At 36.0% G+C, this 137,900-nt stretch overlaps 6 protein-coding genes, 1 long non-coding RNA gene and 3 pseudogenes across 11 annotated transcripts in view; 6 read left to right on the top strand and 4 right to left on the bottom strand.

Moving 5' to 3' along the window:
- The first annotated feature begins 27,095 nt into the window (after nt 1–27,095).
- Nucleotides 27,096–30,888, top strand: LOC143566542 (squamosa promoter-binding-like protein 12). Its single transcript, XM_077053217.1, has 5 exons — nt 27,096–27,313; nt 28,809–29,438; nt 29,643–29,779; nt 29,967–30,182; nt 30,320–30,888. Exons 2-5 carry the CDS (start codon nt 28,876–28,878, stop codon nt 30,658–30,660), a joined length of 1,257 nt encoding a protein of 418 aa, XP_076909332.1. The 5' UTR covers nt 27,096–27,313; nt 28,809–28,875; the 3' UTR covers nt 30,661–30,888.
- A 1,766-nt stretch (nt 30,889–32,654) lies between these two features.
- LOC143566527 (arginine--tRNA ligase, cytoplasmic-like) lies at nt 32,655–40,151 on the bottom strand (annotated as a pseudogene).
- A 3,784-nt stretch (nt 40,152–43,935) lies between these two features.
- On the bottom strand, nt 43,936–52,146 carry LOC143566541 (chloroplast sensor kinase, chloroplastic-like). Of its 2 annotated transcripts, none has more exons than XM_077053215.1 (9): nt 51,613–52,146; nt 48,385–48,546; nt 47,938–48,234; nt 47,427–47,492; nt 46,994–47,062; nt 46,816–46,908; nt 44,751–44,968; nt 44,380–44,653; nt 43,936–44,292 (listed from the first exon to the last, which is right to left on the bottom strand). In XM_077053215.1, the coding sequence occupies exons 1-9, from the start codon at nt 52,009–52,011 to the stop codon at nt 44,035–44,037; spliced, it is 1,836 nt and encodes a 611-aa protein (XP_076909330.1). In that variant the 5' UTR covers nt 52,012–52,146; the 3' UTR covers nt 43,936–44,034. The 2 variants fall into 2 exon arrangements, with proteins under 2 accessions (XP_076909330.1, XP_076909331.1); XM_077053216.1 differs by lacking the exon at nt 51,613–52,146 and adding an exon at nt 51,258–51,315.
- A 2,437-nt stretch (nt 52,147–54,583) lies between these two features.
- Nucleotides 54,584–56,330, top strand: LOC143566521 (high-affinity nitrate transporter 3.1-like). The gene is made up of 2 exons (XM_077053199.1): nt 54,584–54,771; nt 55,701–56,330. The coding sequence occupies exons 1-2, from the start codon at nt 54,645–54,647 to the stop codon at nt 56,174–56,176; spliced, it is 603 nt and encodes a 200-aa protein (XP_076909314.1). The 5' UTR covers nt 54,584–54,644; the 3' UTR covers nt 56,177–56,330.
- A 4,867-nt stretch (nt 56,331–61,197) lies between these two features.
- On the top strand, nt 61,198–65,668 carry LOC143566540 (E3 ubiquitin-protein ligase RGLG2-like; annotated as a pseudogene). The gene is made up of 11 exons (XR_013141250.1): nt 61,198–61,836; nt 62,325–62,409; nt 62,923–63,063; nt 63,155–63,268; nt 63,822–63,919; nt 63,978–64,057; nt 64,134–64,238; nt 64,330–64,457; nt 65,083–65,215; nt 65,344–65,400; nt 65,499–65,668. The product of XR_013141250.1 is annotated as an E3 ubiquitin-protein ligase RGLG2-like (transcript).
- Nucleotides 65,669–66,185: 517 nt separating this feature from the next.
- LOC143566538 (U3 snoRNP-associated protein-like EMB2271) lies at nt 66,186–71,619 on the bottom strand. Of its 2 annotated transcripts, none has more exons than XM_077053213.1 (7): nt 71,166–71,619; nt 68,915–69,257; nt 68,613–68,837; nt 67,628–67,853; nt 67,371–67,546; nt 66,622–66,687; nt 66,186–66,532 (listed from the first exon to the last, which is right to left on the bottom strand). In XM_077053213.1, exons 1-7 carry the CDS (start codon nt 71,558–71,560, stop codon nt 66,455–66,457), a joined length of 1,509 nt encoding a protein of 502 aa, XP_076909328.1. In that variant the 5' UTR covers nt 71,561–71,619; the 3' UTR covers nt 66,186–66,454. The 2 variants fall into 2 exon arrangements, with proteins under 2 accessions (XP_076909328.1, XP_076909329.1); XM_077053214.1 differs by having other exon boundaries at nt 67,637–67,853.
- Nucleotides 71,620–74,231: 2,612 nt separating this feature from the next.
- Nucleotides 74,232–79,517, top strand: LOC143566536 (protein SIEVE ELEMENT OCCLUSION B-like; annotated as a pseudogene). Its single transcript, XR_013141249.1, has 7 exons — nt 74,232–74,423; nt 74,610–74,714; nt 75,518–75,966; nt 77,197–77,336; nt 77,393–77,520; nt 78,112–78,609; nt 78,710–79,517. The product of XR_013141249.1 is annotated as a protein SIEVE ELEMENT OCCLUSION B-like (transcript).
- A 1,693-nt stretch (nt 79,518–81,210) lies between these two features.
- On the top strand, nt 81,211–84,987 carry LOC143566537 (protein SIEVE ELEMENT OCCLUSION B-like). Its single transcript, XM_077053212.1, has 7 exons — nt 81,211–81,500; nt 81,573–81,686; nt 81,806–82,254; nt 82,806–82,915; nt 83,021–83,163; nt 83,548–84,045; nt 84,354–84,987. The coding sequence occupies exons 1-7, from the start codon at nt 81,309–81,311 to the stop codon at nt 84,969–84,971; spliced, it is 2,124 nt and encodes a 707-aa protein (XP_076909327.1). The 5' UTR covers nt 81,211–81,308; the 3' UTR covers nt 84,972–84,987.
- Nucleotides 84,988–125,469: 40,482 nt separating this feature from the next.
- LOC143566535 (uncharacterized) lies at nt 125,470–128,346 on the top strand. Its single transcript, XR_013141248.1, has 2 exons — nt 125,470–126,882; nt 127,017–128,346. It is a non-coding gene; the product is annotated as an uncharacterized LOC143566535 (long non-coding RNA).
- Nucleotides 128,347–136,391: 8,045 nt separating this feature from the next.
- Nucleotides 136,392–137,900, bottom strand: part of LOC143566533 (oxysterol-binding protein-related protein 1D-like) — an 8,227-nt gene continuing 6,718 nt past the window's right edge. The window contains exons 7-8 of the mRNA XM_077053210.1: nt 137,794–137,900; nt 136,392–136,808 (exon numbers count right to left, since the gene is read on the bottom strand). The exon at nt 137,794–137,900 is cut by the window's right edge and continues 238 nt beyond it. Of these exons, the coding sequence (XP_076909325.1) occupies nt 136,635–136,808; nt 137,794–137,900 (281 nt within the window). The 3' untranslated portion in view covers nt 136,392–136,634. The remainder of the gene's footprint in view (nt 136,809–137,793) is intronic.

The raw sequence follows: 137,900 nt of genomic DNA, 5'->3' as shown, positions 1-137,900 counted from the left end.
TCACAGTTCTCGTGTTCCTGTGAATGACAAACGAGTCCATCCAGTTGGCAAACTTCCCTAGAAATCAAATATCTAAACTGAGATCTTAATCCTAAAAGCAAACTGTACATAGGTGTTCATGATACTGACATTCAAAATGTCAAACCTGTCCAAAACATATATAACCAAACCATGCATAATGATTTAAGATTTATGTATATCATAGCTAGAGCTTATCCATGGTACGAACTAAATTTCTATATAGATTCAGAGAATTACTGTATTGGAAGAACCACCAATATTGAATAATTGATGAACATGTCCTGTGGCCATATATCGTTTGTCTCATTGTTGTTTGCATCCCACAGTGACATATATACTTTTAATTGTCTTTTATTCCCTTTTCTCTTTTGTTTAAGGATACATCGATCATAGTTGTAACGTCACAATATTTAAAAATCAATAAATTAATGCTGTGCTAACAACTTAACTAGTAAAAGCTAGCATCTTAAGCTTTTAAATCATAAGAAGCATATAAATGGTTTTGGATTACACTCATATGACATTTGCATCAAATTAAACTAATATAGTTTTGGTAGCAATAAACGTACTCACCATGTAACGTGTAAGACACATCGTTGTAGTGATGCACAATGAAAAACTAGAGGTGTTGAGGATTTGAAAAAGCGTGTCTAAAAGTTTTTCGGACGGTTTATGAATTTTAAACAGTAGCGCATGCATGGTTTTGTTTACAGTTTCAACTTCAAACCCGGAAACTGAATCATATGATCCTCTGATTTGATTTAGGTGCATCAATGAGTATCTATAGCTCACAAAACTCTTTGATGAGAAAATCAATGATCAGGTAACAAACTTTTGGAATTTAATTGTACCAATTCCTGTCTGTCTTTATGATATTCTGTTAAATTGCAAACTTTTGTGTTTCATAAATATGTCTAATTTTATAGTACCCGTGATGATTTTTGTTGTTGTGATGCATTTTGTTGATATTTATTTTATAATAGATTGACTACTTTTTTTGTTTAACATTGAAATGCTTATATGCCCAAAGTTTGACTTTCATGCGTACACTGTAGATCATTCAAATATGAATATAAACATAGTTTTACTGCTGCACCTCAATCAAATGATGATGCTTGCTCAAACTTATAAGAAGATTCTGAAGTTGTGTGTGCTCAGATCAATGACATATGGGGAGTTCTTTTATTTACTGTTGATTTTGAACACAGTCCTTGACTCTGAAATTTTATAATATTGAAACCAAATTTTGACTTAATAGGTGAACAATGTAAGAGGTCTGATCACCTATGAGTCTCCGGTCAAAACCGTTAACATCGTTATCTTTGGATACCTAACACAGGTATGTGGATTTTTATTTTTATTTGTAGCTATGATTATCATTATATGTTTATTAATTTGTTATTATTCTGGTTAACTTGTAAATTTAATTTCTAGCATCAGAATATATCTAGCGCTTGCGAAAATGTCATATATACTGCGGAATACGCAGCAAATGTTTTCCAAGGTATGTTTACTCAACTATATAGCACTTGTAGAGAATTAGAAAATTAAAAATGATACAGTGTAAGTGTAAAAACAAGATTGCTTTAGCTTATTTGATCAAATATATGCATGTTATTTTTTTTGTTAAACGGTGTGGCCGCGAGTTGGTGGGTCTAACTTGAAACGATGCCCAAAGTTTTCACGGAAAATTAAAAAATTTAAAATGATAAAGTGTATTAACAAGATTGCTTTAGCTCATTTTATTGAAAATAAAGTATAATCTATTTTTTTGTTAAACGGGGTGGTGTTCGCGAGTTGGTGAGTTTAACTTGAAACGATGCCCAAAGTTTGGCTCGAACTTGAACCATCAAAATTATGACGTTATTTCACATGTGAAGAAATCCCCTTTTGATTAAACTGGTTAAAAAGTTTTCGGGACAGTTTTGACATTGTATGTGGCAGCACAAAAAGTGTTGCGGGTTAGTTTCGAAACATGATTATTGAATTTACATGTATTAATATGCTAATTATGAATTATTCTGTTTGTATGCAACACTTGTCGAAATTAAATGGATTGGTTATTTGAAACTGGCTTGGCATCTTGATCCCTGACTTGTTTTGAGAATTAGTGGTCTTGAATGATTTGTAAGGCTATAAAAACAACTAAATATAGAATCGTTCTTGACAAAAAAATTACTATGCTGAAAAAAATAACAAATTCTTTTGCAGAACCATGTAAAAAGCTACCATTGTGACACCACTATATCTATTCTTTTAAATTGACGATACATGATGTTGAAGGATATGTCATATCAGTAGACCACCATAGCATGGGGATGTTGAGCGAATCGGAGACTAATGATAGTCCACACAATTTCTTGATATTAGCCAAGAAAATGATTGTGCCAATTTCCCTACTATGAATTGTGTAGATGAACTAGAATTATCATGTTTTGAAGTTAAAGTGATGCTTGCTTTTCTCTACACAAAACTCAAGCCTTTCTCATTTGTGTACTCATTAACCAGGTCCGAAGCACTACTTTCTCTGCTACATTTGTACATACATTAACATACTTGTGTCATTGCATAGAAGACTACATTAGAAATGTAGTTAAATAATAATTAAAAAGCATATGCACTACCACAAATTGTGAATCTAATCTTGTATATTTGGCCCACATTTTACAGTTTTGCTTTTAACTTTTAAATTACTTTATATTCAGTTGCAGCAACAACACAGGGCCGGCATCTTACACAAATTCGAGGTCAATGCTTCGGCACTTGGTTTTCTACAAATTACACGCGTTATGTTACCATGTTTTGTTTGGCGTTCTCAAATGCGAAATGGCTATGATGATGAGTTTGAATTTCAACAAAGTTGAAATTTTTACAAGTCTTTCAGTGGCAACCGAGATGGTCATGTGCTTAACTTCGCTGTCGTGTGGCACCTGGTAAACATGTTGATATGTAATTCAGCCAAAATTTGGCATTTTGTTTGTCTTTGATTGAAATTTTAAAATGGGATTTAAAAGTGAAACCCGACCTTAGTTTGAGCGGTACACGGACTTTGATTTGTACTTGGGATTGGTATATTGTATAATATTTGCACTTGCATTAACATCAACCGGATCATGCACGTGCTTGATTAACTTTAACCGGACGGACGTCGTGAATTGACTATTAAATGAATGGTGTTATTTTTCGTGTTAATTCGTTAAGAAAACGCATATATGTGTTGGGGTTAATCTATGTTTGTTCGTTAACCATTTAAAACGGCTCATGAAGTACACGATGTTGTTTCTAGAAAGGCATTAAAACTATAGTGAGTTGTATAGCATGCTAAGAGATTCATCAAGTTTCATGTCTTGCTTTGATGTAAAATGCCTTTTTTTTTCTATTTCTAAAATTATATATAATCGAGTTACATATAATGAGGTTTTTGAGAAAATTAGTGATGACTGATATATCGTGAGTTTTACAGTTTTCAGATATTAAAATTTTAAAGCATTCTTTCGTGCTAATCATCATCCAAGAAATGTTGTCATTTGATGCGTTGTAAAAAATAGTGATTGAGAAATTGTTGGAACAAAATGTTTAGTTACGTTTAAAACACAGGCTGATGATATAAATAGATAGAATATAAATACTTCAAAAATATAAAAGAATATCCTTTGTAACCATTGACTCATTCAAATTTCCATCTGCTATGTACTTAAAATACTCGGAATCCGTCAACAATACATGATTTTCTGAGTGTTACAAATTCAAACACCAAGGACTAAATGCAATATGCAACATGGACCAAATGAACGTGCACTTTTGACTTCTAAGTCAAACACACTACTTCGAAAAGGTATAAGGTTTGACTTCATTGGTCAAACGTTACCTCACATTAATTGAAGGAAAATGTCATATTTATTAGTGATTAAAATTTAGTTAAGTGTATGTTGTTGGTTACGTGTACGTTTACAACGGAGTATGATCTTTATATTATTATTTTGATTGTAATTATTAGAATTAGTATTATTGATATAACTGTTTTAAATATTATTGTTATTTGATTATGAATGCTTATGACACACCAATGCTATTAACTCGAAAACTTAAGTTAAATAAACCAATAAAATAAATAAGCTAATAACGAAACTAACAGATTACTCTACAGTATATCACAATATGATTGAAAAGTTAACATAATCGGGTACCATCTTGCAAATTGTCATATGTTGACCTTAATCATTTCTCACTCTCTTTGTCTCATTTGCCTTGTTTTTACTCAACATCTACTAAGATCTTTTGCATTGACCTATAGCGAACTATGATACAGTCACGAACCGTACCGATGCCATCAAATTCATGTACCATCTCCGCCCCAAACCGAGCTCATACCGACCAAATCCGTGTTGTGTCCCCGCCGCAACGCGCGGGCACACTTACTAGTGTACGTTGTAACATGACAACTTTTCTATTTGCTTTTTTGAACGTAATTAATTTCTTTCTTTAAAAAAGGAACTACCATATCATAAAAGTAAATGTTCATTTTTACGAGCTATAACTATAAATTTTTATCAAATCTTCCATTGATCGACTATCTTTTGGGGGAGCATCTTGAATACATCCTTAATCTTGAGCTGCATACCAAGAAACATGTCAGGTAAGAGCATCCCGATTAGATTAAATGGGATGACATGGGCTCATGATATTTGATATGATTAGTGGTTATATTTCACCTATTATTTTAAATCAATAGCATAATTAAAGTATTTGATTTTATTAGTATTTATTAATTGTATTCTTTTTTTTAACAAATTAAATTCTTGGTTGTATTTACAAACTGAATTGGAAACATAGATATTACATCAACATAGTAGGTAAGCGGGCAACAAGCTGCGTCGCCACCCCTTTCTGAATTGCAAATCCTAACCTGCTAAAGACATACCCCTGCCCCTTTGGAGTCGACACTTTGCTATGCACAACCTGTTGGGCCCTGGTTAGGAAACAGATAGCTTCCGGTGATTGTTATTAGATACAAACTAGAGAAGGGTTAGGTGAGGTGCAGCTTAATCTTACAGCAGCCTATTAGAAGGAAATTTCACGATAAGAAATATATTGTAAATCACTAAAGCACACACGTTATTTACTTAAAGAAGAAAGAAAAGTCAAACATCCTTGGTTGCAGAGCTATATTAGTAAAACACATCAACAACATACATAAAAAAAACTCTACTAACATTCTTTGATGAGCAAACCCATAAGTCTAATGTTTTCAAACCCATAACTTTTACTTACTAATACCACAAATTGACCTAGACATCCACCTAAACCACATTACCCATCATGATTTACAAATAACATGTTGAAAAAGACAAATTAGACGACATACCACTAAGTCACCGACCGTCTAGTTTGTGTGCCCGATAGACTGTGAATCACCGACAGCTGCGGGAAACGTAATTGCTTGAAATAGGTGAGTCCATGGTGGGATTTATGATGAAGGAAATCATCCTGAACCCCAAACCAAACGGTTTTCAAAAACCAAAATTTCGATTTGGTTTGAACATGAAACCGACCCATGGACACCTATATAATTTTCTTTTATACTAATGAATGCGTGACCAAAGTTGCAGCATTTGCGTTTTGTATGTTTACGAACATTGTGTCAACTGGATTTAAAGTTAGACTTGAACTACCTGGGAAGTTTTTCTGTTCTTGGACGATCATTGGAATTTCCCATTGGATCCTTAAGTTGATTCGAAGAGGGTTAAGAGATGCGTTGAACGCCCTAGCACGCGTCTTGTATTCATTGTGTTAGAATGTGATAATACATTATATTAAAATTTTGCATGCATTATTATTATAGAATAAATTAACTTGTGTACATCCGAAACCTTATAATAAAGTTATAACAGAGTGAGTATCAACAATAATGTATTTTGGATCAGCAGCCTATTAGAAGGAAATTTCACGATGAGGATTATGTATGAGCAGTTCCAGAACCTTGTATGAATATAATATTTTTAAAAGCATATTTTAGTGTTACTCTGTAGCATAAAGAAGTCTTGTTTATTATGCAAAATTCATCTATGCAACAGTAAAGATAAAATTAATAACCGAAAGTGCTATGTTATACACGTGCTTCTTTGTGTATCTTGTTTTTTAATTTGATTCCGCTTGAAATGTACAGAGAATTCGAACAAAAAAAGTTGGTTGTTGGTGAAGTAGGCGCCTGGGGCGAAATATAGACGCCTAGATGGGCTCATTTATCTCCTTATTTTTAGTCTCGATCTTGGTTAAACTCGATTCCATTCGAGCTTTTTGTGAGCTGATCTCGACTAGCACACGAGCGGTTTGGCTCGTTTACATCCCTACAATTAGGTATGATTTCATTTATTACTTTTAATATTAATCCCTGCGTACCCGCCGCATAATGGGGCAATGGAGGCATCTTTTATGTACACAAGTTTAAAAATGGACTTTTTTTGCTTGTTTTGTTCTAATCGGCTCGAATCATGTTCTTTACAGATGTTAATATTGCTCTTGCTTTCGTTGACGTGTTATTGGAACCCTTGCATTCTATCAGGTTATGTTCTTAGTCTTTTAAGTTTTTTGAAATTGGGTTGAGAGCTTGGAACTGGGAATTCGTTTAATGTTAATTTGGAGCTGGCCTGTTCCTTCATTATAGGTTGTTGGTCATTTCTTTACCGGGTACACCCAGTATCATCCGAGTCCTGGTCAAGTGAACAATAATAGGCAAATTTGACCATTATTTCTCAGAACAATTACAAATGTGTTGGCTACCTAATCTTTTTGTGTTATGTCATATCATTGTTGGATCGGTTTGAGCATGAAAGTGCGATTTATGGTTTTACTTGAGGTTGGATTTTCGCCAAACACATTTAAATTAGTGTTAACTGTGTTTTGATTTTGTTTATGTTAGCGACTAATGTTGTGCTACTGTGCTCTATCGTTCCGATAGGCCGGATATTTCATTCCTTTGCAAAGCATAAGTTTTTTTTTGTTTTAATGCTTTATAACGACTGTGGTTGTGTGTCTTCGATTTCAGGGTTTAGGGTGAATTTGCTTTCGATGACATCGGCGATTTCAAGGTGAGTCAACTCCAGGCTGCTACTTTGCGTTTTTGCTGAATAAAACTTTCTAAATTTGGTGTGTAAATGAGTTGATTTGAGCCGAGCCCAACCTCATCTAGGCTCTAATTCGACACGTTTAAGTTACGAGAGCTTGAGCTCGAGTTCGAGTTTGGATCGTTTATTGTTTTTAATTAATTTATACATTTTAAATAATTAGTAAACATATTTATAATAATTTTCGTTTATAATAATATTTGACCGTATAAACATATATTAAATATACAATCTTAAAAGTATGTAAATATTAGGCTCATATGAGCAGCTTATGAGCTTGAAGATGACTTTTTTTTATTGCATTTTAATGATTTATGACATCTAGATTTGTTACGTGACTCTAACTTGCATGATAAGCAGAGTCGCCTCCCAGAAACCCGAAAGGGTTTAGGGTTTAGGACTATAGTGTTGAAAATGCTCGCAAAAACAGGTCAGTAAGTGAGGAGAAATACAAATTAAATCATATTGAAACTATAGTGTTGAAAATGTGTGTAGTGTATACTGAGATGAATGTTTTGTGTTATGCAGCGAACTCCATTTGCAGATACATGTGAACTCATGGACATCCCCGAACGGCTTATAGAAAATGCTGCAACAATTAAGGGACGGGTAACTTGGCTTTATACAGGAAAATGGAAGTTATTACAGCTAGCTTACGTTAGTGGGCTTGTAATAGCAAGATAGGATTTTTATGATTGTAAATTAGGCTCAACACTACTTTTGGGTGATGCAAATTGACAACACTTCATTTGACTAATTTTTGATGTTCTAGATGAGTTACGTATGTATAGAATGTAAGGATCAATCTTCGTATGCAATGTTCAAGCAATTCTTTTCTTTCTTTTTTATTTTCTTTGCTAATGTTTTACACATCATCATGATGACTAAAGTCTAAATAACTTGATTATCCATTTTATGATGTCATGATCTCTTTCGATTCATTTTAGAAAAGTAGTAATTTAGTTTTATCAAAAACCATCATACGACCCCGTCGCAAAGCGCCGGCTCGAGCCGCTACGAACTGAATCACAAATGTGTCCCCGCCGCAACGCGCGGGCACTCTTACTAGTGGTTACGTAATTAAATACAAACACTAAATATACATATTGTTTTAATAAAAATACATTTAATTTTAAAAAAATTCGGGCATAGCGGGGTGTCGGGCCTGTGGCCGTCGACTACCCGACCACACCTTATGGCCAGCCCTGTCGAAAAGGATAATGAAAGCCTTGATACCAACATGATAGTGACATCTATACATAAATAGAATGGCAATCAATATGATAATGGATGGATTTTGCATAGGTTGAAGGGCATCTCGCGATACCCTTCAACTTTCTTGTCGAAACACATATTTAGTTCAATTTGTTTTTCTTCACTTTATGCATCGGAAAGCTGCAAACACAATTTTTTTTAGCCCGTGCATCCTCTTAGCTTATATTTTGGATTCGCCACTAAATACAACTTGAACAAACAACCATATTATGATTCAATGAAATAGTGACACATATGCAATTGATCGACGACGCCATGGCACCGATCACACAAGGTGGTTGTATGATTCCATAAAAACAGTGTTGTATTTACGCCAAGCGACTATTTAAATGTTTATCACGTAAGGCTGCTGTAAGAGTAATATGGTTGTTTACCAAGTTAGATGAGTAGAGAAGGGCTGCTGTAAGAGTAATATGGGTTGCATAGCCATCAATCAAGAGGTGGATCAAAATTCAGAACTCTCTTAATCTTAAATGTTCATCATATGAGTCAGTCACTTAGTTATAGGGTTAGCTCGTACAAGTAAAAGTGTACCTACTTTGGATATATAGGACCAGCAAGCCAATAATGTGTGCATGATCTGGGTTAGGGGCCATGGAACAGGGTTCACGTTGTGGCCCGGATCCAATTCTCATCATTAGTCAGCGTCCGAAGACACAAATATCTCAATGCATTCACCCTCCAACCTTTTCACTTAGCTAACTATCTAGTATATATAAATGTTTGATCTATATATATGTACTACAAATATCTCAATGCATTCACCCTCCAACCTTTTTACTATGATTATTAGCTAACTATCTAGTATATATGTTCGAACAAAGGAACCGTACAACCAACTACGTTATTGATAACGCTTGGATAATTTGAGAGTTGTGAACCACATTCAGATTGAAATAATTTGGTGGCTCTCCTAAACTTTAAATCAGATAAAACTCGGCCTTTGAAAAGAAGTACGTGTATTCGTGTGAATTCGTGAACCAGTGCGACTAGATGCAAGCTCCGAAAGACAATCAAATGACCCTTTATAATATAGCGATTGGATGGTTATTAAATAACCACTATAACTACCATTGATAGTTATATAACCGTCATAACTACTTATGGTAGTTATAAACCCACCATAACTAGCTACAATTAGTAGTTATACTACTATCGCTGAACCAACTACCGATAGTGGTTATAACCTCCATAACTACCAGTGACGTTGCCTCATGCGCCCCGTTTACGAGAAATCAGAACAGTCTTGATCAAATGTGCACTCCGCATCTCCTAACTTGTATCAATGTATATTCTAATTAATTTCTCATTTGGTCTTAAGTGAATCCCGATTGAGACTAAAATCATCAGCATAACGTTGACAGGAAAGAAGACGGACTAATGATCATTTGTCAACAACATTACATTATTTCATCGTTAGGAAATGATCATATATACACGCAGACTATCGGGCAACAACTCAAGATGAAGATCTTGTAACAGGGCAGGAGGGATGCATGTTGTGTACATTAAAAATATCCAAACTTAATGTTGTCACCAGATAACGTACGACCCGAGCATTTAGTGTTTGGGTTTTAGGGAAGTTTCAGAATCACTATATGTAAAGCTAGCTGCACCAATAATATGATAAATATAATTGATCGAGTGTAGATTTTTAGGGAACATATATGGAACAGAAATGACTACTGTTTGTCATGCAACTTCCTATATATCGAGCTTTTAGTGTTTGGGTATTACATAGATTTCAGAAATCCAGTAATAGCTAGCTATATATAGCTAGTATGATATATATAATTGATCGAGTGACTGATCGATTATTATTTATTAGGGGCCAGCATGGAACAGAAGTGACTATATATTATTTGTCATGCAAGTTCCAGTAATATATCATGAATTTTTTTTCAAAATAGGATAAAAAAAAGAGGTGAAATGGTATCTATGAGAGAGAAAGCATGTATTAGGAAAGAAAATGGCCGAGATCTCACACAAAACAAAACATGGGATCTGGCTATTTCAAATACATGTTTTCTCTCTCCTAAAACCATTTCACATCTTTGTTTTATCCTATTTTGAAAATATTTTCAATATATCATCGACAAGTTCGATCACAATACTTCTGAAACATATATACATTAATATCATATCCAAAGTTTAGTATGGAACTATGGACTTATTTTAGAATACTAAATAGAGGCTACATGCAACATATAAGTATAGCAGTCCATAAACCATGCATATATAAAAACACAATCTGTACTTGGTCGTAGAGCTTGGAAGCCTCGCAAATATGCGAGTAGTTGAGTCGTGCCAACGAGTCATGCTATGTCGGGTGCATAATCCATATCTCTTGCCTTACTCAGACTAATCTGGTTGTTGTACCCTAGAATACAGATGCGTTTGTCTAAGAAGATGCGCACAATCTGTTAAGAGATCGATCAAACATAAACCCTCAACCAGTGCTAATGTCTTACTTTGTTCAAATGGTACACCCGAGAACAAAGCCTAACATGAATCAAGTTCATCATTTCACCAGAGTGGTCACATTAATAACATACCACATAAACCCTCAACCAGTGCTAATGTCTTACTTTGTTCAAATGGTACACCCGAGAACAAAGCCTAACATGAATCAAGTTCATCATTTCACCAGAGTGGTCACATTAATAACATACATGCCAGTATTAAATTACAGAGGGAAGCTAGATATATATACCGACGAAAGCACATGCATGAATCAAGTTCATCACTATGAGAGAAATGCTAGGTATTCAAGATCTACGACAAAGCAACGAACATGATTAATTAGTGCATGAATATGGATGTAATCCTGATCATTGGTGAAAACACAAAGTTTAAAGGTCAAATTATAACTAGTAGAAACAACGTTGAGTATGAAACTTATTGTGTATGTAAAGTATAGGATCGTGTCAATAACTTATTAGAGGCGGTGATTCGGTTGCAGCCGTGAAAACACAATTAATCAAAATGCTCTATGCAGTTCATGTTGTTGCAAGATTGTTCATTCAATTGTCACAAGCTAGTCATAAAACAATTTAGTTAAAATTGGAGGGTTACGCGCGTTAGAAATATATAAGGATTTGTATACATAACATCATAGATCATTATTCTTATACTCCAAACAAAGATCCTAGAAACCAATCACACATATCAAATCAAAGAACATATCCAAACACAATTGCTCAATGGCCTTAAATTATGACGGGCCAGGCGTAAATAGAGGTTTAATTTTACTTGTGTTAAATATAAAGTTTTAAACCTTCACACAATTATGGATTCAACTTGCACTTTTACACAAATATCAGCATGCACTTTATGCAAATATCCAACTCGAACGTTGTTATCTACCAATAATTAGACCTTCAAAATCATCTATATATAGCCTTAAAAAACTCACCAATTCACATAACAAAACCTTCATTTTCTAGTTTTCCAATTCAAATAAATCGATATTCGATCCCTATTAATAAAAAATAAAAAATCAATCGATCTCGGTCTCTCCCCAAAACCATGAAGATGAAGCTAAACTTGAAGGTTCGTGATTTCTATATAAAATATTTTTATATTTGTTCATTTGATTATTTAATTAATCATTTATATAAAGCAAACGGGCAACAAGCTGTGCTGCAAACGGACAACCAGACTGTTTGGATTGTAAAATCAAATTTTTTTTATAAACTATACATTGATACACCTTTATAATTATTATATATATTAAGAAAACAAAAAGGTTTTTTAATGTTTTATCATAGTTACTTTTTGAGGTGGTTGGATGGTTATCTAACAACCTAGTATGCTAAATCACATGCAGCATTTTGTGAACGAGTATATGGAGGAAAAAACAAATGGTGAACACTTTGATGGATTTCAAACGAGGGCCGTTGAAAGAGATCGATTCATCAGCGGTCTAGCAACGCCACAGTTTGGGACTTACGTTGGGAATATGATGAAAAATGAAACAAGAACAGAATATGTATTGAAACTGGCTAATAACCAGTTAAAGAGGGCGTTGAGTTCTGATCATAACACATGTAGACAACAAGAAACAACTAAAGTGAATCACAATAGAACAACACTTTCGGAGCTGTTCCAGAGAACTAAAATTGACGACGAAGAAGAAACCAAAACTAAAAGCAAGATAGATGAACATAATGAAGAGAAAACCGATAACCATTCAGTGAGAAAGATACTGAAAAGATCTACAACATCATCCGATGTTTTTGGTTCAGCAGATGAAAAACTACACAAGGTACGTCTGTCCCATCCATTTGAAACCTATGTATTACACAGGTTGAATAAATGTTTTTAAAAATACTTATTTCAAATAACATATTATATACTTCTTAAAGGCATCTTATAAAAAAAGAATAGAATTTATAGCGTAGTTAGATTATTTATCAAATTAAAGAAACTCGTTATTATTTAATATGAAAGAAGAATAAGAAATCAAAATCCAAACTTCACACCAAAAGTCGATAGGCGACATCAAATGTTTAATTAATAAAAAAAAAGAGATGCGGGAAAAGCAACAGTTAATTAGGTGACCTATAAAGCTGACATGTGCCCTCGTTAATAGAAGATAGAAGATATTACTCTTATCCAAACCCGAGTTTATTATCTATTATATAGATATTATTATCGTAGTTATCATTCATCTTTAGTTTGTTATTCTCTTATTTGAATTCATGTTTTCTAACATAGATACACATGCAGATTCTCCAAATGATTAATCTTGAGGCCATAGCTATATCTCAAAACATGCGAAAATATGTGAAGAAAAATTGGGTCGCCGACGAGCAAGATATTATGATATTTCCTTACTCTACAAGCCAGACAAAGAGCAAGATGTCATATGCAGCTACCAACTGGAAAAGAGAACGCTGGATAAAATCAGATGCAGAATGTAAGTAAATTTATATATACATGCAGAATAGTACACCATCTAATTATTAATATTGGTATTATTAGACACAGAATTTGTAAATATAAAAGTATAAGAAACATAATATCAGTGAAAGTCAACTAAACTTTGAGACTAGAATATACAAAATTAATCTTTTAGACATTATATTAAAAAGATTCAGTAAACAAATAACAAAAAAAGCTTACTGATTTGAAATTCAATGCATTTTTCACAAGCATAAGAAATTCAATGCTTGTCCAAAAGACAGGTCAAATACTTGTCTCCTTGAATATATTTCACAATGTTAAATTTATTTAAAAAAATGTTAAATAAATAATTCTATTAAGGATCAAGGTTCCAAAGCTTTCTATTTTTAATGTATCTAACTCATGACTCCTATTTTATGTGTAGACTTGATATTGGAACTGTAGAAGCAACCAATATGCTTAACTTAGTTAAATTCATATGGAAGCACGTAGAGATCGAATTAAGAAGTTCATCTATTCTATTGATCGAAGATATTGAAACCGCCAAAGCCATGATTAGAACAAGATTGTTATTAAGAAGAGACATCAAATGTGAAATAAATTTTGCATGTTTTTTTAAGGATACTCGTCAATCCCATGAATCAAGTCCTCCATGGTCGGATACTCATCGATCAATTCTATGAATCAAGTCCTCCATGGCGGATACTCGTCAATCCCATGAATCAGTTGTCCTCGATCCACGATTTTAGCCTTCATTGTTTTTGTGTAAGGGTGTGATGCATGGCCTAGGTGGTTAATTAATTTGTTTGTATGTAATTTGTATGGCTTGAAATGTTCATGTGAAACAACTTGTTATAAGATTTTCTTTCATGTATATATAGCTCGCTTAAAATTATTATCTAAAATAATAATAATAATAATAAGTATGTGTAATAATACAATTCTAAATAAGTACAATATACCCTCCTTAGGCTGCTTTGAATGATCTCAACATAACTCAAGACATGATGGTTTTTTGTGTGTGGTACCGACGAGGAACACTACCCCATTCATTAATTGGTACCGAAAGCAAAATCAGTATAGATGGTAAACTCCTGTTGGTCAACACAAAATTTGATATCAATCAAAAGAAATTAAAAATAAATTATTATTGTTTAATTTTAATAATATTTATTTGAAAAATGTTTTTGAGATGGGTGTAATGATTGATGATCGAATGTATTGTTTTGGGATGAGATTAAAAAGTTGATGTGACGTTAATATGGAAGAGAGATCAGAGTTGTACTCCCGTCACCCAAAGGCCGGGTCTAAGATACCCATAGAGTTAGGAAAGTTACAAGATATAATGATAAGGGTTAATGGAAAATTCATTATGTATTTTAGAAAGTAGACCCACATACTAGGACAAATTTATAAAATAAATGAGTGACATGGACAATAATAATTTGGGACTGATCGATGAAAGAGTAGGGATGCTTGATTCAACGGCGTAAAGTCCATTACTTTCCATCCAAAATAATAATTTCTAGAATAACTCAAACAAGATTAAAGCACCTGCGTTCCTGAAAGACTATACATTGTAGTAGATCGAAAAGTACCAAAAGAAACATGACACCCTATATATGTTGAGTCAGGATCAAACTGGTATAATTAAGGCAACGGTTATTCATACACCCTTTTTGGTTATTCACACACCCTCTTAACACACACCAAATCTATACATACACCCTATAAAGAGTGTATGAATAACACATCCCATAATTAATGGATTCACTAACTTATTGAGCATTATAAACTCCCATACTAAATTATGTATGAAAGCCTTAATTCAAACCCTTTTCCTTTTAATTTTTTATTGATTTTTTGAATTTCTTTTTAAATTGTTACTCTTTATATACATATATAGTTAACTAACTCACATACTTAACTAACTAATTAGCATGTGTCGCGTTGTGCGGGTTTTTAGCACGGGCTTGGATGTTACATTATAAAATACAATAAGATGAGCCATTCCGCTACTCTTTTGAATAAATTACAAATATTTATTTCGTTTCTAATAAAAGGTGCTTCCCATCGTGGAGTGCAGGGTAACTAATGGTCGGGTATAAATCTTGTATATTATTCCTTTAGTTGTATAGTTTTATTGAGTTTATTGTTAGAACTTTGGTACTTCATACATGTTTTTGTATTTTAGGTCATTGATCGTTAAAGATGCTATACTAAAGACGTGTACGAGTATGGAATGATATCTCAGGAAGACCGGAGCATGATTTGGAGTCTTGGGAAGTGTTAGAAGGATTCGGGAATAGTTTGGATGAATAACCATATGCCGATGCTAAATATAAACAAGATGGGTGAACATCAAAGTGTCAATGAGTAGAACAAGCATATGTAGGGCTAGAAAATGAGTTACGAGATCCATAATATATGAAATTTGGTTTCTCGACGAAAAAAATCCGAAAATGAGGTTTTCTTTGGTAGTGTATCGCGAAAAAATGAGCATACGTCAATCGCGATACGCGATGGACATAAAAACGTGAAAAAAACAGGTGGTGGTAATGTAGGCAGTTGTATTGGTGTATGGACTTGATGACAGGCGGCCGTGATGGTGAAAGTGTCATTGGTGATAGAAGACACCAATATCGGTGGTAAAAGGCGTTGGTTGATAATGATGGTGGTAGTAGAAAGCAACTTTGGTGGTGCAAAGGCACTAGTTGTATATGGTGTAAGGTGACTATGTTACACGGTTGTGATCTACTGGGAGGTGGTAGACAAAGACTGTGATAGTGGACGATGGTGACTTAGTCCGATGAGACAGGGTGGAGAGACAAATATAAATATAAATATAGAGATGGAGAGAACGAGGAACGAAAAGGGAAACGTGAGGTAGGCGGCTAATCTGATCTTGATTTAACCTAATGTAACTGAATATGAGATAAAAGTTACCTTATTCTGTAGATAGTTAAATGATGAAACTAAGACATAGGCCACCGAGCACTACTACTACTTTTGGGACCTTAATCGTATGTATTATAACAAGTCAATTTGGGTCTAAGGATCCTTGTGTGTAAGACCTTGACAAATGTTAATTTGTGGATTGGGTACACAAACGCAAACTGGCCAGGTGATATCAAAGTTAACTTGGGCCTACTATTCCTTGTGTGTGAATGTTATATGTAGAAACCTAAAGTGGATGAATAGGTTTCGTAACGTTTTTTTTTGTAATCTTTTATCTTTTTTTCTTTTTACGTTTCCATAGACGATAGGAATCACCAATACAAACTCTCACTAGGCTAAAGTAATGATCAACTTCTAAAACACACCACGTCAAAATAGTATGTCTTTATACTTCTTCATGCATTCACTATGTCAGAATAGTAAAATCTCACAACATTATGTCATGATAGTGTTTAAACTATCAAGAACTAACACACACTCAAAATTTTCGGCTTATATATGTAATTCCATCCGCTAATCAAGCTTTTTACCAACTATATATATATATATATTTAGTAGTTAATTATTTTTCTATTTATTTTATTTTATGTCTTAACTGAGACTATAACTCACTATCTTTTAGTTATCAGGCATATTTCTGCCATGCTAGTGGTTTTTACCAACTATATGTGCATCGTACATGGTTATACAAAATATTTAGTTATATTATATATCTACTAACAAAATTAACAAGAAAAAATAAACACTTTTCCCTACTTATCTGCATTTTTTGCCTAATTAACGCCCACCAAGACCAAAAGACCGGTCATCCTTAACCCAAACGTAGATAAGGTTACACGTCATACATCCCCTAGTTGACTCACCTCCCATGCATCCACTACATGTTTTATTTCCTTATCTTTTACTTCTATTTTTGTTCATCATCATTTATATATAGTCACACACCTTATTTTGTATCACATATACTCTCTTTACAAATTCATCAAAACCTTGATTATATAGCAACATATATACATATTATGGTTTTGGATTCGGTTTTCTATGAGCTATCCGCTTTAATTTTGAACCTTCTTCAGCATCCTACGTCTCCAAGAAGGCCGCCTCATAGGGTTCAATTATTAACTAAGATAACACCAACGGGGTTTGCAACGTTGTTGTTGGGGGTATCATTGACTTTGATGGTGTGTGGATCAGTAACGTTCTTTATAGGGTTCTTGTTGATGCCTTGGGTGTTTGGTTTGGTTATGATGTTTTATGTGATCGGGATTGTCTCGAGTTTATTGATGCTCGGTCGAGCCATCTTTTGTCATAGTTTTTCTACCCAAAATGGTGTTCGTGCCTATGTGACATATATATGAGTAAATTGGACTAGAACTAGGGAAAATTGAGTTAGAATTTAAACCCAATGTGGTATATATTTTCATATGTTTTATGTAACTGTATAATCTATTTTTTCTTTTCAACTTTTATTGATGTTGATTAGTTCTTTTATATTAATGTTTTTTTAGTATTTTATGATTAGTTTTTACATATGATAATTAGTGTATTTCTCCTAGCGGTTCTAGGATTCATTCTTTACATTTTAAACGAGATTTGCATTAAATAGTAGAAAAAAGAAATTCAAACTCTTATTTTAAGACATATAAGAATGTCGACAACTATACAAATACATTCAAAGTACGAATTAAGACTTGATTCTAAAAACTGAGACGTTCCAAGGCTTTTAGGTGCTAAAACCCGAGAAGCTAGACACAAAGCGCAATAGCTTCACGTACGGAGACGCTTGATATTAAAACAATATTTATAGTTTTTTAGCAGCTAAATATTTCACACCCAAACCACCTTACATCACATCAAAATAAGAATGACACTTATAAATTAACTATACATGGCAATTTTATAGCTAATTCTTAAACATAAAAAGTATGTCATAATTCTAAACATTTATAAAAACTCATTAATTATCTCCAAAATAGTATAAAAAGTATTTTTATTAACAAGAACCAATATATAAATTATAAATTTATAAAGACAGGTTGCTAAGATTAAACAAACACCAAGTATCAGTCTCATCACAAGAAGTCAGCTTTTTTTTAACCGCACAAGAAGTCAACTCTTGCATTATTGTGCTGCATTGCAGCCTGGAAACTTTTAATTATTAGTTATTACTACTTTGTTGTCATTAAATACATTAACATCTTTTTAACTTTTTACTAGATGATGGTGTTGGGTGGCTAGACGATGGTGGATTAGTCATTTTATTTAATTAATTAATTAACTATTATTTTTATTTATAGTTTTAATATCGAGGGTAGTCATTTTACATGACTTAAATGAAAGTTTTTACAAAGTTAGTTAATAAGGTTCAACGATGACATGGTGTAAAGAAAATCAAGTTATTAGAATCAAGTGTATAATTATTAAATGTTGTAGACCAACAATGTAATATTTTCAAAGCATAAGGACCAAACAAGCAATTAACTCTTTAACTTAATTAAACTTCATTATATTTTTATTATTATTATTATTATTGGAGCAACTTTCATTGGTAAAAAGGCAACTAGCAACTAGAGTCATTGCTTGTTGCTCTAGCGTTTTGCTAGTTTGTTGAATGAAAGTTTCCGTTCTAAAATAAACTAGAGCCATGAAACCAATACAACCAATTAAAAAGAAAAATTCTAATAATCTTTCCGGTAAATGGGTATGACATGGGACCTATTTTCATGGTTAACTCAATATACTCAGAGACCTAAACTTAACTAAAATGTTGAGTTGTTTTTTATGCCTACAACACTAAAGTCTTAGAGAGTATTTAAGAATTAAAATATTAATTAGATGCAATGATAATGGACATGAGACCTTCCTCCTTAGCATCCGACCACTACATAATTAAGTTATGGAAACCGCTAGCCAACAAAGTGGATATTTTGTTTTGTGTTAGTAATTCACTGGGAATTGTAGTTTTGATGGTCAGGATATATGCACTTAGTTTTCCAATCAAAAAGGTATATATGCACGTACGGAGCAATCAAGTCACTTAAGACTCTCACCTTTCCATGTCATAATTCGTCACTCATGATCACGAATAGTGGGAAGTGAATCATCTAATAAAGCAAAATCCATAACCAATAATTCAAATTGTTACGGTGATGTTTTTTACTTTACAATTATTGTTTAACCATGAAGAATATATATTGACCTTATGTTGTTGAAGCATACATACGTCGTTTCTTGTTTTCCAAATAAACCATAATGTTTTTATTTTTAGTATTGTGTAAAGATCGAGCCTCTATAATCGAAGAGTGATTTACATAACTACAACATTTATATGCTTAGGGGGGGCGTCTATAATTATAGTCTTAATCAATTGAGATTATGACACGCCGCTAATGGTTAACAAACTTGGTAATAAAAGGTTACAAGACCAAAGTTCTAATGGTTATTATTTAAAACAACGTGCTAGGCGTACGATTATTACCTATACGTGCCATGTAACATACAAAAACTTCAACTTTTCTCAATACTATAGGTAAGGTATACACACAATTACAAGTACTATAAAAACAAGAAGAAACGTAAATTTCAAGGATTACCTAGTTCCTAGTACATGTAAATATATGCATGGGTGTAGACTATATATATACCCATACACCATATATGGAATATAATTGGGTAGGTAGGTAGGTAGCTAGCCAAGCCACATATGGACTCTAATGGTGAAGGTGAATAGGCAAATGAGAGCAAAATAGAGCATAGTGTGAACCAATATGGCCACGCCACTCGTCTGGAAATGGCAGAATTCGACACAACGAACTCGTCCTGGTATCTGAAACAGTAACCCTGATAACAACGCAAAGAGCAACACCGCTACGAAAATCGGACCCCAATCTGCCATATGAAAACCAAGTGTTGGATGGATGAGAACATGAAATGAAATGAAGGGGATTTATACAAATTGCAAAACTTGGTTGAGAAGCAAAACATAAAAAGGTAAAGGTGTGTGAGTGGGTGGATGGGATGGAGATAAGTTGATGAACTCACTTAGTGTGCTTTAATGTTTGCATTTACGATTCTATCACATCAAATTTTCTATAAATATATAAGATTTATATGTGTAGGTTATATTGCCTATATTTTTATAGATACACAATACGTAATTAAAAAACATACAAACAAATAAGTTTGATGATTTTTATGTAAATAATCTATGTATTTGTATGTACTATGTAAGAAATATAAAATTTGAAAAAACGAATATGAACCTATTGAAGTAAATTAAAACTAACTTTTAGAATTATTATGCGTATATTCATAAAAAGCTAGTTAATTAGATGGAAATGAAAAGTTTGGACAAATTAATATGATTGGTTGATTGAAGATTTCTATGTTTTTAAACACTAAAAGTTTTCATTTGATACCTCAGGCGTCTATTTTGGCTCGTGTGAAATGGGCATGATACCTCGTCGCACCAACAACATAGGCCTGGTACACCACAAGGGAATTTCACCCATCACAACGCATGTTATTATGTATGAAATGTGAAACCCCTACTCTCTACGTCACCCACATATATTTTATTTCACATTTCACCCTTGCTACAACAAATGATCTTATACACATGATTGATATGACTATACGCTAGGCTTGAACCCTTTGGGAGAACAATTTTTGTGTGTTCATAGCCTTTACTCTATCTCAAGAAGATGAATATAAGGTCATGGGGTATACTCTAACCCTTGCATAGGTTAAAGTGACATGGCACTTTAAATGTGTGTTAAACCACTCCCCACTTGTGTTAAGTGTGTTAAAAATGCCCATGGGTTATGCTTTTAAAGGGTTAAAATGAACCATATGCATTAATTATGTATTAAATATTAATTGATTTGTTAGTTTACTAAATGTTTAATTTTAAATTAAATATTAATAGAAGAGAGATAAAGTTAAAAACTTAAATGAGTTAAACCATTTCCTTTAGATGACATGGAGTGATAGAGGAGAAGTTGAGTGATGTGGAGCTTATATGGAGTTAAATTGATCCGATTCTTTCTTAAGGTAATAAAATATTCAAAGCAGGTCTCCATGACCAAAAATATGGTCATTTTCTGTGAATAGCCCCATACTCAGTTTTTCAGGCAGACGGTGAACATACCCTTTTGGACGTAGTAGCAAAATTTCGAACGGGCTACGGGAAAGCTCTAGAGACATCAAATTGATCCGATTCTTTCTTAGGTCATAAAATATTCGAAGCAGGTCTCCATGACCGAAAATATGGTCATTTTCGATAAATAGCCTCATACTCAGTTTTTTTAGGTTGACGGTAAACATACCCCTTTGGCTGTAGTAGCAAAATTTCGAACGTGCCATGGGAAAGCTCTAGGGACATCAAATTGATCTGATTCTCTTATAGGGTCATAAAGTATTCGAAGCAGGTCTCCATGACCGAAAATATGGTCATTTTCGGTGAATATCCCCATAGTCAGGTTTTTTAGGCTGACGGTGAACATACCCTTTTGGCCGTAGTAGCAAAATTTCGAATGGGCCACGGGAAAGCTCTATGGACATCAAATTGATCCGATTCTCTTATAGGGTCATAAAGTATTCGAATCAGGTCTCCATGACCGAAAATATGGTCATTTTCGATGAATTGCCCCATACTCAGTTTTTTCAGGCTGACGGTGAACATACCCCTTTGGCCGTAGTAGCAAAATTTCGAACAGGCCACGGGAAAGCTTTAGGGACATCAAATTGATCAGATTATTTCGTAGGGTCATAAAGTATTCGAAGCAGGTCCCCATGACCGAAAATAAGGTCATTTTCGGTGAATAGCCCCATACTCGATTTTTTCAGGCTGACGGTGAACATACCCCTTTGGTAGGATCCGCAAAATTTCGAACGTGCCACGTAAAAGCTTTAGGGACATCAAATTGATTCGATTCTTTCTTAGGGTCATAAAATATTCGAAGCAGGTCTCCATGACCGAAAATATGGTCATTTTCGATGAATAGCCCCATACTCAGTTTTTTCAGGATGACGGTGAACATACCCCTTTGGCTGTAGTAACAAAATTTCGAACGGGCCACTGGAAAGCTCTAAGGACATCAAATTGATCCGATTCTTTCGTAGGGTTATAAAGTATTTGAAGCAGGTCTCCATAACCGAAAATATGGTCATTTCCGGTAAATATCCCCATACTTAGTTTTTTCAGGCTGACGGTGAACATACCCTTTTGTCCGTAGTAGCAAAATTTTGAACGAGCCACGGAAAAGCACTAAAGATATCAAATTGATTCGATTCTTTCGTAGGGTCATAAAGTATTCGAAACAGGTCTCCATGACCGAAAATATGGTCATTTTCGGTGAATAGCCCCATACTCAGTTTTTTCAGGCTGACGGTGAACATACCTCTTTGCCCGTAGTAGCAAAATTTCGAACGGGCCACGGGAAAGCTTTAGGGACATCAAATTGATCCGATTCTTTCGGAGGGTCATAAAGTATTCAAAGCAGGTCTCCATAACAAAAAATATGGTCATTTTCGGTGAATAGCCACATACACAGTTTTTTCAGACTAACGGTGAAAATACCCCTTTGGCCGTAGTAGCAAAATTTCGAACGGGCCACGAGAAAGCTCTAAGGACATCAAATTGATCCGATTCTTTCGTAGGGTTATAAAGTATTCGAAGCAGATCTCTATGACCGAAAATATGGTCATTTTCGGTGAATAGCCCATACTTAGTTTTTTCAGGCTGACGGTGAACGTACCCCTTTGGCCGTAGTAGCAAAATTTCGAACGGGCCACGGGAAATGTTTAGGGACATCAAATTAATCCGATTCTCTTATAGGGTCATAATTATTCGAAACAGGTCTCCATAACTGAAAATATGGTCATTTTCGGTGAATAGCCCCATACACAGCTTTTTCAGGCTGACGGTGAACATACCCCTATGGCCGTATTAGCAAAATTTCGAACGGGCCACGGGAAAGCTCTAGGGACATACGATTCTCTTATAGGGTCATAAAATATTCGAAACAGGTCTCCACGACCGAAAATATGGTCATTGTCGGTGAATAGCCCCATACTCAGTTTTTTCAGGCTGACGGTGAACATACCCCTTTGGCCGTAGTAGCAAAATTTCGAACGGGCCACGGAAAGCTCTAGGGACATAAAATTGATCCGATTCTCTTATAGGGTCATAAAATATTCGAAACAGGTCTCCTTGACCGAAAATATGGTCATTTTCGGTGAATAGCCCCATACTCAGTTTTTTCTGGCTGACAGTGAACATACCCATTTGGCCGTAGTAGCAAAATTTCGGACGGGCCACGGGAAAGCTTTAGGGATATCAAATTGATCTTATTCTTTCGTAGGGTTATAATGTATTCGAAGCAGGTCTCCATTACCGAAAATATGGTCATTTTCGGTGAATAGCCCCATAATCAGTTTTTTCAGGCTGACGGTGAACATACCCCTTTGGCCGTAGTAGCAAAATTTCGAACGGGCCACGGGAAATGTTTAGGGAAATAAAATTGATCGGATTCTTTCGGAGGGTCATAAAGTATTCAAAGCAGGTTTCCATGACAAAAAATATGGTCATTTTCGGTGAATAGCCCCATACACAGTTTTTTCAGGCTGACGGTGGCCATTCCCCTTTGGCCGTAGTAGCAAAATTTCGAACGGGCCACGGGAAAGCTTTAGGGACATCAAATTGATCTAATTCTTTCGTAGGGTCATAATGTATTCGAAGCAGGTCTCCATGACCGAAAATATGGTCATTTTCGGTGAATAGGCCCATACTCAGTTTTTTTAGGCTGACGGTGAACATACCCCTTTGGCCGTAGTAGCAAATATTCGAACGGGCCACGGGAAAGCTTTAGGGACATCAAATTGATCCGATTCTTTCTTAGGGTCATAAAATATTCGAAGCAGGTCTCCATGACCGAAAACATGGTCATTTTAGGTGAATAGTCCCATACTCAGTTTTTCAGGCTGACGGTGAACATACCCCTTTGGCCGTAGTAGCAAATATTCGAACGGGCCACGGGAAAGCTCTAGGGACATCAAATTGATCCGATTCTTTCTTAGGGTCATAAAATATTCGAAGCAGGTCTCCATGACCGAAAACATGGTCATTTTAGGTGAATAGTCCCATACTCAGTTTTTCAGGCTGACGGTGAGCATACCCATTTGGCCGTAGTAGTAAAATTTCGACCGGGCCACGGGAAAGCTTTATGGATATCAAATTGATCCGATTATTTCTTAGGTCATAAAATATTCGAAGCAGGTCTCCATTACCGAAAATATGGTCATTTCCGGTGAATAGTCCCATACTCAGTTTTTTAGGCTGACGGTGAACATACCCCTTTGGCCGTAGTAGCAAAATTTCGACCGGGCCACGGGAAAGCTTTATGGATATCAAATTGATCCGATTATTTCTTAGGTCATAAAATATTCGAAGCAGGTCTCCATGACCGAAAATATGCTCATTTTCGGTGAATAACCCCATATTCAGTTTTTTTAGGCTAACGGTGAACATACCCCTTTAGCCGTAGTAGTAAAATTTCTAACGGGCCACGGGAAATCTTTAGGGACATAAAATTGATCCGATTCTCTTATAGGGTCATAAAATATTCGAAACAGGTCTCCATGACTGAAAATATGATCATTTTCGGTGAATAGCCTCATACTTAGTTTTTTCAGGGTGACAGTGAACATACCCCTTTGGCCGTAGTAGCAAAATTTCGAATGGGCTCTAGGGACATCAAATTGATCCGATTCTTTCATAGGGTCATAAAGTATTCGAAGCAGGTCTCCAAGACCGAAAATATGGTCATTTTCGGTGAATTGCCTCATACTCAGTTTTTTCAGGCTGACGGTGAACATACCCCTTTGGACGTAGTAGCCAAATTTTGAACGGACCACGGAAAAGCTCTAAGGACATCAAATTGATCCGATTCTTTCGTAGGGTTATAAAGTATTCGAAGCAGGTCTCCATGACCGAAAATATGGTCATTTCCGGTGAATAGCCCCATAGTCAGTTTTTTCAGGCGGACGGTGAAAATACCCCTTTGGCCGTAGTAGCAAAATTTCGAACGTGCCACGGGAAAGCTTTAGGGACATCAAATTGATCCGATTCTTTTTTAGGTCATAAAATATTCGAAGCAGGTCTCCATGACTGAAAATATGGTCATTTTCGGTGAATAGCCCCATACTCAGTTTTTTCAGCCTTTGGCCGTAGTAGCAAATTTTCGAACAGGTCACGGGAAAGCTCTAGGGACATCAAATTGATCCGATTCTTTCGTAGGGTAATAAATTATTCGAAGCATGTCTCCATGACCGAAAATATGGTCATTTCCGGTGAATAGCCCCATACTCAGTTTTTTCAGGCTGACGGTGAACATACCCCTTTGGCCGTAGTAGCAAAATTTCGAACGGGCCACGGGAAGGCTCTAAGGACATCAAATCGATCCGATTCTTTCTTAGGTCATAAAATATTTGAAGCAGGTCTCCTTGACTGAAAATATGGTCATTTTCGGTGAATAGCCCCATACTCAGTTTTTTCAGGCTGACGGTGAACATACCCCTTTGAGCGTAGTAGCAAAATTTTGAACGGGCCACGGGAAAGCATTAGGGACATCAAATTGATCCGGTTCTCTTATAGGGTCATAAAGTATTTGAAGCAGGTCTCCATGACCGAAAATATGATCATTTTCGGTGAATAGCCCATACTCAGTTTTTTCAGGCTGACGGTGAACATACCTCTTTGGCCGTAGTAGCAAAAATTTGAACGGGCCACGGGAAATCTCTAGGGACATCAAATTGATCCGATTTTTCGTAGGGTCATAAAGTATTCGAAGCAGGTCTCCATGACTGAAAATATGATCATTTTCGGTGAATAGCCCCATAATTATTTTTTTCAGGCTGACGGTGAACATACAATTTGGCCGTAGTAGCAAAATTTCGAACGGGCCACGGGAAAGCTTTAGGGATTGTATGCAAGAGAAAATCATAATAAAAATAGTTTGAGAAGCATAATCCATTTAGTTACTGTGGTAAAAATTGTATAATTTAATTCCATGATTTTCTTAGGAAATAAAATACACCTTTGCATGCTAAAATATGTGTTGTGAATTCAAAATATGAGATACTTGTTTATTTGGCCAAATCATGATGTGCGAACATGTTAGAACTATTTTTCACTTGTGACATTAATATAATCATCAATGGGTCGTCAGGTCAAACTTGTTGCATTATGAGTCATTACTTGAACTCAGGACATGAGATTGTTGGACACTTAGGTTTTGTCAAGTTGCGTGAACACACACATACAGCCTAACTTGTAGTAGGTAACCGTTAGCGGGACGTCTGTTTCATACTTGCTTTTATTTTAGCACGCGGCTCAAAGATGAATTTCATGGCCCCTCTCTTTTACATACTTTTCTTTTTAGAGAGAAAGCATGCACAACCAACATTTTTTTTTATTTTATAATACCTGTATATCACATGCATACTATAGTGCATACATTACCAGCTTAAAATCCTTACATGTCTCAGATTAATAATATACGAGGTATAGCAAGGACATTAGGGTAGTACTAATGGTTTTGACAAACCTCACTCGGGACGTGGAGTCGTTGGGTGTGAATTGTCCCAACGATTATTTTCTTTTTCTAGCAAACAAACACGTATATCCAATATGCACAAAACACGATTTCATAATCAAACACGAGACTAAGACTTAGACTACCAACCCTATCGTCGTTCAAACCGCCCAACGGGTCAAAATAAACTCTTTTTCCTTATAGAGGACTGTTAGTGCCAACAACATTTCCCAAAGGTTTAAACCAAAAGTTTGCTCTTATTATGCTTTTGTTTTTCCCACACACAATACAACCTGTCTACTTTCTCTCTCTAAAATACCCACACTTTCTCTCTCTACACCTTTCCTCTTTCAGTAACCTAATAGTAATAATAATAATAATCAATCATCAACCAATCTTCAAGCTTTCTTCCAGCTATGTTGCAGACTAATGGTAACTTCCAATTTCCCCAAATACCCTTATCCCCAAATACCCTATTTCACCTTCAATTTATTATAATTATTATTATCTTTATACATGTACTGTACGGTCAAGATTCGTACTTTATCTCTCAATTCCGATTGATTTCTTGAATCTTTTTTGTTTTTGATTAAGGGGGTGTTTGGCCTAGCTTTTTTAACCAAGCTTATAGCTTTTTTAGCTTTTTTTTACAATATAAGCTTATCTTGGTGTTTGGTTTAGCTTTTTAAGCTTATGCTTATTAGCTTATATAAGCCCATTTGAAGAAGCTTATGTGAAGATGGTTTTTTAGCTTATTTGATAGAAGCTTATTTTGTTTAAGGGTGTAAATTACTTATTTGTCCTCAAATGGTGGTGGATTAGTAATTATTACTCTGACAAATTAAAGAATGTTGGTTTTAATAACTTATTAAGACAAATAATTAACTTGTATAAGCTAATCCAAATACTTAAAAAGACCTTATTAAATAATAAAAAATAAGCTATAAGCTAATTTTTTATATAAGCATAAGCTTAAAAATAAAAGCTAGGCCAAACACCCCCTAAGACCCACTTCACCAAACCCAAGGTATTTCATTTTGTACCGAAAAAAATAATATATTTTTTTTGGTTAAAATTTAAAAATTGGAAATTTATTCAGATTTAACGGTATCTGATACTTGTATTAATGATTAAAGTTTCCAGTTTTGGTGAAGCAGATTATTATTATTTTTTCTGGGTGTTATGATTTTTAAGCTAAAATAAGAAAAAGTTTAATAATTTAATAATATTAATTTAATTTAATGAAGTGGTTAGATTTGTGATTGGGATAATCAGATAATGAATATTGCTTGGTATTACTTTTTTTTTTCTTTTTTTTAATGTTTAAGCTTGCCTCCTACTATTTACAATAAACCGCCATTGACAGGGATCGAACCCTGGACCTCTCATCCAAAGGCCTAAGCCTTTACCATCCCACGAAAGTGGAGATGGCCCTTGGTATTACTCTGGTGGGAAAATGACATATACACGTCATGTGGGGAACAATATTATTACTTATTTGTTTTATTTATTTATTATTATTAAGATTTTTACTAGAATATGTGGTTGGGATAGAAGATGTGACATGATAGTCAATAATAGTCATGAGTACACATTGCCTTCTCTTGCACTTTCAAGGTAGCTATTAGTTGTACTTATGATAATAATAATAATAATAATTGTTGTCGTTAGCGAATGCCGGTTAATTAATGACGATAAATTGTCTGTATGCTACGTAGCGATAGCGATGAAATACCAAACTTGTGATTGAGTTCATACTTTATACTTAATAAAAGAAACATCAAACTTGGAATCGAGGTTCTAAGTGGTCGAGATTGGTGGGGAAAAAAGGCTAAAAGCGCTATTTTTATTTATAAAAAAAAATCGAGAAAATAAAACACGACATCACTATGTAGCACGCTATAAAACTTTGTTGTAATGGTTGCAGATCAAGAACTTACTTGCACCCTATGTAAGAAAATCGAGTGACAAACAAATTACATTATTTTCCAAAAATGGATTGGAATACAAAGTGGGAATGGCGAAACCATGACAACACGACTTCTAAGAAGCTAAAATCAACCAATTGGGAAGAAGAAGAAGAAGAAATGAATGAATCTTTTAATCTATCCGCGTCTGACGTGGCAAACTACTCATCTGCAAAAAGTTCGATATCGGCTTCAACTGGATCTTCATTAAAAGAGAGACAACAGTTCGTGTATGGTGAAGTTATAGGCGCTGAGGTTAATGGAAAGTCTTCGTTATTGGAAGGTTCGGTTAGCTCGGGTGAACCGTTTATCGGTTTGAAACTTGGTAAAAGGACTTATTTTGAAAATAGTAACTCTAAAAGTTCGTCTGTTTCGGATATTGCGGGGCTGCCTGTATCGTCTACAGGGAAAAAAGCTAAGTCGTCTCACCAAAGTGCACCGCTTTCGCATTGTCAAGTTGAGGGATGCAATCTCGATCTTTCGTCTGCTAAAGAGTATCATAGGAAACATCGGGTTTGTGAAAGCCATTCCAAGAGTCCCAAAGTTGTTGTTGCAGGCCTTGAACGTCGTTTCTGCCAACAGTGTAGCAGGTGATCGCAGCTTATTATTATTATTATTATTTATTTATTTATTTTTTTTAGGAGGGGGGGGGGGTATTAAGCGGGAACGAGTCGTTTGTAAAGCGGCTATGCATTCGACTCGTTTAGAACTAACCGTAACTTGTTTATGTTAAGTGTTTCATTAGACTGTTTTGCTATTTTTATCTGATAATTGTTTTTCTATGACTGGCATAGATTTCACAGTTTGGCGGAGTTTGAGGAGAAGAAACGCAGCTGTCGCAGACGACTTTCTGATCATAACGCAAGACGCCGGAAGCCACAGCAGGAGATAATACAGTTTGACTCAACAAACCTATCTTCATCATTTTATGGTACATGCTTTCATCTTTATTTTATATCTATATTTACCGACACATTTTGGTCATCATATTTGTAGATTTCGTAGATAAATTAATATGAGTTTCAAGCTAACTATATTTAGCATATTTTTATTATAATAATAATAATTATTATTATTTATTTTATTTTTTTGTATATAATTCTTCTTCACATATGCAGCTGGCCGACAACAATTGAGCTTTCAAACGAGACCTGGTATGAGTTCAACATGGAAAAACAATCTAAACTCCACATACTCCATAGCCACAATGAAAACCAAACAATCTGGAATCCTTGACGGTATATCCCAGTTGCCAAACGCTCTCAATACGCCTACTATATCTTTCGGCAGACCAGTGCCATCAAAGGCCACAAGCACCGAGGTTCTTGATCAAGGTTCGTTTTTACATTATTTTTACTGATTGTGTTAGTTAAATGTCGTCCGTTATATTATTATTATTATTATAATTATTATTTTATTATTATAATTTTAATAATAATAATAATAATTATTATTATTATTGATGATGCAGGTTTCAAGGAGTCCTTGCCACCAAACGTAGATGCACTCCGTGCTCTCTCTCTTCTGTCAAATAATTCATGGGGTCTATACGAGCCGGATATAATCAGGCTCGACCACTCCCAGCCCATGGGCTCTGATAACTTGTTCATGGTTCAACCCGGGTTGCAAACCGTTCCACAACTCCAAGGCTTGCCACTTTCATCACCCGAGTACTGGCAAACCGAGCAACATTCCATCGACCCGCACGTTCCCACCTTACCCAATAAAACTAGTAGCTCCACCAACACTCAGGTCCAAGAATTTCAGCTTTTCAATCGCTTTTATTCCAACCCGATGGACGAAATCTTGTGAGTTCCGAGATCATAAGGTAAACAATGTCCTTTTAGTTTTTACCTTGTATTTAAGATTTTATGTGTGGTTTGCGGTTAAAAGACCAGTCCGTGATTCTCGGGGTCTTTTTTAATAACTAGGATATAGATAATCAACCAACCAACAACCGCGTATGGTTCATGATGTTTTTTTTCTCTCTGTGTAATCGGTTGTCACTTATTGTTAATCATGAAACCGCTTAACGCTTAACGTTGATGTTGTCCGGTCTATCAATGCATTTCTTTTATTGCAACTTATTTCAATTTAGTTATTTATTTACCTTGTGTATTGCAACTTGGATATGTAGTGTATGTATGTAGGGGTGTGCGTGGTGCGGTTCGGTTTTGGGCTAAAACCAAAACTTTGGTTTTTGGATTTTTAAAGCGTTCGGTTTCGGTTTTGCGAAAAGTTTAGGCCAAAAAGAAAGTTTGTCGAAAATAAAGAATCTGGGTAGAAATAATTTCGTTAATTGTTAGCTAATATACTATTTATACATTTGACCAAAAGAATTTGAGTTACATCCATATTAAATTCTTATAAGTTAAATAAAAAACTAAAAAAGATGAAAATCTAGAAATTCGATTTGGTTAAGTTTTTTCGGTTTTTGTTACATGCACAATCAAAACCAAACCATTAGTTCGGTTTTTACAAATACATAAAACCAAACCGTTAGTTTTTGTTTCATTTCGTTTTTTTCGGTTTGTCGCACACTCGTGTATGTATGTTTGTAAGTATGAATGCATGGAACAAACTGTTGAAGTGTAGGGTCATGATCACATGTACATGATATAAACAACATAATGTATAGTCTTGTCTCAAGTGGACCATGGTGGCAGAAGTTTATTGGTTTGATGGTAAAGTAACATTTTCAAAACTTTACAAAATGTAGTGGTCCTTGTATTATTATTATTATTATTATGAACAAATCTTAACATGTTCTTGAGTCCGACCCATCAAGAGTTTTGTCTCATACGAAAAGGCCACCCTTAACTAAACAAATAATTCATACAAAGTATGTGAACATATATATATATATATATATATATACACACCAAACTATTGCCTTCCAAAAATGGAAAGAAATTAGATAAAATAATACACCTCAATTATCTACTACCTTCTTGTGTTATTGTGTGACTGGTCAAGTATCTAAGATATAAACTAATCACACTATTAATTCAATTGGATTGGTTTTGGATTTACACTTGTGTCCTCTTATCTTTTAATATCAACTTGATGATATCTATACTATAGTTTTTAATATGCTAACATGGGAACTGAAAAGTAACACGTTTGGTGTTAAAATATCTATTAAATTTTTATAAATAACTATTATTATTATATGTATCCAGAAAGAAAAAAACATTTTGCGGTGATGATTATCGAAAACCACATCTCTTAAAAGTTAAAACTGACCTCACGAATTCGAGTATCGCTGCTCCTCTATATAACTAGACCGATATAGAGGAGCAGCGATACTCAAACTCGTAACTTTCACGAGAAACCCACGAAACAAGTAGTTGGAAAAACAGGTGGTCTAGCTCAAGAATCACTTTTCAAGCAACGAAGAATTAATCGGTTTCCAGTGAGTTGCGAGCCCCTTGATTCATTCTAGTAAATCAGTCTTAACAATAAAGAGAGAATGTGTTTGTAATGGATCTTGTCACTGGTTATATTTTTGTCTTTTTTGGTGAAGAAGTAGGACTAGCGTCTAGCGATCACGCCAAAAGAAGTCATGGGGCTGGTCAGTGGTCAACAAAGGTTGGTTAAAAGCAAGTATCGGACTAAACTAAGCCTGTCTTTAGACGGTTCAGATCAGACCTTAGACAGACTGAGGTGTTCGCCTCATACGCTTCTCGTGACTTAAGCCACGAGCACATATTTAACTGGAGACTGCTGATCAAACTAGAATTATAATATATATCAAGCATTAAAGTTACTATTCAAAACATTATTCACACAACTTCAAATGTGTATTAGATTTTGTAGACAGGGGTAATGCCCAAAAGATGAAAGCATTTCCTCATCACCACTGCAGTTGCCTCACACAATAATAATCGGCTCGTCTCCTCAGCAGACCCGACAACCTGCCCGATATCCAAAAGTAACGACAACTCCCTTATATAATAAATAAACAAGATTCTATAAAATAAACAATTTCTCGGAAAGTATACCTTGCACTCTGAGTAGAAACTTGTAAACTTCTCGGATAAATCATATAGATATTCACACAAGACGTTTGGTAACAAATTTGTGCAAGCATCTTCGACCGCCTTTAAAACAAATTAAAATAAGATGTTTGACCGGTACTTCAAATTATAGACAAAAATGCTTGATTTTGGTTCATTTCTTACCTCAGCAAACCGGAGCAAATGTAATCCCAGCTTGCGTTCATCGTCTGTATGTAATAATATTTGCCCCTCCTGTCACAAACATGTCGATATTTTATTTCAACTCAAAATTAAATAAATAAATAACTCTTCCCTTTTCAACTCCTCTATGTCTTTACCGGATTTTCTGATAATCGAACATATTCGAGCGTGTGCATACAGCAGATATACTGCAGTATTACCCTATGTATCAAAAAAATATGTGCAGGTAAGAAACAATAACGGTGTCACGGTTTCAAATTAATAAAAGCACCTTGTCATTAAGCATCTGATCAAAATTGAACGTGTAACTGGTCGATCTGTTATTCTTCAGGTCTGCATACCTGTTAAGAACACAAATAGTCAAAACAATATAACTTGTTGCAGTAATAAATGTGTTGGTGCTAATAGCATGAGCACAATAACCATGGTAAAAATAATAATAAAAGCATGATAAACTTACTTAACAGCACCGTATCCAACCGCTTCAGCAGTCTGCTCAAGCTCCTCAGCAGTCCATTCGGCCGCCTTACCTAATAAACTCATAATTATTGATTGACTTCACTTGAATGATAATAATAATAATAATAATAATAATAATAATAATAATTAATAAAGTAATAAGAGGTTATACCTCGTTCCACAAGAGCTGCTTTACAACGAGTTTTAGCTTCATCGAGTAAATCAACCAGCTTAACGACTTCAGTACAACGGGTTCTAAATCTCTTTCCATCGTCACCAAGAACAAGACCAAATCCTACATGACTTGTTTTAGGGTAGTTGCTTTCATCAACGGGAAGCCACCCCGCACTTTTAGCAGCCTGAAAATATAAAAAAAAGTATTAAATTTCATCGTCTTTTTTTCTTATTCGTTATTTTGTGTGAAGCTGCTGCTGACTTACAGTGAAGATCTTTTTAAAATGCTCTCCCTGACCTACATCAGTGACATATATTATCCACTCGGCGTTCTCCTCATTAAGCCGATACCTGCATATAACAAGACAAAAAAATAATAAAAATTCAAACAAATCTACCATAACAAATAAAGATAAAAGTATTTAAGAAAACTAACCACAAAGCTGCAAGATCCGTCGAAGCATAGTTGTAACCACCATCTTTCTTTGTAACTATAAGAGGTGTCGCCTTTTTTCCTTCAAAAACTTTTATCACCTTAGCGCCTTCGTCATCTTTAATCAAACCGTTATCATCGAGCTCCTCTAGAGCCAAAGGAATGTAGGCATTATTAAGGCTATCACCCCGAAAGCAACAGAATTAAACTCCAACTGTCCAACACATTAACTCCTATTTGTATATCAAGAGTAAGAAAAATAATATACCATATTCTCCAAGTGAATCCCTTGACGCTTATACGCTTTCTTGAAACCGTTTTTAGTTATTTCACAGATTTGTGCCCATGCCTTCTGGCTCTTTTCTTCCTTGCCACTCTAATTTAATATTCATTATATTTTACATAGAAGATTAGGATGACCCGACAATTTAGAAATATATATATCGACTGACTAATGTGGATGTTGATTGCAATGGTTATGTGAGCGATAAAACTGTAAAACTCACCTGGAGAGTGACATATATTATCCACTCGACTGTTATATCATCATGCGAATCGACTTTTTCCTTATGAAGCCGATACCTGCATATAATTGACAAAAAGATAAATAAAAAGTTTAAACAAATATATCCTAGCAAATAAAGGTATAAATATTTAAGAAAACTAACCATAGAGCTGCAAGATCTGTTGTAGCATAGTTGTGACCACCATCTTTCTCCGTAGCTACAACCTTTTTTCCTTCAATAATATTTATCACCTTAGTGCGTTCGTCATCTTTAATCAAACCCTTATCTTCGAGCTCCTTTAGAGCCAGAGGAATGTAGGAATTATAAAAGCTTTCACCCTGAAAATCAGCATAATTAAACTCCAAGTCTCCAACGCATAAACTCGTATTGTATATCAATAGAATGAAAAATAACATACCTTTTCTTCCAAGTCAACCGAAAGACGCTGATACACTTTCTCGAACCCCTTTCGACTTATTTCACATATTTGCGCCCATGCCTTCCGGTACTTTTCTTCCTTCCCACTCTAATTTAATTTTACATATAAAAAAAAAGATTACCAGACAATTCAGATATAGACTAAGGCGCAGTTTGTTTATTAAGAGGTAAAATGTCTGCAGTTTGTTATATTCACCTGGAGAGTAACTACCGCCTTTTGGGCTCTCTCCTTGAATGCAGGATCCGCATCAAATCTCTGTTTTGACGCCTTATAGAACACCTATCAATTGAGAATGTATATATGTATGTCATCATCATCATCGTACTCAGTATATCCCACCAATAGCAAAGCTATGGTAGGGTCTGAGGAGGGTAAGATGTAGACAGCCTTACCTCTACCCTATAAGGATAGAGAGGCTGCTTTCGGTGAGACCCCCGGCTCGATAGTAGTTTTGCATCAAGCCTTGGACATAAGGCACATAGCACTCAATCATCGGGACACCGGCTGATCGGTGCATGTACCCTTGTCTTTCGGCCATCAACGCCACTACATGATGCCTGATTAACCGTCCGTCACTTTTAACGTTATTTTCACGAGATTAGTAAAATAACGTCAAAATTAGTGCAATTTCACTTTTGCCCACCCGAGGGTTCACACATATATACATCATATGTGCGCACCACAAGCAGGGCTATATATATGTATGTAATTATAAGAAACATTCACATAATAATGAGATGTAACTTTGATGCTCACCTCTAGTTCTCCAATATCCTGATCATTAACCTCCCCATCCGGGAACCTCTCAAAAAGAAACTCGATCAACATTCCAAACTGCATTATTTATTTATTCATTTATTATAACATGCAAGATTTAAAATAAGAAAAAAATCACTATATATGTAAACCTGAGTGCCCCAATCGCCAACATGATTTCTACGAAGCACGTCAACTTTAGAGTACTCGAGCATACGGCAATGGTGTCTCCAATGATGGTTGACCTCAACATGCATTTCCTTTGCAATGTTGGGCGATGAAAAGTCAACTACCGCCCTTTTGACCGAAAGCTTTGGTGCCCATGCCGTCTGTTAGCATATTCTGGATTCTCTGCAATGACAAAATCAAAGTTATGTAAAAATCGTAATGCATATTTTGCAAATAATAAAAATAATACCTTGGCTATCCATTGTGTCGATAACTTGATGTTTATAAAGCCGAGACTGGCTATGGCGCATGATTCTATCATGTCTGACGTTGGAAGATTCCGCATTATGGCCTATATATAAATTAGAAAGGTCATATCATATATATATATATATAACTATCCATCTTAGTTAATTAGTTGACTAATATACCTGTCCAACAGGTTGTGGGTCTTCAAATTCTGTATCCCCCTTGCCTTTAATATTAGACCACAAGCTCATTGCATTGTTGCTGTAATGAAAAATATTATTATTAGTACAAAAGTAAAAAATAATATAGAATGAAACAAATAATAATAATAATAATAATAATAATAATAATAATAATAATAATAATAATGGTTTTTCTGGGTAACATTGTAAAATTGGGATTCCTTTTTCGAGTTTTGGGTTTGGTTTGTAGCCTATATCACCACGCTTGCTGACGCGTTTTGTAAAATTAATTGGAAATTTTCTTCCGTATGCATTTTTTATTCTTTTAACAGCTATTAAGTGGTGGCATGGTGTTTTTAATATTATTTGATATGCTATTATATCAAAAGTTATCTTATTAAATATATCTAAAAAATCACTTCCTAATAGTACATCTGATCCTGAATCATAAAAGTAGAATGAAGGGCATTTAACTAGATATGATCCTAACAATATTATTGGGTTTCTTATTCCTTTTCTTAAAGGGACTACATCTTTAGAAAAACTAATACCATTACAAGGTGTTAACTCTTCATGGTATTCTTCTGGAAAGCAATCTGGTTTACAAATACTTAACCCTGAACCACTATCTATCTAAGCTGCAAAATACTCGGTTTTATAATCTTTATATGTGATTCCTATTGGAATATAAATACTTCTAGGGCTTGTCATTTTGGTATATATATTAATTTATCATATCGTGTTATTTTTAACCCGTAAGAGGTTATTTGATATGGTTTAACATTTTCTAAAAATGACAATCCTAACATAATTTCTAATGTGTCGTTTTCATCTTCATTATTTATTAATAATCTTAAAGGAATTTTTTCATCTCCAAATTTTATCATAATTTCCACATCTTCATTAATCTCATGAAGTTCACCATTAAAATTAGTATATTGGTGAGGTTCGTCTAATGGATATTTTTGTAAATTCTTACAAAGTTTAAAATTTATATAGTTTCCATTTGCACCTGTATCTATTAAAATGTTTACATGAGAATATTTATTTCCATTAAAGTATTCTCCTTGTACTTTGTAATTTTTTATAGTATCTTCTTTTGCTTTAATTATATTTGAAAATCTACTAGAATTTGTATCTTTTATTAAAGGGTGGCTAACTACACTCTTATTAGAAAATGATAATCTAGAAGAAACATTATTTAGATAATAATAACGGTTTATCTTGTAAGTCAAGACTTAATGGTCTTGAATCTATTTCTTCTATTTTAGGTAAGGTGGGCGTTTGTATTTGGCACACATCATTAAATAAAAAGGGAAAATCTATTGTGTCTTTTATACTAAAACAATCGGAATGATGGGTATTTGATATTGCATAAGAGATAGCATATGTAATAGAATATGGCCTGTTTTGTTGTTTAAAGAAATCTTTTCTCTTAAAATCTTGTAATAAGTTTAACGTTTTATCAAAATCCTTGTCTTGAATGTGATAGGAAATTCTTGGATAAATGTTAAATTTAAGTTTTCCATATTGTAAATTTCCTCTTAATATTAAGACACGCTTCTTCTCTATTTTGGATTCTGTTGTCCATGATTGCTAATTCTATAGGAGTATCTATACCTTCTTTAAATGTGGATTTTATTATTATTTGGATGGCTCCAACATGAACCCATCCTAGAGTATTTCTTATTTCAGGTCTTACCTTTTGTAATTTTTCTTGAATATCCTTTTTTGATAATAAGGGTATCATAATTTTATTAGATGTTATATTAATATCTAAAGCTCTTTCTTGAATGTTTAATCCATAATATAAATGATGATTCCTAGGTCTTATTCCTAATCTTTGTAAAGTATTCAATTTAAATCCCGAATAGTTTGATAACGAAAAATTTTCATGTTGTATTTGCTTAAGCCTTTTCTTATCTATTAGAATTTCTTGTTTATATTCTCCTAATTGTTCATTTTGACAATCGATTATGTTATTATATATTTTACTACTAGAGGCTGTATCTAGTCTATTCATCTTCAGATGACGTATATTCGGTTTCAGTTAAAATAAATATACTTTCATCCGAGTCTACTTCTTGGAAATCATTAATTGGTATAAAATATCCTCCTTCTATCATTTTTCCTATATCTTCGTCTATTTCAAATATTTTAAGATTCTTTTTAAACTTTTTTGGACATTCATTTGCATAATGACTTTTTTCATGACAGAAATAACATTTACATTCCTTAGGACCTCGTTTTCTTTTATAAGTAGGTTTAAGCGTCTTTTTATATCCCTTTCTCTTATAGTATTTTGTTTTTCGCTTTTTAAAATATCTTTTTCTGAAATGAGTTCTTTTCTTATATTTTCTCTTTATCTTTCCATAATAATATGAACTATCACATCCTATCATTAAAGGCATTTTTAGACTACTACAACATAAAGATATTTTTCTTTTTAATCCCTTGCTTAATTTAGCTAATATAGCATCTCCACACCATTCACTTAATTTATCTCTAACATGAGTTATTCTTTTTCCTAATGTATCGGCTGTTCCTGGATTATAAGTTTTTATTAATGTTTGTCCCCAAGGGTCTGATATTTTTGCAAAAAATAATGCTAAATAACTATTCATATCTGGTACTTGATTATATATATGGTAATAGTAATCTTGAAATACACAAATATATCTATCTATTTCACATATATCACATAATTGTAATCTTATTAAGGCCGTTGAGTATTTTTCGATAGTTGCTGGGTCTTTTATAATATTTCCTTCTCCACAAAATTCTAATCTAAAGGCTTCTACTGCTTTTGTTATTATGTTTGCTATTATTTCATCTTGTTCAAATATTTTTCTTTTTATATCTAAAGGTAAATTTTGCCAATATCTTAAAGCACTATTTATTAAAGTTCTTTCTAAAAATCCTTGAAGTGTTTCATTATCCATTCTATTAACAGAAACTGATATCCTTAAAGCTGTTTCCCATTTATCTATTGCTTCCTCAGTATTTTTTATACAGTCTACGTCTAAATATATTCCAAAGGGATTAATCGGTTCATTTTTCATATTCTGGTATGGTTTATAATTATCTTCATTCTTTATTGTTGATTTTACAGCAGCATATCCTTGTGCTGACCTATGGGTTTCATCTCTTATTGGAATTTTAGGATTTGTACTTGAGCTTGTTTGTTCAGTATCATTAATATTAAAGTTTTCCTCATTAGTTTTTATATTTATAAAATTATCATTTAATTCCATATCCCCTATCTTTGTTATTAAATTTTCTATTTCAGGAGATACGTAAACTTCGCTTTCAGTGTCGTCTGAGCTCATTTCTAATTTCTTTTATATTCTTTAGGAATTTTCATATTTTGTAAAAGTTGAACTAAAGGTTCCTGAAATCTATTTGAGGTAATTTTGTTTTTTCTATTTGGGAACGCTGCTTCTAATAAATCTATAATTGTATCTAATTTAAAAATTATTTTATCTCCATAAAATATAATTGTTTTTTGTAATTCTATTATATCTCTATCTATTTTTAAAGAGTTTTCTGTTTCTTTTAGTTTATTAAAACTATTCTTTTCCATTACGGTGAAGGGTATTGCCAATCAGTATCATCATAATAGTATTCGGAATTAGTGAATTCATATCTACTAAAATTAAAGTCTTCATCCGAAATATAGTCTTCATCAAAATCATAATGTGAATTAAAAGTTTGACTAATTTCTTCTGTTTGCATTATAAAAGTATTGTTTACGAAATTCAAATTTAAGTATATTAAGTTATTAAAATCGTATTCATGTGTATTAAATTCATCGGCTAGAGCCCCCGCGAAAGAAACACGCGTGGCTCTGATACCAATTTCAGAGGTACCAGCGGAAATATATGAACGATTTAAGATTATCAGTTCAAGTAAATAGTTATCCATAAAGTTTAAAATTATGTCTAAGTTTAAAAAACTTATGAGTTTTATAAACCACATGTTATAACAAACATTCAAGCAATATGCAAAATTTAAACACATAGAGATTATTGTTCTCTAATATGTAATTCAAGATTATTAAAACAAGTATTTTTATATCTGTGTTTCAAATTTAATTATGAGAATTTTCCTTATAAGACCCAAGAGATTCAAAAATTTAAAAGTATTTCAAATTTAAAAAGAACAAGGGTCCAACATGCTTCCGTACCTTTTTGCCGTTTTGACCAAGATATCGCCGGGTCACACCAGGAGTCTTTTTACTAGGTTATTCCAGACCAAACCCAAGTAACCTTAGGTAACTCCTCTCTGGCTCTTTCAGCAATATTCAGCTCAACCAGGTTTCGTTTCCTACTTCCGGTGTATGGTAAAAAGAGACGGTTTTTAGTTGGAGATTTCTTCTTTTTAAAAGAAAAATACTCCTAAATAGGAAGAACACTCAAAGGTATTATAAGGAAAGTGAAAGTTTTATTCCATGGTGGGTATTTTACAATGGATATGTGAAAGAGAATACATAAGGAAATACAAACACCCTCTTATTTTTTAATATATGAAACTTTAAACACTCTTTCTAAAACTTTGTTGAAGAACCGATGTGTCTCTTCTTCCTTCTTTCTCTTCTTATATAGGCCCCTCCTTCCTTTAGATAGACTTTACCACTTTGTCTTCTCTATCTTGTTTCCATGTGATATTCTTTGTCTTGAGATTCTCCATTGTCAGATTGTTAAATTTGATGTTGAGATTCCTCATGGAAACTTGAACTTTGGCTTTTCTTTTTTCTTACATACATGTTCCATATTTGCAGATATGGGAACTCTAACATTTGGACATATATGATCCATGCATATCCACTTTTGTAGGTATCTCATGAGGGTTTATTATTGATTAAATCATTATTTAATAAATCTTATTTTTATAAGATTAATAAAAATCTTAATCTTTAGATGATGTTTGACTCTCTTTAGGAGAATCAATAATCATATTGTCCTTTTTCTTAGTACAAGCTGGACAAACATTGCTTTGACGTTTTCTGGTTAAGCAAAGTTTGTATTGAGCTTGAGGACTTGATGCAATAATACCAGTATCCAAAAATTTGATTTTATCCTCTATATATTTTTTAGCTGCTGAAGGAGTTCTCCTTGCTGGAGCTATCATAACAGAGGAATGCATCTTACTTCCTCCATAAGTTATAAATTCTCTTTTAAAAATATTTTCTAAGGTACAAAGAACTATCTTCATACCGAGTGCTCTTCTGTTATGAATATCATTTTCATTAAAACTTTGAAAAGTTCTTGATCTTTCTGTCACTATATTGTAAGAAAGAGTTGCATGAACATTTTCTATTATAATCAGATGATACGCAGGGTAATTATTATCTTTATGAAAATCAGGCCCTGCAGAAAATAGTTTTAACACCATAACATCACTTGGAGTAATAGTCGAGTTATGTAGATAACTGTCCCTTACTCCGTCCCTAACCCATTTTGGTAAAAAGGAAATTTCTGGGAAATTTGGTAATGTAAGATATATTGAATTTATTGATCCAAAATCATACCAGTATCTTATTTCTTCAGGGGAATTACCTTGTAAGTAATTAATTCTAGGGTAAACCACAGTACAATCAACATATCTTATATCTGTATTTTTAAGGTTATATAAATCTCTAATTTTAAACCACTGTTGCTCAACAGGATCTTGTTGAGTTGGTATCATTTGGAAAGTATTTTCAAAATTTGAAGTCTGCCCAGAATGTGGTTTAAAATTAAAATGTTTTTCTTTAGGTTCATCTTGATAAGAAATAAGATCTATCGTTTGAACTCCCTTTGAAGATGACGGGATATCTCTTTTTTCTATTTTCACCTCCTTATATATAGGAGATAAATCTACTCTTTCTTTTTATTTGGTGCTTTACCAAAGATTTCAATATCATGCTGTCATATTCATAAAAGACTATCTTTGAGGATGGAGGGCACCGGACCCTAATAATATCCGAGGATGGAGGGCACCGGACCCTAATAATATCCGAGGTATGTAGGGCGAAATGCTCTTTATAACGTAAGTATAGTTATGATTGTATATATATATGAATACAATGATGGACATGTTAAGTATGTAATGTGTACCTTCGGGCACGTATATATGTATGTAAAGTATGATATGTGATTAACTAGAACTCACTCAGCGTAGCTGACTTTTAGTATGCACGCAGGTATATATGTTTATCGGGAAGGCATGAGGACGACACATGACATGGATTGAACGGCTGGCATCTGATGATAGAAAATAAGTTTTAAAAATAATGTTTTATGTTATGGTTTTAAAGAAAAGATCGAATGTTTTGTAACGAATGATTGACGTTTTATATTCTGCGAAAGTTTTAATTAACTCTGATTTATAAGAACTATGTTTATGAGTACATCCAACGTTAAAGTAGGGCTACCGGGTTCGGGGCCTTACACAAACCGTGGCGTCTTACTTTTCTTCGTGACCGTCACTTTCGCAATAAATTTGTCACGATCTGGTAGGTCTAGTCGCAATCACGATTATTACTTTGTTACTCATTGTCTGTAACAAACTACCTTTTCTAAGTTTTAAGTAACTAATTTTTATTTTCTTATCATTTGATGCAATTGCATGCTAAACCCGTAAAACCATTGTCACGTCACCTTTTTTTTAACCAATCATGGTAAAAAAAAGGTACCGTCACATCATCTTTCACGTAATAACACGTATAAATTGTTGGTTACATTTTGATACAACAAACCCTTACATTACCTATTATTTCTCTGATATATCTTGCTATTTACACAAACCTAATGTAATAGCATCAATTATATATATATATATATATATATATATATATATATATATATATATATATATATATATATATATATAATATATAAACGAAGATATAAAAATCCTACGTGTCAAGATGTGGTCACTCCCCCTTTTTTTGGAGTCACCAAATTTTCTTGATTTTTAAATGGAGGCTTCTAATGCATTTGACCCGAATTCATGGGTATGGGTCTTACCAAACCCAGATATTTTTTAAGCGGGTTATAACATCTCATTAAATTAAAAATTATTCTCACCAAATTATTGATGTAAAAATCCTATAAAATAGGATATCATAAAAATTAATATCTTATTTATTTTAAAAAAGATATATATATATATATATATATATATATATATATATATATATATTATTTAAATTTAAAAACCAATTTGATAGTAAAAAAAATAAACGGGTCTTGGTCTTATTAAACCATAAGTTATTATTAACTTTTATAAATATTATTTATAATTAAAAACCAATTTTATAGTAAAAAAAATAAACGGGTCTTAGGTCTCATCGAAACCATATAGCTTTTAAACCGGGTTATATCTCATTTGTTTGTGAAACAATTTATCATCAAACCATAAGTATATTATTAACTTTCATACAATAAAAAAAAATATAAATTCAAAAAATAAATAAATATTAGAACAAACAATATAAAACAACTCCGTAATACGAGGGATAAAAACTAGTTATATATACATATAGCCAATAAGCATGAATATAATTTTACGGTTTAAGAAGTTTGTTACCAATTTAACAAGGGCATTTTGGGCAAAATCCACATCACGTAGAGCCTTATGCCGCCTGAGTAGGGTGATTTAAACCATCGGTTGAAGAAGAGAAAGAAGGTAGCCATATTTCTACACGGGACCCACCAGCACCAAGCGCTGCCTCAATCACCCGAGGAGAGATTACTCTAAGGACACAACCGTAATTTTCCAATATCTCACGGGCAATGGTTAACCCCGCTACGAAATTCCATGTCATGTTGTCTTCAACCATACCTTTCGATAAAAGATCCGCTCCGAACGGTGTAAGCGAATGCATTTGTGTCTGCACATTAAATAAGCCCGTTTTTAACTAATATATTAATAATAACAAGTTGAGTATGAGTCGGCAACAGTTAACAATTTTACATACCATGTAATGCATGTCGGGTCCATCATCATCGATTATGATAAGAACGCCTCCAGCTGGCGCTGAGGTGGACACAATCTCAATCATTCCTCCAACATTTGTACGCAATAACGCACCCTCGATTAAGTTGCTTAAAGCCTGGCGTAACGCAAGTTCTTCAACCGCAACCTCCAAAGATTCGGGTATTTCACATACCCGTATGATGCGTTGTTGTTTATGAGCCAGTGGTTTGAGTCCACCCACAAGATCAGAAAGTACATCGGATGCATTGCATGGTCTTTTTTACACGAAAATATAAATATTAGTCTTTTTATTTATTTTCAAAAAAAAAAAACAAGCATAAGTTTTAAATTATTGGAGTCTATAAACCATACCTTATATTATGATTTAACAAAGGTGCAAGTGCCATAGGTGGCATGGGCATTTCTGAGTCTCCAGATTTTGAAGAGAGAGAGAATGGCCCGCCATACTCATGTCTCGTGGGGGCAGAGGTGTCATTTGAGAAGAAATTGGATAACTGAGACCTTGTTGACTCGTGAGTTGATTCGTCAATTTTTGGTAGGTTTTCTTCATTGTAGCGAACTATATTGGTCTGAAAGAAATTAAAAACTATTAATAAAACCAATAAATATTAAATATTGACATCAAACTATCATAGGCATAAGCTCATTGAAAATATGCAGCCTATTCTTAATACGGAATTTATTTAGCTTTATTTACTATCAAATGGCAAATATGATAGATTTAGCGTTTTATTAAATAAATATAATTATGATATATAAAGTTTAGAAGAATATATATATATATACATACATACATACATATATATATATATATCTATAATATATATAAACGAAGACATAAATATCCTATGTGTCGCGATGTGGTCGCTCCCCCTTTTTTTGGAGTCACCAGATTTGCTTGATTTTTAAATGGAGGCTTCTCATGCATTTGACCCGAATTTATGGGTATGGGTCTTACCAAACCCAGATATTCCTTGAATGGGTTATAACATCTCATTAAATTAAAAATTATCCTCACCAAATTATTGATGTAAAAATCCTATAAAATAGGATGTACTAAATATTAATAAATTATTTATTTTAAAAAAGATATATATATATTATTCAAATTAAAAAACCAATTTTTTAGTAAAAAAATAAACGGGTCTTGGGTCTCATCAACACCATATAGCTTTTAAATCGGGTTATAACATATCATTTATTTGTGAAACAATTTATCACCAAACCATACGTATATTATTAACTTTCATACAATAAAAAAATATAAACTCAAAAAATAAATAAATATTAGAACAAATAATATAAAACAACCCCCGTAATTTGGTTTATCAATTATTAAAGCTAACATTAATTTTTCCTATTGCAACCGCAACGGTTGAAAGATGTTTTTTGGCAATAAAGATCATAAAGACAAATTTACGTAATAGAATTGGTGAAGATTTTTTAATACTTGTATAACTTGTAGTATTGAAAAAGAAGCACTTTTAAGTGTTACAAATAAAGTAGTAATTATTTATTTTAAAAAAGATATATATATATATATATATATATATATATATATATATATATATATATATTAGCCCTGCTTGCGGTGCGCACATATGATGTATATATGTGTGAACCCTCGGGTGGGCAAAAGTGAAATTGCACTAATTTTGACGTTATTTTACTAATCTCGTGAAAATAACGTTAAAAGTGACGGACGGTTAATTAGGCATCATGTAGTGGCGTTGATAGCTGAAAGATAAGGGTACATGCACCGATCAGCCGTGTCCCGATGATTGAGTGCTATGTGCCTTATGTCCAAGACTTGATGCAAAACTACTATCGAGCCGGGGGTCTCACCGGAAGCAGCCTCTCTATCCCTATGGGGTAGAGGTAAGGCTGCCTACATCTTACCCTCCTCAGACCCTACCATAGCTTTGCTATTGGTGGGATATACTGAGTACGATGATGATATATATATATATTATTTAAATTAAAAAAACTAATTTGATCGTAAAAAAATAAACAGGTCTTGGGTCTCATCAAACCTTAAGTATTATTAACTTTCATAAATATTATTTATAATTAATAAACCAATTTTATAGTAAAAAAAAAATATACGGGTCTTGGTCTCATCAAAACCATATAGCTTTAAACCGTGTTATAACATCTTATTTATTTGTGAAACAATTTATCATTATTAACTTTCATACAATAAAAAAAATATAAATTTAAAAATAAATAAATATTAAAACAAACAATATAAAACACCCCCGTAATACGGGGGATATTAAAACAAACAATATAAAACACCCCCGTAATACGGGGGATAAAAACTAGTATATATATGAAATTTTGAGCTTTTGGGAGAATATACACGCATATGTGTGTGAAATTTGTCCTTTAATATATATTCCATGCAAGAGCATACCTTTGTCATATGAACAGCGTCTTGCAGTTGTTGAAGAGTCTCTCTCATACCGTCGCCTATTACCATTATGTCCTCAACAATATCATAAGAAATCTACAATAACATATTCAAGGAGTCAAAAAGGTAACTCCTAACAAATATAACAAAATTCACAGAATATCAACAAACTTTGGCACACCTCATTTTTCTTCATATTGGCGGATAACATTTTGCTCAAAGTTCGAATGCTTGAAAGTGGACCACGAATCTGTAAAAAAAAAGACTAATAATCATAATATTTTCTAAGAAGTTTTATGTCCATAATATCGATGAACAAAGAGTTTTAAAGTGCATATAATAGAAACATTACTCCAAATTATTTTCCTTAAGTTTTAGCATCCAACTTTTCATTATGCATATTATATAAATTCAACTTGTAACTTAAAACTGATTTTAGCAACCACCCCCATTTTAAGTATTTTATCAGGAAATTGATGTCATTTGTAACTAGGCTGGTAAAATTGATGATAAAATGTTCGCTGATTAGATAAAATCAGGAAAAAGTGTAAATGTCATTTCTAATTCATGCAGTTTTATAGTCAGTAATGTGAAATAGGTGTATAAAGTCTTACTTGCTCAACCAAATTACTCATCCTAACATTGTTTTGCCATGAGGATTGCTGAAGTAACATTGATTTCTGTGAAAAAACATACACATATTACTACACGTCTTAAGATTGTTTCAAACTAAACTAATAGAGCAGTCTTGAAACATTTGGTTTATAATATTAAGCACTAATCAAGAGTTTCCATTAATAAACTAACAATAATATTTCACAGCATTAATCGCTCCACAATTACAAAACACCACCACCTCTCATGAACAAAACCACAACTCAAATTATATAATTTTAACCAAAACATTCACAAAAAAATGCCATGGTGATTGCAAAATTGAAGATTTGTAAACTATCCATGATTTTTTATAAATACCGACACAATTGGAAGTATTGATCAAATTTTAAAAACTTTGTTCTACAATTTTATAATCCACATTTTCAGTTTTTAAACTTAAAATAACTTTGGATAAATCCTGGAAAATTTCTAACTGTAACACATTAAATCACTAAATTGGTAATTTACCTGATCCATAACATACGCCATAGCAACAGAGCGGGATATGTTTATTGCATTTAATCTCTGTTCAGCAGAAAAGTTGTGCAATTCCAGTGTTCTATCTACAAAATTTTGGAATTCCCATGATTTTGAGATTGCATATGGGTACACTGCATATGTATCCTCAGGTGATGAGCCTTGTTTTGCATCATCTTCTTCTTTTTGTATTTCTAGTTTTGGAATTTCAGCAACCAAAAAACCGACAACAAACGGATGTTTCACCATAGGGAAAACCAAAGCTCGACACTCAGGAATAAATTCTGCCTACAATTACATTAATATGTATCCTAAATTGAACAAAGAACAATCAGAAACAAAAAAAAACGTATATCCTATTCTGATGAACAAAGAAGAGTTACATAAATATGTATCCTAAACAGTAAACACCACCTTAGATTGCATGAAAAACTGTACCTGTTGTTTCAAGAGTGAAGCTTCTGCTGCTCTTAATCCTGTTGGGATACTAAAATCACTGATTAATATTAGAATATCAGAAACATTCCTTCCAGGATAGACAGTAACTCTGCGCAACTCTAGCCTGTCCATAACATAGCTACCAGCTGGTCTCACATAAACCTGAAAATTAACTGCATATTAATCAGGACTCAAACTGTACATTCAACACCAGAATAAGATAATGTTAAAAGTATAAGCTAAGATGCTCCTTAAGATTAAAACAATCTTCCAGTGATGAACAAAAACATAATCTCCATCAAAATGTTTTAAAATGGCCATAACACGCAGACACACAATACACTGTATACACAATCGCAATTTGCTTCCTGTAATCAAGGCCGTCCCAGAGAATTCGAGGGCCCTCTACGGGTATAAAAATGGGCTATTAATATTGTTTAATCCATTATTTTGTCCTTAAATTGGCAGCCATATATGGACCATGTGTGATGTTTTGGTTTTTGAATAAAATAAAAGAACACTGGTTCATTCACATGGGCTGCAACAACGTAATGGGTTGGAATATAAATCGGATTAGGCCAGGAAGAAAGGTGGTCAACCACGTGAGCTTAGGAGGATTGGAGAAGTGACGCACTGACCAGTAGGCTACAAGCCACTTCGTGTTTAATTTTTGTTTCAGCATGTTATATGTATTTAAAATATATATTAAATAAATGTTAAAAATTTTGGCGGCTGCGCACCCTGCACATGCCCAGGGCTCGCCCTGCCTGTAATGGTTCAAGCAATTCAAAGATGACTTGTATTTGTGAAACTTTCAGCATACTCAATTGTCAGCCAGCTAGTTTTCATGATGGACACCAAAACTTAACGTAAGATTTTTTAAATAGGCAAATTGACCAAAATAGGCATGAAGCCATGAATTATTTCCTTTCTAAGATATGCATGACCAGTCATGTGTTGACACATAAGCTGCTCAGGAACCAGATGGGCCAGCACGGAATATAATGTAAAAATGACTTGGCAAAACGAAACTCTGGCATGTGTCACGATAGGGCTACAAAAAAACCTAAACGGCAATGAAAAAGCTACAAAGGGCATCAGGTCTGACACGACCACGTATTAACCAGCACTTCAGCGTGTGGGGTCCAAAGGAGCTTAAGTGTGAGACTTTTAGGTGTCTTTGGAAACTGTCAAGGCTAAGAGAGGGCCCTATAATCGATCCAAAGGAGCCTAAAAACTTGACTTTTTAAGTGTCTCTGGAAACTGTCCAGGCTAAGCGAGTGACCGATCCACGTGTGGGATGTAAACGAGCCTAACCGCACGCCCTTTTAGAAAACCTCCAGGCACTTTCATAGCCTTTTCATCGCATTGTAGGCTCTTCTATAGCCCATCAGACACGTGTCAGAATATCATTTTGCCATGTCATTTTTTACATGATAAATCGTGCCGGCCCATTTTGTGCCTAAGCGGCTTATTTGTCAATACAAGCCATGCCTATTTTGGAGAGAGAATAATTTCATTCCTAATTTAAGAATCTTTTTGGTCAATTAGTCTATTTTGAAAATTTTCCCAAAACTTGATCTATAGACTTGATAAATCCAAATCATTACTCTGATACCTGTAGCCACTAATATTGCAAATCCTAGATAGAAGTAGGTTCATTGTTCTAAAACTATTTGAAGTCTCTTACCGATTCAATCAAATGCAGCTAGTGTAGGGAATGCTACATAATCAATTAGGTTTCTTATTCTTGCTCCAAGTCAATTAACTGCACCGTGTAATGGTGCAAATAATACACAGGTGAGTTATAAGTGTCAGCAAGTTAGTTTTGTGATAGAATTTCCAAATAGTTTATTTAATACCTTTAGCCACTAATATTGCAAATCCTAGGCTAGAATTAGGTTTACTATTCTAACTCTAACTGAAGTCTGTTACCAATTCAATCAAATGCAGCTGGTGGAATCAACCTGATCAAATAACAAGATCGCAATAGCTTGCAAATGAATAAATAGTTTGATGTGTGTAAGAACATATAGAATAAAGCATTGTTTGTGTTCATAAACCGTTCGAAAACAAAAAATGTTTTTCGGTTAGGTGTTTGTGAACAGTTCGTTTGTCCAATAAAAGCTTAAGTGATGAACATAAACAAGGCCGTGTTCGGTTCAGTTCGGGTCGTTTACAGTCCTAGTTAGGTTTATAATTCTCACTGTAACTGAAATCTATTACCAATTCAATCAAATAACATCATGATACACAAATGAATGAACAGTTATATGCATGTTGACTCAATTATACACAGTAATTAAGTCAACTTACATATAACTGAAATCTATCACCAATTCAATCACGATAGTCTGCTACCTTTACCACTAATATACCAAACCCATGGCTACCATTAGGTACATTATTCTTACTGTAACTGAAATATATTACCACTTCAATCAAATAAATGAATAACAACATCACGACACAAATGACTCGATTATACACAGTAAACCTAATAAAACTGCTAATTCATTCAAATAACAAATAGTTATATGTATATTGGCTCAATTATACACAGTAAACCTAATAAAACTGCTAATTCATTCAAATAACAAATAGTTATATGTATATTGGCTCAATTATACACAGTAAACCTAAAAAAACTGCTAATTCAATCAAATAACAAATAGTTATATGTATATTGACTCAATTATACACAGTAAACCTAATAAAACTATCATTTCAATCAAATAACAAATAGCTATATGTTTATTGACTCATTTATACACAGTAAACCAAATAAAACCAGAAATTCAATCAAATAACAAATAGTTATATAATTATATGTATCTTGACTCAATTACACATATTAAACCTAATAAAATTACCAATAAAAGATCATCTGGATCCACAATACGACGAAACAAATCCATCTGTTCAACGCAAAGCGTCGTCTGATACATTTATTAATTACCACTAATATTGCAAAACCTAGGCTACCATTAGGTAAATCACTACATCTTACCAACTCAATCAAATAACATCACACAGTAGGTCAATAGCTCACAAATGACTCAGTTATACACAGTAAACCTAATAAAATCACCAATTCAATCACATAACAGCATCATGATAGATCACTCAGTTATACAGATATAATTACCAATTCAATTAAATAACACATAGCTATACGTATATTGACTCAATTAAACACAGTAAACCTAAGAATAATAATAATATTACCGATAAGAGAGCATCCGGATCCACAATACGCCGAAACAAATCCATCTGTTCAACACAAAGCGTCTGGAAATCAGCACTCGGAACCACAACCGCTTTACTCTTCCCGTTATTCTCAATCCTCTGCGCAAACTCCACCAGAGACGTTGACGCGTTACGTATAGCAGCTGCGATAGCTGAAGCTGACGCTACCGTGACGTCATCATCATCTTCGCACTTGTTACTGTTGCTGTTACCGTCATTATTATCAGTAATACTTACGTGACGGAGAGTTGAACCGATGCTAGGGTTGATGCAGTGTACGGCGGTGGATGATGATGATTTGTAGTGGAATTGACGGCGGAGATCGGTGTGTTGGTGAAGATTGTGATGAAATTGTGGTGTGATTGAAGAGAGTATCATTATTATGATTATTATTATTTTTATTATTATTATAGAGAGAGTGAGTGAGTGACGGTTATTATTGGCCGGAGAATTCAGTTACGGCGGTGGTTGCCGGGTTTGGTATAAGTGGATAGGGGTTCACGGTTATTGTGGACATAGCATGTGACAGGTGTCAGGTGACACAATTATAAAATGAGAGTTATCCTTTTCTTTTTTATCTTTTTAACTTTTTAGCTTTTTTACAAAACTTGTGTTGCGAAATTCACTCTAGGACACGTGTCGTAACTGGACTACGTTTGGAGGTGCACAAATCGTTTGGATTGAAACTGATTTGGTTTGGTTAATAAAAGTCAAAATCGGTTTCTTGACAAGGTAACGATCGATTTCGGTTATGATGTTAACCGGTTTTTGTTCGGTAACCAATTTGGAACCAGTTTTGATGGAGAAAATTATAAACAGATTTCGATCGGTTCCAAACGGGTTTCTACATAATTGAATTCAAACCGGTTGGGTTTCGGGTTGATTTTTGGGTCGGTTCGATTAACCGGTTTATTTGCTCGTCTCTAGCTACGTTGGTACTTTTACTTTAACAACGTTTGAGACTACTCTTAGTATTCGAGTGAGCATTCCTAAAACGAGGCACCAACTGTCCACACTAGTTTTGATGCTCAAAACATTATTCACTCAAAAACACCATCAATGAAAAAACTCATCACCGTATAAAAACTCTATTGAGTCAGGTTTCAGACCTGAGACATTAAAATCCCAAGTTTAATCATCACCCACATGTCATTTGACCAAAAGGGTAATTGTGAGCTATGTTGGTACCCAAGACCCTTCGATGTGGGCGACAAAGAGCTCGGCAAATGGGCGGTAACCCCTTAGAACATCGTCGAGGGGCAGTCTGGAACGGGGGACATGGGCTGGGGCGGTGTGGGAATGTCGGGCGACATAGGTGGGGCCCTTTCCAACCCCAACAGTTATATGACCGTTTCAATAAAAAAAAGTTCTTTATTTTTATTTTTAATTTTAATACCATTTTCCTCTTTATATACCTATCTAATTAAACCCACACTACAAACATCTCATTCTTTTCTATAAATTTACAATCATTCTCCAAAATATGAATTCCGGCTCAACACTAAACGTTATTGAGAAACTGGCTAATTTATTAAAAACACGAGTAACAAAAACAAATAATAGTCTTCGATCGGATTTCGTTGAACATCTTTGAAGAAACAGGCAAACTAATAACGACGACCAAAATATTTGTAGTTTTTTATACTTTGTGTCTATAGTTTTTAAATTTATTATTATTTATTTATTTTATTATGTTCTTTAAATTTTTTTTTAAAGTAAAGCAATTAGGTATATCTTCATTCATTATATAGAAACATAGATATTACATCAACATAGCAGGTAGGCGGGCAACAAGCTGCGCCGCCACCCATTTCTGAATTGCAAACCCTAACCTGCTAAAGACATACCCCTGCCCCTTTGGAGTCGACACATTGCTATGCACAACCCGTTGGACCCTGGTTAGGAAACGGATAGCTTCCGGTGCCAAGGTGGGTTCTTTAAATTAAAAAAAAAATAAAGTTTAATGCCCCTTGAGAAGGCAAAACCACATAAGGGCAACATGAGTTTGGGATTTTAAAGCCCTAGTGCATATGTAGCAGTGATGTGGCACTGTGAAGGAGCTTTAAAGTCTCATTCGTAGTCTAAATGTCAAAGGTGAAACATTTTAACTTTACCATTATAGTATAGTTTCTCATTCCTCAAAAAATAAAAAGTCGTATTGGGCACTAATATTACCCGCTTATCATAGCTTTTAAACCGGGTTATAACATCTTATTTATTTGTGAAACTCTTTTATCATCAAACTTTAAGTTACAATAAACAAAATTGAAATCCAAAGATATACAAAGATATTAGAAATAAATAATGTAAAACAACCCCGTAAGTAATACAGAAGTATCGTAGCATTATAAAAGCAAGGATATTCCTTTTAAGTTGACTCGCCGACTGAATACCTTACATGTAGAAAATATTCACACCCTTTGTTTCTCTTATATTTTCTCATGATAACTTGAGGTTTTTATAGTATTTTTATAATCAGTTATTGTGGTGTATAGAGTAAAAAGGATTTTAAACTTATATAAATGTAGAGTACCTCTCTTGTAATGGCATATAATTTAAAGTACCTCCTTGTTGTGAATGGTAAAATCACATAGTTCAATCATTTAACATGTTTTTTATTTGAAATAATCCAAACTTACTATAAGAAAGTTAAAGTAATTAGTATCACATTTTTGTTTTACCTTGTTTTTCAATACAAATATCATATTTTAGTAAAAAAAATCAAACATTTAAAGTAACACAATCAACCTCATAAAAGTACAAAACATTGAATTTTGCTCAATTTATTTAGAACAAAACCTATGGCCCAATGAACACAACTTGAGAGTGGACTAAAGACTTTTGAGACCACAACTATCATTAGTCATTTAGTCTATTAAGGCAGCCATGGGCCATTCACATTAACTATGGTCACTATATTACAATTTTGACTCTACACACCACTCACAAAATCAACACCATTCATAAACTCTTCAAAATACCTAATAGATTTTAATCTCTCACTTCGAAAAATGAAATCTTTTTTGGTTAAAGTTTATCTCCTTTTTTTCTTCTGGTTAAAGATAACAAATGGAGATGTGCTCTTCTCGTCGTTGCCACGGTCTCTTTTCGTCTTGGTCTCTGCCATAGAAGGTCAAGGTAAAACTGCACTCATATGGTAAATTTGTGTTTTGTTTTCAGTTTCCTAAGTAGACTTAATTATATTACTTTTGATGTTTATAATTCGTTTCGTGCAACGAACACGCACAAGGAAAAACCATACTTGTGATGCAGGGATGTCAATCGTGTCGGGTTGGTGAATTGATTGTTTTTGGATTTAATTGATAATTGATGAATTTAAATATGACCCATATATTTTTCTGTGCTACACTTAAATGGTGTAACACGAATACAACGGGTATTTTAATTTCTATAAACGGGTCAAACATGTTAGCCAATTGTAAATTTGTTAGCGAGTTGTCGAATTAAGTTGTAAACAAGTTAATTAGGCCATAAACAAGCTTTGTGGGTTGGATAGGTAGGCTAAACAAGTCCTAAGCAGATTTTGCGGGTTGCGACAGAGGGCTTAAATGGGTTGATGGGATGACCTTATAAATAAATATACATGTTTATTTGTTTTTCTAACTTTAAATAGGTTTAAGGATCAAACTGTTTAATTAAATACAGTTAATTTAAACAAATAAACACGAACATGAACCATTTAACTAAATATTTTAAACATGTCAACTGAACATGACATGAGTATTAACGGACAAACATCCATTTTTTATGATTAAACAAGATTAAAACTTTTATAGTATCTCATTTAGTAAGACAAAACTTAAAACATATTACTATTTCAAAAAGAAAAACTTTATAATTACCCAACTGCATATTATTACCTATAAAAAACAAGTTGCAATTTCTGCAAAATCATATGTATGATAACATAAAATACGTTTGTGAGAAATATGGTTTCAAGAAAAATGATTCTTTATTAAATAATAAAGATGCAAGTGACACCCTTTGGGGTGTTTTGCAACTAAAATGGGTTATTCTAGTGACGAAACAAAACATGTAACTCGCAGTTTTAAAAGCCGGTGAAGATGATATAACCGTCACTTTTGGATTGAACCAAACGATCACAAACCAAACCGAAGAATACAAGAAAGTGAAAGTAAAGCTTTGTTATGCCCCGGTTAGCCAAATCGATCGAAAATGGAGAGAAACAAATGACAACCTAAGGAAAGACAAAACATGTCAGTTTACGATATACAACAAACCTTTTGAGGGGAATGTTGAAGGTTTGAAGTGGAATATTGAGAAAGATATTCCAACAGCCACATACTTTGTAAGATCATATGCTTATAATGATGCCAATGAAGAGATCGCGTATGGGCAAACCACAAACAGTAAGAAGACCGATAATTTATTCAAGATTCAAGGGATCAGTGGGCGTCATGTGTCGATTGATGTTGCATCCATTTGTTTTTCTGTTTTTGCTTTGCTGTCGCTTGTTGGTTTTTTCATTATAGAGAGGAGGCAGTCTAAAGTAAAAAGTTAAAAGACTATAAGTAAATACACTAGAATTTACTATTATATTGTTTTAGTGAACCAAAAGTGCTACTTGTTACTAGATGATTATAAAAGTTATACTAAATAGGAATAAAAGGAGTGTTTATATTACTTTTAATATAAGTTTTTTAATTTGCTCTTAACTCATGTTCTTTTTACATTTCAAAAAACATTAGCTTGTTGTCTATGGCCTTGTAAGTTGTAACTCCCACTCATAGTACAAGTTAGTTCTTTTTAAGTTTGTGCATTTTGTGTCATGTTTTGCTCTCTTTATTTAGTCCAAGTAAAAGTATGCTAATTATTGAATAAGCTCTTTATGAAAACCGGCTGTGTATTGTTTTGAAAGTTCGTTTATTATTAAGTAACGAACATGAAAAATATTTTGTTTATTTGGTTTAACAAGCGAATACGGGCATTCATAAGAAAATATGACAAAAAGTGCTCAAACTAAAAAGATCCTACGAGGCCCATAAGCTATGAACCAAACAATATTGCGAGCTGGATCACGTGAAAAACTGCCATAGGGCACACTACAAATTCCCCCAAATTTTATCCATTTCTATATCTTTCATTTTTAGTATAAAACGTGTAAATAGGAGTGAGTTAATTTTCGTTTTTATGTATTTTTAATTACTATTAATTAAAATTAATTATTAGCTGTCAATTTCGAAGATTTTAAGATATTTACAAATTTAAAATTCCCTATCCCGTCAATGCTCTATTCATTCAATGCACTCAAACGAAAGTGAGGCAATAAAACTCTCTAATTGAAAGGTACGGTTGCCTAAATACAAAAATAAAGTCGATGTTTTAAAAAAAATATTATCTTTTAGCCTTACCTAAAACATAATGAATAATTTATAATTCATTTATTTATTTCACAAGTTTTATAACATAAATATTATATTAAATATTGCTACAAATCGTAATGTTTACAAAATGGACCCATGTACACTTTCCGAACACCTGGCTAATAGCCTGTCTTAACCATGGCTAATTAAGTAAGCCACAAGATGCTTTATATTGGCTAATTGGCTATAGCCAGTGCATGGTGTGGGTCTAAACAACCATTTTTTAATATCTTAGCCTCTAAAAAGCATGGTATCATTTACATTACTTGCCTTCTATGCTTAATACTTCTTTTATTCCTTACTTTATTTTTTTGCTTTGTTTCAACTTTCAAGTCACCTCAAATATTATTCAAACCTTGTTATTGTTATTGTTGTTATTTGTTACATCTCCATTTCATACTCAGCCAATTCAAGCCACACCCATGTATGAACCACGCGAAACCAACCCACATTTTCAGCCACGAGCTCAACGGTATGGCCAGATCCATGACCCAGACGGTCCAATCGCTGGTCCAATCGTTGGAGCATCACTAGTGCCCCAACGGTTCAGACGATCTCCTCCACCTGAGTCACCAACACCCGTGGCTCCACTCTTACCACACTCGCAACCATCAACCTCTCATTTGCCAATATCCTCTCCAGAGCCACCAGGGTCAGGGTTAAGGCCAGGCCGAGTATCAGGATCAGGGTCAGGATTAGTACCCGCACTAGTACCTCCAAGGGGCCCACCACATAGACAAACCTCACCCACTACCCACCAAGGCACATTCTTCTCTCACTACCCGTCACCACCTCTACACGTCCCACCACCACGAAAAACAACACGTCTAGCCTGGCTCATTGCCATATGTTGCGTTTTGTTCTGGGTTACTATAATAGTCGGGGGTTTAATTCTTCTGATAGTCTACCTCGCTTACCGTCCAAAATACCCTAAATTCGACATCACAAGCGCAAGCCTTAACGCTGCGTATCTTGATCTTGGGTATCTTCTAAACGGTGACATGACTTTGCTAGCGAATTTCACAAACCCGAATAAAAATGTTAATGTGGAGTTTCGGTATATTGTTATTAATCTTTACTTTGAGAAAACTCTTATTGCGGCTCGGTATGTTGAACCTTTAGAAGTGTCGCGAAAAGGGTATGCACTTAGAGATGTTCATATGTTAAGTAGCCAAATCCCGTTCACGAAAACACATGTTGCGCATCTAAACCAACAAATGAGAAGCGGGAGAATCATGTTTGAAGTGAAGAGTTTTCTTCGAACTACATCAACTCTAGGTGGGTTTTTTCGATACTCGTATTGGTTATACGGGCATTGTACGTTTGTCGTTAGTAGTCCTCCTAGCGGGACGTTGTTACTTAAAAGTTGCGTCACGAAAAGATGATAATGGGATTCGAAACGAGAAAGATTTTTGTCTAAAAACATCATAAGGAGAAGGGGATTGAAAACTTACAGTGACAAGTTATTTATATTTACTGTTTTGATTTGTCACTTATAAAATTTGTTTTAATTATTGTTTTGATTGGTCACTTATAAGATTTGTAATGATTCGTGGTTTATAAGGTTGATGATTACAAAAATGATTATGTGAATAGTGAGTACATGCTAAATTTGATGATGTTGTCTTTGTGCGAGTGTTTAATGCTTACTATATATATTTTATGAACCGGTCGTGTTTGTGGGTTGACGGTGTCTAACCAGGCATGACCCTGAAATCGTGCCAGACACGTGAACAGGATCCCAACATGTATATTGATGGGTTGACCTGAACACAACTCGTTCAACTTAGATGTTATTTATTGTTTATTGTTTTAACATATTTATACTTTTATTATACATATCAATGTTGCAAAAGTCGCTAGGCGGTCCCTAGGCGGCCGACTCCCTTGGAGGGAGTACTCGGAGTACTCGGGGAGTACTCAGAGAGTACTCGGACATGTTAAATATAAAGAAAATTAATATTTGGTTATTATATATGTGTCAAATATCATAAGTTTACTAATATTTATAACAAAATAGGTGAATATCAATATAAATAAAAAAAATACATTTTTAAATATAAAATATTCTAAAAATTACTAATCATTAATTAAAAAAATGATATTTGTTCTTTAATATTATTGAAATAACAATTATGTTTTATTTTTATGAATCAAAATCGGCTCAAGTTCACCGATAAGATGTGATTCTGGCTGAGATTGACCACATTTGACCGATTCTTAGTAACTAGGAGGATTTACAGAAACTCGCCTCGGTGACATACCTTGTAGCGAATACTCGGAGAGTACTCGGCCTTGTAATCCTACTTTTACAACATTGATACATATATATATATGCACAAAACACGCTTAAAAAGAAAAACACAAATGGATTACGTGAACCCATCAGGTTGATCCGACCCCGACCCCCTTAGCTAAATGGGTTAACCGGTTTGACATGAAACTGATCTGAACTCGTTTATACCAAACCTAAGACCGTGAATATCATGCTAGCTAAGTGTTAGGAATTACTCGCGTAAACGATAAAACTAAGAGGCTGATCTTTATTGTAAACCTTTTTTGAAGTAATATATTTTACACATTTCTTGAATTTCTCATTAAATGGTTCCAAATAGTTTGAAGATTAACCAACACAGTGAAAGTTTTTTAAAAGTGATTTACAAATGTACAATACAGTGTTGTTTAATATTTTATTTTCTAATATACATTTAGTTATTATTTAATTTGACGTAGACTTGTATAACTAAACTCCAAATTCTAAAATATGGTTTTTAAAAACATTAATTGTGGCTACAAATTATTCCCTAGTTATCTTCTTAAGGTGATTTTTTTATTAATAAATAAGAATATAGTTGACATTGACTATTTGACTTTATCATTTGAGCAAATATATACTTGTAGTTGACACATCACGCGTTACGTAACTGAAATTATTTATAGAGGTTACATAACTACATTTTGTTTAATAGGATAAAAAACATGATATGAAATTAGGTTTTGGATACTTGTGAACCTGTTTACGATATGTTTAATTCATTTATCACCTTCAATATGGTTTAACACGTTTAAAACTTGAGTATCAGTTGTTAACTCGTATGACTTGTTTAGATAATTGAGTTAAATAGACTGTTGTTATTATCACATATCAGGTTATATGATTTTACGTGTATCCATGTTAGGTTGATACATCAGGGCATCTCCAAGAATCGTGAAAATTTTTTGGGCGGAAGACGATAAAAATTTTGGACCTTAAATTAGCTAAGTATTTGGGTTTAAGACTTTAAATATTAAGAATACATATTTTTTTTCTAAAAATATATAATTTTTATTTAAAAAAAATCAGGCTTATAGGGATGTTGGGCCAGAGTTGGTCGACCACTCGATACCTTATAGTCAGCCTTGTGATACATTTGACTTGACTAAATATATGAGTTGTGTTCATGTACAACGATTCCACCTATTAACTTACTAAACCAAGACCCATCAAGCCATCAATGCATCATCTCGACTATATTGATACTCCCTCTTTACACCACCAACTTATAAACATGTGTCATCTTAGTTAAACCCACTTAAATATTTAAGAATTAAGTTAAAAACTTGCATATATAAAAAAAGAAAAGAAAAGTAAACAAGCAAAACGAGTGAACATGAAGACGAAAATAAAAGATAGAAATAAAGAAAACAAAAATCTATATTTTTTTAACAGATATATATTAATCTGATTTTTCAAAATTTTACTAAATACCTTTTTTTAAGTTTAAACTCATAAAATTACAATAAAATGATAGGTAAGCGGACACCTGACCTTGAGCACCAAGTATCAAAATACTCGGCCCGATTTATCTAAAAGCTTTAGAACATTCAAAGGCTACAAATTATCTTGAATTCTTGATTAGATGATTATTCAAAGAGATAACTCAACTTTCATATACAAATATAAAGATTGTTTTCAACACATAATGAAGATGAATGGGTCGGAATACCCATATCAAAACAACTCGGTTCAAAAAGAATTTAAATCCTATGCGATCCTTAAAGGGAACAAAATGAACATTTTCGAACATCCAATAAGAATATGAATAAGAATAAATAAACTCGCTAAAATGACCGGTAATTGCTAACAAAGGACAATATGTAGAAAGAGGTACAAATGTGAAATATGTTATCCCGTTCTCTCATACTTCACATCAATATATTCACAAAGAAGATCACAATATCTTCTCACGTCGGAGGGTGGTTACAGGAAGAACCATCTTTTTGTAATGAGCTTTACGATGTTTCTGTTTTGCAGGACTTGCTGTTATGATTCACAAGTTACTTATTTGAAAAGATGAATTCAAGATTGGAATCACGGTATTGAATTATCCGTACCGGATTTCCTTCTTCAATAAGTAATATGTGTAATATGTGGGGATAGTTACAAGGTGTGCTTCCTGGTTTTTACCTCCTAATTTCCTAGCATTTCAATTTCATAATTAGAGTTTGACTAGTCATATAGTCAACGGTGTGACATTGTAACCAAATTTATATGGCCATTTGTAGTTTGTATTGTAGTTATTTAATTACAACACGACACTTGCATATTACATATTTTACATTTTGTATATTTATATACACAAGACTCAAATATCTTCTTTAAGATCAGTTTTTCGTAACAATGGGTGGCAAGAGTTCAAAAGAAGAAACACCAAGCACAAGAATTCAAGACAACAGTAGTAATCATGTACCGACACCGCAAAGAAGGTTGGATCGAAAGTATTCACAAATACCTGATAACTTTGAGACGCTCGAACAGGTAACTAGTAGATCAAGTTACGTAAGGGTGTGCATGGTTTAATTTGGGTCAATTTTGGGCTAAAATCGAAACTTCGGTTTTTGATTTTTGGAAACTGTTCAGTTTTGGATTTTTAGCTTTCGGTTTGGGTCAAGTTCGATTCCAGTTATTGTGGTTTTGCCTTTTAAGTTTAAAAATTTTGGGCCGAAACTTTTTTACCCAAAATATGTATTTGGGTCTAAATATATATGTTAATCAATAACTTACTAATTATTATACATTCGAGCAAAAAACATTTGATTTACGTATTTATTAAATTCTTATAATCTACTTAAAATATAAAATAAGAATCTATAAATTTGGTTCTGTTTGGCGTTTACAAAAACAAAAAACTAACACGTTGGTTTTGTTATTCAGTCTTTTTAATTTCGTATTTTGGTTGTTATAAAAACAAAATTCAGTTTACAACCTACGTACTTTGTGAAAATATTTTGTATTGTATCTTTCAGGTTATATCCGCTCTTGCTGAAGCTGGGCTTGAATCATCGAATCTCATTGTTGGCATTGATTTCACCAAAAGTAATGAATGGACAGGTTAGTAAATATTATCTCTCTTAAATATAATCGCTAAATTTCTAGTGTATGAAATGTTGGTTTTTAAATTTTTGAAAATATTTTGGTTTCTTTTGGGTTTCAATTTTTTAGATTTTGTCATTTTTTTGGTTTGGTTTGAAAATTTTGTAAGAAAAAGAAATATGTTGCCTAAAATAATGACTTTAGGTGTAAAATTCTTGTTACTTAATAATTAATTGACTATATTAAACTTAAACTCAATAGGCTAAAATACCTGGCTTAAAATATACACATATATAACAGATTATTATAAATTACTTAAAAAAAAACTAAGAATCTTTGGTTTGGATTTTAGAAAAATATAAAACTTAAATGTTGGTTTATGTTTTGATCAATCAAAAGTTTTGTATCGGTTTTTTTCGATTTCATATAAAGGTTGTCGCTAAATATTTGGTTTAGTCGCTAAATGTACTGAACACTAAATTTTGTCACAACTTTGTCGCTAAAAGTATTAATATTGTAAAACAAAACTAGGGATGAAATCATTCAACAAGAGAAGTTTACATAGCATTGGGGTGTTACAAAATCCTTATGAACAAGCGATATCAATCATTGGGAAAACACTAGCGGCTTTCGATGAGGATAATTTGATCCCTTGTTTCGGGTTTGGAGACGGTACATGTTTATACATTGATTCATCTTGTAAAGTAAATTACTTAATGAAATTTGTGTAATTAGTTGGTCGTTGTTTAAACGTGTTTTGTAGCATCGACACATGACAAAGGTGTGTTTAGTTTTTATCCTGACTCGCGTCCTTGTCAAGGATTTAAGGATGTTTTGAGACGTTATAAAGAGATAGTTCCTCAACTTAAACTTTCGGGTTAATTTGTGACATCTTAATTTTTTCTAGGAATGACAACGTGACGTGTTTGAGATAGATATTAGTTAATTATTATATCATCCAAGAAAAAAATAAAATGTAAAAAGAAAATGTTCACATGTATGATTTGGGTAAACCAGTATACATGTTTAAGATAATCGGGTTGTGTATCACCACCTAATACACTACCCATCCCACACTATCAAAATCTTTTAAAATTATTTTTCTAACTTGTCTTCGTCTAGAATGTTTCGGTTCGGATTTTCCTATCGGGTTGGGTTCGTTTGGCATCCCTAAATGTTTTGTGGTGACTAAACTTCAGTCATTGTTTAGATTATTGAGCTCTCGGCTAAAACATAGCAAGCCAAGTTTGAGGACTTTAGACTAAGCTCAAACTTGGCTCAATAGCTTGAGAGCTTCAAGATTCACGATCAACGACTTCAAGACTAGCTCACGCATACCTCAAATAGCTTAAAAATATATAAAAATGTTAATTCGATAGAATAATTTAGCATTTACAAGGTTAAGATTGACTCATTATAATCGCTTTCAGGACCAACATCTTTTGCACCTATAATAGAAACCGCGATATCAATAGTTGAAGAAAGTGGTGGCCAGTACCATGTCTTGTTGATTATAGCCGATGGTCAGGTAAAACATTCAGTTTATCGTATATATTAAAAAACAATGTTTTTTTCCTCCGATTTAGGTAACAAGAAGTGTCGATACGGAAACAGGTCAACTTAGTTCACAAGAATGTAACACCATCAATGCCATAGTTAAAGCAAGGTAACATTTAAAATCTTAATAAATCGAACATTTTGTCGTTAAAGATGTACATAATTTTCGTGTTGTATTTTCCTAGCAACCACCCGTTATCAATAATACTAGTAGGGGTTGGTGACGGTCCGTGGGGCATGATGAAGAGTTTGATGACAATATACCTTCTCGGGCATTCGACAATTTACAGGTTTGAAATAACTTAAAAATCGTCGCTAGAAAGGGTTACGATATAGTATATCGTTTTTGTGACACTTATTTTTGCTCTGGTTTCTTGCTAGTTTGTGAATTTTACGGAAATCATGTCAAAGATTACCAATCCATTGAAAAAAGAGACAGAATTCGCGGTTAATGCGTTGATGGAAATACCTTCGCAATACCAAGCAACCCTTCAACTCGGGCTACTCGGGTAAACAATAAACTTATATGTTAATGTAGTATCAATAAATAAAATAAAATAAAATATGCCTAAAATAAAAAAATAAGAGTTATAATAATTATGTGTTTTAGAATTTAGAAACATAATAAGATAAATAGTATGGAAGAAACAAAAAAAACCGATCTGAAACCCAAAAAACCATATTGAAACAAAAACCGACAGAGTGGTTTTATGTTTTTGTGAAAACTGAACTAACGGTTTGGTTTTGGTTTTGCATGTAATAAAACCGAACCGATTTTCTATTTTTTATTTATATTTTTAGTAATTTATTAGAATTTAATAAATATAAAACTCAACTAATTTTGGCGAAATGTATAATATTCTATCAGTCAACAATTAACAAAATTAATTATACCTAAATTCGCTACTTTCGGCCTAAAATTTTCAAGTTCAAATAGCAAAAACTAAAAAAATCAACACCGAACCGAAACCAAAACGAAAACCGAAAAAACCAAATTTGAACGATTTCAAAAAGCCAAAAACTGAAGATTTGGTTTTTGGTTTGGTTTTAGTCCGTAACCACACCGAATCGCACCATGCACACTTGTCAGATCAAATATTTAAGAGTTTCACTTATCGTAATACTGTTTATCAGTGTCCGGACAGGTTATTCTCTGGCCACCGCTCCTTTACCTCCACCCGTAAGTGGCAATTTAAGAAACCGAAGTGTTCGACGATATCATGTTAATGAAATACCACCATCTCCAAATTCTACTTACAACAATATGGTAAGTAGATGCTAACAAGTTTGTGTCATTATAATTTTACATACACACTTTTTAAAATATTTCACTAACGATAATCAAATAAACGAAACTAAACACCATTTAACGTGACCGTAACTTGTGTTATATAGCCATGCCCTATGTGTCTTATTAAACCGAAGGATATGGCTTTCAGTTGCGGGCATCAGGTAAGCTTTAACACCCTATTCGTATTTTATAAACAATGTATATGATTTCTAAATCTTATTATTGTTGTTGCTGTTGTTGATTTTGTTGCGATTAACAGACATGTTGCGAGTGTGGGGTTGCATTATCGTTGTGTCCGATTTGTGGGAATCAGATTGAGACCAGAATGGAATTGCATCAATAGACTCGACCGAGCACATAGTATATTAACCGTGTAAAGACTTTGGGTGAATATTTTTGTAATATTATTGGAATGTTTTTCATATTATGTAGTGTTCTTTTACAGATTTTATCAGTACAATAAATAGGGTTAGAAGGTATCGTATCGACTAGAAATATGTGGTTACTATTACAAAATATTGCATGATTAGAAGAAAACAAATGCAAAAAAAATGAATTAAACTGCTGAACTAATGTGTAATAAAATTAAAAACAAGATACACGAAAGAGTTAAAATTCGGTTAGTAAGATAAGAAACAAGCAACTGGTTTCAGATTTGGTAAGCTAGTTTTCATATCTTCGTCTTTCTATTATTACATAACATTACATATCTGGCTGTTGCTGTCCTAAAGCACATTCCACGTCCTAAAGCATAAATAATAATAATAATAATAATAATAATAATAATACTTTTTTGAGATATTTTTTTGGGTGTTCAGTGATGTGAAATTGTTACTGATTGCTTATATGCAATAACGAAAAGATCAAAAACGGCGGCTAAAACTGGCTAAACTTGACTCGAAATTCGACTTTCAACACAAATATAATCCCCGAACTTCTACTCTCAACTGCAGTTTACCAACAATCGAATTTGCAAGTCTTTCGTGATTTTATAATCCATACCAATTGACATTGAGCAAAACTGTAACCAAAATTGATTTTTTAACTAATACAATCACAACAAAAAAAATGTAACAAAATCCCAATAAGTTACCAGCATAAGACAGACCAAATATTTTTGCCAGGTGTTTCTTTTTGTGTCTGCTAGAGAACACTCTTTGTAACTCTATCTCGATTTTTGTGAATACATCGGGTTGGCCCGGTTAAACTATTGGATCAAGAGAGCTGCAAAGGGTGCAAAGCAACACCATGGCGAGCGTCCGAAGAAGACCCCCATCGACCTAAACGAGGTTCCTGATATACAAATTTTTTTTATTATATATATATATAAGCACAGGAATATGTGAATATAAAAGTTAAAAAATAAAGCGGTTAAAATTCACCTTGCCGACTCCAGCAACCAAAAACTTCCCTGATTTGGCAAACGCCAAAGAATTTACGTATCCAACCTGAAAAAAACAATGGGTCATAACACATTCGAAATGAGATGGGTCAAAATGGCGAGCCGGCTTGTGCTGACTCACTTGACTTTCAGCATTGGTGGACCCATAAAAGACTTCTATTGGGTCTAAAGGTGCATTCGAGCCGCTCGTTTGGCATAACTGTGCTCGAGGTCGTTTATTATTTATTAATTAGTTAACTATTTTTAGTTATATACATTTACTATTATTATTTAGTATAAATTTATAATTATAACTTCACATCTGTAAATAATATATTTATTCGGTTATTTTATAAAATATAAAAAATCATATTTATCATGTAATAAATATTTAATATATTAAACAAAACTATTATTTAGGCTCAAACTTGTTGAAGCCAGGCTTGATTCAAGCTTTTAGCAAGCCGATCTCAAGACTCAGATTGTTTACACCCTTAATTGGTTAATCATTGTATTTATATACATATAATATTATTTTATACATATATCTATAATGCGCACACATAATATAATATCACTTAACTAATTTTAACATAATTATATGTATCATGTAATAAATATTTCACATACTAAATAAACTAGTATATAAAATTATAGGTTTGCGAGCATATATGAAGCTTGGGCCCAAGCTTCTTTACACCCCTATTTGGACACAATTGACCAATTTAAAATAAAAAAACAAAATCTTACCAAGGGCAGCTCAAAAAGTGGTTGAACGCCTTTACCGTCACTTTTTATTTCCCACAAGCGAACCACACCGTTACCGGCTCCTGATGCTGCTAGATCAGTGCCTCTACATACAGCAACAGAACTAACCCAAGAACTAGCAGATGGGCCCATATTTTCAGTAACAGGACTCGAATCATCTGAACACAAATGAAATCATAACTCAAATTCTTGATAGCTGCTAGATTATAAATATAAAAAAAATAATTTAAGTTTATTACCTTTACTACCGTTTGATAAATCATTATTTTGTGTAATATCGACTGTATTTGGAGTTAATGAAGGGTGGGCATTTTTCATCATATGAAGAGGTTTCTTTTTCAATACGCTCCAATGCTGAACACTACCATCATCTGAGCCCGATAGAAATTCATCATTATTAACAAAACAGCAGCATTCTAATGATGATGCAGGAGCCCGGAAGACTAGCTGTGACTCTTCAGGAACCTGTTTTTTATTAAAAATGTAGATATAAATATTAATGACATGCTTAAGTAATCTACAGTTACTTCAAAGCACAAGCACGATTTTTCAACTGCTGCTGACGTGGCAATTTACGTCATTTTAGCGCACATGAATATGCCACGGTGCATCTAATTTGACATTAAGTAATGAGGCCAGTTGCTAAAATAAAAAATAAGTTGTTTGGCAGGAAACAACCTTAAACTAGGTGCAAATTAAAAACAACTTTATATTCTATTACTGATTTTAGGAACCAATAACCTCTTCAACCGTAAGTGTCGTCATTTTTTATTATTCTTTTCAAATTGCCAATGTGGCATCTTACAAGGCAAATTTTCCATAGACCCATATACCATTTTGATATTTAAGAAAATACTCTATTATATATACACCTTTTTTTCTAAAAAGTCAGACTTTCAACAAGTAAATTTTTCTAAAAAGTCTATGACATGTTGCATTTCATATTCAAAATAAACATTTCAATATCATGTTTCTTTAAAGATAATTTTTCAAACAAATAAACCAAGTTATATTTTCAATCTTTTCCCATAAATATTTTTTAAACTGTGGCATCTGACGTGGGAGCTTGCATGGCATCAAACAGGGTAGCATCAGCAATTACTGTAATTTCTAATTCCGCGCGCGATTTTGATAAAATCAAGGTAAAAATGTAAGGTTTGTTACTATTTTAACCAGTTTGCCTTTTTAAAAACGAGTTTAAAATGTAAAAGTAAAACACTATACCTTCCATAAGTGCATGGTCCGATCACGACCAACAGTTAGCACACGTTCTTTTCTCAAGCAATCGATAGTTAACACATCACTCTGATGACCAAATAATGTAGTTATGTAAGATCGGTCATCTGCATTCCATATTTTAATTGTTCGATCATATGAACCAGAAAACAACTCTGAAGTCCCTTGCCTGAAAGTCAAGCAAGAAACCGGTCCTTTATGACCAGGAAAAGCCTGCAAAAATACCCAGCGGGCGAATAAGAGCGGCAAACTTTGAATTAAATTATAAGTTTCAACAACCAAAATAATACCTGAATATGTTCACGTGTGCGTGTATCCCATAAATGAACATGTCGATCAAAGCCACCACTTGCCAAATACCTTCCATCAGAACTTACAGCAAGAGCTAAAACGTGTTTACTACGTTTTTTAGCTCGACCTTGTGGATCTTTTGCCCCATGAGATTTTAATACTTCTTCACTGGGCCAAACATAAGTTTCTGTTTTCCCAGTTTCAACATCCCACTGAACAATATAACCATCTTTTGATGCTGAAAATCCTTTAGAATCATCCTCTGATATTACCACAGAAGTTACGGATTGCCTGTGCTTCACTAGAATTCGAAATCCTTCTGTTGTTTTTGGTTTCTGAACACTACATATACAGAACATTAACCTGATTCAGCTCTTCTTTAGATGCTACATAGTTTGTTTGCTCAAACGGTGATAGGTTAGACTTAAAGTTTCAAACAGTTATTGTTATTGAAAAATTGAGATGCATTGTTGCAGTTTGCTGTTACTAGAGCTGTAAACGAACCAAACATTCAGCAAACTGTTCGGCGAGAGGCTCCTTTACGTAGGTTCATTTAGTAAATAAACGAACATGAACAAGGAATTTTGTTAGCTTAACTAAATGAACGAACATGAGCATAAGCAAATTCATTCAATAGTGACCGTTTACGTTCGTCTATGTTTGTTCATTTTTGTACATTAAAGTTTTTAAAAACTTCTTAAAAGACTTCTCCAATTCTCACCTCGTTTTGACTTACGAGAGCTTGGGCTCAAGCTATTTTCCTAAAGCTCAGCTCATGAGTTGTATTTTCAAGCTCAGCTAATTTATAATTTATTTATTAACTAATTTATATACATTTTTAATGTTATAAATGCTGAGAAAAACCTTAAACAAGCCTACGCTTGGCTCGAGATATTAGCTATCGCAGTGAGACGTTGCTAACCATGTAAAATTCATATATATATGTATGTATATATATATATATAGCAAATTAACACTAATAATTCAGTATACTCTCCTACCAATAACAAACTAACCTTTTGCAACTTGCAAAACACTAACAATCATAGCAAGTAGAAACTGATTAAGACTTAAAACACTGACATCAAACATTAAAACTGATAATTAATATCGCCACTATTATCGGCACCGATATTCTGACTGATATTTTGCCAAGAGACCGTCAACCAATATATCACCAATATTGTGATATATCGGTGACATCCAACAAAAGCCTAAACAAGCTTTCCTATAGAATGCTCGAACTCAGGCTCGATAACTATAACTAAACAAGCATTACTTTAACCAATCACACGATTAACATGCACCACACTAACACTTAATTAAATGACAAACTGACACAACTAAACATCAATCAACATCATATTACAAATCTAAAACATTATAACATATTAACTTTTTGCCACTTGCAAAACACTAACAATTGTAGCAAGTAGAAACTTATTAAGACCTAAAACACTGACAATGACCAATAAAATTGATAATTAGACTTAAAACGGGAATATCGCTAATATTATCGGTACCATTATTCTGACCGATATTTTGCCAAAGGAACGTCAACCAATATATCACCGATATTTTGCCAATGAGGGGGTGTTTGGCCTAGCTTTTAATTTTTAGCGTATGCTTATATTTTTAGCATATTAGCTTATTTTCTATTATTTGATAAGCTCTTTTTAAGTGTTTGGATTAGCTTATATTCTACAAGTTGATTATACGTCTTAATAAGTTATTAAATCCATCATTCTTTAATTTGTTACAGTAATAAGTTGCTTCAATATTATTAATCCATCACCATTTATAGGCAAATGAGTAATTTACCCCCCTTAAACATAAAAGCTTCTTCAAATAAGCTAAAAACCCATCTTCAAATAAGCTTCTTCATATTAGCTTATATAAGCTTATAAGCATAAGCTAAAAAAGCTAAACCAAACACCAAGTTAAGCTTATTTTATAAAAAAAAAGCTAAAAAAGCTATCAGCTTTGCTAAAAAAGCTAGGCCAAACACCCCCTAAACGTTAACCAATATATCACCGATATTTTGCAGCTCGGCACGGCTCAAAAAAAGCCTAAACAAGCTTTTTCCTATAAAAGGCTCTAACTCGGATCGATAACTAAACATGCACCTAATTATTAACACTTAATTAAACCTCAAACTCATCCAACTAAATATCAACTAACATAAACTTATAAACCTAAAACATTATAACATATATACATATATACATATATATATATATATATATCTACCTCTCCGCAACCGCTTTACGCACACGTCCACTCTCTTCAAGCTGCTTCTCATTCAACATTTGCAAAACCCTAGCCTCCAAACCTCCTCGTTCATCAACCTCCTCACCGTCCTCCGCCGCCGCCACCGCCACCTTCATCTTATTCACAAACGCCTCCGCCAGTCGCTTCGTCTTCTCCGCCACCGTCATCTCCTCCTCCGACTCACCGCCGCCGTCCACCTCCGTCGTAGCGCCGCCACCGCCGTCGTCTTCGTACTCGTCGGAATCGTTGCTCTCAATACTGGCGTCATCTTCTTCAGGTTTTCTCGAATCGCCGGAGAAAAACGTGTCGGATTTGAAGCGTTTGGTTTTGTGGCGGCTTGGAGTGCGCTGGCGTTTGGACTTGGTGTGGTTCATTGGGATTGACGGTTACGTGAGATTGAATTGAATTGAATTATGAATTAGGGTTTAAGGGTTTAATAAATTAGGGTTTATTATTATTATCGTGTTTGTGTTTCAGAAAGGAAATGAAGGAGATGATAATAACAACAGGGATGTTATTATTTAATTGGGCCTGAAATAATTAAAGCTTGTTATGGTTAGTTACATTCTTTTGGGCTTCAGGCCCGTTCAAGTTAGAGATGCATAAATCGAGTTTTTCAAATACCCGGGTTCGGGTATGACCGGGTCGGGTTCAGGTCCGGGTATTGCCTCTAAAAACTATACCTTACGCATCGATTTTGGGTCGAATATAGAACCGGGTATTTGAATATCCTATTTTCGGGTATTGGAAAAACCCTATTTGTGGGTTTTTTGGCTTTTTTCCAGGTATTTTTCGGGTATATATTAATTTTTTTAAAATGTTGCACTTTTTAGGGGTATTTTTAAGGTATTTTTCGGGTATACATCGGGTATTTGAAATACCCGGTTTCGGGTATTGGGAAAACCCAATTCCAGGTATGGAACCGGTTCGAGTTTTCGGGTATTACCGGGTACAAATCGGGTCCAGTTCGTGTTTTTCTACCGAAATGCATACCCTATCCGTACCCTATGAGTAGAGTCATGTATTTGACCGGTTTTTTGGGTTTCGAGGGGTCTGGTCGGGTTTTGATCGGGTATTTTAGGTTCCGGTTGGCTCCGGGGAGAAATCTAATGACAGGTCGTACCTGCTGATCACGTACGGGTAGGAACCGGTTCCGGGTCGGGTCTGAAACCGGGTATTTTGTGCACATCTACGTTCAAATGTTCAAACGAGTATCTTTTTTTGTACTTGGAGGTTAGAGGTGTACGAATAATTGGCACAAACCGGTTCGGGTTTGGTTTTGTTTGGTCAACTTTGGTAAAAGTCGGGTTTGGCTAGAAATTGGTTCAGGTTGAAACAGGCTTTAAAAAAATTATTCGACCCTATAATAACCGATTAGTGGTTTTCTAGTAACTTTAGTCTAAAAATATTATTGGGTTACATGGGTATCTGATTGTAACCTTTTGTTAATATTTTCATTACACTTTAACAATTATTTTGAGAACTAATGAGTATTTATCTAGTTAATGTAATATATGAGAATATTTTCATGTAATAATATGTAATATTTAGTCAAAACTAGTATTTCAAGAAGACTAAATACCCCTTTTTTGACATGTCTAGTGTTACCAATGAAATTCGTAGTGTCTTTTTTTTATATGTATAATCATTTATTTCCCTTTAATCATAGATGTAAACGTGATTCATTTTTAATAATATTGATAAATGAAAGGATTAAGTCAACAAAAAGTTTTGGGTATGAATAAGAATTAAAAAATAAAAACATTTATAGACAGTCAAGTATTTTTATAATAGGCGAAATAATTTTATTACTTTCATAAAGTTAATTTGTTTTATCTTAAGCACTAAAGTGTAATATACCAATAATTAATGTTATTCTTGTGACTTTTTAGTAACTTTAGTCTAAATAAATACTAATTAACTAGCTTAATCACTAATTAAGTTATGGTGAATGCCATCCAAGCATTTATCAAATATGTAAAGAAAACATTTAAGCCAATTGTCATCACATGCATATCCGTACATCTCTCTCATGCCGGTTATCGCCCCTTGACACCCACTTCGAAATGTATGTTGACGCGAAGTGAGACGTTTAACCATTACACTCAGTCTTATGGCAACTGACGTAACCGTCAAATTTGAAGTTAACCATGGTTGAAAATAGTTGATCCCATTTTTCATTATATTCCGTTCTTGGCATGGATGATGGACAAGATGGGCCCACTAAACACCTTAAAGTTTAGAGAATGAGTCAAGTACCACTTTTGGTATATTTGTTAAATAGACTAACCATAAGAAGTAAAGGTGAAAGAATAAAAGGAAAAAAGCATGCAAGCAAGAGTCATTAAAAATATAATCAAACCCGTGGGTGTAAACGAGCTGAGCCCGAGCTTGGCTCGTTTTAAGTTACAAGGGCTCAAACTCGACTCGTAAGTTGTTTTTTCAAGCTTGAGCTTGGCTTGGGCTTGGCTCGTTTATGATATATCAATTTATACACTTTATTATTAGTAGTAGTATTCATTATTATTATTATTATATATTGCGAAAACTTCAAACGAGACTAATCTCGGCTCGAGGTCGGATGTGAAGTGTTAACTTAATACATAGAAGTACAAAAATGTCAAATTTAAAAACACACAAGGCTCGTTAAGGTTCGGTAAACATAAAGGAGCCTCTCATTCAAGCCTTGAGTTCAAGCTCGATAACTAAACGAACTTTATTTGAAGTTCAAGCTCAGCTCAAACTAGAAAAAAAAAATCGGCGCGTTTACACTCCTAAATTCAAACCTCATTATTTAAAAGTAAATATGTCTATTAAATTCATATAATAATAGTAATAATAAGAAGAAATAAACTTGAATAAATTATGAAAAAGATAGGAAAGTAAAGATGATGGTTCAAGAGATTCAAAAGGAAGATTGTATCAATATGTACAAGCAAGGTACAAGATTCATTCCCTCTCTGTTCCAAAAGTGTTGTTTTATATATAACATCTTCCTATCCTTTATATGTCAAACCCAAAAGTCCCCTATTCTAAAAACCATTCCCTTCAATGGCTACAACAAGGGCTCGACGTCCGAGAGGCGACAGACACATGTTTTCGTCAGCTGACGACAATGCCATGATGAAAACCATACTCGCTACCCACTCTCCCGATGGAACCTTTATTGATGTTGTACCACTTCTTCAAATCATCGAGGACATCATGAATAGGGCTCATCCTGACGCTAGTCATCATGTATGTTAGATCATTTAGTACTTAGATTTTTTTATAAACGTAAATAAAAACTTTTCCTGGTTTCTAATATTTTCATAATAAAATACATTGTTTACGTCAAGACTTAAGGCAAACGGGCAATGAGATGCGATAGTGGTAAATTACTTGTCAAAATACTAAATTTTGGCTTATGATTATTGATTGTAGGGTACTCAAGCGGGAATAGACGCGATAGTGGAGAATGTGATGTATAACGATGTCAATGAGATGCTCGAAGTTATGGCACTCACAATCAATAAGGTTTCATGTGAGGTAAATTTTAAGCTCGGGTTTGAGCAAAAATTTTATGAGATCATTGGTTTTATATAACTTAGAGATGTGAGGTTTTAACATGACACGAATCTTAACTTGAAATTTGTAGGTTTGGGTTTAGTCTTAACGAGTTCGGGTCATTTACGGGTCGATCTCACGAACATGTTTAGCAAAATGGGTCATCTTTGGGTCAAACTAACGGTTTCATGGGTTGAACCGTTAACCCATTTTTTTATCTTTTGTTTTTGTATGTGTATTGTGTAATAACTTAAAAAACTATTTAAAATTTTTTATCCCGAAATTTATTAGCTTAAAAACAACTCGCATGTTTTAAACATTGTTGCTTAAAAAATAAAATAATACGTCAATTTAGAATTTTAAAGTATTAATATGAGAGACCAAAATTGTGTGAAATAGGTAACGTTTGTGTCATCCCGCAAATACACGTGACATATTTGAATGGACGCATTTAACCCGTTAGTTTATCTATTGTTTATGTATGTGTATTGTATAATAGCTTACACTATTTGAGTATTTTATCCCGAAATTTATTAGTTTAAAAACAGTTTGCATGCTTTAAACATAGTTGCTTGAAAATTAAAATAATACGTAAAATTAGAATATTTAAGTATTAATATGAGAAACCAAAATTGGGTGAAATAGGTAATGTTCATGTCAACATGCAAATACACGTGACGTATTTGGATTCATCTTTATGACACGATTTTGGGGTTCATGTTGTATTCTCGTATAAAACTTTCGGGTTTGACCCCGTTTAATTTAACGTTTAATACAAATCACAGATCTCTTGCAAGTGTATTGGAGGGGGAGATGCACATACAACTACCACAGGGATTTTTAACATGCTTTCCAACTATGGGTGGGATGCAAAAGCTGTTATTGGTTTAGCAGCTTTTGCGGTGAATTATGGCGAGTTTTGGTTGGTGGCTCAGCTTCACAATGCCAACCCACTCGCCAAATCAGTGGCTCATCTCAAACAACTACCTGACGTGCTAGAGCGTGGTGAATCTCTTAAACCAAGGTTTAACGCGGTCTCTAGCCTCATTAAGGCCATGCTTGACGTCACACATTGTATCATTAGATTTAAGGAGTTGCCAGAACAATATATTAGCCCCGATACTCCAGAACTAGTGGCGGCTACCACTCATATACCTATTGCGGTTTATTGGATCATTAGAAGCATTGTGTCTTGCGCGTCGATACTCATTAACCTCATCGGAATGGGACACGAGTATGTTATCTTCTCACCTTGTTTCCTTATGTGTTAATGTGTTATCAATAACTACACAACACAAATTGTTGGTCCATTAATAAAGGTGGCATAGTTGAAGATTTAAATAGGTTTGAATGTTTGATATCAGGATCGTCGTCAAAAATCATTAAAAGCTTTTGGGCTGAGGGCGAAAAAAATTTAGATTTAAGTAAAATATTTTTTTATTGGCTTTAAACAATTAAATATTTTAAATAGACTCACTGGATTATGGTTTGGATTGTGCAAAAAGTTTTTTTAATATATATATATATATATATATATATATAGAGGGGAGGACGACCTGTTAGATCCGTAGAAAACATTACTATAGAGGGGAGGAGGGGTAGAGGACGACCGAAATTGACTTGGGATGAGAGGATTAGGCATGATTTGATAGACCTAAACCTCTCCGAGGACATGGTTGAGGATAGGAATTCGTGGAGAAGTAGAATTAAAGTTAAGGATTTTTAGAGAGAATTGAATACCTTAGGGCTTAGACTTAACTTATTTAGGTCACATACCATAATGGTATTTCCCTTACATATTTTATTATTATTAGTATTAGCTTTTATATTGCGGTTAAACTGTGACCTTTTTATTAATATTATTATAATTAGTAGTAGTTTTTATATAACTGTTAAACTTTGATTTCCTTTTTTTTGCTTCATACACATGTTCTTAGAGCCGAGGGTCTCTCTGGAAGCCACCTCTTTATTCCTTTGGATAGAGGTACGGTGTGCCTACATCCCACCCTCCCCAGACCCTACCTATAGCTCTGCTGTCGGTGGGATTTTACTGGGTATGATTGATTGATTGATTGATTGATATATATATATATATATATATAATATTATAGGGTTTGGATCAAATACAAATGAAATTAACATGCTAAACGTGAGAATCAAGTAGAGTAATTATATATACAAGTAGAGTAATTATGTAATTACACAATTAACAATTACTCTACTTGATTCTCACGTTTAGCACGTTAATTTCATTTGTACGTTAAACTTCCCATATGTGTGTGTGTGTGTGTGTGTGTGTATATATCGCTTAAATGAATTGGGTAACTGAGTTTAAACATTAGGCATAACCCGACCTGATGACTATACCAACTATCATTTGACTCGTTAACATTATAAGCTAGATTACTTGTGTTGTTGTGTTATTACAACTAGTTGATGCATATAACAAGTTCTTTCAACATAGGCATGCGACGACGACCACAGAAGCTTGGGAACTATCGAGTTTGGCTCATAAGATCAGCAATATTCATGATCACCTAAAGCATCACTTGGATCTTTGCAATCACCATATTAGTAAGATCAAGAATGTCAAATATAATCAATGTAGATGTATGCATCAAATAATCATTAATTCAAAACTTTTATTATAACTAGATGAGAAGAAGCATACCTAACTATCCTTCGCGTCATGGACACTCCACATCTTGATAACATAAAGCCGCTCAAACATTTGATTTATTTAAAGGACGATCAACTACCATTGTACGAAAGCACGACAAGAAATCGAGTGAGTGATCATTGTTCAATCGTATCGATTACGTCAAAACTTATATCTTTTATATATATTGTTATTAAAAGAGGGTCTTTGGTCCTATTGGAATTTTGGCTCGTTCAAGGTGGAAAAAAATTAGCTGTTCAAAAAAATATACTTTAATGAACGCCCAAACGAGACAAAAGTCTACATAATGACCAAAATAAGTTAAATGTATAGTATTTACAAGGGACGGCTCTAAGAATTCGCATATCCCGACCGAGCCCGAAATAATATGCCCTTTAAGTCTTAATGAACTAAATAATGTAAACTGTTTTTCTTAAACAACGATTATATGTATAGTAATAAAAATAACAATTAGCAAAATCATGGTATTAGAATGAGTTTATGACATACCAAATAGAGTGTTTGAGTATTATAAAATAACGGGCTTATAAAAGTTCAGGTATTCTAAATATATATATAATATCAGTATTTTTAAAAATTTGTGTGCCCCTGAAAAGCACATGTCCCGGCTGGACGCTCACATTGCCCACCCTTAAAGCCTCCCATGGTACTTACCATAATAGCTATCTTGGCATACTAAAGTATAATGTGCATGATTAGGTTAGCATCGACATATTGAAGAAGAAGATCGTGTTGCTACTCATATCCGACCTTGACTTACCCCCGGAAGAGTTATCGGTTCTTGACCAAATGTATAGGGAGGCAAAGCAAAGCCCGACAAAGGCTGAGAGTCAATACGAGGTGGTCTGGCTCCCAGTGGTGCCCAATCACACGACAACACCATGGACCGAAGAGAATCAAATGAAATTCGAGGGGTTAAGAAACATGATGCCATGGTATTCAGTGTTTCACCCCTCGTTACTTGATCCAGCAGTGATCAAGTACATCAAGGAGGTGTGGCACTTTAACCATAAACCGTTGCTTGTGGTGATGGATCCTCAGGGGAGGATCGTCAACACCAACGCGTTACATATGATGTGGATTTGGGGAAGCGTTGCTTTCCCGTTCACTAGCCTGAGAGAAGAATCCCTCTGGCGTGAGGAAACTTGGAGGATCGAGTTGCTAGCCGATTCCATAGAGCCTATGATTTTCAATTGGGTACACTTAACTAACCTACATTTCATTTTATAAGTCATTTGAACAGGGTTTTGTAACTACCCCCAGTACTAAAGTAAAGTACAATTATATTTTGTGATAGATTGCTGACGGAAAGTACATTTGTTTGTACGGCGGGGAGGATATAGAGTGGATACGGAGATTTACAACCACCGCACAAACTGTCGCTCGTAGGGCTGGAATCCAGCTCGAGATGTTATACGTAGGAAAAAGCAACCCAAGAGAAAAAGTAAGAAAAAACAACGATATCATTCGTGCCGAGGGTCTTAGCCACGTGCTACCCGACATAACCTTGATATGGTTCTTTTGGGTTCGACTAGAGAGCATGTTGCACTCAAAGTTACAACACGGGAAATCATTCGATGAAGACCCGATTTTAAGAGAGATTAATGTGATGCTTACATATGACGGAAATGACCAAGGTTGGGCCGTGATATGTCGTGGGTCCGATGACTGGATGAGACGAGCCAATGGTGATACGGTCTTAACAAGTTTAACCAAATATGGTGAGTGGCAAAATGAGGCACAAGACCGGGGTTTCTTGCCCGCTTTAAACGACCATCTTGAGGCGAACCGACCACCACATCATTGTAATCGTTTGATCTTGCCAGGAAACACCGGAAGTGTGCCCGAGAGAGTGGTTTGCGCCGAATGTGGACGGTCGATGGAGAGGTTTTTCTTGTACCGATGTTGCACTGACTGATTAAAGAACAAAATGTTATATTTATATAGATTATGAACATATTACATATGTTATGATTTAATTACCATATGTTGCCCATTTGTATTTGTGATACTTTTATTTGAATAAATGATTTGTATTTGTGATGCTTGTATTTGAATAAATGATTGTTTGATACTAAAACAGCCCATGAATCGGATAAGTTGATATCACACTTAATGACAATGGGGTCTTAAACAAAATGATCATTAGTATGAGTTAGTAATACCTAGAGTATGCATGGGTCGGTTTGGAGCGATTTTGGGCCAAACCAATAATCATAACCGATATATCGATTAAAGGATAACCATAACTATAACGGTTTTGATTAATCGGTTTTTAAGGTTATAGCGAGTCAATTATGGGTTAATCGTAACCATAACAACGTAACTCGGGCTAAAAGTTTGGTATCAAATACTAAAAAAACTACATGACATAATCCAACAAAATATATAATCCACAATATCAAAAGAAAATATAATTTTTTTTTAAAACATGGCAATATATAATCTAGCAATGAAATTAAAGTGAATTCGATAACAAAAATTGAACCAAAAATATCAAAATAGTATAACTTGATAATTTGTTTGGTCAAAGTTAATCCTAAACATATTGTTGGTAACGGGTCGGTTCGGTTATGGTGGGTTTGGAATTACCTTTAACCAAAACCGACCCGCATTTGACGGTTTTCAAAAATTTATTAAAATGACCCATCGACTCAGTTAACGGTTATGACGGTTATGTTGCTCACCCCTAGTAAAACCACCAATGCCTCTGCTTCAACACACGTAGTTTTTAATAAATTCCTTTATTAGTGAGTCTATTAGTATTCACAAGTCTTTTAAGAATGTTGAAACATTCAAATGACTTTGAGGCGTGGTTATAAAAATCACGCATAGGCGCTGATTAGTCGCTAGGCGGTACCCGATCGATTAATTGCTATTTGATCAATTATATATAAAATTGGTATATTTGAAAATTTCCATATAAATCCAATCCATAATCCAATTAATCTCGATTAATAGCTAGTCCGTACCCCCACCGTTCAACTAGCGTCTATCGAGTTTTACAACATTCCTTCAAAGATAGAGAGTTATGGATAGTACGATATAGGAAAAGTTTAATAGTATTGCATATGGTTATGAAACAATATTCATCAAATTTATGCTTCTAAGTAACATTAAGGGTGCAAACAAGTCGAGCTGCTCGCGAGCGACTCAAGATCGGCTCTTTAGAAAGCTCAATCGAGCCGAGCTTAATCGAGCCCGAGCTCGAGCCTAGAAGTAAGATCTTTTAATAAACTAGCCCGAGCCCGAGCTTCACTTATCGAGCTCGAGCAGGCTCGCGAGCCTATCATTTATATAATTTTTTAAAATATATATTTAATAATTGTTAATTTATATATATAATGTTATTAAAAAATAACTAAATAATATATATTATTTTATACATAAAATTAAATATATATATATATATATATGTATATATATATATATAATTATAATTATATAAAAAATAATTAACAAATAGTAAACGAGTCAAGCTTGAGCTTTGAAAATAGAGCTCGAAACGAGCAGAGCTCAAGCTTGAGCAATATGTAAGTTAAACAAGCCGAGCTTGGGCTCAGCTCGTCTCGTTTGCACCCCTAAGTAACATTTACACTTTATGTCATATTACTTAAGGTAATATTTTGAAACTGAAGATTACTATATAATAATAATAATAATAATAATAATAATAATAAGTTGTGGAAAACAGGAAAAGGGGGGGGGGGGAAATGTAAAGAGGATGTCTCAACAAATTAACAAGGAAGATGGCATGAATTAAGTGCACAGGTAAGGTAAGGCACACTGTTATTCCAACTTTATTCCCAAAATGTTGCCTATATATATAACACCTTCCAATAGTTTATGTCACAACTCAAAAGTCCATTGTTCTAAACACTAAACCATTTCCTTAAATGGCTTCCCTTGTGGCTCTACGTGCGGCAGGTGACCAATACATATTTTCGGCCTCAGACGACAATGTTATCATGAAAAACATACTCGCAACTCACTCGTTCGATGGAACAACTATTGATGTCACACCACTTCTCGGATTCATCAAGGACATAATGCATAGGGCATATCCAATTGTAAGTCTAAGTTATCATGTATGTTAACTAGATCATTTTAGTATTGAATGTTATTTGTAACGTTTTTTAATCACTCGTTGTTAATTACAGGGTCCTCAAGTGGAAAAAGATGGAATGCCGTTGATTGTGCCTTACATCTATGTCAACGGCGTGAATGAGATGCTTGAAAGTATAGCGCTCACGGTTAATAAAGTTGGATGTGAGGTAATAATTAATTAAGCTGAGTGAGTCTTTGATGCTAGTGGGTCACAGTAGTGATTATTAAAAACAAATATCCATATATTTTTTTTACGAGATCAATGATATTATTTAACGTTTTGTAGATTTCTTGCAAGTGTACTGGAGGGGGTGATACACATGCAACTACCACCGCGATTTTTAAATCGCTTTCCAGCTACAGTTGGGATGCTAAGGCTATTGTTACCTTGGCATCATTTGCGGTGAGCTATGGCGAGTTTTGGTTGGTGACTCAGCTTCGTGCTTCCAACCCACTAGCCGAATCATTGGCTCAACTCAAGCACTTACCTGACGTACTAGAGCGTGGCGAATTTCTCAAACCGAGGTTTAATGATGTCACTAGCCTCGTCAATGCCATTCTTGACCTCACTCAAATTATCATCCAATTTAAGGAGTTACCAGAAAAGTATATTAAGCCCGATACACCAGTACTAGTAACGGCCACTACTGTTATTCCAACTGCGGTTTATTGGATCATTCGTAGCATTGTGACTAGTTCTTCCATACTCATGAGCCTCGTCGGAATTGGATCAAGGTATGTTACCAACACTCTATGATGAATTCGTATTTTTAATAATAATAATAATGATAATAATGGAAGCAACCTCTCTATTCCTAAAGGGTAGAGGTAAGACTGTCTACATTTTACCCTCCTCGGACGCTTATCATAGCTTTGCTATTGGTGGGATATACCGAGTACAATGAATAATAATAATAATAATAATAATAATAATAATAATAATAAGAGTTTGGATCAAATACAAATAAAATTAACGTGTTAAACGTGAGAATCAAGTAGAGTAATTATATGTACAAGTAGAGTAATTATATAATTACTTTATGATAATTACTCTATAATGTAATTACATAATTAGTCTACTTGTATATATAATTACTTTATTTGATTCTCACGTTTAACACGTTAATAATAATAATAATAATAATAATGTATCATGTATGCTACAAAAACTAAGTAATCTAATATAAGATAATTTCCCTACATATCAAATTATTTCGGATATTATAAGCTTTTAACTATATGCTTGTTGATGTTTAACTTGTCTCGTTTAACCCATTTAACTATAGGTACGTCTCAACGACCGAGGAAGCTTGGGAACTATCGACTTTAACTCATAAGATCAGCAATATTTATGATCACCTCAAGCGTCAATTGGATCTTTGCAATAAGCATATTAGTAAGACTAATAATGATAATGATACATATGTCACTTAATCAATGTGGTTAATTATTGTATGCATTATATTAATAATCATTAATTCAAAACTTTAAAAATAAACAGATGAGAAGCAGCTAGAGAAAGCATATCAAGATTTTGAGAAGAGCCTAGAGACTCCACAACTCGATAACAGCAAGGTGCTCGGACTAATATTTACATGGCTGGATGGCCAACCACCATTGTACGATAGTTCTACAAAAGATCGGGTGCGTGATCATCTTTCAATGACATCCATTTCATTAAAGCGTATAACTTTTTATTTAATTTTATTATTAAAAAACCGTGTTTTGTCCTTTTGACACGTTACATGGTATTTTAATGTAAACGACTTAAAAGTGTACAAAAACTTGTTAAAGAAAATCATTTTTACTGAGCAATATACGACTAGCAAGAAGCTAGAGACGAAGTGTTACGTTTTTATAAAGAATATTTTACATTTTTTGTTTCTGATAGTTATTATAAAAGCTATATATCTTGACATGCTAAAGGGGATGGCGGCGCAACTTGTTGCCCGCTTACCTGCCTCTTTATTGTAATTGGATCCTTTTATTTGAAATAAATAAATGCTAAAGTATAATGTGCATAATCAGGTTAGCATCGACGTATTTAAAAAGAAGACGGTGTTGCTATTCATAACCGACCTTAACTTACCCTCGGAAGAGCTAGCAGTTCTTGAGCAGAGGTATAGGGACTCAAGGAACGACCCGACAAGACCTGGGAGCCAATACGAGGTGGTTTGGCTCCCAGTGGTGTCCGATTATTCGACAACACTGTGGACCGATGAGAACCAAAGCAAATTTGAGGAACTAAGAAACAAGATGCCATGGTTTTCATTGTTTCACCCATCTTTACTTAATCAAGCAGTAATCAGGTATATTAAGGATGTGTGGCACTTTAACCAAAAACCTTTGCTTGTGGTGATGGATACTCAAGGGAAGATTGTCAACACCAATGCGCAACATATGGTGTGGATTTGGGGAAGCGAGGGGTTCCCGTTCACTAGCGAGAGGGAAGTAACCCTATGGCGTGATTTTACTTGGAAGATCGAGTTAATCGTGGAACCCGTAGAGCCAAAGGTTTCTAAATGGGTATGTTTCGTTTATTTTACTAAACCTACATTTACATTTTGTACATCTCTGTTAGGGATTCTGGTATTGCAAAACACACGCAAACACAAATAATTTGCAAGAAAAACAATAAACAAAGATGAACACGCGAGATTTACGTGGTTCGGAGCTGCAACAACTTTTTATTATTAGCATGTACAAGTATTACAATTAAATTATTCTGCCACTAAAGATGTCTTCTAACGTGGGCCCAATTTAAGCCTCCACATTAAACCCAACAATCTAATTTTTTATTTCTTTTAATTTTAGACAAATATAATACGTGACAGGTTGCTGAAGGGAAGTACATTTGTTTGTATGGTGGTGACGATACCGAGTGGATACGGAAGTTTACAAGGGCTTTTAAAAATGTGGTCGATCAGAGTGGAATCAAGCTCGAGATGTTATACGTCGGGAAAAGCAACCCAAGGGAGAAAGTGAAAAAAAACATCGAGATCATTGAGGACGAGGAGCTTAGCAACGTGCTACCCAGCTTGGCCCTAATAAAGTCCTTTTGGGTTCGACTCGAGAGCATGTTGCACTCGAAGTTACAAAATGGGAAACCTTCCGATGATGACTCGGTTTTAAAAGATATCAATGTGATGCTTACTTATGATGGAAGTGGTAAGGGTTGGGCTGTGATAAGTCAAGGGTTGGACAGGATTAACAATGTCAATGGGGATTTACTTTTAGAAACTATTGAAAGTTTTGAGAGCTGGCAGAAAGATGCAGTAAACAAGGGTTTTACCAACGCGTTAAACGACCAACTTGAGGCTAAGAAGTCGCCACATCATTGCAACCGTTTAATCTTGCCGGGAACCACTGGGAATGTGCCAGAGAAAGTGGGTTGTGCCGAATGTGGGAAGCCGATGGAGAAGTTTATCTTGTACCGTTGTTGCACCGACTAATTCATGCTATCGTTTGCAGTCTTGCAAGAAACAACAACAATCATACCCAGTATCGTCTGTCTTGAATAACAAAAATACTACATAGGTTATGATTTAGTGATCATATGTTGCCTATATGAATTTGAGAATAATGGTATTGTACCAACTTTTATTTGAATAAATGATTGTTAAGTACTCTTGCACTATGTCTGCCATGTTGTTGAATGTTGAGGATGTTAGAATTAAGTTTCTGAAAGTCAACAAAATCAATATTATTACAAAGTTTTAATCAAATTTTGATAGCATGTATGATAATAATTCAAACTGTTATCTATTGGCTAATAATTAATACCTACATTTTAATTAATAATAACTCTTAACTCACTTTTGTTTGCCAACATCAGACCTATAGCATAATCATTATATATTTCACACTCAATTTACATTTGATTTATGCTCGATTTCACTATAGTGTTTCTTCATTTCGCTTATGATCATTACTGCGAGAGAAATGGGGTAAAAATCAAGTATAAATCTCTGATGATTATGATACCGGATTGCTCTTGGAAACAAAAGTGAAAGTTATGATTATGAGATTATCATTGTTCAAAATTTAAGTATAGATTATTATCAAACAATAGGTGACGGTATAAATTATTAAAATCCAACTTTTATTATAAAATTACGCGATTATTTATTATAAGAGTAAAAACCGTCTATATGGTTTGGTCACTGTTGCCATTTCCATCCAAAAAGTTGCTTTTTAGCATTTCCGATATAGTTTCATTTCCTTGTCATTCCGGTTCAATTCACCAACGAGATTAGTTTGCTCGGTTAAAGAGCTAACACTCCCATTCAATTTAATTAAATTAAAAGCTTAAACCAATAAATACACACAATATTATTAAAGTTAAAAGACCTAGCACAGTACCACTCCTGCATCTCCTAACACGTGTGTAACTAATAATAACATATAGGTCATCAAGATAATCCAGTAACACTAAATTCATACCGATAACACTAAAACTTTCAAGAGTAACTACGCCTACATGATCACAATAATAAAAAATGGAGTGTACAAAAAGACTTGTTAAAAAAAAGTATTCAAAAACAAAAAAAATGAAAATAAACTTGAAAGAGAATCTATATGGGTCTAAACTCAATACAGAGCATATCTGTGTTAGTAGTTTTAGTTTCGAATTCTCAAATTTGTACTTCCATCCAATCATCGTTCCTTTGTTGCGGAAGGCCTATTAGCTTTGGCCTATTGAGTGGGTTGTGGGTGCTTTGATCAGCCTTTGGTCTAATAACTGGAGTTTCAGGATTTACTAAATATATATACCAACTAAGACCAGAAAGTGAATCTACTTCCGACACTATAATAGGAGCCTGAAATCCAGATTGGACTTCCGGTAATTTGTAAACAAGGTAAGTTGCATATGTTGTTTGGGAACATATTATTTGGGATTGCATGATTTGCATATGCCATTTGATAGGAAGTCTCCAAAAATTGAGAAAAATGACTTCTCCAAACCTGATAAAAAACATAGAAATATCTTGAGTGTAAAAATAAGGCTAGATATCAACTTGTTCATACATAATTTACTAGAGAGTTGGTTGTTTCTATCATTTTTATTATAATGTTTATAACGTTTAAATATTAACTACCTAGATCACCAGATGTTCATTTACATTTTAATTTTAACATAAGAACGTAGGAAATAATACTGATTTATAAAAAATTGAGATCGTAAGAAACAATGCCAACTACAATACCAATCTACATAAACAATGATTTATAATAACAAAGAAAAAAACATAAAAATTACAACAAAAGAATCAAAATCAAGAATAAGATAATAACAACAAATACCAACAATATATACTTGTAATAGCAAAAGGAAAAAAATCAACATTAACAACAAAATATAAATAAGCAAATACTTATAACGTCCCATAATCGAAAATTAGCAAATACGAACAAAAAATAACATCAAACACCTATAAAAATAAACCTAATGATAACAACAAATTGGTTTTCACTGTTTTCATGTTAAGAATAAAATGTATTTGATCATGTTTCTTTTTAATATCTTGATGATTATAAAGAATACAATGTCTGAATATATATACAATATGAACGATGTGACGGTGGGTTGTGTCGAATCTAGAATCGTCGTGACAGTTGGATAGACGCGAGTAACGGTTCAATAACGGTTGTATACATCTGCCATGGTTTATCTAACTAGCTGAGTGCCCGCGCAATGCAGCGGGGTGTGCACGCAACTCGACATTGAACGTATAGTATGTGTCAGTACATACGTCATCTAATGACAGTGTGCACGTAGCACGAAATTTGACGCGTAACTCGTGCAAAGTTAGTTGCGTGTAATCGAAGATTGAACACGCGTAACCGGCCCAGAATGCACGTTACAGACATTAAAACATGCTTAACCAACACCACGCGTGTAATTCATAACGATTACCGGTGCAGGGCGCTATGTTGAGCGCTTCCCAAGATTTTGTTATGTGCGTTATGTGGTGCTGAACACGCGTTTATCGGCCCCGGTACATGTAAACAACGACATCTGCGTAACCGGTGACAAAAATCAAGAAGCAAGCCCTAAACCCGTTCCGACTCGACATTGGTCTGACCTGACCCTATCTACTCGAACTCGAACCCGAACCAAATTAACCATTTTTCTTGTATTGACTTGTTCTGACCCTAATCCACTTTTACAAATGACTCAAGCTCACCCGACTCGACCTGTTACCAGTTCTACACGGTAATCGCGTAACATGTTAACTTTTTAAAACTAAAAAACTATAGCTGTTAAAGAGAATAAAATACTCGTTTTTATGATGTAGTTATTTTAAGAAAAATATTAACGTGTGAAAAGATATGGCTGTTAAAAAGTCGAGGGGAAGTTGGTTTTGAATTAGGGGGCATATGTGTAACTATTATCTAAATTTACAAAAAAATATTGAAGTTGAGGGACCAAAGTTATAAGTATATTGTAAAGAAATGAAAAGACTTTATTAGCCTTAATTTGTATATTTTTAATGCATTGCGTGTTGTACATAAAGCATTGAGTTTGGTACCTCTTAAAATTTAAAAGGTTCCTCACTAATGCTTTATATACAGTATAGATAAACCCAACATTCCTATCCTAACCTAACATACTATAGTTACATATAATAATACCAATACAATCTGTTACAAATAATAATATTAAACCTAAGTAGTTATTATTTCTGATACTAGAACTACTCATATATATATATATATATATATATATATATATATACACTAATTTAGTAGAGTTAAATTTAATCTAACTAGCCTTAAACACTTAATGTAATAAATTAAATATACATTAAGAAATAATGTTATTTAATTATTAGTGTTTGTAAAATTCCATTTACCCCCTTGAAAAGTTTTTATTATATGCAAGTGTATGCATCAAATGTCCAAATGTTGTCACTCTTAAACTTAGAAAATTCTTAAATTACCCTTCTCAAATGTTTTATAATATAGTAAATATATAGATATGGTATGTTTTCAGTAACATTATAATCTGCTACAACATATAAATGTGCATTAGTTCTTCATCACTCATGAATCATGATATGTTATAAAAAAAACATTTCCAAACTTAGGGTGAACATCTAGAGTTGAACACATTGGTGCATATACTGATGTGTACCATAATTAATGTATTGCAAAAGATTTTTTATGTTTTTTAAATCGAGCATGGTTGTGTCGAACCCCTGAATCAGATCATAAATTCGGTCTAAGAGACTGCCATATAATATTTTTTTATCTAGGAGACTGCCATACAATATTTTATGATGAAAGAATCGGATCAATAATTATGCCCTCACGCCACCCCGTGGCCTGTTCTAAATTTTGTCTGTATTGCCAAAGGGTGTAGTAAACGAGCCGGAGGAAGAACTGATGATGGGTCCAACCACTGAATCAGATCATAAATTCAGTCTAGGAAACTGCTATACAATATTTTATGACCCTAAGAAAAAATCGGATCAATAATTATGCCCTCAACCCACCCCGTGACCCGTTCGAAATTTTGCAAGTACTGCCAAAGGAGGTAGTACACGAGAAGGAGGAAAAACTGAGGATGGGTCGAACCACTGATTCGGATCATAAATTCGGTCTAGGAGACTGCCATACAATATTTTATGACCCTAATAAAGAATTGGATCAATGATTATGCGCTCACACTACCCCGTGGACCGTTCGAAATATTTCCAGTATTGCCAAAAGGGGTAGTACACGAGCCGGAGGAAAAAACTGAGGATGGGTCGAACCCCTGAATCGGATCATAAATTCGGTCTAGGAAACTGCCATACAATATTTTATGACTCTAAGAAAGAATCGGATCAATTATTATGCCCTCATGCCACCCCGTGGCACGTTCGAAATTTTGCCAGTACTAACAAGTACACGAGCAAAAGGAAAAACTAATGATGGGTCGAACCACAGAATTGGATAATAAATTCGGTCTAAGAGACTGTCATACAATATTTTATGACCCTAAGAAAGAATTGGATCAATAATTATGCCCTCACACCACCCTCTGGCCCATTTGAAATTTTGTCAGTACTGCCAAAGAGGGTAGTACACGAACCGGAGGAAATAACCTGAGGATGGGTCGAACCCCTGAATCTGTTCATAAATTCGGTTTAATAGACCGCCATACAATATTTTATGACCCTATGAAAAAATCGGATCAATGATTATGCCCCCACGCCACCCCGTGGCCCGTTCGAAATTTTGCCAGTATTGCAAAATGGGTAGTACACTAGCCGGTGGAAAAAACTGAGGATGTGTCGAACCCCTGAATCGGATCATAAATTCGGTTTAAGAGACTGCCATACAATATTTTATGACCCTAAGAAAGAATCAGATCAATAATTATGCCCTCACGCCACCCCGTGGCCCGTTCGAAATTTTGTCAGTACTGCCAAAGGGGGTAGTACACGAGCCGGAGAAAAACCTGAGAATGGGTCGAACCCCTAAATTGGATCATAAATTCGGTTTAGGAGAAATATTTTATAACCTTGAGAAAGAATCGGATCAATAATTATGCCCTCACGCCACCTCGTGTGCCATTCAAAATTTTGCCAGTAATGCCAAAGGGGGTAGTACACGAGCAGGAGGAAAAACTAAGGATGAGTCGAACCCCCGAATCAGATCATAAATTCGGTTTATGAGACTGCCATACAATATTTTATGACCCTAAGAAATAATCAGATCAATAATTATGCCCTCACGCCACCCCCTGCCCCGTTCGAAATTTTGCCAGTACTGCCAAAGGGGGTAGTACACGAGCCAGGTGAAAACTTGAGGATGGGTCGAACCCCTGAATCGGATCATAAATTCGGTTTAGGAGACTGCCATACAATATTTTATGACCTTGAGAAAGAATCGGATCAATAATTATGCTCTCACGCCACCCCGTGGCCCGTTCAAAATTTTGCCAGCAGTGCCGTACACGAGCAGGAGGAAAAATGGAGGATGGGTTGAACCACAGAATTGGATCATAAATTCGGTCTATGAGACTACCATTCAATATTTTATGACCCTAAGAAAGAATATGATCAATAATTATGTCCTCACGCCACCCCGTGGCCCGTTCGAAATTTTGCCAGTATTGCCAAAGGGGGTAGTACACGAGCCGGAGGAATAAACTGAGGATGGGTCGAACCCCCGAATCTGATCATAAATTCGTTTTAGGAGACTGCCATACAATATTTTATGACCCTAAAAAAGAATCAGATCAATAATTATGCCCTCACGCCAACCCGTGGCCCGTTCGAAATTTTGCCAGTACGTAGTACACAAGCCGGAGGAAAACCTGAGGATGGGTCGAACCCCTGAATCGGATAATAAATTCAATTTAGGAGACTGGATACAATATTTTATTACATTGAGAAAGAATCGGATCAATAATTATGCCCTCACGCCACCCCGTGGCACGTATAAAATTTTGCCAGTACTGCCAAATGGGGTAGTACACGAGCAGGAGGAAAAACTGAGGATGGGTCGAACCACATAATCGGATCATAAATTCGGTCTAGGAGACTGCCATACAATATTTTATGATCCAATGAAAGAATCAGATCAATGATTATGCCCCCACGCCACCCCGTGGTCCGTTCGAAATTTTGCTAGTATTGCAAAATGGGTAGTACACGAGACGATGGAAAAAACTGAGGATGGATCGAACCCCTGAATCGGATCATAAATTCGGTTTAAAAGACTGCCATACAATATTTTATGACCCTAAGAAAGAATCAGATCAATAATTATGCCCTCACGCCACCCCGTGGCCCGTTCGAAATTTTGCCAGTACTGCCAAAGAGGGTAGTACACGAGCCGGAGAAAAAACCTAAGGATGGGTTGAACCCCTGAATCGGATCATAAATTCGGTTTAGGAGTCTGTCATACAATATTTTATGACCTTGAGAAAGAATCGGATAAATAATTATGCCCTCCCACCACCCCGTGGCCCGTTCAAAATTTTGCCAGTACTGCCAAAGTGGGTAGTACACGAGCAGGAGGAAAAATGGAGGATGGGTTGAACCACAGAATTGGATCATAAATTCGGTCTAGGAGACTGCCATACAATATTTTATGACCCTAAGAAAGAATATAATCAATAATTATGCTCTCACGCCACCACGTGGCCCGCTCAAATTTTTGTCAGTATTGCCAAAGGAGGTAGTACACGAGCCGGAGGAATAAATTGAGGATGGGCCGAACCCCCGAATCTGATAATAAATTCCGTTTAGGAGACTGCCATACAATATTTTTTGACCCTAAAAAAGAATCAGATCAATAATTATACCCTCACGCCAACCCGTAGCCCGTTCGAAATTTTGCCAGTACGTAGTACACGAGCCGGAGGAAAACCTGAGGATGGGTCGAACCCCTGAATCGGATTATAAATTCAGTTTAGGAGACTGGCATACAATATTTTATTACCTTGAGAAAGAATCGGATTAATAATTATGCCCTCACACCACCCCGTGGCCCGTTTAAAATTTTGCCAGTACTGCCAAAGGGGGGTAGTACACGAGCAGGAGGAAAAAATGAGGATGGGTCGAACCACAGAATTGGATCATAAATTCGGTTTAAGAGACTACCATACAATATTTTATAACTCTAAAAAAGAATCAAATCACCCCGTGGCCCGTTCGAAATTTTGCCTGTACTGCCAACGGGGGTAGTACACGAGCCGGAGGAAAACCTGAGAATGGGTCGAACCCCTAATTTGGATCATAAATTCGGTTTAGGAGAAATATTTTATGACCTTCAGAAAGAATCGGATCAATAATTATGCCATCACGCCACCTCGTGGCCCATTCAAAATTTTGTAAGTATTGCCAAAGGGGGTAGTATACGAGCATGAGGAAAAACTAAGTATGAGTCGAACCCCTGAATTGGATCACAAATTCGGTTTATGAGACTGCCATACAATATTTTATGACCATAAGAAAGAATCAGATCAATAATTATGTCCTCACGCCACCTCGTGGCCCGTTCGAAATTTTGCCAGTACTGCCAAAGAGGGTAGTACACGAGCCGGAGGAAAAACCCTGAGGATGGGTCGAACCCCTGAATCGGATCATAAATTCGGTTTAAGACACTGCCATACAATATTTTATGACCCTAAGAAAATATCAGATCAATAATTATTCCCTCACGCCACCCCGTGGCCCGTTCGAAATTTTGCCAGTACTGCCAAAGGGGGTAGTACACGAGCCAGAGGAAAACCTGAGGATGGGTCGAACCCCTGAATCGGATTATAAATTAAGTTTAGGAGACTGCCATACAATATATTAATTCTTTGAGAAAGAATCGGATCAATAATTATGCCCTCACGCCACCCCGTGGCTCGTTCAAATTTTTGCCAGTAGTGCCAAATGGGGTAGTACACGAGCAGGAGGAAAAACTGTGGATGGGTCGAACCACATAATCGGATCATAAATTCGGTCTAAGAGACTGCCATACAATATTTTATGACCCTAAGAAAGAATCAAATCAATAATTATGCCCTCACGCCACCCTCTGGCCCATTCGAAATTTTGCCAGTACTGCCAAAGAGGGTAGTACACGAACCGGAGGAAATAACCTGAGGATAGGTCGAACCCCTGAATCTGTTCATAAATTCGGTTTAATAGACTGCCATACAATATTTTATGACCCTAAAAAAGAATCAGATCAATAATTATGCCCTCACGCCAACCCGTGGCCCGTTCAAAATTTTGCCAGTACTGCCAAAGGGGGTAGTACACGAGCCGGAGGAAAACCTGAGGATGGTTCGAACCCCTGAATCGGATTATAAATTCAGTTTGGAGACTGGCATACAATATTTTATTACCTTGAGAAAGAATCGGATTAATAATTATGCCCTCACGCCACCCCGTGGCCCGTTTAAAATTTTGCCAGTACAGCCAAAGGGGGGTAGTACACGAGCAGGAGGAAAAAATGAGGATGGGTCGAACCACAGAATCGGATCATAAATTCTGTCTAGGAGACTGCCATACAATATTTTATAGCCCTATGAAAGAATCGGATCAATGATTATGCCCCCACGCCACCCCGTGGCCCGTTCGAATTTTTGCCAGTATTGCCAAAGGGGGTAGGAAACGAGCTGGTGGAAAAACTGAGGATGGGTCGAACCCCTGAATCGGATCATAAATTTGGTTTAAGAGACTACATACAATATTTTATAATCCATAAAAAGAATCCGATCAATAATTATGCCTTCACGCCACCCCGTGGCCCGTTCGAAATTTTGCCTGTACTGCCAACGGGGGTAGTACACGAGCCGGAGGAAAACCTGAGAATGGGTCGAACCCCTAATTTGGATCATAAATTCGGTTTAGGAGAAATATTTTATGACCTTCAGAAAGAATCGGATCAATAATTATGCCCTCATGCCACCTCGTGGCCCATTCAAAATTTTGCAAGTATTGCCAAAGGGGGTAGTACACGAGCATGAGGGAAAACTAAGGATGAGTCGAACCCCTGAATTGGATCATAAATTCGGTTTATGAGACTGCCATACAATATTTTATGACCCTAAGAAAGAATCAGATCAATAATTATGCACTCACGCCACCCCGTGGCCCATTCGAAATTTTGCCAGTACTGCCTAAGATGGTAGTACACGAGCCGGAGGAAAAACCCTGAGGAAGGATCGAACCCCTGAATCGGATCATAAATTCGGTTTAAGAGACTGCCATACAATATTTTATGACCCTAAGAAAATATCAGATCAATAATTATTCCCTCACGCCACCCCGTGGCCCGTTCGAAATTTTGCCAGTACTGCCAAAGGAGGTAGTACACGAGCCAGGTGAAATCCTGAGGATGGGTCGAACCCCTGAATCGGATTATAAATTCAGTTTTGGAGACTGCCATACAATAATTTATTTCTTTGAGAAAGAATCGGATCAATAATTATGCCCTTACGCCACCCTGTGGCTCGTTCAAATTTTTGCCAGTACTGCTAAATGGGGTAGTACACGAGCAAGAGGAAAAACTTTGGATGGGTCGAACCACATAATCGGATCATAAATTCGGTCTACGAGACTGCCATACAATATTTTATGACCCTAAGAAAGAATCAGATCAATAATTATGCCCTCACGCCACCCTCTGGCCCATTCGAAATTTTGCCAGTACTGCCAAATAGGTAGTACACGAACCGGAGGAAATAACCTCAGGATGGGTCGAACCCCTGAATCTGTTCATAAATTCGGTTTAAGAGACTGCCATACAATATTTTATGATCCTAAAAAAGAATCAGATCAATAATTATGCCCTCACGCCAACCCGTGGCCAGTTCGAAATTTTGCCAGTACTGCCAAAGGGGTAGAACACGAGCCGGAGGAAAACCTGAGGATGGTTCGAACCCCTGAATCGGATTATAAATTCAGTTTAGAAGACTGGCATACAATATTTTATTACCTTGAGAAAGAATCGGATCAATAATTATGCCCTCACGCCACCCCGTGGCCCGTTTAAAATTTTGCAAGTACTGCCAAAGGGGGTAGTACACGAGTCGGAGGAAAAACAGAGGATGGGTCGAACCACAGAATCGGATCATAAATCGGTCTAGGAGACTGCCATACAATATTTTATGACCCTATGAAAGAATCGGATCAATGATTATGCCCACACGCCACCCCGTGGCCCGTTCGAAATTTTGCCAGTATTGCCAAAGGGGGTAGTAAACGAGCTTGTGGAAAAAACTGAGGATGAGTCGAACCCCTGAATCGGATCATAAATTCGGTTTAGGAGACTGCCATACAATATTTTATGACCCTAAAAAAGAATCAGATCAGTAATTATGCCCTCACGCCACCCAGTGGCCCGTTCGAAATTTTGCTAGTACTGCCAACGGGGGTAGTACACGAGCCGGAGGAAAACCTGAGAATGGGTCGAACCCCTAATTTGGATCATAAATTCGGTTTAGGAGAAATATTTTATGAAATTGAGAAAGAATCGGATCAATAATTATGCCCTCACGCCACCTCGTGGCCCATTCAAAATTTTGCTAGTATTGTCAAATGGGTAGTACACGATCATGAGGAAAAACTAAGGATAGGTCGAACCCCTGAATCGGATCATAAATTCGGTTTATGAGACTGTCATACAATATTTTATGACCCTAAGAAAGAATTAGATCAATAATTATGCCCTCACGCCACCCCGTGGCCCGTTCGAAATTTTGCCAGTACTACCAAAGAGGGTAGTACACGAGCCGGAGGAAAAACCCTGAGGATGGGTCGAACCCCTGAATCGGATCATAAATTCGGTTTAGGAGACTGCCATACAATATTTTATGACCCAAAGAAAATATCAGATCAATAATTATGCCCTCACGCCACCCTGTGGCCCGTTCGAAGTTTTGCCAGTGCTGCCAAAAGGGGTAGTACACGAGCCGGAGGAAAACTTGAGGATGAGTTGAACCCCTGAATCGGATTATAAATCCAGTTTAGGAGGCTGCCATACAATATTTTATTTCTTTGAGAAAGAATCGGATCAATAATTATGCCCTCACGCCACCCCATGGCTCGTTCAAAATGTTGCGAGTACTGTCAAAGGGGGTAGTACACGAGCAGGAGGAAAAACTGTGGATGGGTCAAACCACATAATCGGATCATAAATTTGGTCTAGGAGACTGCCAAACAATATTTTATGACCCTTAGAAAGAATCGGATCAATAATTATGCCCTCACGCTACCCCGTAGCCCGTTCGAAATTTTGCCCGTACTGCTAAATGGGGCAGTACACGAGCCGGAGGAAAAAACTGTGGATGGGTCGAACCTCTGAATCGGATCATAAATTCGGTCTATGAGACTACCATACAATATTTTATGACCGTAAGAAAGAATCGGATCAATAATAATGCCCTCTCGCCACCCCGTGGCCCGTTCGAAATTTTACCAGTACTGCCAAAAGGGGTATTACACGGGCCGGAGGAAAAACTGAGGATGAGTCGAACCATTGAATCGGATCATAAATTCGGTCTAGGGGACTGCCATACAATATTTTATGACCTTCAGAAAGAATCGGATTAATAATTATGCCTTTACGCCACCCCGTGGCCCGTTCGAATTTTCGCCAGTACTGCCAAAGTGGTTAGTACACGAGTCGGAGGAAAAACTGAGGATGGGTCGAACCACTGAATCAGATCATAAATTCGGGTTAGGGGACTGCCATACAATATTTTATGACCATAAGAAAGAATGGGATCAATAATTATGCCCTCACGCCACCCCGTGGCCCGTTCAAAATTTTGGTTGTATTGCCAAAGGGGGTAGTACACGAGCCGGAGGAAAAACTGACGATGGGTCGAACCACTCAATCGGATCATAAATTCGGTCTAGGGGACTGCTATAAAATATTTTATGACCCGAAGAAAGAATCGGATCAATAATTATGCCCTTACGCTACCCCGTGGCCCGTTCGAATTTTTGCCAGTACTGCCAAAGGGGGTAGTACACGAGTCGGAGGAAAAACTGAGGATGGGTCGAACCACTGAATTGGATCATAAATTCAGTCTAAGAGACTGACATACAATATTTTATGACCCTAAGAAATAATCGAATCAATAATTATGCCCTCACGCCGCCCCGTGGCCCGTTCGAAATTTTGGTTGTATTGCCAAAGGGGGTAGTACACGTGCCGAAGGAAAACTGAGGATCGGTCGAACCACTGAATCGGATTATAAATTCGGTTTAGGAGACTGTCATACAATATTTTATGACCTTAAGAAATGTTGGGACTTATATTTTAGACCGATGCATCGAATTAATTTGTGGGTGAAAAATGTATTATTCGGTCTCAACCAAGGGTGGATGGCTTGAAGACCAAGTAATGCTAGACTCGTATAAATAGAAATTTTTATTCATTTGTCTAGTATGTGTGACTGTATTGTGTATGTGTGAGATTTAGGGTTTTATCCCTTTGAGAGAGTCTCCGCCGCCAGGATGAGCTCTCCTGGTGGCGGCTGAGATATTTCTTAATTGATTGTATGTATGAATGTATGTATGAGTGTTTTATCTTAATGAGAATCATTCGGCTAATATTTCATACTACCATTTCTATCTTATTTGTGTTTTGATTACAATTGTTCATCCTACTTTATTGTTGATTGTTAATCAAATCAGGCTCTCTCCCAATACACCTCATCCGTCCAACAGGCATCTTTCAAGAGTGAATACGAGTGAGATTCGATCCTAACCCTAGGCCCGAGCTCCACTGTCGTTGATTAGTATTGACTATTATTCACGCTTCCGCATCGGGGCTCGGTTCTCACAATTGGTATTAGAGCATGGGTTACCGAATCATTCAGACTAACCGCTGAACAGATTCATTTCGCTCTTGAATCCACCATGGACGTTAAAAGATGAAGTTCGTCGAAATTATTTTTGGGGTTTTGAAATTATTTGATGATTCGGAGAAAAGTATATGGATTGATGTTTGGGTTGATGACTCGTTTGGAGATTTAACATCAATTTCATGTTTATTTGGTCAGAATGGTCCAGATCTGATGTAACAGTGTTATTTGGCTCGTTTTGGGGCAACACTATTCATCTGATTATTTCTAGATCTGAAAAGGTTGATTATGATTGAAGATAGGTTTCTTTTATTTCGAGATGACTTGGATGGGGCTATAGTGATTTATTTCAGATTACGAAACTTGTTTCTGGATTTGAAAAATTAGGGTTTTGTGTGCTCGTACTGCACTAACAGTAGATGTTTGTTGAAAATTATTGCCGATGGTACAAACTGATAAGGAGAATGTACAAGTCAAGAATGAACATGTACTGAAGGCAATTTCATCATTGTTTGCTGCAGCAGATGCAAAGTGAATATTCGAGCAGGTTCTGCAAGGGCAAATCAGTGACTGATGATGCAGAAATGAAGTTTTGGTGTCTCGAGCACACTATGAAAAAATTAAGATTGGACTCGAGTATGGAAAAATGACTAAGTGTTGCTTCGAGCACAGGAGGTGTTTTGCCCAAGCACATCTTTGTTTGGCTCGAGCACAGGTTATTTCGAGCACATCTTATATTGAGCCCATCAAATTCGAGCACACTCTGTGAAACCCAGAGCATATCCTTTGTCTTCTCAAGAAAACTATCTTCTTTAAGTCTCGAGCACACTTTGTTATTTATTCGAGCAGACTCTTTTTTGAGCATATTTAGTTTTGTCTTGAACAATTATGCTTGTGAAGAGAAAACTCAAGTTTGTGTCGAGCACACCCTTGCTCCCGAGCACACTTTTGCTCCCGAGCATGCTTGGTGTTAAGTGAGAAAATGAAAAATCTCAAGTACTCCCGAGCACACCCTTGTTCCCGAGCACACTTTTGCTCCCTAGCATGCTTGGTGTTAAGTGAGAAAATGAAAAATCACAAGTACTCCCGAGCACACCCTTGCTCCCGAGCACACTTTTGATCCCGAGCATGCTTGGTGGAAAATGAAAAAGCACTAAGTATTCCCAAGCACACTTGTACTTCCGAGTACACTTTGCCTCCGGGTACACTTTTTGTACTCGGTGAAAAATTGAAAAATCACAAGTGTTTTTGCTTTCCGAGTACACTTTGCTTTCCGAGTACACTTTGCTTCCGAGTACACTTTGCTTTCCGAGTACACTTTGCTTCCGGGTACACTTTATGCTGGTGCAAAAAAATAAAAATAAAAATTGCTAGGAATGTACTCGGAGTATACTTTGTGCTAGGAAAAGTGCTCCCAAGCACATTGTGTGCTAGGAAACAGAGTTTGTGAAACATTTCAAAGTTTTGAAGAAACTTTTGAGATTTTTGGTACCGTTGACTGTTTGACCAAGCTGATCTCTACGGAAGATATATACCAGGGGTATTTTGGTAATTTTTCTCCAATCATCAACAATCTTATGGAATTCAAACCTCATCCAATTTCACGACTTAATTTGTGGTGAAAAATGTATTATTCGGTCTCAACAAAGGGTGGATGGCTTGAAGACCAAGTCATTCTAGACTAGTATAAATAGATATTTTTATTCATTTGTCTAGTATGTGTGACTGTATTGTGTATGTGTGAGATTTAGGGTTTTATCCCTTTGAGAGAGTCTCCGCCGCCGGGATGAGCTCTCCTGGTGGCGGCAGAGATATTTCTTAATTGATTGTATGTATGAATGTATGTATGAGTGTTTCATCTTAATGAGAATCATTCGGCTAATATTTCATACTACCATTTCTATATTATTTGTGTTTTGATTACAATTGTTCATCCTACTTTATTGTTGATTGTTAATCAAATCAGGCTCTCTCCCAATACACTTCATCCATCCAACAGACATCATTCAAGAGTGAATACGAGTGAGATTCGATCCTAAATCTAGACCCGAGCTCCACTGTCGTTGATTAGTATTGACTATTATTCACGCTTCCGCACCGGGGCTCGGTTCTCACAATAATACTGCCCTCTCGCCACCCCGTGGCCCGCTCAAAATTTTACCAGTACTGACAAAAGGGGTATTACACGGGCTAGAGGAATAACTGAGGATGGGTCGAACCATTGAATAGGATCATAAATTCGGTATAGGGGACTGCCATAAAATATTTTATGACCCAAATAAAAAAAAATCGGATCAATAATTATGCCCTTACGCTACCCCGTGGCCCGTATGAATTTTTGCCAGTACTGCCAAAGGGGTGGCGTGTGGGCATAATAGAGGATGGGTCGAACCACTGAATCGGATCATAAATTCAGTCTAGGAGACTGACATACAATATTTTATGACCCTAAGAAAGAATCGGATCAATAATTATGCCCACACGCCACCCCGTGGCTCGTTCGAAATTTTTGTCGAATTGCCAAAAGGGGTAGTACACGAGCCGGAGAAAAAACTTAGGACGGGTCGAACCACTGAATCGAATCATAAATTCGGTTTAGGAGACTGCCATAAAATATATGATCATAAAAAGAATCGGATCAATAATTATGCCCTCACGCCACCCCGTGGCTCGTTAGAAATTTTGGCAGTACTGCCAAAATAGGTAGTACACGAGCCGGAGGAAAAACTGAGGACGGGTTGAACCCGCTAAATCTGATCATAAATTCGGTTTAGGAGACTGCCATACAATATTTTATGACACTAAAAAAGAATCAGATCAATAATTATGCCCTCACGCCAACCCGTGGCCCGTTCAAAAATTTGCCAGTACTGCCAAAGGGGGTAGTACACGAGCCGGAGGAAAACCTGAGGATGGGTCGAACCCCTGAATCGGATTATAAATTCAGTTTAGGAGATTGGATACAATATTTTATTACTTTGAGAAAGAATCGAATCAATAATTATGCCCTAGCGCCACCCCGCGGCCCGTTTAAAATTTGGCAGTACTGCCAAAGGGAGATAGTACACGAGCAGGAGGAAAAAATGAGGATGGGTCGAACCACAGAATCGGATAATAAATTCGGTTTAGGAGACTGCCATACAATATTTTATGACCCTATGAAAGAAACGGATCAATAATTATGCCCCCACGCCACCCCACGGCCCGTTCGAAATTTTGCCAGTATTGCCAAAGGGGGTTGTAAACGAGCTGGTGGAAAAAACTGAGGATGGGTCGAACCCCTGAATCGGATCATAAATTCAGTTTAAGAGACTACCATACAATATTTTATGACCCTAAAAAAGAATCAGATCAATAATTATGCCATCACGCCACCCCGTGGCCCGTTCGAAATTTTGCCAGTACTGCCAACGGAGGTAGTACACGAGTCGGAGGAAAACCTGAGAATGGGTCAAACCCCTAATTTGGATCATAAATTCTGTGTAGGAGAAATATTTTATGGCCTTGAGAAAGAATCGGATCAATAATTATGTCCTCACGCCACCTCGTGGCCCATTCAAAATTTTGCAAGTATTGCCAAAGGGGGTCGTACACGAGCATGAGTAAAAACTAAGGATGAGTTGAACCCCTGAATCGGATCATAAATTCGGTTTATGAGACTGCCATACAATATTTTATGACCCTAAGAAAGAATCAGATCAATAATTATGCCCTCACGCCACCCCGTGGCCCTTTCGAAATTTTGCCTGTACTGCCAAAGAGGGTAGTACACGAGCCGGAGGAAAAACCCTGAGGATGGGTCGAACCCCTGAATCGGATCATAAATTCGGTTTAGGAGACTGCCATACAATATTTTATGACCCTAAGAAAATATCAGATCAATAATTATGCCCTCACGCCATCCCGTGGCCCGTTCGAAATTTTTCCTGTACTGCCAAAGGGGATAGTACACGAGCCGGAGGAAAACCTGAGGATGGGTCGAACCCCTGAATCGGATTATAAATTCAGTTTAGGAGACTGACATACAATATTTTATTACCTTGAGAAAGAATCGGATCAATAATTATGCCCTCACGCCACCCCGTGGCCCGTTTAAAATTTTGCTAGTACTGTCAAAAGGGGTAGTACACGAGTCGGAGGAAAAACTGCGGATGGGTCGAACCACTGAATCGGATCATAAATTCGGTCTAGGGGACTGTCATACATCATTTTATGACCCTATGAAAGAATCGGATCAATGATTATGCCCTCACGCCAACCCGTGCCCCGTTCGAAATTTTGCCAGTATTGCCAAAGGGGGTAGTAAACGAGCTGGTGGAAAAAACTGAGGATGGGTCGAACCCCTGAATCAGATCATAAATTCGGTTTAGGAGACTGCCATACTATATTTTATGACCCTAAAAAAGAATCAGATCAATAATTATGCCCTCACACCACCTAGTGGACTGTTCGAAATTTTGCCAGTACTGCCAACGGGGGTAGTACACGAGCCGGAGGAAAACCTGAGAATGGGTTGAACCCCTAATTTGGATCATAAATTCGGTTTAGGAGAAATATTTTATGACATTGAGAAAGAATCGGATCAATAATTATGCCAGCACGCCACCTCATGGCCCATTCAAAATTTTACCAGTATTGCCAAAAGGGGTAATACACGAGCAAGAGGAAAAACTAAGGATGGGTCGAACCCTTGAATCGGATCATAAATTCGGTTTATGAGACTGCCATACAATATTTTATGACCTTAAGAAAGAATCAGATCAATATTTATGCCCTCACGCCGCCCCGTTGCCCGTTCGAAATTCTGCCAGCATTGCCAAAGAGGGTAGTACACGAGCCGGAGGAAAAACCCTGAGGATGGGTCGAACCCCTGAATTTGATCATAAATTTGGTTTACTAGACTGCCATACAATATTTTATGACCCTAAGAAAATAACAGATCAATAATTATGCCCTCACGCCACCCCGTGGCCCGTTCGAAATTTTGCCAGTACTGCCAAAGGGGGTAGTACACGAGCCGGAGGAAAACTTGAGGATGAGTTGAACCCCTGAATCGGATTATAAATCCGGTTTAGGAGACTGCCATACAATATTTTATTTCTTTGAGAAAGAATCGGATCAATAATTATGCCCTCACGCCACCCCATGGCTCGTTCAAAATTTTGCGAGTACTGTCAAAGGGGGTAGTACACGAGCAGGAGGAAAAACTGTGGATGGGTCAAACCACATAATCGGATCATAAATTTGGTCTAGGAGACTGCCAAACAATATTTTATGACCCTTAGAAAGAATCGGATCAATAATTATGCCCTCACGCTACCCCGTAGCCCGTTCGAAATTTTGCCCGTACTGCCAAATGGGGCAGTACACGAGCCGGAGGAAAAAACTGTGGATGGGTCGAACCTCTGAATCGGATTATAAATTCGGTCTATGAGACTACCATACAATATTTTATGACTGTAAGAAAGAATCGGATCAATAATAATGCCCTCTCGCCACCCCATGGCCCGTTCGAAATTTTACCAGTACTGCCAAAAGGGGTATTACACGGGCCGGAGGAAAAACTGAGGATGAGTCGAACCATTGAATCGGATCATAAATTCGGTCTAGGGGACTGCCATACAATATTTTATGACCTTCAGAAAGAATCGGATCAATAATTATGCCTTTACGCCACCCCGTGGCCCGTTCGAATTTTCGCCAGTACTGCCAAAGTGGTTAGTACACGAGTCGGAGGAAAAACTGAGGATGGGTCGAACCACTGAATCAGATCATAAATTCGGGTTAGGGGACTGCTATACAATATTTTATGACCATAAGAAAGAATGGGATCAATAGTTATGCCCTCACGCCACCCCGTGGCCCGTTCAAAATTTTGGTTGTATTGCCAAAGGGGGTAGTACACGAGCCGGAGGAAAAACTGACGATGGGTCGAACCACTCAATCGGATCATAAATTCGGTCTAGGGGACTGCTATAAAATATTTTATGACCCGAAGAAAGAATCGGATCAATAATTATGCCCTTACGCTACCCCGTGGCCCGTTCGAATTTTTGCCTGTACTGCCAAAGGGGGTAATACACGAGTCGAAGGAAAAACTGATGATGGGTCGAACCACTGAATCGGATCATAAATTCAGTCTAAGAGACTGACATACAATATTTTATGACCCTAAGAAAGAATCGGATCAATAATTATGCCCTCACGCTACCCCGTAGCCCGTTCAAAATTTTGCTAGTATTGCCAATGTGGGTAGTACACGAGCCGGAGGAAAAAACTGTGGATGGGTCGAACCTCTGAATCGAATCATAAATTCGGTCTATGAGACTACCATACAATATTTTATGACCGTAAGAAAGAATCGGATCAATAAGAATGCCCTCTCGCCACCCCGTGGCCCGTTCGAAATTTTACCAGTACTGCCAAAAGGGGTATTACACGGGCCTTAGGAAAAACTGAGGATGAGTCGAACCATTGAATCGGATCATAAATTCGGTCTAGGGGAATGCCATACAATATTTTATGACCCGAAGAAAGAATCGGATCAAAAATTATGCCCTTACGCCACCCTGTGGCCCGTTCGAATTTTCGCCAGTACTGCCAAATGGGTTAGTACACGAGTCGGAGGAAAAACTGAGGATGGGTCGAACCACTGAATCGGATCATAAATTCGGTCTAGGAGACTGACATACAAAATTTTTTAACCCTAAGAAAGAATCGGATCAATAACTATGCCCACACGCCACCCCGTGACCCGTTCGAAATTTTAATCGAATTGCCAAAAGGGGTAGTACACGAGCCGGAGGAAAAACTTAGGAGGGGTCGAACCACTGAATCGGATCATAAATTCGGTTTAGGAGACTGCCATACAATATTTTATGAGCACAAAAAGAATCGGATCAATAATTATGCCCTCACGCCACCCCGTGGCTCTCGTTAGAAATTTTGGCAGTATTGCCAAAAGAGGTAGTACACGAGCCGTAGGAAAAACTGAGGACGGGTCGAACCCCTAAATCAGATCATTAATTCGGTCTAGGAGACTGCCATACAATCATTTATGACCCTAAGAAAGAATCAGATCAATAATTATGCCCTTACGCCACCCGTGGCCCGTACGAAATTTTGTCAATACTGCCAAAGAATCGGATCAACAATTATGCCCTCACGCCAACCATTGGCACGTTCAAAATTTTGCCAGTATTGCTAAATGTGGTAGTACACGAGCCGGAGGAAAAACTGAGGATGGGTGAAACCACTGAATCGAATCATAAATTCGGTCTATGAGACTGCCATACAATATTTTATAACCTTAAGAAAGAATCGGATCAATAATTATGCCCTCACGCCACCCCGTGGCTCGTTAGAAGTTTTGGCAGTATTGCCAAAAGAAGTAGTACACGAGCCGGAGGAAAAACTGAGGACGGGTCGAACCCCTAAATCAGATCATAAATTCGGTCTAGGAGACTGCCATACAATATTTTATGACCCTAAGAAAGAATTGGATCAATAACTATGCCCTTACGCCAGCCGTGGCCCGTTCGAATTTTTTTAGTACTGCCAAAGAATCGGATCAACAATTATGCCCTCACGCCAACCAGTGGCACGTTCGAAATTTTGCCAGTATTGCTAAATGTGGTATTACACGAGCCGGAGGAAAAACTGAGGATGGGTGAAACCACTGAATCGGATCATAAATTCGGTCTATGAGACTGCCATACAATATTTTATAACCTTAAGAAAAAATCGGATCAATAATTATGCCCTCATGCCACCCCGTGGCTCGTTCGAAATTTTGGTTGTATTGCCAAAGGGGGTAGTACACGAGCCGGAGGAAAAACTGACGATGGGTCGAACCACTATATCGGATCATAAATTCGGTCTAGGAGACCGCCATACAATATTTTATAACCTTAAGAAAGAATCGAATCAATAATTATGCCCTCACGCCGCCCCGTGGCACGTTCAAAATTTTGGTTGTATTGTCAAAGTGGGTAGTTCACGAGCCGGAGGAAAACTGAGGATGGGTCGAACCCTTGAATCAGATCATGAATTCGGTATAAGAGACTTTCATACAATATATTATGATCTTAAGAAAGAATCAGATCAATAATAATGCCCTCTCGCTACCCCGTGGCCCGTTCGAAATTTTACCAGTATTGCCAAAGGGGGTAATACACGGGCCGAAGGAAAAACTGAGGATGGGTCGAACCACTGAATCGGATCATAAATTCGGTTTAGGGGACTACCATACAATATTTTATGACCATAAGAAAGAATCGGATCAATAATTATGCCCTCACGCCACCCCGTGGCCCGTTCAAAATTTTGGTTATATTGCCAAAGGGGGTAGTACACGAGCCGGAGGAAAAACTGACGATGGGTCGAACCACTCAATCGGATCTTAAATTCGGTCTAGGGGACTGCTATACAATATTTTATGACCCGAAGAAAGAATCAGATCAATAATTATGCCCTCACGCCACCCCGTGGCCCGTTCGAAATTTTGCTAGTATTGCCAAAAGGTGTAGTAAACGAGCCGGTGGAAAAAAATGAGGATTTGTCGAATCACTGAATCGGATCATAAATTCGGTCTAAGAGACTGCCATACAATATTTTAGGATCCTAAGAAATAACAGGATCAATATTTATGCCCTCACGTCACCCCGTGGCCCGTTCAAAATTTTGCCTGTACTGCCAAAGGGGTAGGTAGTACACGAGCAGGAGGAAAAACTGAGGATTGGTCGAACCACTGATTCGGATCATAAATTCGGTCTACGAGACTGCTATACAGTATTTTATGACCTTAAGATAGTATCGGATCAATATTTATGCCCTCACGCCACCCCGTGGCCTGTTCTAAATTTTGCCAATATTGCCCAAGGGGGTTGTACACGAGCTGGAGGAATAAACTGAGGATGGGTCGAACCTCTGAATCGGATCATAATTTCGTTCTAGGAGACTACCATACATTTTATGACCCTATGAAAGAATCGGATCAATAATTATGCCCTTACGCCACCCCGTGGCCCGTTCGAAATTTTACCAGTATTGCCAAAGGGTGTAGTACACGAGCCGGAGGAAAAAAATGAGGATGGGTCGAACCCCTGAATCGGATCATAAATTCGGTCTAAGAGACTGCCATACAATATTTTATGATCCTAAGAAAGAACCGGATCAATAAGTATGCCCTCACGTCACCCCGTGGCCCGTTCAAAATTTTGCCAGTACTGCCAATGAGGGTAGGCAGTACACGAGCAGGAGGATAAACTGAGGATGGGTCGAACCACTGAATCGGATCATAAATTCGGTCTAGGAGACTGCCATACAATATTTAATGACCATAAGAAATAATCAGATTATTAATTATGCCCTCACGCGACTTCGTGACACGTTCGAAATTTTGCTAGTATTGCCAAAGGGGTAGTACACGAGCCGGAGGAAAAACCGAGGATGGGTCGAACCCCTGAATCAGATCATAAATTCAGTCTAGGAGACTGCCATACAATATTTTATGACCCTAAAAACAATCGGATCAATAATTATGCCCTCACACCACCTCGTGGCCCGTTTGAAATTTTGCCAGTACTGCCAAAGGGGGTAGTACACGAGCAGGAGAAAAAACTGAGGATGGGTCGAACTACTGAATCGGATCATAAATTTGATCTAGGAGACTGCCATACAATATTTTATAACCTTAATAAAGAATCGGATCAATAATTATGCCCTCACTCCATCACGTGGCTCGTTTGAAATTTTGCTAGTATTGCCAAAGAGGTTGTACACGAGCCGGAGGAAAAACTGAGGATGGGTCGAACAACTAAATCGAATCATAAATTTGGTCTATATGACTGCCATACAATATTTTATAACCTTAAGAAAGAATCGGATCAATAATTATGCCCTCACGTCACCCCTTGCCTCGTTAGAAATATTTGTCGTTTTTCCAAAGGGGGTAGTACACGAGCTGGAGGAAAAACTGAGGATGGGTCGAACCACTGAATCGGATCATAAATTTGGTCTAAGAGACTGTCATACAATATTTTATGACCTTAAGAAAGAATCGGATCAATAACTATGCCGTCACGCCACCCCGTGGCCCGTTAGAAATTTTGCCAGTATTGCCAAAGGGGTAGTACACGAGCCGGAGGAAAAACTGAGGATGGGTCGAACCACTGAATCGGATCATAAATTCGGTTTAGGAGACTGCCTTACAATATTTTTCTGAACCTAAGAAACAATCGGATCAATAATTATGCCCTCACGCCACCCCGTGGCCCGTTAGAAATTTTGCCAGTACTGCCAAATGGGGTAGTACACGAGGCAGAGGAAAAACTGAGGGCGGGTCGAACCACTGAATCGGATCATAAATTAGGTCTAGGAGACTACCGTACAATATTTTATGACCCTAAGAAATAATTGGATCAATAATTATGCCCTCACGCCACCCCGTGGCCCGTTCGAAATTTTGCCAGTACTTCCAACGAGGGTTGTACACGAACCGGAGGAAAACCTGAATATGGGTCGAACCACTAAATCGGATCATAAATTCGGTCTAAGAGACTGCCATACAATATTTTATGACCCTAAGAAAGAATCAGATCAATAATTATGCCCTCACGCCATCCCGTGGCCCGTTAGAAATTTTTGTAGTATTGCCAAAAGTGGGTAGTACACGAGCCAGAGGAAAAAACTGAGCATGGGTAGAACCACTGAATCGGATCATAAATTCAGTCTAGGAAACCGTCATACAATATTTTATGGCCTTAAGAAAGAATCGGATCAATAACTATGCCCTCACGCCACCCCGTGGCCCGTTAGAAATTTTGCCAGTATTGCCAAAGGGGTAGTACACGAGCCGGAGGAAAAACTGAGGATGGTCGAACCCCTTAATCGGATCATAAATTCGGTCTAGGAGACTGCCATACAATATTTTATGAACTTAAGAAACAATCAGATCAATAATTATGCCCTCACTCCACCCCGTGGCTCGTTAGAAATTTTGCAAGTACTGCCAAATGGGGTTGTACACGATGTCACACCCGGTCCATAGGCGGAAACAACCGGTGTGCGACTCATGAAAGGTTTTTCGAGAGCGCGGTTAAGCAACAACTATATGATAAAATACATGAGGATTTCATTCATAATATAAGTTTTACAAAAATATCCATAAAAAAAGTTTACATATAACATATTGAGATTTCACTGTTATGTCCTGCCGAAGGGAGATATAACCGTGAAAACTCCAAAATATAAAATCCTCATACATGAAATTTCCATAGTTAAACATAAAACCGTAGTGAGACACCGTGACCTCTCCACGTGGCTAAATACCTGAAAGACACGTAAAATAATTTAATCAGTATAAACTGAGTGAGTTCACAAGTTTTGTGACTCGATAAAATGCTTTCTAATATAATTCTCATAACGTCATGAATGCAATATCCATGACTTGCAGTGTAACGTGAATACATGAGTTCGTAACCATTCCTTGACTATATATATACACCATAAAGCCCCACATAACATCCCACGAGTCCACGAGGGAATAAATAAATCGGAAAACTAAGCACCCGTCTTATAAAGTGGCGCGACCACTTACGAGTGGGTTGGTCAGACCAGTAGTACTACCCGTAGAGTTCCTCGGCTATAGTTGCCTATAGTTTATGGTTACAATATATACCGGGGACTTTATGTACCATGAGCGCGCCAAATATCTCATGTACACGCACATTGTAAATCAAGATATACACCATGATAAAACATATTTAAACACGTGTCCCTCGCCCCGAAAACAGTTTAAAACATAGTGAAAATAGTGAAAATAGGGGCTGTGAGACTCACCTTAAATCGAGGAATAATGTTCCGTTATACTTGGTGAGTTTCCTGTATTATATCGTATACGTACATTCTTCAGTACATAATACTTATACTACTATTAATACTTAGCCCGATACATACTTATGAGGTGACGGTATATATGTATTTTTATACCTTAGCGATATGGACGTTAGACAACGTCTTATACTTGTTATATATATGCCCGTTATATTCTCTTTATATATATATCCTCCGAGCATTAGGGAATGCTCGATACAAATTATTAGTCGGTAATCATGACGTTCGTGACATGCTTTGGCCTAATAGGTTTTGGAGCTCTCATCGTTAGTCCCCAGGTAGGTAACGGGCCCATCTATGATATATTCAGTTACCAGCCTAGACAGGACGTCCCGACTACCGGCACCTCCACCCTTCCAGTTACTCGCAATGTCCATCACAAAAACCCGTATTTTATATTTATTGCACATATATAGGAATATATGTGTATGACTTGTATACTTATTTTGTTATGTATATATTATAAGTATTATTAATATCCTTTTTAAATCTTATAAGCATATATTATATATATCTTACTAGTACTCATATTTTATCATTATTATTATTATTATTACTATTATTATTACTATTATTATTTTTACTTTTATGACAAACCCGATACGGTTTTTAATACGTTAGTTATATCCTTTGTAAAGTTTAACATAACCAAAATTCCATTTTTACATTTAGATCATCTTGTTTATTCATAAATGGGTTTTACTACTGAAGATCATTTTTACCTTAACCTTCCTTAAACACCCCTTTAAATCCTTTATATCTTTTACTTAACATGATTTATCCTTACTTATATGTCACACTTCAAGTTTATATTCATGATTTATCACCTCATTAAATATATGTATCTTAGGCTTAATCCATGTTTTTCTATTAAACATAATATGATTTTATTACCTTGGAAATGTCGGTTTTTCGAGACGTTCTTGAGCGTGTTTAGGCTCTTGGATGATGGTCTTGTAGTGTAGGCTCTAGAATATGTTTATTAAACATGAACACAAGTGTTAAAATCAAAGGAAACGAGTGTGTGTTGGCTGGACAGAAAAGAACCATTTTCCAGCAAGTATTTTATGAAGAACAATTAGACTTTTAGGCTTACCAAGTGCTGAAATTAAGCCGGAAATGGATATTCGAAAGATGGTTCGTGATCCTTACGAGTTTCCTTGGATTTCTAAACAAGAATCACCGAAAAATACCAAGTAGTTTGTGAGATATGAACAAAAGAAGAGAGGTGGGTACTGCTGGAAAATGCAGTTTCCCAGCAGTGACCTTCGAAGGTTCAAAGCTTCTTACCGAGTTTTCCGGGCAGAGATCCGTTCAAGGCTTTCCACTACGGTTTAAGGATTTCTTCTAGCTTTCCAACAATATATAGGGTTCAGAGGGTTCAGGCAGAATTATAGAGAAATTGGGTTGCAAAGAGGCGGTTGCTTGGTGTTGCGCTGCTGCTGTTCTTCAGCCATGAAAAGAGAGAAATTTGGAGTGTGTTTAAGGGTTTGTATGAGTTTGTGTGTGGTGTTTTTCATCAAAATAATTGGTCTTATTTATAGGCAAACCCAAGGGAACACATCCCTTGATTTGGGGGATCCAAAAAATTACAATCCCTTGATTTAAGGGTGTCAAATCTTACACCATAAAGTGAAATAGTTAGTCAAAGCATGGTTTTTATTGTTGTTTATTTGATGGAATGGGGGTAGGCGGCCATAGGGAATGGTTAGGAAGATTTTGCTTGATCTTGCAGTACTTTCAATATTGTGCCCATACCTTGGCAGGTAAAAGATAAGATCTTCCAGAAGCAGACTGGCTCATTTTGGGCGGAAGTATTCCCTTCCCGCAGGTCTTCCCGCAGGTCTTCCCGCAGGGTCTTCCCGCAGGGTCTTCCCGCAGGGTCTTCCCGCAGGTCTTCCCGCAGGGTCTGAGCACAGGGTCTTTGAGCACTTTGAGCACAGGGTCTTTGAAAAGGATTTTTGGTTTTTAGGGTTTTTCGCAAGGATTCTTCCCACGGGTTTCCCAATGTCATGCAGAGTTTTTCCACTCTTCTGTTTGAACTTTGGGTATATTATAGATGATATGGAACCCGTATTTATTTTGGTTCCCGGTATGATGTATATTTAAATTTAGCCCGGAGTTATATTTGGTTAAATAGTGCTCCATATTGTAATCCTTTATGGATTGTTTAAATTATTAACTTCATATTATTTTTGACTAGTATACCTTTAATTCCTTCATAGTTTCATATCTTGGTCGTCTCACTGTATAATGTATCATTGGTTTGGCCGGTTCGGCGACTATATTCCATTATTTAAACGTTTATGGCGTTTTGGTCCTAATTAGAGTATTAGAACATTACTGGGCATGGTCTTACCATTACCCCTTATATTGGATCATAGGTATATATTTAGCTTGATATGTTTGTCACCTCTGACTATTACTGGGCTGTCTTTATCATATAGTCGTTCTCATCGGCACTTTATACAATCCTATAGGCATTACGACTGTTCTCGTTCACATTTCAAGTATACTATGGTTTATACGTCATATAACTTATATAATCAACACATAATTTAAATCAAGTATATAGATTAGAGTGTGAAATAATTACCGGGTGTCACACACGAGGCAGAGGAAAAACTAAGAATGGGTCGAACCACTAAATCGGATCTTAAATTCGGTCTAGGAGACTGTCATACAATATTTTATGACCCTAAGAAAGAATCAGATCAATAATTATGCCCTCACGCCACCCCGTGGCCCGTTCGAAATTTTGTCAGTACTGCCAAAGACACGAGCCGGAGGAAAACCTGAGGATGGGTCGAACCATTAAATCGGATCATAAATTCGGTCTAGGAGATTGCCATACAATATTTTATGACCCTAAGAAAGAATCGGATCAATAATTATGCCCTCATGCCATCCCGTGGCCCGTTAGAAATTTTTGTCGTATTGCCAAAGGGGGTGATACACGAGCCGGAGGAAAAACTGAGGATGGGTCGAACCCTTGAATCAGATCAAAAATTCGGTCTAGGAGACTGCCATATAATATTTTATGACCCTAAGAAAGAATCAGATCAATAATTATGCCCTCACGCCACCTCGTGGAGCGTTAGAAATTTTGCCAGTATTGCCAAAGGGGGTAGTACACGAGCCAAAGGGAAAACTGAGGATGAGTCAAACTGCTACCATAAGTCCCTCATCATTACCATAGTTCACCGGTCCTTACCTACGTCTAACTGCTACCATAAGTCCCTCATTTTATTTTTAGGTATAATAGGCTAGTTTTAGCCACTAAAGTTATCAATTGTTGACCCTAATCGATTGCTATCATTCCAACTATTAGGGATCGATTGTTTATTGTTAATTTATGTTTTCCGTTTAATACTAATAGAAACCGTAATCTAACAACCAAATCACGTCCGTTAGATGAAGATTATGGTTCGAGTTAGTTACTTAGTTTTATTCTTCTTTTAAATTGTTTTATCAAGTTATGTCGGATTATTATTTGATATTTGCGTTACGAGCAAAGAAGAATATATTGTTTTTAACTTTACCATTGAAGTTTTTAATTTTTTTTGTTTAGTTTTCAAGGATACTTGAAACCCGATTAACCCAACCCAAAAAAACCCGAACCCAAAAACCCATGAGAGATTTGGGTTGGGTTTCAGGTTAAGATTTAAAACTTTGAAACCCGAAGAACACCCCTACTAGTTACCAGTATCATCAGATCTTAATGATGTCTCATCCTTAGCAAGGCGCCTGCAACTACCCACCATAGAAAGTTTGGCAATATCGGTATCGAATTTATCTATCAACACGTGGGAAGGGTTCAGATCCCCGTAAATAACCCTTCGAGCATGCAAGTGTCGAAGGCCATCAACAATGTTCCTATGAAACAAACAACATTCATAAATACATGGAACAAAGAAAAATTAAGCCCAAAAACTTCCATAATAAGTAGGGGTGTGCAAGAAACCGAAAAAACCGATCCGTAACCGGAATAAACCGAAAAAATGAGCAAAACCGATGGTTTGGTTTTTTATTTTTATAAACACAGAACCGAACTGAATTCCTAAATTTTTGTTTTTTTATATTTTATATTAAGTAATATATTAGAATTTAATAATATAACTCAAATATTTTTGGTCAAATATATAATAGTCTATTATTTTACAATTAACAAAATTATTTATACCTAAATTCATTAATTTTTTGCCAACTTTTTTTTCGTCCTAAAATTTTAAAGCCCAAATGGCAAAAACCGACATTGAAAAAACCGAAACGAACGGTTTCAAAAACTTCAAAAACCGAAGTTTTGGTTTTTGGTATGGTTTTAGCCGAAAACCGCACCGAACCGCACCATGCACACCCCTAATAATAAGGGCTTGAACTAATCACTCACATACCTCATCAAGTCCAACTAGTAAGGTTTAGGGTATCCGTTTTCCTCCAACAAGTCTGCATAGAGACATTCGTTGTTCACCAAGTGATGAAAGTCGTAATCACAAAGCGATACCATAGCGCATGTAAAATTCCCAACTTTTTCGAATGCGAACAAATGGACACTATGTGCAGAACCAAGCCTACAACTCCTAAGAATGTTATATCCTTGTCTCTTAGCATTGTATTGATCCTCCGAAAGACGTTTCACAGCTACCGGACGCCCACGTGGGTATGCCCCTATATAAACAACCGTCCCATTGCTTCCGCGGCCAATTTCTTTATCTCGAAATATTTGAAAAGATGTCCATATGACAGTCTTCTCCATCAACTGAAAGTGTTGAATCAACAGATTATGATTGCTTGTCAATTTGCATACAAACGCACAAAACATTAAAAAACCTAACAAACAATAATTTTAAAGCTTTTAAAGAAATTCAAATATGTGAAGTTCTTAACATAATATTTGTCCTCCAGTTAACAAACATATGTATGTATGTGTGTGAATACACACTCTCTCATGTATATATGCATGCATACATGAATACAATTCAAGAGCTTGCAAAAATCAGAGGAAAACACATGACCATTTGTTGCTACAATTGATTGTAAATTAGTAACAACTAGTTGATATTATTGTTATGATGTCCACTTAGAACTAGAAAACAAAAATTTGAAGAAAGTAAAGCACCTCAATAGAATGTTTTAAGCTAGTACAATCAATGATTCTGGTTTGAATTTGGTAGTCATCTTGATCTCTTCTCTCATCTTGATGTTGTATCATCTGTTTATTCAATTCAAAAACCTCCAAAAGTATTATATTATAATTATAACAGCCGCCACATACGCCTCCTATGCAAATTGTTATTTTCTTTTTATTGTTATCGTCCAACCCTACGTTTACTTGTGGCCCAAACAAAAACATATTTAATTATCCGACAACGTATTTAAACCTTGGAATGAATATGCCCATTAAAGTTTCCTTTGCTTCTACCATTAGACCATGGGGTATACTCTAACCTCTACATAGGTTACTTTAAAGATGGATTAAACAACTCCCCTCTTGTGTTAAGTGTGTCAAAAAGGCCCATGGGTTATGCTGTTAACGAGTTAAAGGAAACAATATTTATTAATGATGTATTAATTACTAATTGATTTGTTATCTATACTATATATAAAGCATGAGTGAGGGACCTCTTAAATTTTAAGAGGTACCAAACTTGTTGCTTTTAGTACAAAGTATAATGCATAAAATTAAGACATTTTAGGGGCAATGTTGTATTTTGACAATTTTGTCTTTTAGCAAAATGAAAATCTTACAGTTTATTTTTAATTTATTCAAAAATAAATACAAGTTTGGTTCTTTAACTTTAATCACATTTTATTAATTTATATAATAGTTACATATATACCCCTAATTTTAAACCAACTACCCCGACGACGTTTAAACGTTTATAACCTTTTCACACGCTAATTTTTTTTTAAAACATTATATCATTAAGACGAGTATTTTATTCTCTTTAATTTGAGTATGGTATTGCAATACTTTTTTCATTCAAAAACTTAACGTGTTACGTGATTACTATTAAAGATCGGCGAACGAATCGGGCGGGTTCGGCCGTTCGGGTCATGGGTCTAGAAGGTTAAGGTTGGAATGAATCGATACAAAGAAGTTAATATGGTTTGGGTCACGGCGGGTATGGGTTAAAAGGAGTCGAGTCATAACGAATTTCGGTTAGAAAATTATCAAGCGGCACGGGTTGCGGGTCAAGACAAGTTCAATGTAGCGTTAAGTGCGCACCAACACCTAATTGAGCGTGCACAATCGTTGTGTGACGTGCTTACTAACACCTGTTAAGATTCCAACGTCGCAATCGAGTATAATATCGTCGGGTTACGCGCGCATTATTATGAAGTCACGCACATACAGAGACAGTAACACCGGTTACGCATCCGATGTCATGTTTGCATACATACCTAGATAAACAACCGTCCCATTGCTTCCGCGGCCAATTTCTTTATCTCGAAATATTTGAAAAGATGTCCATATGATAGTCTTCTCCATTAAATGAAAGTGTTGAATCAACAGATTATGATTGCTTGTCAATTTGCATACAAACGCACAAAACATTAAAAAACCTAACAAACTAAAATTTTTAAGCTTTTAAAGAAATTCAAATATGTGCAGTTCTTAACATAATATTTGTCCTCTAGTTAACAAACATATGTATGTATGAGTGTGAATACACACTCTCTCATGTATATTGTCACACCCCCATTCTAGGCCTAGGAGGCATGACCCATCGGTTGATACCACTTTTGTAAATAAAACAGAGTTGCGGGTTATAGCGAAAGTCTTAATAAAAACAAAGGATCGATTTATAAAATATTTACATTACAAAAGACGAGACGGAAGTCTGGTTCAGTATTACTTGTTTATAAGTTACAAACCACCATGTTTAATATTTACAAGAAAATTATTCCTGGTTACCTGCAAAATATTAATAAAATACGTCAGCAACAAATGCTGGTGAATATGCTGACGCAAAAATATTTTCTTTACTTAATTACCCCTCGAGACTACATAAGTCTCGGCCCATCTTGGCTTAGGAATAATCAAGTTATAAACATTCATTATAAACTCGAGCCTCTGCTTGAGATCACCTCAGCGAAACATCGCAGCGTTTATGACATAACTTAGGTACTATAAATATACACATGACCCTTTCCCCGCTCGGACATAACTTGGGTCCGGCCCGTCATGGCTGGGGGTCATGGCCAAGCGTGGTGCGATGTGCCCACCGCATTCCACATATGTAAGGATCCAGACAAACGTATACCATAGCCTGAGGGCTGGCTTATACTCTTATTTATAATGTTTTTAGAGACACGTAGCCTCATGTAAAGTTTGACACATAACACATTTGTTTGTTTGAAAACAAGTTTGAAAAATGAGGCGTATTCACCTTTCAATAGGATCGGCTTCCAACACCGTCCGATAATTCTCCTTCGCTATCTCGCACCTATAGTACAAGTATAATATTCATCAGTCGGATACAAGATCCGGCTTTAAGACCTCTAGTCTTATTTTTCTCGATGAACCTTTAGTTCATTGTTTTACTTTAAAACCTTTAGTTAAAAAGTAATCTTTGATAAACCTTTAGTTTATTTGAAAATCCGACGTTTCTTCTTTCTTAAGAAACTTATTTCTTTTATTATCTAAGTATACTCATTACACTTAAATAATATATTTATAACAAAGAATATCTTTATATACTTATATATATTCTATCTTTCTTTTCTTTTCTTTCTTTGTTATATCTTTCTTTCGTTTGTTTGTCATCGAGCATAATAACGACTCGGCGTATTAAGCCGTTATAATATTTTATTATTATTTTGGTCGGGCATTATGCCTACCTTGTTAGGCTTAGAAACACCCTCTTTACTCGGGCAGCACTTCGACGCTGTTCGTTCTTCAATGCTCACTTGGAATAACACCTACTCCTCGGTACGCTTATCGAGGCAACCTTGGCACGCACTTCGAGGTAACTTCGGCACGCACTTCGAGGTATCATCGGGCTTGTCGGACAGTACTTCGGGATGGCACGTTTATCGAGGTGATGGGCACAGATTACGAGGTTTTGGGGCACGTTTTACGAGGCGGGACGTTGCACGTACTTCGAGGTAGTGAGAGAAAGGCTAGAGAGAGTAATGTGTGAATTTGGAGGTGTGGTTTGGCTGGGCTCGTGGCTGCCCTATTTATAGCCATTTTTGAACCCCATCGCGCTACGCGATGGGTCACCTCTTCAACCCATCGCGTACGCGATAGGGTGATGAGTCACTGATCATTATTGCCACGTGTCGACACGTGGCAGACGCTCGTGACACGTGGCGCCACGTGGCGACACGTGGCAAACGTAGTGCCACCGCTTGCCACGTGGCACACGTGTCAATAATTGTCAGGCCACGTCATCGCGCTACGCGATGACGTTGGCTATAGGATGATCGCGTATCGCCATTGACCCTTCTGGAAGGGTTGACCAAGCCCCATCGCGCTACGCGATGGGGTTGTCCTTTGTCCTGTCGCGTACCGCGAGAGGACAGAAAATCAGATTTTTCATTTTAGCCCTTGGACTTTGAAAGTTGGCAGAAATGATCCCTATAGTTTGGAAACTTGACATTTTTGGCCCAAAATTCACGTGATGTTACATCCTCCCCACCTTGAAATAAATCTTGTCCTCGAGATTGCTTAAGCGAACAAGTGGGGGTATTTCTTCTTCATTTCGGACTCGAGTTCCCAAGTGTACTCGGGTCCTCGCCGAGAGTCTCATCGTACTTTCACGATTTTCAAGGTTCATCTTTTAAGTTTCTTAATTTTCAAGTCCTCGATCTGAATGGGACGTTCTACGAATTTTAGGTTTTCATTAATCTCTACGTCTTTTAAGGGCATAGAGAGAGATTCATCGGCTAGGCATTTTCGCAAGTTAGAGACATGGAATACGTCGTGTATCCCTTGCATTTCCTCGGGTAGTCGCAAGCGGTATGCGACAGTACCGATTCATTCGAGTATCTCGAAGGGTCCAACGAATCGAGGACTTAGTTTGCCTTTCTTGCCGAATCGGACTACACCTTTCCAGGGCGAGACTTTCAAGAGTACTTTGTCACCGACATTAAAATCTAACGGCTTACGATGGACATCAGCGTAACTCTTTTGGCGGTCACGTGTCGTCTTAAGTCGTTCGCGTATTTGAAGAACTTTGTCGGTAGTTTCTTGGACTATTTCGGGTCCAGAGAATTGATTATCTCCCATCTCAGACCAGCACACGGGCGTTCTACATTTACGACCATACAACGCCTCGAACGGTGCGGTTTGAATGCTCGAGTGATAGCTATTGTTAGGGGTAAGTGGTCGTCCCAACTTCCACCTAAGTCTATCACACAAGCTCGGAGCATATCTTCCAACATTTGGATTGTCCTTTCGCTTTGCCCATCAGTTTGTGGATGATAGGCGGTGCTAAGGTTTAACTTGGTACCTAGAGCTTGTTGGAAGCTTTTCCAAAAGTGAGACGTGAAACGACTGTCTCTATCGGAAATTATAGATAGCGGTACTCCATGCAAAGCAACGATGTTGTTCACATAGATACGAGCTAATCTATCCATTGAGTACGACTCGTTGATAGGAATAAAGTGTGCGGATTTCATTAAGCGATCCACAATCACCCATATAGCGTTATGCTGACGAGTCGTCTTCGGGAGTTTGGTTAAAAAATCCATGGTTATCAGCTCCCACTTCCATACAGGAAGTTCGGGTTGCTAAAGAAATCCCGAAGGCATTTGGTGTTCAGCCTTGACCTTCAAACAAGTTAGACATTTCGCGACGTGTGAAGCGATGTCCTTTTTCATGCCATTCCACCAATAGTTTGCCTTAAGGTTTTGATACATTTTGTCACTACCGGGGTGCATCATATACTTAGACTTGTGAGCTTCATTCATTATTTTCTCACGCAAGTCTCCAATGATTGGTACCCAAATTCGGTTACTCATTATTAGGATACCATCGTCACCTTTGACCAACGAGTCAATGGTGCCGTTGCGTTTTTCATCGGAGATCTTGTTTTCGTTGATAGCTTGAGTTTGAGCGGATTTGATTTGGTTAATAAGATCGATTTGGAGTTCTAGTCTCAACGCTCGGACTCTTTTAGGCTTTTCGTGCTCTTTACGACTCAAGGCATCGGCCACAACGTTGGCCTTACCTTAGTGATAGATGATCTCGCAATCATAGTCGTTAAGAGTTTCCATCCAGCGTCGTTGGCGCATGTTTAGCTCTTTTTGCTCAAAGATGTGTTTCAAGCTCTTGTGATCAGTGTACACGATGAATTTAATTCCATAGAGATTGTGCCTCCATATCTTTAGTGCGAAGATTATGGCGCCTAACTCTAGATCGTGTGTTGTATAGTTCTTCTCGTGCACCTTGAGTTGTCGAGAGGCTTAGGCGATTACTTTCTTCTGTTGCATTAGTACACATCCTAAACCAGAATGGGATGCATCACCAAAGACAACGGAACCTTCGTCGCCATCTGGCAAGGCCAGTATTGGAGCTTGGTAAGCTTTTGTTTGAGTATGTCAAACGCCTCTTGTTGCTTTGTTCCCCACTCATACTTAATGTTCTTTCGAGTTAAAGAAGTTAGGGGAACAGTGATTCCAGAAAAGTTCTCGATGAACCTACGGTAGTAACCGGCCAATCCTAAGAAACTTCGGATCTCGGTTGGCGACTTTGGGACCTCCCACTTAGAGATAGCTTCAATCTTAGCGGGGTCCACTTGTATACCGTTGACATTGATGATATGACCAAGAAATTGCACTTCGTGCAACCAGAACTCGCATTTCGAGAACTTGGCGTATAACTTCTCGGTTCTTAGGATTTCGAGTAAGCTTCAGAGATGATTTTCATGATCGTCCTTAGACTTAGAATAAATGAGTATGTCGTCGATGAAGATGATAACAAATTTATCCAAGTAAGGCTTACAAATTCAGTTCATCATATCCATAAACGCGGCTGGTGCATTAGTGACTCCGAATGGCATAACGGTGAACTCATAATGGCCATACCTCGTTCGGAAGGCAGTCTTTGGTATGTCTTCGGATTGAACCTTAAGTTGGTGATAGCCAGAACGAAGATCGATTTTGGAGAAATAGCTAGCACCTTGGAGTTGATCGAATAGGTCGTCAATACGCGAAAGTGGATAATGATTCTTGATGGTCACTTTGTTGAGAGCTCGGTAGTCGATGCACATCCGCATAGATCCATCCTTCTTCTTGACGAACAGTATCGGCGCTCCCCATGGTGATGAGCTTGGTCGTATGAAGCCTTTCTCGAGGAGTTCGTCCAATTGTTTCTTTAGTTCTTTCATCTCGGTTGGCGCGGGGCGATAAGGAGCTTTAGCGATCGGAGCAGTACCGGGAATAAGATCGATTCTAAACTCTACTTCACGATCAGGAGGAATGCCGGGGAGTTCATCAGTGTGATGTCCGAGCCCCGGTGCGGAAGCGTGAAAATAGTCGTTACTTTTCAACGGCGTGGAGCTCGGAACCAGGGTTAGGATCGAATCTTACTAAGATTCACTCTTGAATGATGATATCAGTTGAATGGATGAGGTGTATTGGAGAGAGCCTGATTTGATTAACAATCAACAGTAAAGTAGGATGAACAATTGTAATCAAAACACAAAAGATAATAATGGTAGTATGAAATATTAGCCGAATGATTCTCATTAAGATGAAACACTCATACATAGATTCATACATACAATCAATTAAGAAATATCTCAGCCGCCACCAGGAGAGCTCATCCTGGCGGCAGAGACTCTCTTAAAGGGATAAAACCCTAAATCTCACACATACACAATACAGTCACTCATACTAGACAAATGAATAAAAATATCTATTTATACTAGTCTAGCATGACTTGGTCTTCAGGCCATCTACCATTGGTTGAGACCGAATAATACATTTTTCACCCACAAATTAATTCGATGCATCGGTCTAAAATATAAGTCCCAACAATCTCCCCCTAAGACCGATGCCATCGAATTTCTTCCATGATCACCTCATAACTCGTTGTCTTTCGTTGAAATTCTCCCCCTCTCGTTAAGCTTCTCCCATTGTTCATTTCGAATCATCACTCTTATACCGCTTTTGGATATAGTTGTATGGGCATATGAACGAGGCTTTGAACTTCAAAAGATCAACTTCAAGTAACAAGGTTATCATAAAAAGAAATAAACTCATTGTGATAATCAAATAATCTTTCATTCTTGAAATCTGTTTCTTCCCCTGTAAATCATCTTCAAACCATTCCCTGAATTAAAATAGAATTCAAGTCAACCATAACCCGTTCTTGACTGTTCAAGTGACTATTTCATAGAAGTTTGAACTCTACTGATCATCCTTTCAACTTGTTACTCGTGATGACTCTATCTTCTCATCCGTACTAGGAAATCTGAAAACTTACAAACGATGAAACATCTTTGAAAAACCTTGGATTATTAATCTTGATCAACTTTTCCTTAACTTGATTCTTTTACTTGATTTGAAGCTAAACATTTACAATGAAATTCAAAGATTTTACTCCCCCAATTTCGTTGCAATTGTCTTTAATAAATGTGTCTTCAAATCAAGTGTGGGTGAAACAATCTTGATCATCCTCATCAAGACTATAAAAATCTCAAATGAACATATTCAAAAGTTGGTTGACAATAAAAGTGATTAAATCCGTAAGTTTGGTCAACACTTGTTCTTGTAAAGCTTTTGATGAAGTCGTGAAATTGGATGAGGTTTGAATTCCATAAGCTTGTTGATGATTGGAGAAAAATTACCAAAATACCCCTGGTATATATCTTCCGTAGAGAACAGCTTGGTCAAACGGTCAACGGTACCAAAAATCTCAAAAGTTTCTTCAAAACTTTGAAATGTTTCACAAACTCTGTTTCCTAGCACACAATGTGCTTGGGAGCACTTTTCCTAGCACAAAGTATACTCCAAGTACATTCCTAGCACAATTTTTTTTTTTTGCACTAGCATAAAGTGTACCGGAAGCAAAGTGTACTCGGAAATCAAAGTGTACTCGGAAATCAAAATGTACTCGGAAAGCAAAACATTTGTGATTTTTCAAAATTTCACCACGTACACAAAGTGTACCCGGAGGCAAAGTGTACTCGGAAGTACAAGTGTGCTCGGGAATACTTAGTGCGTTTTCATTTTCCACCAAGCATGCTCGGGAGCAAAAGTGTGCTCGGGAGCAAGGGTGTGCTCGGGAGTACTTGTGTTTTTTCTTTTTTTCACTTAACACCAAGCATGCTCGGGAAGAAAAGTGTGCTCGGGAGCAAGGGTATGCTCGACACAAACTTGAGTTTTCTCTTGACAAGCATAATTGTTCAAGACTAAACAAAGTATGCTCGAAAAAGAGTCTGCTCGAATAAATAACAAAGTGTGCTCGAGACTTAAAGAAGATAGTTTTCTTGAGAAGACAAAGGATATGCTCTGGGTTTCACAAAGTGTGCTCGAATTTGATGTGCTCGATATAAGATGTGCTCGAAATAACCTGTGCTCGAGCCAAACAAAGATGTGCTTGGGCAAAACACCTCCTGTGCTCGAAGCAACACTTAGTCATTTTTCCATACTCGAGTCCAATCTTAATTTTTTTCATAGTGTGCTCGAGACACCAAAACTTCATTTCTGCATCATCAGTCACTGATTTGCCCTTGCAGAACCTGCTCGAATATTCACTTTGCATCTGCTGCAGCAAACAATGATGAAATTGCCTTAAGTACATGTTCATTCTTGACTTGTACATTCTCCTTATCAGTTTGTACCATCGGCAATATTTTTCAACAAACATGTACTGTTTGTGCAGTACGAGCACACAAAACCCTAATTTTTCAAATCCAGAAACAAGTTTCGTAATCTGAAATTAATCACTATAGCCCTATCCAAGTCATCTCGAAATCAAAGAAACCTATCTTCATATCATAATCAACCTTTTCAGATCTAGAAATAATCAGATGAACAGTGTTGACCTAAAACGAGCCAAATAACACTGTTACATCAGATCTGGACCATTTTGACCAAATAAACATGAAATTGATGTTGGATCTCCAAACGAGTCATCAACCCAAACATCAATCCATATACTTTTCTCCAAATCATCAAATAATTTCAAAACCCCCAAAAATAATTTCAACGAACTTCATCGTTTAACGTCCATGGTGGATTCAAGAGCGAAATGAATCTGTTCGGTGGTTAGTCTGAACGATTCGGTAACCCAGGCTCTGATACCAATTGTGATGTCCGAGCCCCGGTGCGGAAGCGTGAAAATAGTCGTTACTTTTCAACGGCGTGGAGCTCGGAACCAGGGTTAGGATCGAATCTTACTAAGATTCACTCTTGAATGATGATATCAGTTGAATGGATGAGGTGTATTGGAGAGAGCCTGATTTGATTAACAATCAACAATAAAGTAGGATGAACAATTGTAATCAAAACACAAAAGATAATAATGGTAGTATGAAATATTAGCCGAATGATTCTCATTAAGATGAAACACTCATACATAGATTCATACATACAATCAATTAAGAAATATCTCAGCCGCCACCAGGAGAGCTCATCCTGGCGGCAGAGACTCTCTTAAAGGGATAAAACCCTAAATCTCACACATACACAATACAGTCACTCATACTAGACAAATGAATAAAAATATCTATTTATACTAGTCTAGCATGACTTGGTCTTCAAGCCATCCACCCTTGGTTGAGACCGAATAATACATTTTTCACCCACAAATTAATTCGATGCATCGGTCAAAAATATAAGTCCCAACAATCAGGAAATACGTAGGCATAGTCAGAAACAACGGGGACGTCTTTGATTTCTTTGGGTTTTGATTCTTCGGTGATGTAGGCCATGAATGCTAAGCATCCTTGATTTAAACATTTATTAGCCCTTATCATGGAGATTAGGGTAACTTGGCCCGCGTCTTTATCCCCTTCAATTCGTATTGTACGTTTATCAGGGGTTTGGAGTTCAACAGTCTTGCTATTGCAAAGGATACGGGCATGGTTGTCGGATAACCAGTCCATACCCAATACAACATCAAAACCAGCAAGAGTCATGGGTAATAATGAAATAGGCAAAACATAACCGGCTAGCAAGATCTTTCCATTTTCTAAAGCTTCGGTAATTTTAATAGTTTCGCCATTAGCGGTCTCGACGCTTAGAGTTTTATTAAGCTTGATTAAAGGTTTGTTTAATAGACTACAGAACTTATAATCTATGAAACTTGTTAACAAGGAATGTACCGGTGATAGTCTCCGGCATGTCGGCCGCCTTCTTGGTGTCCATTATAAAGACCCTTGCGTTGTTCTTCTTGGGCTCAACCTTTTGACCGCTACCACCCGCACCACCAGTCGCGGGTTTATTCTTGGGACATTCGAAGCTGAGATGCCCCATCTCTTTGCAGTTGTAGCAAGTCATTTTCTTCTTCCAGCAGTCGGCTGTGGCGTGGCCGAGTCAGTTGCATAATTCACAGACTCGTGAGGCGAAATGGCATCTACCCCTGTCATGTTTCTTGCAAATTTTGCACTGAGGGATGCCAGAAGTGGAGCTGGGTTTTCGTTGATCAATACCCTTACCCTTGAAACGGGTATCTCCACCTCTTTTCGAGTCATGAGTTGGGACCACCTTCCTATCTTCCTCCTTGTTGCGGATCATTCCGCCCATTAGATATCCTGCCAACTCCATCGCGGAGTCGGCGGTTTGTGGTAGGTGTGACCTTACCATGTCACGAATTTCTCGCGGTAAGCCCCAGATGTACCGTGTAACTTTGCTAGACTCAGGCGTGACTAGCTGGGGTACCAAGCGACAGTATTCGTGGAACTTGGTGTTGTACTCACGGAGGTTTGTTCCGACGACCTTGTGAGCGAGAAATTTGGTTTGGATTTGGTCCGTTTCATGCATCGGACAGAATTTTGACAACATCAAACCCTTAAATTCACTCCAGGACAGCTTGTACATCGCTTCTCTTCCTCTGCTCATTAACAATGAGTTCCACCATTCGTGTGCTTCGCCTTTGAACATCAAGGCGGAGTATTGTATCTTTTCTTCTTCCGTGCATTTTCTTGTAATCACGATTGTTTCCATCTCTTCGAGCCACCTAACGGTGTTAATGGCTCCTTTGTCGCCATGGAATTCTTTAGGCCCATATTACTTAAAGTCTTTAAACGAGCAACCTCCTATTTTAAGTTTCTTGAACTCTTTCCTAACATCCTTGTCATCATTCGAATCATGATCGCTCTCCTCCGCACGAGAAGGTCGTGTTCGGGGTTTAGAAACAGATTTACGGGATGGGTTTTCAGATTGAGAATGTTTTGTTTGAGATTTTTTTGTTTGAGATCGATTTTCAGATTTTTCTTGAACAGCTTTCTCAATCATTCGTTGTATTTGGCTCATAAATTTTTCGGTGATTGGTTCCTCTTGTTCAGGACCTTTCCCTTTAGCTTCTCTTTTCTCGGCTTCCTTTCGGGAGGCCTCACGATTGTCGCTTTGTCGAGACATTTCCTTTTAATCTTTTATCTGTTATCTGAAATTTACACATTTATTTCTTTATTATACAAGTCTTTATTTATTTCACATTTATATACATATCATAAATGATATGTATATCTTTTACAAGTTCCTATCCGTTCTATACATATGATACATATGTTACATATAGCACATATCATACAAAACTATGTTACACATAAGACGTTTTCTTCAACTACTCAATCTTTCATGTACTTCTTCACAACTTTGGTAAGCTTGTGGCATTTGCGAAGAAGTCTATTTCCAACTTTTTCCTTCTTCTTCTTGTCATCAGCAACCCTCTTTCTTAACTCGTCTGTCTCTTGCAAGGCTCGGTCCAAATGCTCCTCTTGGGACCGGGGCATGTCGGTTGGATACCCATATCGTGGAGGTGGGTCGCGGTAACCCATCATTACTACGTCGTAGTGGTTTCGGGGATCTGGGTATGGTGAAGTTGCCGTTTCATCGGGGGAATTGTTGAAGAAGGCATTAGCAGCCTCGTTTTGCTCTTGGATTTCCTGAGCCTGCTCTTCAATAGACGGTATCATGCCTTGGTATGGCGGAAAGCTTGATGACGCCTGATCCTTGAGTTCGTGGAGGAATTTTATGTAAGGGTTGACAGAACCGTAGCTTGGAGTGGAATGTTGTTCCACCGGTGTGGTTACCTCGTTTGGATTGTCCGGGTATTCTTCTTCTTCCGGATCTGTTTCTTCCTCGGGCTCCTCCTCTGATTCTTCTTCAGGGTCGGTTTCTTCCATTGGTTCTTCCTCGGGATCAGTCTCCTCCATTGGTTCTTCATCTACTGATTCTTCTTCCTGTTCCTCTTCCAATATCTCCCAGTCTTCTTCAGTTAATCCGGTCATGTGAATCGTCTTTTGTGGCGTTATTATCCTCATCTTGGGTTTTCGGGAGGGTCCTCCATTGTTGTGTTGGGGGCTGGCGGAATCCATGGTTGACTTGCCGGTATGCCACCTTCGTTGGTCGGAGTGGCATTGCATCCAGTCGGAGGAGGGAGATTTTGGTTCCTCCTTGATTGGTATGTTGGAGAGGAATGCATAAGATGGGTGTGGATTTGTCGGTATGTAACCAGTTGGGTAATGTTGGGGTTCCTCTGTGGGTTGGTAGGTAGGAATTTCTGACGGGTGATATGTGGGGATTTCGGATGGTTGGTACATCGGCAGTGGTGGTGGATGGTAGCTCGAATGTCGTGGTGCCTCAATGCTTGTCCACGATTGGTTATAGGGGACGCTAAGTGAGTAGTGTCTTGAGGTTTGGTATCCTCCATGTGGTGGAATATTGAGATGACTTGGGTTGGGTTGTTGATTGTGTTCTTCGTTGAAAAAGGACTCGAAGTAGTCTTTGCTCATAATGTCTGGTGGGAATTTGTAAAATTTCCTTGCTCGTCTTGCTTCCTTGTCATAATATTGTATTAGTTCCTCGTACGACATCTCTTGGGTGGTATAGATTGTAGAGAGGGAAAGAAAGAATTACCAACCAATCTTATCCCTATTCAAATAAACAAGTAAATATTTCCTATGCTTGAATCGAAGCTTAGGTATTGTATTATGATACCCAATTCGCTAAGATCGATGGCTCTGATACCAACCTATCACACCCCCATTCTAGGCCTAGGAGGCGTGACCCATCGGTTGGTACCACTTTTGTAAATAAAACAGAGTTGCGGGTTATAGCGGAAGTCTTAATAAAAACAAAGGATCGATTTATAAAATATTTACATTACAAAAGACGAGACGAAAGTCTCGTTCAGTATTACTTGTTTATAAGTTACAAACCACCATGTTTAATATTTACAAGAAAATTATCCGAGCCACCGGATACTTGAGCTCACTTCGTCTTGCAAGCTCTATTCCTGGTTACCTGCAAAATATTAATAAAATACGTCAGCAACGAATGCTGGTGAATATGCTAACGCAAAAATATTTTCTTTACTTAATTACCCCTCGAGACTACATAAGTCTCGGCCCATCTTGGCTTAGGAATAATCAAGTTATAAACATTCATTATAAACTCGAGCCTCTGCTTGAGATCACCTCAGCGAAACACCGCAGCGTTTATGACATAACTTAGGTACTATAAATATACACATGACCATTTCCCCGCTCGGACATAACTTGGGTCCGGCCCGTCATGGCCGACAAGGTAGGCATAATGCCCGACCAAAATAATAATAAAATATTATAACGGCTTAATACGCCGAGTCGTTATTATGCTCGATGACAAACAAACGAAAGAAAGATATAACAAAGAAAGAAAAGAAAAGAAAGATAGAATATATATAAGTATATAAAGATATTCTTTGTTATAAATATATTATTTAAGTGTAATGAGTATACTTAGATAATAAAAGAAATAAGTTTCTTAAGAAAGAAGAAACGTCGGATTTTCAAATAAACTAAAGGTTTATCAAAGATTACTTTTTAACTAAAGGTTTTAAAGTAAAACAATGAACTAAAGGTTCATCGAGAAAAATAAGACTAGAGGTCTTAAAGCCGGATCGTGTATCCGACTGATGGCCGGGGGTCATGGCCAAGCGTGGTGCGATGTGCCCACCGCATTCCACATATGTAAGGATCCAGACAAACGTATACCATAGCCTGAGGGCTGGCTTATACTCTTATTTATAATGTTTTTAGAGACACGTAGCCTCATGTAAAGTTTGACACATAACACATTTGTTTGTTTGAAAACAAGTTTGTAAAAATGGGGCGTATTCACCTTTCAATAGGATCGGCTTCCAACACCGTCCGATAATTCTCCTTCGCTATCTCGCACCTATAGTACGAGTATAACATTCATCAGTCGGATACACGATCCGGCTTTAAGACCTCTAGTCTTATTTTTCTCGATGAACCTTTAGTTCATTGTTTTACTTTAAAACCTTTAGTTAAAAAGTAATCTTTGATAAACCTTTAGTTTATTTGAAAATCCGACGTTTCTTCTTTCTTAAGAAACTTATTTCTTTTATTATCTAAGTATACTCATTACACTTAAATAATATATTTATAACAAAGAATATCTTTATATACTTATATATATTCTATCTTTCTTTTCTTTTCTTTCTTTGTTATATCTTTCTTTCGTTTGTTTGTCATCGAGCATAATAACGACTCGGCGTATTAAGCCGTTATAATATTTTATTATTATTTTGGTCGGGCATTATGCCTACCTTGTTAGGCTTAGAAACACCCTCTTTACTCGGGCAGCACTTCGACGCTGTTCGTTCTTCTATGCTCACTTGGAATAACACCTTCTCCTCGGTACGCTTATCGAGGCAACCTTGGCACGCACTTCGAGGTAAATTCGGCACGCACTTCGAGGTATCATCGGGCTTGTCGGACAGTACTTCGGGATGGCACGTTTATCGAGGTGATGGGCACAGATTACGAGGTTTTGGAGCACGTTTTACGAGGCGGGACGTTGCACGTACTTCGAGGTAGTGAGAGAAAGGCTAGAGAGAGTAATGTGTGAATTTGGAGGTATGGTTTGGCTGGGCTCGTGGATGCCCTATTTATAGCCATTTTTGAACCCCATCGCGCTACGCGATGGGTCACCTCTTCAACCCATCGCGTACTTCGATAGGGTGATGAGTCACTGATCATTATTGCCACGTGTCGACACGTGGCATACGCTCGTGACACGTGGCGCCACGTGGCAAACGTCGTGCCATCGCTTGACACGTGGCACACGTGTCAATAATTGTCAGGCCACGTCATCGCGTAGGCTCAAGGATGATCGCGTATCGCCATTGACCCTTCTGGAAGGGTTGACCAAGCCCCATCGCGCTACGCGATGGGGTTGTCCTTTGTCCTGTCGCGTACCGCGAAAGAACAGAAAATCAGATTTTTCATTTTAGCTTTTGGACTTTGGAAGTTGGCAGAAATGATCCTATAGTTTGGAAACTTGACATTTTTGCCCCAAAATTCACGTGATGTTAAATATATATGCGTGCATACATGAATACAATTCAAGAGCTTGCAAAAATCAGAGGAAAACACATGACCATTTGTTGCTACAATTGATAGTAAATTAGTAACAACTAGTTGATATTATTGTTATGATGTCCACTTACAACTAGAAAACAAAAATTTGAAGAAAGTAAAGCACCTCAATAGAATGTTTTAAGCTAGTACAATCAATGATTCTGGTATGAATTTGGTAGTCATCTTGATCTCTTCTCTCTTCTTGATGCTGTATCATCTGTTTATTCAATTCAAAAACCTCCAAAAGTATTATATTATAATTATAACAGCCGCCACATATGCCTCCTATGCAAATTGTTATTGTCTTTTTATTGTTATCGTCCAACCCTACGTTTACTTGTGGCCCAAACAAAAACATATTTAATTATCCGACAACGTACGAAGCTTGGAATGAATATGCCCATTAGTTTCCTTTGCTCCTGCCATTAGGCCATGAGTATACTCTAACCTCTACATAGGTTAAATTGATATGACACTTTAAAGATGGATTAAATCACTCCCCTCTTGTGTTAATTGTGTCAAAAAGGCCCATGGGTTATGCTTTTAATAAGTTAACAGAAACAATATGTATTAATGATGTATTAATTACTAATTGATTTGTTATATTAATTATGTGTTAAATAGGTTAAACCATTTTCTTTGGATGACATAGAGTGAAAAAAAAATGATGATGTGGAACTTATGTGAAATTAAGATGGGTTAAAGTATACCCTATAGCCTTAGCTACAATCTACAATGAGAATTCAAATAATAATTTTGCCTGGTGGAATTAAGAATGTCAATCACATGGGTCCATTTGAATTAAGTGTTTTGTAGTTCTGACCCGTTAAAAATCCACCAAATGATCATAGCAATTAGGAGTAACAACTTTCTTTTTTTCTTTATTAATAAAACTGTTGCAATTAATAAATAACTTCATTTGTAAACACGAGTACATAGTATAAACCGATTACTTGGATTTGCTCGTTGGTCACAAGTTTAGTAAAAATTAGTAAAAAGTACTCAATTTTAGCTCATAATCTTTAGAAACCTTTAAACTTACATATGAACCAATTAAGAATAATATTCAATAAAAACCTGGCTCAAAAGTATTTAAAAGTATAGGAAATATTTATATAATAATATGTATATTTTAGATCATATCACTACACAAGCTCGAGACGAGCTTAGACTTGTTTTAACATTTTTCTCAAAACATTTAAAATTTAATTAGTTACTTATATAGATTGAAAAATAAATAAAAAGCTCGAGCTCTTCTGAGTCAAAGCTTGGCTCGTTTTACATCCCTAAACAACCACAACACCAAAACAGTCATATATCATCTTACATGTAAATCAAGTTAAATATCTAAAGGTATGTTATCTATGTATTTTTAGTTTTTATATAAATATTGTTATAGAAAACCGGTTCCTAAATGGGTTCTTACAAGAGACTGGTTTTTGAGCACTTTTTGTAAGTTTATTTTGTTAGTATTTAAACCGAACACTGAAAATATTTGGTACCCGTACTGAACCATACGACACCGAAAACCGGTATGTTTCGGCCAAATTTTATACATAATATGCAAGAGAGGAAGCATAATTTTATACCTAATTCCGAGACCACAAATTCCAACAAACGAGTATGAGAGAAAATATTAGGCCACGGTATCTTATATGAAAAGAGGCTTCCACAGCAACACAGCTTCATGGATAGTGAAAATCACCTCGGATATCCGAATATCCGAAAAAAGAAATAATAGGAAAAAACCTTCTTTGTGAGGTTATTGATGAAAATTTTTCATAAATAGTACTTTTGCGAAAGTTGTTTCAAAAATGGTATGTTTTAGAGATATATTACAAAAATGGTGTAACCGTGGTTTGAAACCACAGTTTAGGTATTTTTCTATGAATTTGTCAGACATGAATTTCATAAAATAATAATTTTGATTAAAATAAGGCAAGCCGTGGTTTCAAACCACAGATTGTACAAAGTGTTAATCTAATACCGCTTGTTGCGTTAGTGTGGTGGTTTTGTAAGTCAAGCCGTGGTTTGAAACCAGGGTTTGATCTTTTAAATTATTTTTTTAAATGTCGAGTAAAATAAGCAACATTCAAACTTTTTTTAATAGTACGTGGTGCATGATGTTGGGTCAAGAGTTTGACCCAAATGAGGAGATTTGACCTAAATGAAGAATATGGAAGATTGGAATCTTCTCAACCTCCTGAGAAATTCGCTAAGTATTGAATCCGGGCACACCTTAGAATCCGAGCAAGCTTTTACTTAGCCGAGTACGAGATTTTGCCTCCCGGGCAAGGTTTACTTCTAATAGTCTTCTTAAGTGGATATCCGGGTAAGGTATGCTAATTAGTGCATTCCCGAGTAAGGATCACTGATTTGGTATCTCCGAGCAAGGTTCACTTTGTCTAGCAGATTTGTTCTTCAATACCAAGTATTTTACTCTTCAGAGTAAGGTTTGGTTAACCAAGTCCAAGAAGCCAAGAAATTGAAAGACCGGGCAAGGTATTCATTAATAAGTATGATCCAAGTATGCTTGATAATCTAATGAAATATATCTAAGTAATATCGAGCAAGGTTCAGCTCAAGCAGGGAACAGTACTCCCGAGTACACTTTGCTAATAAGCTATTTTATAGCAAAGAGCTGAAATGGATCATTGAAGAACAAGGTTGCTCGTAAGGAGTTGTCGGGCAAAGTCTGATAAATTCAAGAAGACTGAAGTCTACTCGGTGAGTATTTTACTTGGTAAAATATTCTTTAAGTAAAGTCTACCCGGAAACTGATCCCGAGCACACTTCTATGTTACCAAGTTATGAAGGATGGCCGAGCATACTCGAAAAGACTAAATTGATGCAAAGCCTACCCGGAAGACTTGTTTTACACTTAGTTTATTTTGAATATGTAATTTGAATATGTATGATTGTATTTAGGGTTTCTAGAAGGAATGGCAGCTGTCCTAGGTTGGCACACCTATAAATAGAATATTTAGGGCACGCCGCCAAAGAGAGCACAATACGGATAAGACCGACACATTAATTGAGAGAATATTGTGTGTGACGGCTGTCTTAGGATTCCTAGAAAAACCTAAATCGATTATCCTTTTGTATGATTAACATTATATAAATGGAAATCTTTTGAGTGAATCCTGAGTGTGCCTTCTACCTTTGATTATTCATTGCAACCGTATGTTTGTTATTGATTCCGCCTTTAACAAACGGATATCTTTCTAAATATAGTAACCCGTCATTAACTCTCTTGTCAACACGATTAATTTGTGTGAGTTATGACATGATTGATTAAGATCCAGCTGAAATCTAAGGGACCCGACAAGTGACGTTCTCTTATATAGGTTTACGTATAATGCATTCCCAGAATCTCTGATCGCCACACCAAACTATTAGGGGTTCTCGACTAAAATTGTTATTATGGAACAAATGGTAGGCTCGATAATTTTCACCTAAAAATAACAAATCAGAATTACTTGACCAGGAAATACTCATGGATTCATTTTTTAATTCACAACACTGGTATATACGAAGCTCCTAAGATTTATCTTAGCAAATGATAGGATGGTAATTTCTATGAAGGGTTTGATGAATATACCAAGCTCAACATTCTCTCTCTCTCTCTCTCTCACACACACACACATGACTATATTGCATGTATAGTATGCAAAAAATGAGTATGTAATACAAGTGACTGAAACGTTTTGAAAAAAATACAAGTGACCAATAGTAATTGCCATCTCAAAGAAGCAAAACAAAATAAGCATGAACATTCTAAATAAATTGAAGAAGAAAAGAAAACCAAACCTAGGTTGAAATGACTGGTTGACTAAAAAACAAAATTATATATACATATCAGAATTAAAAAAAAGTAAAAGATCAAACTGTGGTTTAAAACCACGGCTTGATAGCAAAACCACCACAAAACTGGAAGTGGTATTAGCTTTATTTTTTTATGCAATCCGTGGTTTGAAACCACAACTTGCATTATTTTAATCAAAATTATTACTTTTTAAATTCTCATCTGACACATTCACATAAAAATACACAAACCGTGGTTTCAAACCACGGTTACACCATTTTTGTAACTATCAAAGTCATACCATTTTTTGAAGCAACTATTACAAAAGAAGCTATTTTTGAAAAATTTTCGGTTATTGATATGATACAAATCAACAAGAAAGAAAGAACCTCAAAGGATGTGTATGTGAGGTTAATGATATGGTTGTAGCTTGTCTGCTTGTGAAAAAGAAGAGGCGATACAGTTGTATTTGTTTCATTTAATACCTTACCTAACAGTTAGGTAGGTTGGTTGGTATGAATTCAAAGCCGATATTACTACTTTATTTTACGAGAAAACTTATCTTGATTTCCTCATTTATTAACCTCCTAAAAACCGATGTGACTTAATGGTAGAGCACTTACTTTACTAGTGAGAAGTATGGGGTTTAAACTTAATTATCATCAATTTATATGGGAGATATGAGGGAAGACCCTGATCTCACCCGGTTTTACCGACCCCTCGTTGTCGTGCCGTTTGGCAGGTGTGGGAGTCGGGTTTTATTCGGGGAATCCCTCAATAGGTGGACCGCTAGGGGGTGTGTCCGTTCGGACTCGTGGCCGGCTCAGACTACCTTTAGCCAATGGGGGGCGCGTACGGAGTACCCAACGTTACTTAGTTGATCGTTCCAAAAAAATTAACCTCCTTTATGTGCCTTTACCCGGCGTTAAACAGTTTTTGGTTTTCATTAAGTCACATTATGTGCCTTAGACATGAGGATAAGTTGATCATTTTATGTTACGGACTGAAACCATTGCAAGGTATGGAACTTATCCCACATCGGTTGTATGGGCAACTGATGTGGGGTTTATAAGCCAAATGGGTTCCCTCACCTATCAGACTAGTCTTTTGTGTTGAGTTCTTCTGTTTGGCTTGTAACATTTTACTTATTCACTCACGTTAAAAACCCAAATTCCTAAATCAAAAGATCTAAATTATATTTCTAACCACCAAAATTTCATCTCCGTATGTAATGTTATTAGCTCATCAAAACTAACCATCAAACTTCTAACTCTAAATTATTATTATTATTATTATTATTATTATTATTATTATTATTATTATTATTATTATTATAGCTTTTAACTGCGTATGTATTGTTATTAGCTCATAAAAACTAACCATCAAACTTCAACTCTAAATTATTATTATTATTATTATTATTATTATTATTATTATTATTATTATTATTATTATTATTATTATTATTATTATTATTATTATTATTATTATTATAGCTTTTAACTGTTATCCTTGAATGAAAACTTGTGTGTATTTGAGTGACCAGAAGATGCTCTTTTTGTCTGTTTTTGATCCTCATGCAGACTTTATTTATGGTTTGCGTTATTATGTGAACTTCTCGTACAAGTTTTTATTTGTGTGGTCATCTTTTAATGACTCAAATGTATGCATAATATCTAAATGCTTTGCAAAAAAATGTTTTTGGTCAACCCAACTTGTTTAAAATCTATTTGTTTTGATCCAAACCCGTTACCTAAACTATCCGGCCCATACATTTTGCCCCCTTTACGTATTAGTTCTATATGAACACGAAATCGATGATTGTTGTTGGTTAAGGCCATCTTCTCTAATAACTACTTGTTTTTATTCGGTAATGGATAGCGTATAAGAAAATGTTATGAATTACCAATAGAGGTTAACATACACAACTCAATGGACAAATAACTGCAAGCAAAGCGGAAAACAGTGACGACGGGAACAAGCGAAGTATATGTGTTTGTTTATTTAACAAACGTAAACAAACTTTGTTTTACACAACTCAATGCCAATTAAGAATGTCGGCTTCATGTATAAAGCGCATACGAGTTTATTTTGATTCCCATCCAAACACATTTAACGATAGATTTTTCCTTTCATCCACCGCAAATGCGCCTAGAACATAAAACTTGGTGTGTTATGCATACCTTATGGCACAATATCTCTAGGTGTCACAAACCGTCGGTTAAGATTCGTTTTAAGTCCAGTAATACTTGTTAACGAAGACCATTTCTGCTTATTTGTCCGGTTATGCTTAAACGAACCAAAGGGCAGAAACCAAAAATTACTATTGTCGTCAAAATGCCAATTACCAACAAGACATAACAATAATCTAGGATTCCATACTCATTGATGCAAAAGACGAAGAGTCAAAATCGTTAAGAATAATACACATGACAACGAACGGTTTCAAGCATATCACGATCGCGTTTTATTTATATGCTTTGAAAGGAATTATATACTTAATAGTTGATGCCCTCGCTAAAAACAGTCTCTTTAAATTACCTTGAAACAGACGTCACTCTTGATTTTCGTCTTCTGCGTGAATAACATTCTGTCCAAATATATCTGGAATACCCTTCCAATCTTTCTTCTCTCTTGTTTCCCAGTATCCGCCCACGTAACGGAAACAACCGTCTTCGTCTTTTTCAAACCACCTTGGCTGCCATCCTCTTTCTTGCAGTTTTCTTGCCTGTTCACATAAATAAATAACCTTGATCTAAGTCTTAATTACAAATGTGTAATAACTTTTATTAATATCATATAAAGATACAAACTGCTTATATGATAACATATAAGCAGTTTGTATCTTTATGTTCGTGAGTCTAAACGAACCTATTATTATATACACATGTATAATAATTTTTATTAATATAACAATTTATGTTCCATAATCATTATATACATAGTTATGATAAAAAAAACTAAATATATATTATGTTATACATATAAAACTATATTTATGAAAAATATAAAAAAATTCGTTAAGTACATAAAGAACATTGCTTGCCGTATCTTTATCGAAGCAATTCTAAATAATCAAATATTTAATATATAATAAGTGAGCCAAGCTCGAGTTATGGATATATGGAGTTGGAGTTCAAGATCGGTTAAGCTAAACAAGCTGGCATGGTAGGGGGCGTGCATGGGTCAGTTTTTCAAGTTTTTGGCTTTTCCGGGGTTTGTCATTTGGGCTTTTAATTTTTGGCAGAGAAGAAGAATGGTCCAAAATAAAGAATTTGAGCCTAAATGTATTTAATAATTAATAATTTATTGATCATTATAGATTTGAGCTAGCAAACTTGGGTTACACAATTTATTAATCAATAAATTCGGTTTGGTTTTTACAAAAACATAAAAACAAACCGTCGGGTTTTGTTTGGATTAGGTTTTTTCGGTTGCATGCACACCCCGAGTCGTTTACACCTTAACTGAAACAGTCCAAAACAGGACAGGACCAGAACGAACAGCCGGTTTCGAACCACTTCGGTCCCAAATCAGACCAAACCAGAGTGGACCGAAAACCGAATCTTTATCATGCCATGAACCGAGAAGGAAAAAATTGGACCACAGATAACCGCCTAACCGAATCAAGTTTGGTCATATCCAATCCGGTTTCGGTCAAACGGTTTGGACAGGGTTTACACAGCCCTAACTTCACAAAACTAAAATCATACCTGTCTCTGCAACTGCTCGAGTCTCAGTTTCTCCTTATTCGCCAGCTCATATTCACCGTTTTCCAGGTGGCGTTGGTCAGGTCGAAGCCTAGAGTCGGTTGGTGGCA

This window comes from Bidens hawaiensis, unplaced genomic scaffold (assembly GCF_021521415.1).
Source record: "Bidens hawaiensis isolate Kalapana, Puna unplaced genomic scaffold, B.hawaiensis_p1.1 tig00022900_1, whole genome shotgun sequence".
NCBI classification, from domain to species: domain Eukaryota; kingdom Viridiplantae; phylum Streptophyta; class Magnoliopsida; order Asterales; family Asteraceae; genus Bidens; species Bidens hawaiensis.
The sequence above is the reverse complement of the archived record's forward strand: the minus strand, read 5'-3'. Positions and strand labels throughout refer to the sequence as shown.

Excerpts from the sequence above, each read along its gene's own strand:
- LOC143566542 (XM_077053217.1), top strand. The coding sequence starts at position 28,876 with ATGGATTGGAATACAAAGTGGGAATGGCGAAACCATGACAACACGACT. Across the intron at positions 29,439-29,642 it reads TTCTGCCAACAGTGTAGCAG|ATTTCACAGTTTGGCGGAGT; the intron begins GTGATCGCAGCT and ends TGACTGGCATAG. Across the intron at positions 30,183-30,319 it reads CACCGAGGTTCTTGATCAAG|GTTTCAAGGAGTCCTTGCCA; the intron begins GTTCGTTTTTAC and ends TTGATGATGCAG.
- LOC143566538 (XM_077053213.1), bottom strand. The coding sequence starts at position 71,560 with ATGAACCACACCAAGTCCAAACGCCAGCGCACTCCAAGCCGCCACAAA. Across the intron at positions 67,854-68,612 it reads GGACCATGCACTTATGGAAG|GTTCCTGAAGAGTCACAGCT; the intron begins GTATAGTGTTTT and ends AATAAAAAACAG. Across the intron at positions 66,688-67,370 it reads CACTTTTTGAGCTGCCCTTG|GTTGGATACGTAAATTCTTT; the intron begins GTAAGATTTTGT and ends TGTTTTTTTCAG.
- LOC143566521 (XM_077053199.1), top strand. The coding sequence starts at position 54,645 with ATGAAATCTTTTTTGGTTAAAGTTTATCTCCTTTTTTTCTTCTGGTTA. Across the intron at positions 54,772-55,700 it reads CTCTGCCATAGAAGGTCAAG|TTTTAAAAGCCGGTGAAGAT; the intron begins GTAAAACTGCAC and ends TGTAACTCGCAG.
- LOC143566541 (XM_077053215.1), bottom strand. The coding sequence starts at position 52,011 with ATGATACTCTCTTCAATCACACCACAATTTCATCACAATCTTCACCAA. Across the intron at positions 47,493-47,937 it reads TGGCGTATGTTATGGATCAG|AAATCAATGTTACTTCAGCA; the intron begins GTAAATTACCAA and ends GTTTTTTCACAG. Across the intron at positions 44,654-44,750 it reads TTGTTAAATCATAATATAAG|ACCATGCAATGCATCCGATG; the intron begins GTATGGTTTATA and ends CGTGTAAAAAAG.
- LOC143566537 (XM_077053212.1), top strand. The coding sequence starts at position 81,309 with ATGGCTTCCCTTGTGGCTCTACGTGCGGCAGGTGACCAATACATATTT. Across the intron at positions 82,255-82,805 it reads CTCGTCGGAATTGGATCAAG|GTACGTCTCAACGACCGAGG; the intron begins GTATGTTACCAA and ends ATTTAACTATAG. Across the intron at positions 84,046-84,353 it reads AGCCAAAGGTTTCTAAATGG|GTTGCTGAAGGGAAGTACAT; the intron begins GTATGTTTCGTT and ends AATACGTGACAG.